General features: G+C 40.2%; 3 protein-coding genes, 1 long non-coding RNA gene and 10 other non-coding genes across 38 annotated transcripts; 4 read left to right on the top strand and 10 right to left on the bottom strand.

Annotated features, from left to right (window-relative positions):
• Positions 1-24,637: 24,637 nt before the first annotated feature.
• On the bottom strand, positions 24,638-26,399 carry LOC131820750 (uncharacterized). Its single transcript, XR_009349763.1, has 3 exons — positions 26,350-26,399; positions 24,982-25,088; positions 24,638-24,843 (listed from the first exon to the last, which is right to left on the bottom strand). It is a non-coding gene; the product is annotated as an uncharacterized LOC131820750 (long non-coding RNA).
• Positions 26,400-50,151: 23,752 nt separating this feature from the next.
• Positions 50,152-103,760, top strand: CEP295 (centrosomal protein 295). Of its 8 annotated transcripts, none has more exons than XR_009356868.1 (30): positions 50,153-50,329; positions 54,089-54,216; positions 55,258-55,458; positions 62,615-62,739; positions 64,082-64,175; positions 66,390-66,485; positions 68,654-68,794; positions 70,762-70,945; positions 71,409-71,576; positions 73,624-73,845; positions 77,593-77,685; positions 77,833-77,936; positions 80,331-80,468; positions 80,891-80,988; positions 81,476-84,977; positions 86,412-86,583; positions 86,726-86,869; positions 92,135-92,287; positions 95,725-95,807; positions 96,316-96,418; positions 96,826-97,071; positions 97,999-98,135; positions 98,806-98,977; positions 99,756-100,369; positions 101,096-101,236; positions 102,747-102,843; positions 102,998-103,162; positions 103,244-103,349; positions 103,422-103,544; positions 103,635-103,760. XR_009356868.1 is itself a non-coding variant. In XM_059186444.1 (30 exons), exons 1-30 carry the CDS (start codon positions 50,194-50,196, stop codon positions 103,671-103,673), a joined length of 7,899 nt encoding a protein of 2,632 aa, XP_059042427.1. In that variant the 5' UTR covers positions 50,155-50,193; the 3' UTR covers positions 103,674-103,760. The 8 variants fall into 8 exon arrangements, 7 of the variants coding, with proteins under 7 accessions (XP_059042450.1, XP_059042427.1, XP_059042416.1 ...); XM_059186444.1 differs by having other exon boundaries at positions 50,155-50,329; positions 71,412-71,576; positions 103,445-103,544; XM_059186433.1 differs by having other exon boundaries at positions 50,155-50,329; positions 103,445-103,544.
• On the top strand, positions 95,930-96,009 carry LOC131823038 (small nucleolar RNA U2-19). The gene has a single exon (XR_009350486.1). It is a non-coding gene; the product is annotated as a small nucleolar RNA U2-19 (small nucleolar RNA).
• Positions 96,158-96,227, top strand: LOC131823036 (small nucleolar RNA U2-30). Its single transcript, XR_009350484.1, has one exon. It is a non-coding gene; the product is annotated as a small nucleolar RNA U2-30 (small nucleolar RNA).
• On the bottom strand, positions 98,042-114,583 carry TAF1D (TATA-box binding protein associated factor, RNA polymerase I subunit D). Of its 14 annotated transcripts, none has more exons than XR_009356910.1 (13): positions 114,063-114,467; positions 112,740-112,897; positions 111,641-112,022; positions 110,634-110,809; positions 110,022-110,082; positions 108,975-109,147; positions 107,931-107,983; positions 106,679-106,726; positions 106,422-106,456; positions 105,611-105,659; positions 105,194-105,231; positions 104,090-104,203; positions 98,042-98,170 (listed from the first exon to the last, which is right to left on the bottom strand). XR_009356910.1 is itself a non-coding variant. In XM_059186577.1 (7 exons), the coding sequence occupies exons 2-6, from the start codon at positions 112,775-112,777 to the stop codon at positions 109,001-109,003; spliced, it is 804 nt and encodes a 267-aa protein (XP_059042560.1). In that variant the 5' UTR covers positions 112,778-112,897; positions 114,063-114,467; the 3' UTR covers positions 107,567-107,983; positions 108,975-109,000. The 14 variants fall into 14 exon arrangements, 3 of the variants coding, with proteins under 3 accessions (XP_059042560.1, XP_059042568.1, XP_059042522.1); XR_009356900.1 differs by lacking the exon at positions 98,042-98,170 and adding an exon at positions 103,729-103,846; XR_009356909.1 differs by lacking the exon at positions 98,042-98,170 and adding an exon at positions 103,729-103,846 and having other exon boundaries at positions 104,090-104,133.
• On the bottom strand, positions 103,927-104,053 carry LOC131823021 (small nucleolar RNA SNORA25). The gene has a single exon (XR_009350470.1). It is a non-coding gene; the product is annotated as a small nucleolar RNA SNORA25 (small nucleolar RNA).
• On the bottom strand, positions 104,426-104,551 carry LOC131823029 (small nucleolar RNA SNORA32). Its single transcript, XR_009350477.1, has one exon. It is a non-coding gene; the product is annotated as a small nucleolar RNA SNORA32 (small nucleolar RNA).
• LOC131823016 (small nucleolar RNA Z40) lies at positions 104,962-105,034 on the bottom strand. The gene has a single exon (XR_009350465.1). It is a non-coding gene; the product is annotated as a small nucleolar RNA Z40 (small nucleolar RNA).
• On the bottom strand, positions 105,353-105,484 carry LOC131823022 (small nucleolar RNA SNORA1). The gene has a single exon (XR_009350471.1). It is a non-coding gene; the product is annotated as a small nucleolar RNA SNORA1 (small nucleolar RNA).
• On the bottom strand, positions 105,731-105,868 carry LOC131823019 (small nucleolar RNA SNORA8). The gene has a single exon (XR_009350468.1). It is a non-coding gene; the product is annotated as a small nucleolar RNA SNORA8 (small nucleolar RNA).
• On the bottom strand, positions 106,562-106,633 carry LOC131823049 (small nucleolar RNA SNORD5). The gene has a single exon (XR_009350494.1). It is a non-coding gene; the product is annotated as a small nucleolar RNA SNORD5 (small nucleolar RNA).
• LOC131823030 (small nucleolar RNA SNORA18) lies at positions 106,778-106,908 on the bottom strand. The gene has a single exon (XR_009350478.1). It is a non-coding gene; the product is annotated as a small nucleolar RNA SNORA18 (small nucleolar RNA).
• On the bottom strand, positions 108,317-108,442 carry LOC131823040 (small nucleolar RNA SNORA40). The gene has a single exon (XR_009350488.1). It is a non-coding gene; the product is annotated as a small nucleolar RNA SNORA40 (small nucleolar RNA).
• A 2-nt stretch (positions 114,584-114,585) lies between the features above and the next one.
• Positions 114,586-138,301, top strand: C1H11orf54 (chromosome 1 C11orf54 homolog). Of its 5 annotated transcripts, XM_059186497.1 has the most exons (10): positions 114,588-114,847; positions 115,132-115,329; positions 119,335-119,477; positions 122,092-122,190; positions 126,303-126,376; positions 126,558-126,659; positions 127,614-127,790; positions 129,196-129,345; positions 136,022-136,138; positions 137,100-138,301. In XM_059186497.1, exons 3-10 carry the CDS (start codon positions 119,423-119,425, stop codon positions 137,271-137,273), a joined length of 948 nt encoding a protein of 315 aa, XP_059042480.1. In that variant the 5' UTR covers positions 114,588-114,847; positions 115,132-115,329; positions 119,335-119,422; the 3' UTR covers positions 137,274-138,301. The 5 variants fall into 5 exon arrangements, with proteins under 5 accessions (XP_059042493.1, XP_059042480.1, XP_059042475.1 ...); XM_059186492.1 differs by lacking the exon at positions 115,132-115,329; XM_059186505.1 differs by lacking the exons at positions 114,588-114,847; positions 115,132-115,329 and adding an exon at positions 118,325-118,436.
• The last annotated feature ends 4,267 nt before the right edge of the window (positions 138,302-142,568 follow it).

The following is a 142,568-nucleotide window of genomic DNA, read 5'->3' as shown; positions in this document are numbered from 1 at the left end:
TTTCTCTTTTTCTCCTTCATCCTTCTTGTCACCACCTCCTGCCACTTGGTACCTTCAGAAGGCATTTCTTAAATCCTCGGCTCTTCCCCCTACTGCTGACAGCAGCTGTCTATGCTGTGCTGATTTGGTTAAGCCAGAACTTAATCCATTTCCCCATATGGTTCTAGGTAAGTATTGGTGAAGAGACAAATATGGCGGCCATGAGAATGATTTCCAAATATCCAATATATTCCCACCTCCAAATGCAGGGAGTGAAATGACTGGTCCCAACTGCTCCTCTTTGATATCTATCACCATGTAGGCACCTGGCCACAATTTCCATGAACCACCCAGCCAGTGACTGACCGTAGTAGAAATATGGAGATGGGCTTATACCCAGAAGATGGGACATTCCTCAGATAGGCAACTTTGTCTTGGGGACTCCTCAGTAGCCTTGGAAAACTCTCTTATGGTTGCAATGATCCACCCAATCTTCCTTTCTTTCCTTTTCCCTTCACCCAGGACCAGACCTGCACCGTTGTCTGATGGCTACTTCAGCCTCTCTGCTACCCTGTTTCTCTCTCCATTTTCCTTCACAGATGTTTCCCTTAAAAAGTCTCTTGCTAATTAGTCCCATATTGGCTTCTGCCTCCCAGAGGACCTAGAGCCATATAACAAATGTATGTAAGATTTGGAAGATGGATTGAATGAACAGCTGTACTCTCTGAAGCTTATCATGGTTAGAAGTGGTGACAGACAGATGCACAGGGGAAGGTGGGTTCCAGAATGTTCCTGCTCTCCCCTAGTTGACATTGAGCTCTCCTTCCTAACTTCTGGGCCTAACAATAGTCCTTGCCCACTCCCAGATGCTTGGCTACAGGCTTATAAAAACAGGAGCTACACAGCAGTGATGACTTCCCATAAATATTTCTACCCCCTCACTCTGGAAGCCAGACAGATCTATCCCCCAGATTCCCCAAGAAGTTCCAACTTTTCCACTCATACCACTGCTTCAGGAGGATTAGTTAGTGTCTTTTCTCTGACCTTCCAAATCTCCCTTCCAGACCCTTACTTGCATAGTTTCTCTCACAATAGCATAAGGTCTCTTCCCACAATGAATACTCATAGTGGAACAGAACCCTGACTGGCCCAATAGCCCCACCAGTGTCTTTAGCATCAACACTCAAACCACTGAAATGATTGCTCTCTCTCCCAGCAATATATCTTGACCAGTGCTGCTAGACTAATCTTTATGACTACACTCAAAGGATAAAGAGTAGCTCTCTATTTCCTGCACAATAAAATCTGAAACATGGACAGGATCCTCCACAAGCTAACTTTCCAGGTTTAGGTTCCTCATTCTCCCTACATGATTCTTTCTCTGCCCAATCCATGCATGTTCCCCTGATATTCCTTGTTCTTACCCACTCTACTTTTTCCTAGGTTCCATGTCCCATCCTTCTCTTTCCCTGATCCACATCTGATCCATTTATTCAAATCTAGTACATTCTAGAGAAGTCAGCCCAACTCCAGCTCCTCTGCAAAGACTTTTGTATTTCAGCTAGAAATGATTCCTATTTTTTATGGAGCAACATCCTAAAGCAATTACGGGCTTCTCTTGACATTTCTCTTCTATCATATGCACCACAATAAGGATTCTTAGAACTTTCTCTATTTGACATAAGATGAAACTATAATATGAATTTCATAGACCTTAATAAAAAGGAAATAAGCATCACACGCTGTTGAAATTTATATTTGAGCCAAATAAAGTATATTTCTTACAGTTTTATAACCCCCTATCTCATAAAGTTAGTTGGACTCCCCTTCCTCTTGTTCAGTGCTGAGTATTCAGCTAGCAGAGCCACCAAAGGGCCAAGGATGAAACTAGGATGGCCGTAGTGATGGGGCTGGGAGTGGGAAGACATCCTGCATGGTCAGGAGACTGCTCACATTTGGAAGGATGGAGCAAATAAGTAAATACATTACTGATATACAGTAATGGTAATGGGAAAGGAGAAGACTGGAATCAAGCCAGGTTTATCTTTACAGCAGAGACACCGGGTCAGACACCATCTTACCACATGATGGAAGAATGGGGGTAATGGGGCTAAGTGACATTGACATGACGCACTGAGAAGAACACGGCATCGTTTCTGTGGCATTCCCACCACCAAGTTCCTAAACTGAATGGAGACACGAGGAAGTATCAGACGAGCCCCCAAATGAAGGACAGAGTCCCTGGCTATACTCTTGAAAAACGTTCCATTATAGTCACGGAATACAGGGAAAGGCAGGGGAAGTTCGTGGGGTAGGAGACCCAGCTGACATATGGGCTCAGGCTCCCCTCTAGAAAATCAATCGTGTGCCCCTCTTCCTAACTCGGCACTTCAGTGGCCGTGACGTCAATTTGGAGACTTGAAATTGGCCAGAATGGGAATATTGACACCATGAAAACTGGGAGCCACTACAAGTCAAGGGTTCTTTTTTCTCCTCTTGCACCAGTGTAACAACACATCACTGGCACTGTGTGGCATCCGAGAAGACGAAGGAACCTTGACTGCAAAACCCAGGCTTGCTCCCGACTCTACAGGATACGATGGGGACTCCCAGAGACATTGAAATGAGCCTTGGGAATTAGACGGCAGTCTTGGATCAGAGTTTATTTCTTGATTTTGAGGAAAGTCCTGTGGTTAAGTAGGAGAATGTCCTTGTTTTTAGGATATCAACATTGACGTATGGGGGAATAAGGAAGAATCCTATCTGCAACTTATCATTCAAAGGTTCCAAAAACTCTGCACATACAAATTTAAATGGAAAGAGAGAACATCGGGGCAAATATGGTGAAATGTTAACACCATGTCAGGGAGTTAGGGAATGAGGACTGGAGTAAAGACTCTATGGGAGTTCTTTGTACTCTACTTGCCACTTTTCTGTAAATTTGAAATGATTTCCAGAAAATATCTTAAGGAATTGCATTTTCACCCAATGATGTCAGGCCAATCTGTGGCTCCCCTGTTTTTCTTCCGGGTCTGCTGGGGGCTCAGCTCCTTTCACCTTCACAAAGTTAGGGAAACACTAAAGGAGAAAACTGAGGTTAGCGAACCGGCACTTGTGATGCTGTGTAATTAAAGGCAACTGCTCCTGGGCTCTGCCCTCTTCTTCCTGGCTCCACAGAGAAGTGGAAACGCTTTTTCATTTCTCTCCTCAGAAACTCGAGGCTTTGTGGATACAGGAAGACTGTTACTTCACCACCTTTACAAGCAATAAGGATGAGAACGTGATTATAAGAAGAGTTTTTTAAAGGAAATACTCTTGTTTGTTTTGTTATGAGCGAAATAGGGATTCAGATATTGGTGGTATAATGTTCTGAATCCTCATTACTAGGTGTTAAATGTTGGTTTTTAAAATGCTAAGAATTCAGGGATGCCTGGATGGCTCAGTCGGTTAAGCATCTGCCTTGGGCTCAGGTCATGATCCCTAAGTCCCCCATTGAGCCCCATCACTCCTTTCGCCTCTCATCACACCTGCTGGAGGTACTAACATTTTCATGGGCAAGTGTACTGCTTGATGAGACAACAGAATGTACTGGTAATGCTGAAAAAGACTGCGAGTCCCTCTCAGATGATAATCTGAATTGTCGCCACAGTTGATCTGAGAATTAAGAGGGAACCAAGTCCTGACAAAGAGCCTCCATTGCTCCAGTGGGAACAAAGATCTTCACCTCTCCCCATTGACACAAATCAATTTATAACAAAAGGTGGGGTGTGAGGGGCTGGCCGTGGGTTCATTTAGTAATGTTTTTCTCTTGGGCTGTTCAGATTTGCCAAACGCTCTCAGCCTGACATTTTAAAGGGTCCTGTTGTGTTTCATTTTAGGGAAGACTAACAATGCCCTTCAGGAGCATCTATGCCTGCTTACCTGATGTCAGTTCAGTCCTCTTTCTATGGTAAGTTCTAGACGTCAAAGAAGAAAGCTCAGAGTTGGTTACCTGAATAACTAACGGAGTCTGCTGCGCTGTAAGTGTCCTTGTAAGACCACCAGTGCCCAGGGGTACAGGAAAGAGCTCTCTGATGCCAGCAGTGCTTTGTTCCAGTTTGTGGGCCTGGATATGGACACCCAGGGGGCCTTACACTTGATGATCAAGGCTAGCATTTCCAGGAAAAACAAACTCCCGTTAACAAAGCATGTGAACTATTCTAAACTCATAAATACATATATTAAATTAACTTACTTGTTTTTGATCTTTAAAATGCTTTCCTCTGCATTTTGGCAACTCTCTAGTGACATTGCACCTGACATGCTTTCGTAAATAAATGGGCCTTCTCTTAACTGTTGCCCAGGGAGGACGAGAAGCATTTTGCCCTCTCTTAGCTGCTTCCTCCTACCCATCAAAATATCATCCTCAAGTTGACCAACAATTAAAATTTTAAAAATTAATAAATTTATATTTAATAATATTTAATAATTAATTTAATAAATTTACTAAAACTTTAAAAATGAATAATTGACTTTTTAAAATAGATTTATTTTATTTTATTATTTATTTGACAGAGAGACACCCAGCGAGAGAGGGAACACAAGCAGAGAGAATGGGAGAGAGAGAAGCAGGCTTCCTGCTGAGCAGGGAGCCCTATGCTGGGCTCAATCCCAGGACCCTAGGATCCTGACCTGAGCTGTAGGCAGAAGCTTAACTGATGAGCCACCCAGATGCCCCAATAATTGATGTTTTAAAATTATTTTAATTCTATTAAATAAATACATCAACAAAAGGGATAATCCAGGCATCCCGGATTTTATCTTCTGAAATAACATAGTGGTCTCCGGGCTCCCCCTCGTCCCTCAAAATTTATACATATTCACCAGTAACTTTTGGTAAATACAGCGTACAGTGAATTATTGCTTTATGTAAACAAAAAAAGCAAACACTGTGGAGTATAACCCTTTCAGTGTACCCTGGGGATTTAACTTTAAATGTTTAATCAGATGTTTTACACATACTCCAAATGTGTCTCGCGTTTAAAAACTTCCTGTATCAAAACTGTTCGTCTCTGCCACCCTTCTGCGACTGGTTATGTTTAGCAACCATTTAAAGCAACTTTTAATTACATACTGCCAATCAAAAGCTTGGCACCGTGGGCTGTGTTTTGGTCTCAGGGAAGACACCAGTCTTTAATTACCGGTGCATTGTTTCTAATTCCAAAATATATTCTCATCTGGAGTGACAAGATGTTTAAAAAAAAAAAAAAGGCAAAAAAAAAACAACAAAAAACCTCTTACATCTCACATTTTGCACTTATAATCTAAGCCGCAAGGGACATAATGGTAATCAGACTATGTTGTTTCAAACCTATGCAAAACAGTAGTGGGAGATGGGGCTCCTAATGGAAAGAATTAATGGCGGGCTTTTTTGATATTCACAGAAGGGGGCGATGGTGTCCCTTCAGGGTGACATTCTTTTGAGGGAGACCAGCTTCTGACCGTGAAACCCATTCCCATGTGATTTCTTCCTAACAAGCCAGAAAGCTGCTTTAATCTTTAACCAGGAAGCATCCTGCTTACAGTATCAAAGGTAGACAAGTTCTCCTCCTGAAGTTCAAAGGCAGATAAGAGAGAAGAACCTGGTTGCTAATGTCAGGCTGATGTCAGCTCTGAAATCACTTTTCACTTGATTGAGCCATTTTGTCCTCAAAATCACTTTGTTCTGTTTGGCTGAATTTCCTCCAGCCCCTAACAGTGAGCGGCACATCTGACACTTCCCCCAGGGCCTTCTTGTCAGAAGTGAGAGCCCCTGCTCCATAGATGTGTTATTTCACATCAAAACTCGCGTAACCCTGGGAGAGCCAACCAGTGCTTCTCACCGCAGCCCCCACTCACCCTTCTAGCTGCCTCACCGGCATCGACACCTCCCAGTCGACGGGAACACCGTCCACTCCCAGCTCGCGGAGCCCCCAGGATGCCAGACTTCCCTTTTTGCCTCAAAGGACCACGAAGACGCTGGGTCTCAACAAAGGCTTACCTGATTCACCTGTACCATGGGAGAAGCCATCGTGCAAAAAAAAAAAAAAAAAAAAAAAAAGTCTCCTACCAAAAAGAGAGTTAAGTGAAACCGAGAAAACAACACTCAGAATGAAGTTAAAGGCAATGCGGAGATAAAAGAAAGTCGAATAAAATCCATATGCCTCCCCAGACCCTTAGCATCTGACATTTTTGTACACGTACAACAACAGATCCGAGAGATGATACCGTCTGCTATGTGGGCGTAATTCAGGGTTTGGGGGAGTCCCGAAACTTCTACCATTAGTCTCGAACTTAAGTTCTTTAGCCATTAACCAAGCAGTTGGTCTGGGATGGTCTTTCGGAGCCCAGCTGTGGACCGCCGGTGAGTCTGATCCCCGCCCAGCTGTGGGTCCTCGTCTTGGTCCCCTCACATCACCTCACCGCCCGGTTTGTATTAGTTTCCTAGGGCTGCTACCCCCAATTACCACAAAAAGCAACTTGAGACATCAGACATTCATTCACTCACCGTTCTAGAGGCTAGGTGTCCAAAATGAAGGTGCTGATGGGGGCCTTGCTCCCGCCAGAGGCTCAGGAAGGATCTGGTCCTTGCCTCTCCAGCTTCTAGAGGCTGCTGGCCTTCCGTGGCTTGTGTCTGTATCCCCTTAAGCTCTGGCCCTGTGGCCACCTTGCCTTCTATTCTTATTTGTATCCAATCTCCCTCTGCCTCCCTCTTACGAGGGTGCAGATGATTGCATTTAATGCCCACCCAAATAATCCGGGATCTCCCCATCTCAGGATTCTTCATCTAATCCCATCTTCACTTTTTAATTTTTTAAAAAAGTTTTTTGCTATATAATAAACATTCATAAAGTCTACTATTGATAATAGTATCTTTTGGGGGGGGGCTATTCCTCGGCCTGCCACACTGTTCCTGATTGCTAAAACATGACCTTTCTGTCAAAGGCAGGGATTGGCTAAGAGAAGAAAGCGGAGCTGAATATCCCAGCTTGAGACACTCCATAGAACATTTCAGGCTCCTAGGGCCATTTCTGATTTAAACAGTCCAAGAAGACAAGATACTCAGCTTCCGGTCAGGTTGAGAGCTTCCAAACAAAAGAAGTAAATTACAGGACGTTTTCTCAAGCTCCCTTCAAGCCCCCTTCAGGTGGATCCATAAAGCTCTTTGAATTCTGCCCCTGTTCGATTCAAACAGACAAACCATGTCGACTCTCCCAGGCAGCGTCCACATCGGAAGATTAGAGGGAAAGCAGACCACATCCTTCCATCACCTTTCAGGAAACCCATCGTTATGAGCAAATGGTTAACCGTATGGGAATTCAACAGCCTTTCAAGGGGCTGGCTCGTAAGGCTCGAGGCATTTTTATGCATATATGGGGTTCCTGAGTCTTGAACGGTGTCTAGCACGCCCTTAACCTAAAATCCATTCTGACTTAACTCACCCAGCTTGCTCGCTGGCCTGGGGCCAACCAGATCTCCTGGATAATGACACAGTGTTGGCCTTTGCTTCGGCTGGGTACACACGTTGAGCTTACTGAATCCGGAGCAGCCGTGCAGCAAGACATGCTTGGAAAAGAACACTGGAGCTCAGCCCCAGCGTTGAGTTTAACGGACAGGGTGTTAAGTACTGAGAAAGGCGATACATGAAAAATAAAACCAAGGAACAAAAAACCCTGGCCAGGAAGCTGGGGAGACTTTGAAAACTTTCTTTAGAAAGTTTCAAAGCCTTTCAAAACCTGTTCGTTCTGCTCGCCACCTCACTCCGCCTTGAGTGGAGTGCGGCGGCGAAGTAAAATCCACTCTGTATTAACTCTGAATACAGCCATATTGCAAAATGGCCAATAATAATGGCGTCCCTGAGCTGCTAATTGATTGTGAAATGCTTTAAGGGCTTTATGACAGTGGAAAGGTACAGTTAGTTATTATTAGATCATGCAATTCATTAACTTTAAAGGGCAAACTGAACTTCAATGGCAAGTGTTTCTGCGGAGCTCCTGTGAGAAAAGAGACTTGTCAGGCCGCTGTTCTCTGCTATTAGCGATGTCACTCCTCCCCCAAATGGAATCTGCATGTTTGGCAATGCAGTTTTGAAGTTTTCTTATATGAAGTTTTCTTATAATTATTTTTGGGAGCAGAGATGTAAGTGCACTGATTAGGCGGGATGCTTCGTCTAAATTATAATTTGGCCATCATCTCTAATAACCAGCACTCAAGTGGAAATGCTTTTTTAATTGTATTAAACATCGTAGAGTTGGAAAACAACAACAACAACAACAACAAAGGAAGTTATGAAGTTATGAGCCGGACACCATTAAAAGCCCCCATTAAAGAAATTCCAGGGGCATCTGGGTGGCTCAGTGGGTTAAGCCTCTGCCTTTGGCTCAGGTCATGATCCCAAGGTCCTGGATCGAGCCCCACATCGGGCTCTCTGCTCAGCAGGAAGCCTACTTCTCCCTCTCCCACTTCCCCTGCTTGTGTTCCCTCTCTCTCTGTCCCTCTCTCTTTCAAATAAATAAATAAAATCTTAAAAAAAAAAAAAAAAGGATTCTCAAGAAACAAACATAGATATTTAAGCTTCTGGTCCCACAGAAGCTTCTGGTCCCACAGTGGCTTATGATCCCACAGATGAGACAGAGTTTCCCATGGTGAAAGTGTTTATAATACACCAATTGCAGAATTATCCGGATTCTCTGGTCGCCAGTGACAGGTTCACAACTTCACCACTCAAAGCTAGGGTATGTATTGGATTACATAGTCATGAAGAGGATAGGGATGGAGCTGGTTTAAGACCATCCTTAAGGGATGCCCATGTTCAGGGACTCAAACGCTCTGGGGACTCTATCTCTACTCCCTGTCTCTGCTCCTTTCTGCGTTTTGGCTTCATTCATTTTATTGACCATGGAATTTCTCCACAGGGCAAGGGACAAGGCCCAGGTTGCCCAGGGCCTAATGCCCTAGGTTAATGACCCTAAAAGAAGGAGAATTTCTCTCTCTTCTGGATGTTGTTGAAAACTTCCAGGAAAGGGCTTGGTTTGAGCTCCGTGACTACATCTGGATCAATCTATGTGAACACGGGAATGGTAGATCTTAACAGATATTATAATGATTAGAATGATAGATTATAACTGCTACTGCTCATAATATTCCTGTGATTAGTAGGGGGAGGTCTGTTTATTTAACAACAAGTAAATAAGTCATGGTGAGGGTGGTTGACATCGCTGTAGCCACGGCCTCAACCGTTAAGGAAATTGTGAGGTGAGTATTACCCCCCACCATGCACACACACACACACACACAGAGACGCACACTGTGGCCACCCCAGGGCAGACATCCCTATTCTGCAGTGGTCTTTGACCTCAGATAGAACAGGGCTCAGTCAGAGGAGAATAAACATCTTCTTGGACAGCACCCCTGACCCCAGTACCTCAGAATGTGTTTATCTGAGAGGACCGGGCCTTTGAGGAGGTCATTCAGTTTAAATCAGTTCACTAGGATAGGCTCTAACCTAATCTGAGGAATGTCCTTATTAGAAGAGGAGGATTTGGACACAGGCCAAGGAGAAAAGCCTGGAACAGATCCTTCCTTCACAGCCCTCAGCAGGAACCAACCTTGCTGACATCTTGATCTCAGACTTTGAGCCTCCAGAACCATGAGAAGATACATTTCTCCTATGAAGCCACCCTGTGTGTGGTACTTCATTATGGCAGCCCTAGCAAACAGCTATATCTTCCACAGCAAACGAGTTTCTCCCACTCTTTCCAAGGAAAGAGGAACCCATGCATATCATTACACCCCGACTCTCATGACCATGACCAAGGTCCCTAATCAATGGTTGCTCTCTACCCACTGAGCCCAGATTACTGCCCCGGAATCTTTTTTAACACAGTGCTCTAGGAAATCACTCCAAATAACTCAAAATTGCCACTTGAGATGAAACTTACTTGCCCTGTGAGGGAAAAGCTGTTTATTGCCTACCCAATATCTGTCTTCTTTCTTCCTGCATCAGCCATGCTTTTATTCAATAAAGCAAGATTTTTCACCTTCTCCATCAATACTAGTCAATATTCGATCAATACTAGTCAGTGAAATATAAATGGGAGATAGCGATTGGAAGACTCCTGAGAAGAACTGTCAGCTGGGGGGTGCTATTTTGCCTTCCACCCTCATCCTTCCTGCTTTCTGGAATGAAACTGTGATGTCTGGGACTTCAGCAGCCACTTTGGCTTATGAGTCCACAGTGAGAATGGTAACTAACACTAAGGATGAAGGAAGAGAAAGAAAGAATCTGCTCTCTTGATGACTGTGGATCCTCTGAATCAACCTGGATTGTCTACATCCAGAATCTTATGTGTTTAAACTACTCTGATTTTGTTTTTTTCATTACATGCTGCCAGACCTAAAACTTGATCTAAAATGATAGTATTTTGGAAGTATTGTAGAATGATTTACTTAATACTTGTGATCAACTTATTTGTGTCCTTGTATTGCAAAGGCTTGAAACCTAAAGGTATAAATACTTATCTGCCTCCCTTGCAGCTAGGAAAGCCATATGAAATGTAGGCTAGTGCTGGTCATTGAAATCCAAGAAGTCTGCTGGTGATTTTTTTAAAAAGACTCTCCCTTTTGTTTCCTTCCTCTTTCTGCCTGGAATGCAGATGTGTGGGCGAGTGGCTCAGTACCGATCTGGAGATCACAAAGCAACAAGCATGAGAACAAAAGATGCCGACAAGCTAGAGACAGGCAGAATAGAAATATGGGAAGGGTCTGGGTCACTCATGGCATTGAGCAACTACACAAGCCGGGGACTGCTGATCTCTGGATCTTTTGTTTTGTGAAAATAAACGAACCTTATTTGTTTAAGCCAAGTTGGATGGGTTTTCTGTTATTTGTGGCTGAACTCATCGCCAGCACTCTCTCTACACTAGCCCTATGGTCCTCAGCTAAGGTGACATATCCTTTGGAATCACCTCCAAGCCTGATGAATAGTTTTGTTTCCTGGGGCAGCCCAAACGAATGGCCACAGACTGGCTTAAAGCCATGTAAATTTATTCTCTCTTCGTTCTAGAGGCCTGAAGTCCACAAAGAGTCAGTGGAGCTGATTGATGCTCCATTGATTTTTCAAGAGGCTCTGAAGGAGGAACTATCCCTTGTGTGCTTCTCGTAACTTCTGGGTACTCCCAGCAATCCTCGGTGTTCCTTAGCTATGACTGGATGGCTCTAATCTCTGCCTGTGTTCACATGCTTTTCTTTCCTGTGTGTATTTCTCTGTCTCTTCTCCTCTTCTTATAAGGAGACCAGTCTTTGGATATAGGGCCCACCCTTCACATCTGCAAAGACCCTATTTCCAGATAGGCTTGCATTTATGGGTACTTTTGGGGGAACACAGTTCAACCCACTACAGTAATGGACTCCCTCCTTTTGCTCCCCCTGGGGCCCACAGTATTACTGTACCACGTAGGGCCCTCAACTCATTATTTTAGAAGGAGCCTTAAACTGGGTCTTTCGACCAGGCTCTAATTTCAGGCATCTCACTAATCATTTGGGTGCCCTTGCCAAGTGATTTAGCTCTTCAGTGACTCCGTTTCTTTATCATAAAACACCTCTTTCTACAAACTTGATAAGAAAAGCTGCTGAGATAATGGAGATGACAAGATGACACAGCCTTGAAAAACAAAGATATCCAAGGAGTAGGGCCTCCCAGACTTCTCTCCTCCTTCAACAGCACCATCATCATTCATCTCTGGCTTTCCAGTGTCTGAGGATGAAACGGAAACTAGGAATGAGCTTGGGTAGCTGGAATCAGGAAGTTGAGACAAGCAGGGGCTTAACACCTTTTCCGCTTGGAATTGTCCCCAGAAGCAGAGCAGGTCAGGAGAAAGGGAGAGAGCGGCTGGACCAGAGCTGAGCCTGAGAGAAAGGGTCCTGCGTTGGAAGGCTGACAGGCCACCAGGCATGCTCCCGGGCACATTAAACTGTGACTTTGAAGGTAATCTGCATCCTCCGAACTCTTATCTTTCATACTGACCTGAACCTCACAGCCATACCATCATTCTTTAGAGATTCTAAGAGCAATATCTTTTTAAAATATAAAAAAAACATATTGGGGTTCCTGGGTGGTTCAGTCGGTTAAGCATCCCAACTCTTGATTTCAGCTCAGGTCATGATCCCAGGGTCCTGGGATCGAGCCCCGCATCAGGCTCTCTGCCTGGTGGGGAGCCTGCTTCCTCCTCTCTCACTGCCTACTTGTGATCTCTGTCTGTCAAATAAATAAATAAAATCTTTAAAAAAAAAAAAAAAAGAAAAGAAACACTGCAAAAAAATTCAGTTGAAGCTCCCTACATACATGAAATCGCATTTTCCTTCCTCCTTGCCATTATTTTGAAGATTGTGTGTATCCTCCTTGCATGTTTTGAAGCTTTCCTCGAAATGTAGATAGCTATATTTAAAAAAAAAAAATGTTCTGTGTCAGGGCAGCTGGCTGACTTAGTCGGTAGAACATACAACTCTTTAATTAATTAATTAGTTAATTTATTTATTTAATGAGAGAAAGCACATGCGCAAGAGGGGTAGGAGCAGAGGGAGAAGGAGAGAGAGCATCTTAAACAGGATCCATACCCAGTGCTGAGCTCAATCTCAGGACCCCGAGACCATGACCTGAGTCAAAATCAGGGACGCTTAACTAAGCCACCCAGGGGCCCCAAGCAAGTGACTCTTGATCTCAGGGCTGTGCGTTGGAGCCCCGCATGGGGTATAGAGATTACTTAAAAATGAAATCTTTAAAAAAAATGTTCAGTGTCGTTTCTTCCATTAAAAACTTCATAAAAAGCATCCTTCTGTACGTACCGTCCTGTACTTTTTTTTTTACTCCCCATGATTTTGAGATTTATCCGTGTTACTACACAGAAATCTACTTTGCTCCTATCAACTGCTAAATATTATTGTATTCCAGGGTTTATTTTTTATTAGACTGTTTCTAATCTTTTATATCATAACCAATGTGTCAGTCAACAAACTTTGCGTTCCTCCTCATGCCTATGCATGAGAGTTTCTCAAGACCTACCCGTAACCCAAATTGCTGGGTTATAAGCACGTGCGTCTTAAACCTCACAGACGTGGACTGTTAAGGTCATTTAAATTAATCATTTTCCTCAGAAAGGTTTGAACTTTAGTGTCTTATTTAAGACATCCTCCTCAATTACTTACAGTCCTGGAAATAGTCATCTGTTTTTGCCGCCTATTTACATTTAGGCCACTAATCTGCTTGGAATTTATCTTTGTGTTGGACAGGGAGTCAAGATCTCATTTTGTACTTTTCCATATGAATGACTGGCTGTCCAGAGCCATTCCTGGAAGTTTCCGTTCTCCCTCCAGGGATTTGTACTTTATCCTGTGTGTAACCATTCTTCTGTATGGGTGGAACTAACCTTGAGTTCCTTATTCTCTTCCACTTGTCTTCCCTGGCATTAACACAACATTTTCAAATTAATGTAGCTTTATAATAAGTCTTAATGGCTACATAACCAGTTCCCTTCTAAATTCTTCAATATTCTCTTGAATTTCTGGGCCAAATGCCCTTTTTTTTTTTTTTTTTTTTTTGATTGTGTGTTGCTCGAGCGGTGATAAAGGGAAGGAAGAAAGGCATAGAGAGAGAATCTTAGACTCCACACTCAGCAGAGAGCCCACCATGGGGCTCGATTTCATGGGTCTCAGTTTCCTGAGACCATGACCTGAGCCAAAAATCAAGAGTCGGAGGCTTATCAAAAGAAATGAAATCTCACCATTGCAACGACGGGGATGGAACTAGAGGGTATTATACTGAGCGAAATAAGCCAATCAGAGAAAGACAATTATCATATGATCTCTCTGATTTGAGGGGTGTTGCGGGGGGTAGGGAAGGAAAAAATGAAACAAAATGGGATCAGGAGGGAACCATAAGAGACTCTTAATCTCACAAAACAAACTGAGGGTTGCTTGGGGGTGGGGGTGGTAGGGAGATGGTGATTAGGTTATGGCCACTGGGGAGGGTATGTGCTGTGGTGAGTGCTGTGAAATGTGTAAGCCTGATGATTCACAGACCTGTAGCCCTAGGGCAAATAATACATTATATGTTAATAAAAATAATTAAAAAAAGAAAAAAAGAGCCAGAAGCTTAACCAACTATGCCACCCAGGCTCCCAGCCAAATGCCTTCTTAAGAAAAAATTTTAGGGGCACCTGGGTGGTTCAGTCATTAAGCATCTATCTGCCTTCAGCTCAGGTCAGGAACCCAGGGTCCTGGGATAGAGACACACACTGGGCTCCCTGCTTAGCAGGAAGCTTGCTTCTCCCTCTCCAACTCCCCCTGCTTGTGTTCCCTCTCTCACTGTGTCTCTCTCTGTCAAATAAATAAATAAAATACTAGAAAAAGAAAGAAAAAATTTTAACTGGGAGAGCCAAGGCTGACAACTTAAAGGATAACATATTTGATGGGATAAGTTTAACTAAAAACCTATCAGTACTTCTTGTCACTGAACAAAAAGCAGGTTTAGAGAAAGTCTCAGTGTAGGAGGCCTTCAGATGGGGAATGGTGACAGGGGTCTGGCTGGTACGGCCCCGGCAGGTGCAGAGCTGAGGCCACTCGGGGAAGCAGGGGGCATAAAGAGGCAGCAAGCTCCCCTTCAGCATCCTTCACAGCTGACTGCAATGAACCCCTATATTACAGGATCTCCAAGCCTCAGTTTCCCCATACGTAAAGTAGGTATAACAACACTACCTTTTCAGAGCTGTTTTCTAGAAGGTGAAGGCAAAGTACCTTACACCATGCTCAGTGCACGTTAAAGAGGTGTGCAAGGCGTAATAACTACACTTGTCATCCTTCTTCATTCTCATCAGCTTATCCAGGGTCCACTCAGTAAGACTGACAATACTCCATTTCCTGGAAGAAGTTTTCAAGCATCAGCTGAAGACACATTTTACCATGGCCGGCCGTTGTCTCAAAGATGGCTACCAGCACTCCTTTCCTACCCTAATTGTGCAAACTTCTTCTCACTCCAAGAGGTGGAGTCAGTCTCCTTTTCCCTTCAGTTTCCCCACATCCTTGGGTGGCTTTGTCTCTTGTTTGGCCAACAGCCTGGGCCTATCCTTGAGGGTGTGATCAGTCAGGCCCTCTGAGCCCAGTAACCATGCTAGTAGGACAGGCTGGAGGCGCAGAGGGCCTGGGGCACGAGCCCCTGTGGAGAGGCTGCCTACACGGAGAACAGAGGCACCCTGGCTGACAGCACCCACACCCCAGGCACACGAGAGGGGCCTTTGTGGACCCTCCAGCCTCGTTCTTCTGCTGGCCTGCCGGAAGAACAACCCAGGCAGCCCACAGAAGAAAAATAAGGAATCACTGTTGTCTTAAAACACTAAGTTTTGGGATGTTTTGTTACCCAGCCCTAGACAACAAACAATCATAGACACAACCACTTAAATATGCCATTGAATTCCCCCCCAAAACTAGCCAGAAAACCCATTTAATCCTGAAACAGGACCCACTTCAGAATGAGAAAGAATGGAAAATTCTACAGACTGATCCGGAATGGCTAGAAAATTCAAGAGGGCCCTCGGTATTGACATGCTAATGGAGACAAGAGCTCCCCTTCAGAATCAGGCAAAGGAGAAGAAAAGTATTCACCATCTGTCTGAATTCCTATTCATTACCCGAGGGCGATCTGATTTTTTAAAAAGAAAAGAAGAGCGAATCTTTAAAAAAAAAAAAAAACAACCTTCAGTTCCAATCACTTTTCAAACTTAGGCAGAATGACTTTCACAGCTTCAGTCAAGTTTGTCAAAAAGTAATTTTCTACCTAATTTACTTTCACAGGACGGAGACCTTCTCAGAGGCCGGAGGAAAAAAAAATCCCTTTCCGGCCAGGGTGAGAAGGAAGCTAGAGTTCCTCGGAGGTTCCCTTGCTTCTGTCTCCTCTGCACGTGGGAGGGAGGCCACGGGCAGGCCCTGTTGACCCCCAACAGGTGGCAGGGAGGATCCCCCACCACCACCCAGGGGCCAGGAGCCTACATTTGATTCTCTGCCATCCCTGATCTGTGAGCCCTGGAGTCGTGGTCAACTGGAAACAGAAATCCTGGTTTCTTGGGAGCTGTTACACAGCTGAACGTGTGAGAAAATCCAGTGTGGCTTCTTGTTTACACAGGGGTCAAACGGAGGTGGAACTCACTGAAAGCCAATTTTGACTTCAGCTTTACTAAGTAATTTACGACAATGCCAGCCAGAGATAAAAATCTTCCAGAAGAGGAAAGCAGGCAGGTAAATTACTGTGGCTTTCTAAGTGATCTGTACGTTTGTTGCTTATTTTCTCTTTCTGCCTTTTTCTTCTACTTCTTCTTCTTCTTCTTTTGTTTTAAATTAGCTCCTTTGCCTCATTATTTCCATATATAAATGAGAACACTTTTTATTAGTGAGTGGCCCTCAAGGACGACGGCGACATCCTTTCCCAGTCCCTGTTAAACCCTGTGTGCAGTGTCCCCATTCATGCCAGCACACCCCAACCCTCTCCTTTGTGCCCCAAAGCCAATTGTGGGCTGTCATGAAACATCAGTGATTTTTAATTACAGAGTCTAATTGCAGTGATAGAAATTATCATGCGGAGAATAATTTGGTGCATGCACCAGCACACTCAAACTTTCCCATTGTGCTTCTATTTGCATTTCTGGACCTATAATTTATGTGCTGCGGGGAGAAGTTGTGAAGGTGGCCAAATACCCCTGCAACCTCTGAATTAAGATGCACAGAATACAAGCAGTTTTGACAGTAGCGAAGAAAGTAGGATCTTTGCCAGACTTGAAACTCACACGGACGTGGAGAGGCTTGCGAAGTCCCAAGCTCAGAGTTGCCACCAAGAGGAAAGTAGCAGAGAGTGGGGGGGACAAGGTGGGGGAGGGGCCCCCTCTGCTGTATTTGGCAGCACCTGTTATGGTCTGTGCTAGACCCTTTAAACTTATACCCCTCGCCATGGATTTTTACAACAGCCCTGGGAGTTAGGCCTTCCTAGCCCCCATGCTGGGAGTGGTGACCTCCCTTTGACCAGAAACACCCTTATCCTTAATCAGCCAAGTTCCCTTCAACTGGTTATATTCATCCTTTAGGACGGGCTCAACCATTACCATCTCCACCAGGTCCTCTCCCCTGGGCTCTGAACCCTACAGCAGCCTGCATTTAACACTATTAAAGCACTTAATATTCGCTCTTTGGTAATTATTGGTTAACGTTTCTGCCAGCCTCTACTAGACTCATGGAGAGAGGAATTTGATCTTACTCATCTCCGCATCTCAGATTTAGCACAGTGCCTGGCCTATGGTCTGTGCTTGCTAAATGTTTATGGAATGGACTGAGCTGATTGCCCACAGGTACTCAGGTGTAAGGGGTGGGACCTCCACGCCAGTTCCGGTCCCCTTGATTCCAAAGCCTTATCACGATTTGTTCTAGTCAAGGCTTGCCATTAAGGAGTCATTGTATGCAGAACATTGTTTCAGCGAGAAAGACAGGGGGAGGAAAACTCATTATCCAAGTTGAAATTGATGTTAGAGGTCATGGGGAATCTTCTAGCATTCTTGGAGAATGGGCATTCGGCAATATGTCGCTGGTGAGAACAAGGATTCTCACATTCTGAGGTTCTGGGGGTTAGGACTTCAACGTATAAATTCTGGGGTGTGGGAGGAGACACAATTTTGCCCCTCACTGGCCCTGGGTAGGATGAATTGTCTGTGAAGACACCAGAGCAATTCTGCCCCCTTTCTCATCCCTCCGTGCCCTGGGGGGTCACCAGGACTAAGGGATAACAACCTCCTGCTGCTGATTTCAGAGGCACCCAGAAAAATATCCAGCCCAAGAATTTAACATTGTCCCCTGGTAGGAGCAAAATTGTGTCTCCTCCCACACCCCAGAATTTATACATTGAAGTCCTAACCCCCAGAACCTCAGAATGTGACTGTATCTGGAGATGAGGTCTTTAAAGATGTAAGTAAGTTAAAATGAAGTCATTAGGGGCACCTGGGTGACTCAGTGGGTTAAAGCTTCTGCCTTTGGCTCAGGTCATGATCCCAGGGTCCTGGGATCAAGCCCCACATTGGGATCTCTATTCGGCAGGGAGCCTGCTCCCTCTCTCTCTCTGCCTGCCTCTCTACCTACTTGTGATCTCTCTCTGTCAAAAAAAAAAAAAAGAAAAAAAAAATCTTTAAAATGATCCAATATGGCTGCCATCATTGTGAGAAGAAATTAGGATACAGATACGGAAGGAAGACCATGTTAGTTAGACACAGGGAGAAGACAGCCATGTACAGGACAAGGAGAGAGGTCTCAGGAAAAAACAAACAAACAAACAAAAAACCTTGCTGACACTTGATTCCAGAATTACAAAACGGTAAGAAAATAAACATCCGCTACATAAGCCACCCCGGTGTGCTACTTGGCTATGGGAGTCTAGCAAAGCAATGTATCTTCTAAGGGGAGAGAGTAGATTTCCCAAAGGGTGATGGTTTATGACTTGGGAGCTTTGAAGAAGAATGGGTTCCCTAAGAGGGGTATGGTCCATCTAGGGATGGCGATTGCAGCTGGGCATAGGGATATGCCTCTGAGTGTTCCCTTGTGAGGAGCAGACTTTGTTCATGCTTTTCCATTGCCTTCCTGGATACTCACTTAGCAGTTTTTCTTTAAGATCTTTTTCCCTTTGCACCCTAGTTATTATAATTCCCTTTAGTTATACCAGCTCTTTGGTAATGTCTGACACACCCAGTCGTTGGCCCCTGGGTGATGGTGCTATGGGTAAGAAAAGGTTGGACAGTGTGGGGTTTGTGCTGCCCACTCGTATGCCCACAAAGGGGGGGCATCCTACTGAGAGGACTGTCTGTACCCCCAGGGGGGCAGGCTGACAGCCCAGTGAGAGGTGACCCCCACCAGGGCTGAGAGGCAGTGAGGAAGGGTGGGTGACACGGAAATGATGATCTGGGTGACTCGGGGGCATGACTGGAGGGAAGCAACCTTCAGGGAACCAGCCTGACTTTGGGGTCACAAGTGTGAGTTGTAGATGTGGCAGGGGGGAGGAGCAGTTCTAACAAGCCTTTTCAAAAGTGGGTTAAAATTCCTGGAAAGTGATAATTAACCTGAATTGCTTTTGTATGAATGTCACTTTTCTTTTTTTTTTTTTTTTAAAGATTTTATTTATTTATTTGACAGAGAGAAATCACAAGTAGGCAGAGAGGCAGGCAGAGAGAGAGAGGGAAGCAGGCTCCCTGCTGAGCAGAGAGCCCGATGCCGGACTCGATCCCAGGACCCTGAGATCATGACCTGAGCCGAAGGCAGCGGCTTAACCCACTGAGCCACCCAGGCGCCCCTGAATGTCACTTTTCATCTGGAATGGAAGGAGCTAGATTAAATATGGATCACTTCTCCTACGAGCCTGCCAGGCTGCGGCATGGAGGTTCCCAGGGGACAGCTGTGTTTAGCAGGTGACAAGGACGCCTGAGGCATGTTTGTTCCCCAGGAACCGTGTGGGTAGCTTGGGCAGTTATGGGTGGTCAGTGGGGTCCACTGGAAGCTCTCCACTGAAGCCCATCTTGACTCGCTAACACAAGACGGATGGAGAAGCATCTGCTCCACACGCACCCAGGCAATCTCCACAGCCCTCGCCACGACTGCTAGGGAATTCATGAAGATTTCTTCTGGCTCTCACTGCCCCCCAGTTCTTTCTTTCCATTTTCAACTGCAATAAAATCTGGGTAATCTCCTATGACTCTGTCCCTCCATAAACCATATCTTTTTGGTCCTCTACTTTTCAGGAAAAAGAGGCAATTCCCTGGTAAACGAGCTACGATTGGGAATTTATTTATTTATTATTTATATATTAATCATTTTTTTCAGGGTACAAAGGAGAACAGAAGGAAGACCTCACTTTACAAAGCTTTAACTTGACAGAGTGGTTTTTTACCTGGTAGCTCATGGGCTTCACCCCAGTCCTCCAAGATAGCAAAGTCAGATATAACCTCCAATTGTAATTAAGGAAATGGGGTTTGGAGAAATTGACTGATCTGTCCGGGCCATGTGGTTACAAAGTGGTAAACGGAGCCTCAGACCAGCCCTGTGACTTCACGTTCCACACTCTTTAATATTGTATTGACATTTCTTGAGGGCCTACGCTATGCCAGGCTTCACACAGAGGAATGTGATTTATTGTCTCATTTAATTCTCTGCAATTCCGATTGTTAAAAACATCTCCAGTTCGCCTCCAAACATTGACCTGCAAGGTGAGCAATGTTGGAAGAGTGTGCCAGGTTAAGTCCTTATTCAGTCGCTTCCCTTCTGAGAAGAGAAAAGGTCCAGGGAAAAGAAACAATGCTGATTATAGTGATTCTTGGGTTGGAATCTGGAAATCCGTTCTGGGCTTAGGATATTGAAGTTGACATGGAGTTGATCCCTCCTTTGAAGAGTTTAGACCACTGCTGAGCAGTAGAACTTCCTGTGACGGTGGAACAGTCCAGTTCTTTAGCCACTAACCACATATGGCTGTCAAGTACTTGAAATGGGGCTAATTGGGACAAACAACTAAATTTTAAATTTTTATTTAATGGCTATTGCTTTACACATAAACAGCCCCACATGACTTGTAGCTGCCATATTGGATGGCACAGGACTCTAGATTATCAAATCGGACAGACTTGAATTCAAATCCCACATCTGCATGATCTAAGTTCTTTGAGCACCAGTATCCTAAAATGGGCAAAATAAGATCTACTTGGGACTGGCTCGGTTGGAGGAGCTATCACAGTTGGAAGAGCATGTGACTCTCAATCTCAGGGGGATGAGTTTGAGTCCCACATTGGGTGTAGAGATGACTTAAATCAATAAACTTTAAAAAAAAAAAAAAAGAGAGAGAGAGAGAGATTTACTTAACAGACAACCGGTGTGAAATGTCTATGAGGAGGCCTAACACCTAGTAGGTGCTTTTTATTTGTTCCAGTTGTATTCTCTTGGTTGATGTCTCTGATCCCTTTATGAAGGCAGGGACTCTACCTTATTTACATATGCATCCGTTGCAATTAGCACAGTACACATAGGAGGTGCTCAATAAATACTTCTTGAAATGAACTGAATAAAGGATGGGCAAGCCATCCTGAAGAAAGGCCAATAAAAGGAGGTTGGTGCCCACTGCTCCCTTGTCCCCTTAAGCATTTTTCCTGAATTTCACTTGGAGATAATCCCATCTGCCTACATTGGAAGATATTACCAGAGACAAGGAAAATTTGTGTTAGTGCTACTCTACGAGTGTACTCAAAGATGTTGTTCACTGGGTTGAACTGAAATTTTATGAAGATGTTCAGAATAAATCTCTTTTTTAGGGTACACTATAACTACTTGAGTGGTAATATTCTGCTTTATCCCATGACATTCTTGTTAACTTACAACAAGGAAGTTTTCATGCTTGCATTGGCTGCCAAAGAGGTCTGAAACATCAAAAAAAAAAAAAAAAGTAGGATAAACTTATTATTAAACAGTATGTTAGTTATGTTTTTAGATAGTAAGTTGACTAATACAGCTTTGTGTCCAAATTAAAATGCATAGACTATCAAACAGTTAATCTGAAAAGAATTATAATGAATACACTGTTTTCCTGGTGTTTTGAAACTTCTGTTTGCCACTCTGTTCTGTATTTATTGTCTTTTTTTTCAGGTTAACAATTGGACCCACTGGTTGAAATTCAGAAATACGTCATTCACAAAGGAGTCCAGATGTTGAACATGCTATTTGACAGTGTAACTGATGGACCACATGAACAGCAGCTTGCTCTGTGTTTCCAGTCTGTGAACATCCTCTGGAAAGCTTGGAACCAAATCTGACCTTCAGATCCAGTCAGGGATTATTTTGTGGAAAAGAACAGGACCTACCCATGCTAGCTGAACTAAGGGAAGGTTTTGCAAGGAAATATCATACTGATGTTGAGAACTGTCTCTGTCCCGGGGGAGAGGCTCCAGTTAGCTCTATCTGGCTAACCTTTTGCCCACCCTGCTGCCCGATTTCCTCAGCAGACCTGGACCTGTTACAGCTGACCACACAGCAGAGAAAAAAGGAAGAGGAGCCTTAGCTGGTTTACCCTTGAGTAATGTCTCCTACAGAGTACTGTCTTTTTATATTTTAGGAGTCCTTATAAGCTATCTTAAACACTTTCAGGAAAAGATGGGAGAGAGATTGGTAAGCGAGGCTGAGTATGTTCGGGAAAAAATATACAATCATCGTTTATTTGACAAATGTTTATTGAGTGTCTACACAACATAATGGGGTAAGAAATAGTTCTAGTAAACCTAGTGAAAATTTAGTCCTGGTGCCAACTTCAACACAAGTCAAAATTGGCCAACAACTCCTCTTCAGCCTCTGTGTTTTGGGGCCTATAGATAAAAGCCAGCATTCAGGGTGATGATCCAGGCACCCAAAGATCTCTACCACCCAGAAAGATAAGCTTCAGTGTCCCTGGAATTGTCTGAGGGTGGGAAAATGAACTTATCCAGCTGGAAATAAGTGTCAATGTGATCTAGACAATAGGGGCGCCTGGGTGGCTCGGTCGGTTAGGCGGCTACCTTCAGCTTAAGTCATGATCTCAGGATCCCGGGATGAAGCCCCGCATTGGACTCCCAGCTCAGTGGGAAGCCTGCTTCTCCCTCTTACTGTACATCTTCCTCCACTTGTTCTGTCTCTCAAATAAATAAATAAATAAATAAATAAATAAGGTCTTTGGAAAAAAAAAAAAGATCTGGACAAAAGAGGTTTTATAGCTAATTTTAAGTTAACCTCTTAATAAACAGAACACTCCATTCCCCCATCTAGTCCTTAATGTAAAAAATTCACATTCGCGAAAGTGGATAAGAAAAAAAGAACAACAAAAAGGAACCCCATGGAGGAAGATCTGGTTAATTGCTGCCTGTGTGAACTACATGTCCCCATTAAACTATGTTAAGGTATTTCAAAATAGGGAAACACCAAACAGCCTACTGTGTTCATGCATCTGACTGAGGAACTTCAGGAAAATCTTACAGGGGACCACTGCATTGTAATTATAATGATGGTTAACACACTGGGCACTATGATACTAGATTCTTAGTATATAATAGCTTATGTAAATAAGATGCATTACATACATATATGTATATACACATACACATATACACATATGTAAATGTCATATACATATAACTCTGAGCTTTAAGGGTTGTTATCACCCCTATTTTGTAGATGAGAAAACCGAGTCTCAAAGAGTGAATAAAGCCTATTGATTACCCAACCCAATCTATGTTTAAGAACTTTTTGTGGCCTACTAAGTCAATGTCTAAAAAGCAGGAAATAAAATTGAAAGTGAATTAGGTAATTTACTCAGTAGTTGTCTGGAGACCCCACCCAGATAATTCTGGCCCAGAAATGGATTTTGGAAGGCCTGAATTATTCATTCCCCTAAGTGGGTTTTAATTTAAATCAGCAACACCCTCCACCCCCAAAACATGCAGAGAGGTGACAGCCACTTAGAAAAATCCGTAAGGAGTCTGACTCTCGAGTTCAGTTGTGGAAATAAGCCAAAAGGCTTTTTAACTCAAGCACACATGAGGTGGGGTAGCAAAATCGTATTGAGTCAAGATTAAATCTGACAAGTGGGAAGATCATCTACTAAAGGAAATCATTCAAAGATCACAGCAGAATTGCTTGTTAAAAGCGACCATAAACCGTGGTGCAAATATTGATGTTTATGAACATTTTTATTATTGTCATTTTAAATGGGTGGCTTAGCAGGCTATTCATTTGTTCTGGGGACCCCCCCCAACTTGCCTCTAATGAGTTAACCTTATAAAATCACTGAAATCAGATTATACTGTAAAAAATGGGCTGAGCAGACCTGTGAGGGCTTCTCCACGAAGCCAACAAACGAGAAATGCTGTATCATTGGGTGGGGACAGTGTCATGGGCAGAAGGCTTAAGTTGCCTTCGGCAAGAATATAAGATTGGGGTGCCTGGGTGGCTCAGTGGGTTAAAGCCTCTGCCTTCAGCTCAGGTCATGATCCCAGATTCCTGGGATCGAGCCCCACATCGGGCTCTCTGCTCAGCAGGGAGCCTGCTTTCTCCTCTCTCTCTGCCTGCTTCTCTGTGATCTCCGTCTGTCAAATAAGTAAATAAAATCTTAAAAATAAATATATATATATATATAAGATTAGGTAGTTTTGGAGCAACAGAAGAGAAAGCATTTATGTTTTCAGCTCGGCTCTCACCAGCGTGGACAACACTACTGTCCCCTGCATTCCCTTCTACTTTCCAGTTGAGAGATTCTGTTGTTGTTGTTGTTTAAGATTTTATTTATTTGACAGAGAGAGAGGGAGAGAGTACAAGCAGGGGGAGGGTCAGAGGGAGAAGCAGGAGCCTGATGTGGGGCTCGACCCAGGACCCTGAGATCATGACCAGACCTAAAGACAGACGCTTAACTGACTGAGCCACCCAGACGCCCCCGGACATGATTGTCCATCATCACGTCTTCCTCCAAAACACACACACTCACACACTCATAAACCCAAACACAGATGCTAATGCCCTGATTTTAATTGATTCCACTATTGGGAATTTTGCTTTTCTTCCTTCTCAGACGCGGTGCTCTGGCTTTTTACTTCATCTCTCATCAGGAGCATCACTAAGAGACGCACCGGAAAGGAGAACAGACACAGCCGGTGGATGTCCACTGCCTGGAGCAAAAAGAAGCCCCTCCCATGGGACACCTATGGTTGGCAGTAGGCATGGTCTGGAGCAGGGGAGGGCGCAGAACTGGAGACAAGGCCGACCAGCAATGGGCTGAGACAGGAAAGAGGGGACGAATCAGCATCTGGAAAGCTCGGCAGGACAGAAGGAGGAAAGGACTTTTTTTTTTCTGTCTTCAAAATGTACAAAACAATCAAGATATAAGAAAGTTGATCATCTTCCTCCCCTTACCCCCTGACAAATCAATGAACTGGAAATGAATAACGGAATTCCCATCCTCTTAGCCATCCACTGAAGCCTCACACGGTGAAGTGAAATCATGAGCAGAGACTGGTGTCCTGGAATTTAAAAAAAAGCAAAACACAGAGTTCATCTTTGGTTTTCAAACTCCGAAATGGTCACCCTAGCCCCACAAAGGAACATACACACTACAGAGAACTTAAACAGAAGTATCTAGATAGTTATCCTTGTATCATTTAAGTTGTAACTTCTGCCTAGCTTGTAACTAGGCAGAAGACATGTTTCAAGTTCTGACAGGGCACTGGCTTGAAAGAGAGACTGAAAGATTCGCCTTTCTGAACAAGGCAAAACTCAAACTGTCCAGAAGATCCACATTATTTTTCTTTCTTACTTTCCTCATATTTCTTTTCTCTTATTTTCCCCTTTCTTTTCTACCTCCATGCCCTCCCTTCTCTTTCCTTTTTTCCACTCTTCCTCTCTTTTTTCCTTTCTTCACAAAAAGCATTAAGTCAGAGCAATGACATAGCATTGCTTTTGCTCTATCCTGGTGTGTGGGAATCAGAAAAACAGAAATGCCATACCTCATTAGAAGACTGTCGGCCCAGGAAAAATGAGATCCAAATAAGAGAACTGGAAGCAGAATACCAGGAGCTACCAGAGAGCCATTTGTAATCACTGAGATGAGAAGGGCTGCATCCTTAGGAAGGGTTTTACTTCATCAGCCGGGGTGAAGGTAACAGACATTCGAGTACATTAACTGAGGTTAGCACCATAAGCGCATGGCCAACCTTATACCAGTTCTCCATAAATAGTATCTCATTAGGATATCTGGGCAGAACAGATATGCAAAGTCTCTAACATTATGCCACTGGTTTGCAAGCCAGTGTGACCCTCGTGTCAAGAGACAACGGTGACCCAGAGAACCCAGATAATTTTTTAGCAAAGTCCAGCTGTGTGGGTTTGAGCATGCATGTGGAAACCTCCACGGGCACAGTCAAGAATACTGGATTAGGGGTAGGGTAAAGTGAACAATGTCTACCGTGTGGAACATCTACGTGAGTAAGCTCTAGTGTCTTGCCCTGGGAAGCTTCAGAGTCCACTGGGAAGGTAACATGTTAAAATGTTAAAATATGTATACACTTATAAACACACACACACACACACACACACACACACACACTACTATAAATGCAACAATAAGGCTAAGAACATAGATGGAAGAATTCACTCTGCTTCAATGAGCAGAAACAGCTTCCTAAGCAGCTATGATCCCCGCTTAACTCTCCGATCCCAGCTCTGGGCAGTTACCCAACCAAATGCTGACGTCATTTCTGCCAGCACAGCACGGAGACGCCTCACCTCTGAGAACTCCAGCCTGTCCCTGATCCTGGCAGCTGAGGGCCCCTTGGTCTCTTGCAGTTCCCCAGCCCTTTCCCTTTTAGCCTATTTCTAACCAGGATTACCCATTCATTCCTGAGCCCCTGCCCGGACTCTGGGGACATCTGATGTGTGACCCTTCCTACCCCCTGATAGCTACCCTCGCAGGTTTTAGGCTCATCCCCCACCTAGCGTTCTGGTCAACGCCCAGATTTCAAATACTTCCCATTTGACCCTCCTTTTGACCTGATGGAGTCATAGTTTATGGCTTGTTGGGTGAAATGTCAAGATTCCACATTCTTGCCCCGGTTAAGTGAGTTATACGATGATAAGGGCCAAATGGGGCGATGTGCTATGATTGGTTATCCCTGTCCAGGTGAAATTACCCAACCATCCCAAGATGGAGCATCTAGAAAAAGGTCTCTGTGGCTTTAAGACATCAACCAAGGAGTCACCACTTCCCAGTGAGCCTCTGCCTCTTCTGGTTAGAAGATGAACTAACAACGGAGGAGGTCAACAAGGATTGCTTATCTTGAACTACCTTGAAGAGCTCCAAAACTGGGAGCTACAGCAAGCTCGGCTTATTAAAGTCTGATTGTGTGGCTTGGTTCTGCGTGAGAAAGGAACAGCAGAGAGCTAACAAGGCAGACAGTCCTTCTCTTTCTCCTGATGTGTATGCCAGATATAAAAATACTGCTCCCACTTTGCAAGGAGGATGCTGAGGGAATATTGCCAGTCCCCCCACTGCAGGGGAAGCCACTAGCCTGGAGGTCGCAGCTGACTTATCTTCATAGACAGATGCGTGGGCCAATACCTGCTACATAGTAATAGCTTGACTAATGTTTGATGAACAAATGATTAGGACTCTCTTCTACTCCATTTCGAATCTTCCAGTTAAGTATTCCTTCAATTAACACTCATCAAACTGACTTCAGATGTCATTAACAGAGGTAAGGGGGCCTTCCTGAAACGCTGGCTTGGGAGACCCAAAATATTTAACTAAAGCAATGATTCTTCTTCTGCTTAGGAAGCATATCATCTTTGCCCCAAAATAAATTAATTTGGACCCAATTTACTCTGGCTCTTAAGGTCTCCTTTTCTAAGGTTGGGGTCACTGAGCTGTGACTCTCAGATAATAGTCTGGTATTTAGAAGTTGGAGTCTCATGTTCAGCTAAGGTCAAGAGCGAACAACTGAATGGAATTGACTGAGATTTTTCCATTTGGACAAATTTCAAACAATGATGTAAAAATTATATTGTGTTTCTACTAACATGGTAGGAATACTAATGGGGAGATACCAGACTCTCTTCTCTTTCTGTCTCTCTAAGGAGTAATTCTGAAGCACTTAATTGGAATCTCGAATCACAACAATGATGTGGACATGGCTTTGGAAATGGAACAGTGCCTGAGAATCACTTTACCTGGGATTCAAATGCATCCCCCTCTTCCATGACGCCCAGACAGTGTTACGTGTGTACAGGGACCCACTGGCTCCAGGGAGCCAGGACCCAATCCCAGGGGGAAAATATGTTCTATTTTCCTCAAAATGTGAATCTACCCTCTCAGATCATGCCCAGATCCAGGGAGTTAATAAGGTGTTTTTCTAAATCTCCAAGCAATCTTTCAGTCACACTACAGTCTAGCCTAAATGATCACTTCTGGGACGCCTGGGTGACTCAGTCAGTTAAGCGTCTGCCTTTGGCTGAGGTCATGATCCCGGGGTCCTGGGATCCAGCCCCACATCTGGCTCCCCACTTGGCGGGGAACCTGCTTCTCCCTCTCCCTCTCCCCCAGCTTGTGGTCCTTCTCTTGCTGTGTCCCTCTCTGTCACATAAGTAAATAAAGTCTTATAAAATAAAATAAATAAAGTCTTATAAAATAAAATAAAATGCAGATGGATATTGGCTCCATTGCAAAGATTCTGATTTAGTTGATCTGGGATAGGACCTAAACAGCAGTATTTTTTAAAAGTTTCCAATGTGAGTCCAGGATTGAAAAGATAACTGTTCTAGAACAAGGGCAGATATATTATTGTGGAAAGAGCAATAAAGAAGTGGTCAGAAGATGGTTTTGCCTTCCAGCTCTGCCACTTTCAGCATGACCTTGGACACATCATATAAATTGTCCAAAATTGAAATTGGAGATTATTTGGCTTAAAGGGGAGTTCTAAAGATCAAAAAAAAGGGTAATGTAGGTGAAAGCACTTTCGAAACCAAAAAGCACTGTTCAATTTTAACTCACCATCCTGAAGAAAACAAAATCTGGGGTCAGCAGTATGGTTGCGCTACGACCCTTCCCAAGATCGTCCAGCCTCTGGGGTGGGTTGGAGAGTTTGCACAGGGAAATACAGAGGAACATGGTTTTGACTGTAACAAGACTGCCCACTTTCTGCAAATGAGAAAAGAGAAAGTTTTTCTCCGGGTCAAAAATGCATCACACCTCAAAGCAAATTGAAGCAGCAAATTCCTCATCAACCCAAACAACAATTTATCTGATATATGAACAGCTGTTGGGACTTTCTTTTTTGCAATACAGTTTCTGCTTCCCAAATTTGGCTTCATCCAGCTCCCACAATACTCTCCCACCAACAGGTCTTTGACCTAGATCAGAATAGTTCACTATTCTAATCACACAGGCCCTGGGTGTTGAGTTTAATTTCGCTGCCTGTGGGGTAGGATGCTGGCACAGGAGAACCAGTCTGAATGTTAGCCAAGAAACGTGTTGAGATGTGAGTCATCCTTGTGTCCACAAAAATCCCCCTCATTACTTCTGTAATAAGGAAAAATGATAAACGTCTCATTTCAACACAACTTTGTGGAGGGTCTTTAATATCAAGGAAGATGAATTGAGGAGTTGGAACTGTACGATCTCCCAACGTTTTTTGAGACAGTGGTACTCAATCTTGGTCCCATCACTTGGGGATTTGGTAGAAATCAGAATCTTGGGACGCTTGGGTGGCTCAGTCGGTTAAGTGTCTGCCTTTGGCTTAGGTCATGATTTCAGGGTCCTGGAATTGAGTTCCCCATTAGGCTCTTTGCTCAGTGGGGAGCCTGCTTCTCCCTCTGCCTGCTGCTCTCCCTGCTTGTGCGTGCTTTCTCTCTCTCTGGCAAATAAATTAATAGCATCTTAAAAAAAAAAAAATGACAACAAATTAGAATCTCAGACCCCCCACCTCAGACTTAGAGACTCTGAATCGATGTTTTAACCTGCATTTCCTACACGTGACTCCTATGACATGAAGTAGGAGAAGCCCTGCCTGACAGAATGGGCTCATCAAATCCTCACAGACCAATGTGGCCATTTTTTCCTAACTCAGTTGACGCAACCAAGACTCAGACCGGGGCAATTCTAGGCCTCGGCCAGGACCACACAGTTACTGACTGACAAGCCGAGACTGTCCCAGATCTGCTGATTCTGACGGCAGAGCTCTTTCCACATCACGACACAGGTCTAGTTGGGGGATTGGTTTGTTTTTTTAACCATCATTGAGGCCATGGGGTCTGTCACTCATTTTCCATCCTCTTTTGGTCCAAACATCATCTTCTCAGGGATTGTTCTTCATGGAGAGACTGCAAGTAGAAGTGAAAAGGAGACGTTGTCGGGGACACAGCATCCAGAAAATAAAGATGTCAAAAACTAAGACTTTCACTGATCATGACCTTTAGAAGAAAGTTGGGGAAAGGCTTCAGTCTATGGATTTCTGGTAACCCTGGAAACCTGCACCTCTATAGAACAAGGATAAAAATCCTCAAAGGACTGGGATGAAGATTAGTAACATAATTAGATAGAAGGCAGATGGAACCCTTTGAGAAAACAATCAAGACACACACAGATGCAGAATACCAATATAGAAAATAGCCCCACCATCTCCCCCAACCCCCACCCCTGCAGCAAAATGGTGGCCAGGTCCCACCTGGTGCCAGACATGGCTGGGGTGGGGGGGTCGGGCTTCGATAGGTGACCTCATCCCCACCATCTTGCATTTTCTTCAAATGGGAAATAAGAGACCTGCCCTGTCCATCACAGATCTTTTGAATATTAACTATGTTAATCCAGGTGAAAGTTCTTGGGAGTTCATGATTTTCTCAGCATGGAGCTTGATAATATGTAGGGCATTTTTTTTTTAAGATTTTATCTATCTATTTGACACACAGAGAGAGAAAAGGCAAAAGCAGACAGAGCGTCACAAAGAGGGGGAGGGAGAAGGAATTTCCTTACTGAGCAGAGAGCCCTACATTGGTCTTGATCCCAGGACCCCAGGACTATGACCTGAGCCAAAGGTGGATGCCCAACCAACTGAGCTACCCAGGCATCCCCTAATTACTAGTTTTTTCTTGACCATGCAGGTGCAGACACTTGGAACTCGCACTGTCTTGCTGAAAATGGCCCTGTGTTATACAGAAACCATTGGCTTCTGGGCTGCCAGAATTGTGTGTCATGCTAGATGCTAACAAATCCTAGAGGGTACCACAAACACAGGTTGTTTAGAAGAGACTGGGAATAATCCAGACAAGTCCCCCTATCAAAAAGTCACCCCCACTGGCAAGCCACCTTACCTCACAATCCCCTCCTAGGGCAGTGTTTGCATAGTCAAAGCAATGTCTTTGGGAAGCTTTGAAATGGAACTATTCCGAGAAAAGGTTAACATATTCGCTAGTTTTTTGCACTTTAGTTTGAATTAGTCTAGCCATAGCTTCCGCAGCTGATGCTCTTAAATTTCTCAACCAAGGGAACTGAATGGTAATTTCGATAGTGGAGAAGAGAGAAAATTTGGGGGGCTGACACCCTATCTTGAGAGGCAGACCTGAGTAGTGGGGTGCAGGAGGGCACCAGGTGTCTCACAGGAGGGGAAAGTCCCAAATTAGTGAGGTGCACACTAAATAGAAGTACGCAGACAGTGCTGAACAAAATTCACTCCATGCTTCTTCTCAAGGTCTAAAACAAGAATTGGATCCTGTGTTCCTTTACCTGATCTGATTCCCTACTTGGGCCAATTATTTGCTTTCTCCTCTTTGTAGCAGAGTCTGGCTTGATACTGCTTCAGATCATGGGAAAACAAACAAAGCTCATTTAACAGTCCTGACTGTTGCTCTCAGTAAATCATTGCTTATCACCGACCAGAAATTATCTGCAAGGCTTGCCTAACTGTACCATCGTTTTATCAAAAGTCCTTTGAAGTGAGTTAGAAGGCTTTTGTCCAAAAAAAAAAAAAAAAAGCATTCAGGTTTCTTAAAAAGATCCTCTAAGGCTGTAGGCCTGGGGAGTATTCTAGAACCCTTTACTACTGTAGCATGCTGCCTCAGTTTCCCCCAGGGTGATCAGTGTCTGGAGAGCTAAAGAGACAGTGCGAATCTAAGTAAACACAGAATGCATCACTCACACTTCCCCGATGGACCCTAATGGCTTCTGCCCCCCAGGTCTGCACATTTTTGAACCTCTAAACCAGCCAGCCTCCCTGTGTCCCAGCCAGTCACCGGTCAGTGTATACAAACAACCCACGGTATCCATAGCGATCACACTTGACCCGACCCTTGCTCCAAATCCCCTTGTTCCTCCAGTTCCGGTGGTTTCTAGCCTTGTTGGTCTTCCCTCCCAATTCTGGCCTTAATCTCATCAGCTGCACTTGACCTCTGAATTTAGATCCCAAATTTGATTTTCAGAATGCTTTACTCCTTGCAATAGATTTGATTTACTCATCACCTAATATTCTGATTCTTGTCCCTGAAAGGGAACTGTAAAAGCCTGCCCTGTGGAACTCCAGAGTAGCTGTGGGCTCACTTAGCCTATGAAGAGTGGTCAGGAGTGACCCTAGAAACATTTCCCTCTGTCTCAATGACAGGAAATGGTCCAGGGAGAGGCAACTCCATCAGCCTGGCCCCCAGATGGAGGTGTGGGATGGGGCAGCAGCAGACCCCCGTAGCATACAGAAGCGAGAAACAAACATTTGTTACCATAAACATTGAGATTTGTGAGTCTTATTTTTTACTGTAGTATAACTGATTCACACCTCCTTGGATTCCTACCACTTACAGAAACTTTAGACAGGCTACCAGACAGACTGCCAGACTTGGCTCTAGCATCAGCACACTGTGATGTTCAGAAAAGGAAGACAGATCCATCAGCTGGGGAAAAGAAACACTTACTCAATATACGCTTGCATTCTACGACAATGATTCAGTGCCTGGGGAGCAGTATTGTAACATTCTAAATCCCTAGATTTCATCTGTTTCTCTGGGTTTAAGTCCCTTAACAAAATCTCTGCCCGGAATCTAGCACCCTTCTTGATACCAGGACCCCACTTTGTGTAAACAAAGGTGGGATCTCATGGCCTGGGTCTCTTTCAGGCTTTGTAAGAGGAAATCACCCACCTGGCCTTGCCCAGACCATCCAATGTCTAGAACATTGCCAAACTCTACACAATGCTACAAAGATGAATTTCTAACCACCCAACAGTAATCATTAGAGGTGTTAACCTTCCATGTCAAATTTTCTTCATGTATAGATTTTCCTTTCTTCTCTTTATCATTTTCTCAACCATGAATATAAGGTGGCCAGTTCAGAAGATTACTGCTCTAGGATCCAACAAACATACGTCTTGATGATACTACATTCCCCCAGTTTTACACTGGGAACACCCATACGCTCCTGGAGCTCCACTCCTCGTAAGTTTGGGGTAACTGTCGGAGACTCACCGGTGGTGTGTCGGACACTGAGTGAAGAGGCATTCCCCAAATAGGGGCTGCTTGCTGTTACCACATTTTCCAAGCCCTCATTTCCTCCTTATTGATAAGATAAGTTCCAAGAAGATGTCTTTTAAGGAGGCATTTCCTTCACTAAGTGAATGTGTTAAAATGATGTATTTCTGTATCTTCCCTCCTACCCTCAGGGTCCCAAGGTCCTGGAATCAAGACCCAGGCTGGGCTCCCTGTTCAGTGCAGAGTCTGCTTCTCCCTTTCCTAACCCCCACCTCAAGCCCCAGCTCATGCTCTCGCTCACTCTCAAATAAATAAAAAAATCAATAATAAAATGGAGTCATCAAAAATATTTATTAAAAAAAAAAAGTGGAGAGTGTATAAGCTACTCTTTAGAAAGAAAAACAAGTTCTGTTAAAATTGGAAGGGAGAGCTTCTGCAACTTTGTGGCTAGTTTTTGTCCATTGTTCTTTAACTCTGCCATGTCCCAAGGGTTCAGCAGTTGGACAGACCAATTCTGCTGTGCTGGCTGATTTTTATTGTGTTCAGAGTGTACACAATTTATTAGCAGGAATTACAGCCATCCAGTGATTTAAATTATACATGAAATCATAATAAAAATTTAAAAAGGTAACCAACATGCATGCATTCAATTTTGTAGATTGTGAAAAATAAGCTTTTGGTTTGGTTCTTAAATAGATCCCAGATCTTACCTGGCCTCAGTGTCTGTCTGGTCTCTAAGCAAAGCCCTGCTTTGGCACATGTGTTCAACTATAGTGGGACTCTTCCTTGCTCTCTCCCAAAGCTCAGGAGGGGTTCCAGAAGCTTCCAGGGATCTGGGTCCATCTAGGTGAGACATATCTTTATTATCAGCAGCCAAGCCCTTGTTTTGAAGTGCTTTGGAACTACTAAGGTAGTTCTAGTTCTCTCCCCAAAAGCACATCCAGAAAGCCAAGTGCCCTGCTCTGTAAATTGTGTTCTGTATGACCACATGCCTCAAAATCCCTGGGATGGGTGGACTTAAATGCTGGTTTCTGGGCCCTTCCCTAGATGGGCTGGATCAGAACTTCAGAGATGGTAGTACAAGAATCAGTATTCTTAGTAAGTACGCCAGGAAAATCTTTGGCACATAAAATTGTGTATCTGTTAAGAGCCTGGGTTCTAGAGTCAGGTGGGACTTAGTTTGAAATCTTACTAACTGTGTGACCGGAGGCACCTTCTTAACCTCCTTAGACCCCAATGCTCAGACATCTGAAAAACTACCCCGCAGTGTGGAAAGATCAAATGAAAGAGGTTAAAAAGAAAGCAGCCTTCTCCAACTCCATGTGCCTAGGAATCACCCAGGGATCTTTCTAAAATGCAAATTCTCATTCAGTAAATGTGGTTTGGAGCCTGAGATTCTGATTTTTTTAGCAAGCTCTCCAGAAAAGCCAGTGTGGCTGTGGCTGGTCCTTGGTCCATAATTTGAGTAATTAGCAGACACAGTAAATCTTGAGTGCATGTTAACTATGCGTGACAGTCATCTCTGCTGATTCATCGTTTCACTTTCTAGGGTTCCAGCTACCTATAGTCACCTGCGGACTGCCAGTAGGTGACCCTTCTTCTGACCTATCCTCAGAAAGTCAAGAGCTGCTTAACACCAGGTCACAGCACCTACATCCTTCACCTCACTTCATTTCCCCATGTAGGCCTGTTATCGCTACACATCATCACCAGAAGGGCGGGTACTGTACGGTAAGATACTTTGAGAGAGTAAGACCATGTTGCATAACTTGTATTCTGGTATAGTGTTGTAATTTTGTTTTGATTACTTACTGTTGTTAATCTCCTACTGTGCCTAATTTATAAATTAAACTTTCTCCTAGGTACAAAGGATAAAAAGATGAAGCAGTGTTTTGTTTTGTTTTGTTTTAAATCCTCATCATCTATTATAATTACCCATGGTGATTTTAAAACAATGGGCTTGGATTCAGTATCTTTACAGCAGAGCCTAGGAATCTATGCTTTCAGAGGGCATGGAGTGAGCTAGGATTGAGAAACACTGTATTAAAAGTTGTAAGTATCTTTAGGGCATCTGAGTAGTTCAGTGGGTTGAGCATATGGCTCTTGATTTTTTATTTCAGCTCAGGTTGTGATCTTGGAGTCATTAGATCAAGTCCCACATTGGGCCCCATGCTGAGCGTGGAGCCTGCTTGGGATTCTTTTTCTGCCTCACCCCTGCTCCCCCCCCCAGCTTGGAAATGCACTCTCTCTTGAAAAAATATATTTTTTTAAGAGCTTATTTATTTATTTGACAGACAGAGATCACAAGTAGGCAGAGAGGCAGGCAGAGAGAGAAGGGGAAGCAGGCTCCCTGCTGAGCAGAGAGCCCGATTGGGGGCTCAATTCCAGGACCCTGGGATCATGACCTGAGCCAAAGGCAGAGGCTTTAACCCACTGAGCCACCCAGGTGCCCCGAAAAAAAAATTTTTTTAAGTTATAAGTATCTTTGATGAAATTTATTCCGTGTCCACTAAGACAAGTTCAAAATGGTTCCTTGGTAAAAAAAACTCTTACTCACTATTGCTATAGATTGAATGTGTCTGTCTTCCCCCAAATTTATGCATTAAAAATTCTAATTCCTAGGGGATTGTATTTAGAATTGGACATTTGGGAGGTGATCAGATCATGAGGCTGGAGCCCTCATCAATGGGATTAGTGCCCCTTACAAAAGCGACTCCAAAGAACTCCTTGGCCCTATCTACCATGTGAGGATACAGCAAGAAGACAACTATCTAGGAACCAGGAAGAGGGCTCTTACCAGACACCAAATCTGCTGGTATCTTTCTCTGGAATTCCCAGGCTCCAGAACTGTGAGAAATAAGTTTCTGTTGTTTAGAAGCCACACTGTCTATGGTATTTTTTTACAGAAGTCCAAATGGACTAGGACACTATGATGCCAATCTAAAGTGTAGTGCCTGAGTCAAGGCCATTAAAAAAGAAAAGAGGAAACATTGGTCATAGCTCCTAGGCTGTTCAGAAATTCATTATAGGGCCAGTCTTAGTTCCTTTCCTTTTTTTTTTTTTTTTAAGATTTTATATTTTTCATTTAAGAGAGAGACAGAGAGAACACAACAGAGGGAGAGGCAGAGGGAGAAGAAGACTCCCCACTGAGCCGGGAGCTTGATGTGGACTTGATCCCAGGGCCTGGAGATCATGACCCGAGCCGAAGGCAAATGCTTAACCAGGTACCCCTCAGTTCCTTTCTGACTCTTAACATACAAAAGAAGAAAGAGTCAATAAGGGAAAACACCACAGAGGACCCAACTCCATCACCTACTAGCTGAAGGATCTTAGACATGGTGTTTAGCTCCATTCTCCTCAAATACCTCACCTGTAAACAGTGGGGATAATGTCTAGCCCACCTACCTCATAAGCTTGTTATGAGAGTCAACGGAATACATTCTATAACCTTGCTACTCAAAGTGTGGTCCATGGACTGGCACTACCAGCCTCATCCGGAAGCTTCCCTGAAATGCAGGATCTCTGAGCTCCTGAATAAGAATCTGCATTTTAACAAGACTCCTCCACTCACCCAGTGATTGCAATGCAAAATCTGTCAAACCCTGCTTTGGTGCCAAAAATTGGAGAGAGATGCCCCAAGATGGCATAGTCCTACTGTCCCATTGGAAAGGAACAAGGAGAGATGAGCACAAGGCCAACCAGAGCAAGCCCTGACTGGTGTCCATACTTCTCCAGAAAACAAGAGCATCAGCGGCACCATTAGCTGACATTCTTTCCCAGCTCGGATTATGATCGTTGGTGCTCTGCAAAGGTTTTCATGATTGAGGAGCAGATAATGGGAGTAGTTATGCACAGCACAGGATTGTTCAAGGATGGGATGGTTCCAGCCCAGATCATTGTTTTGGGCATGGCTTCTGAAGGTTAAACAGGCAGATAATCATTTATATGGGGACCAGAAAGGGTTGTTCCTGCTCCTGAGAACATCTTTTGTGGCTAATGCACACGGGTCCCAGGGCGGATGAGAAGACACCTGCCCCGAGCACCAGTTTAGCCCCGCGTTGTGGGGAGACATGTCAGCCAAACCCCTGCCGACAGGAAGGGAATTAGCTGGTGATTATACGGCTCTGAGATCTGGGAAACATGTCAAGGGAAACCTTTCTGATTCTCCAGAACCATGTACTGATGTTCATTTGCATGTCTCTCCTTGGAGCAAAAACAATGAGGGCATGGCTTCCAGGAGCTGCACAAAGTTCTCTTTCTGGCACCTGCTTCACGCATAAATGTCTAACAGCTGTGTCAGCTCACCCTTCTATGAACTCCCCCGGGAACGGGTTTCATGGCATTTTACCTTGGTACAGCGTTCCTGCTCCATAGCTTCCTGGAACTATGTGTTTGAGGAGTCAGGTAGAGCCATGCCACCACCTCCTACCTGGATTCCTAATACTTTGGCAAGAAATTTATCTATAAGCAAAGAATATCCTTGATAAGCATTACCCGGAAAGCCCGAGCAAGTTCAGTATTCAAATATTCATCACATAACTTTATTCTTATTGGAGAAATCAAAAAACCACCAGGGAAAATGAATAAATTTGACTGCATAATATATCATTAATGTCTTTTTCTCAAAAACATCTAAAATAAGGATGAAAGACAAATAAAAAACTGGAAAAAAATCTTGGCAATGCCAAAAAGATTTTATAAAAAACCAATCAGTAAGGGAAATAGCCATAATAGGAATGTAGACAAAGAACATAATTTGGGAATTCACACAAACAATGCATGTATAAATGTCAATAAATCTATGCCTAAAATATGCAAATAATCCCAAAATGCAAGTGAAGAGATTACTAAAGATGATAAGTATTGACAAATCCCTTTTTAATAGGCCTTGAGTCAATGACACTGTCAAGTCCTCTGTTGATGGGAATATAAATTGGTCAAATGCATCAAATAATGACAAAATGTGTCAAATGCATCTTTAATATTCATACCCTTTGAGTCAGTAATCCCACTCCCAGAAATTGACCCTAAGGAGATTATTGCATGAGAAGATGAATATTCATTCATTCGACAGATATGTATTGAGCCCCTATCTTTGTCAGGCATTAGATTAGGAGTTTGAGGCACAACCAAAAAGAAAACAGACAAAATGCCTGCCTTCAAGGAGCATACATTGTAGTTATGGGAGAGAGACAACAAATAAATTGTATGTGTGTTTGGTGTGTGTGTGTGTGCGCATGCGTGCGCTGGTAGTGGTGATGATGGTGATAATGGTAAGAAAAATAAACCGGGCAGGGGCGCCTGGGCGGCTCAGTGGATTAAAGCCTCTGCCTTTGGCTTGGGTCGTGATCCCAGGGTCCTGGGATCAAGTCCTACACTGGGCTCTCAGCTCGGTATGGAGCCTGCTTCCTCCTCTCTCTCTCTCTGCCCATCTCTCTGCCTACTTGTGATCTCTGTCTGTCAGATAAATTAATAAAATATTAAAAAAAAAAAAAAAGAGGGGCGCCTGGGTGGCTCAGTGGGTTGAGCCGCTGCCTTCGGCTCGGGTCATGATCTCAGGGTCCTGGGATCGAGTCCCACATCGGGCTCTCTGCTTAGCGGGGAGCCTGCTTCCTCCTCTCTCTCTCTCTGCCTGCCTCTCTGCCTACTTGTGATCTCTCTCTGTCAAATAAATAAAATCTTTAAAAAAAAAAAAAAGAAAGAAAGAAAGAAAGAAAAGAAAGCAGGACAAAAAAAAAGTAAGGGCAAAAGAGAATGGAATGTACCCCTCCTAACAGGGTGATTAGAATGGCCTCTCTGACAAGGAGACATTGAGCAGAGACTTAAAAGAAGGAAAAAAGCAAAGTGTAGGGATACCTGCAGAAGATGATTCCAGACCGAGCAAAGGGTAAGAGCAAAGACAGGAGAGTGAGGAGGCCAGTGAGATCAGAGCAGAGTGGGGGAGGGATAAAGACATGGAGTCCAAGAGGTCAGAGCTCTAAGACCACTCAAGGCCTTGTCAGCCATGGTAAGGCCACTGGGATTCTACTATCGATGAATCGGAGTGGAGCAGTGATGGTCAACGACCTGAGTTTCTACCTGCTGGGTGGAAGTGGACAAGGGTGTAAGCATGAAGACTTTGGTTGTAATTGAAGGGGGTTGAATTCTAGATGTTTCAGAGTTTGAGCTACCAGGATTTCCTGACAGATGTGTGTTGTCAGAGAAATAACAGAATTGATGTTTCAGGTTTTGGGATAAAAAGTATATTTATTGAGATGGGAAGCCTGTAGAAAGAGAAATTGGATGAAATGAAGTCTGAGAAATGAAGGGCTTTCTACTCAACAAGTTTGAGATGTCTACAAGACATCACAGTAAAGATGTCAGGTAGGCAGTTGGACTAGGAATCCAGAGTTCAGGAAGAGGTCTGGGCTTATAGATAGCATTTGGTCCTGAGACCAGAGGAGGTCACCTGAGGAATGAATGTAGGCAGAGAAGAGGTCTGACTGAGATGTGAACACGGAGTTGCTCCAAAATTCGGAGGTCAAGAGGGCAAGCGGAAACAAGCAAAGGTGACCATGGCCAATGTAGGGCAGTAACCAATAAAATAAGAGAAAAGCAAAGAAAGTGGTGTACTGGAAGGCCAGTGATGCTATCCAAGAACTAAAGGAACGGTCAGTAGGTCAAATATTGCGAGAAAGATAAAGATGGAGGACAGACCACTCCGTCACCAACTGGTGACATTGATAAGAACTCTTCATGAAGGAAAACCTGATTGGAGTGGATTCAAGAGAAAGCAGGAGGAATAAAAAGTGAGGCTGGCAAGTTATAAACAGCCCTCTCAAGAATTCAAGATGTCTAGGTAAAGAAAGAAGGTGCCCTGTAGCTGGAGGTGGAGGGACATCGTGGATAATACTCTTTAAAAGATAGATCTATTGGGGCACCTGCGTGGCTCAGTGGGTTAAGGCTCTGCCTTCAGCTTGGGTCATGGTCTCAGGGTCCTGGGATCAAGCCCCATGTCAGGCTCCTTGCTAAGCAGAGAGCCTGCTTCCCCCTTTATCTCCTGCCTCTCTGCCTACTTGTGATCTCTGTCTGTCAAATAAATAAATAAAATCTTTAAAAAAAATTTTTTTAAAGATAGAGCTATTATCTGCTATCTGGTGGCTAAAGAAGTGATATGGCAGAAAGGGAGAAAAGACAAAGAAATTTAGGGAGATAAGATGGGATTCAATTAACAAAAGTGAGTATCCTTTGGATAGAAGTTACAGAATTATTTCTAGTGGAAACAAAAAAAAAGGAAATTAATGAAAAGCTTATCAATAGGAACTGGATAAGTGATTTAAGGGACCTAAGTACAATAGAATAAAACACAAACCATTAATACTGATGGTGAAGATCCTGTATTTCTCTACATGATAATATATGCACAATTTTTAAAAAACCAGCACAGTAGGATCCTGACTAAAAATGATTAAAAGTGCTTTATGTAGATGATAAGATTTGAAGGTTGTTTTCGCTTTATTCTTTAGATGTTCTGTGTTATTCACTTTTTTTTTCTTCAAAAAACACATATAATTTGTTTAATGGTATTTTCACCACTTAGAGCTGCTACTATAACACAGAAAATGACCTGGGGTGCCTGGATGGCTTAGTCGTTAAGTATCTGCCTTGGGCTCAGGTCATGATCCCAGGGTCCTGGGATGGAGCGCAGCATAGGGCTTCCTGCTCAGCGGGAAGCCTGCTTCTCCCTCTCCCACTCCCCCTGCTTGTGTTCCCTCTCTTGCTGTGTCTCTCTCTGTCAAATAAATAAATAAAACCTTTAAAAAAAAATAAGTAAAAAGACAAAAGAAAAAAAAGACAGAAAATTCCCTGCCCAGAAGCCCTCTTAGAGGTTTTGAATGGTGATTTACTGTTTAATTTCAGGCCCTTTCAAGATTTTTCCTTTTCCCATTTCACCTCTCCCCCACGGACATCAATTCAAATCCCAAGTCTGCCATTTATTAGTCACTGAGTTTTGAGCAATATTTTTAACTTAATAAGTCTGTTTCTTCACTTGTAAAGTAATGACTTAAAAAATTTCACCTCAGGAGGCTGTCGTGAGGACCAAAGAAGATAATCTAGGTAGAACGCCTAGTAGGGTGCCTGCATAAGGGCATATGGACATGTGGAGAATATAGGTGGCACTTACTACCTAGTGAGCTGTTTGCTTCCCTAAGGCAAGCCCACTATGCTATACACACTTAGAGAAGAAGATCACCAGGGGAACCCACTCTTACAATAACACTGGCACTACCTTTGTTTCTTCCTCTTTCTGGTGACCCTGGTCTCTTCTCTTGCCTAATGCAGGGGGATTTGTGAAAGCAAGAAAAAAACTCCCACAGCTTCTCCATTGCCTGCAAACATTTCAAAATTTGACAAATCCGCCCTCTAGTGGCAGACATAATAATCTCTACCACATTCCCCGCAGTGGGAGTTAAAACAGAAAAATCTGTTTGCCACGGGGTCCTGCCACCAACATGTAAAGGAAGGGAAGTGCCCAAAACTTGCCTATTGATCATCACCTCTTTATGTTAAAGTTAAAAAAGATTTTATTTATTTGAGAGAGACAGAGAGAGAGAGTGAGAGAGCACAAAAGTAGTGGGGAGAGGTAGAGTTAGAAGCAGACTCCCCGCCAAGCAAGGTCCCTGATGTAGGACTCCATCCCAGGACCCTGGGATCATGCCCTGAGCTGAAGGCAGATGCTTAACCAACTGAGCCACGTAGGTGTTCTGTGTTAAGTCTTTGTAAGCTCCTCTTATTTTTTTAAAGATTTTATTTATTTATTCATGAGAGACAGAGATAGAGAGGGAGACAGAGGTGGAGGAAGAAGCAGGCTCCCCGTGGAGCAGGAACCCTAATGCGGGACTTGGTCCCACGACTCTGGGATAACCTGAGCTGAAGGCAGCTGCTTAACCGACTAAATCACCAAGGTGCCCCAAGGTCCTCTTAAAATACAAATCTGTGCCTATGCCTTCAAAGAGTGGTCTGCCTGAGAACGCTTTAGCTTGAATTTAAAAAACCGGAGGAAGGAGATTTCATACAAATAGGGCCGGGAAAGTCTGTGGGAAGCATCCATACAGGTGAAACATAAACGGGGCTGCTGGCTAGTCAAAGGGTGAAAAGCAGAAAGCATGATTCCCGAAAATGCTTCATTTGTTCCCTCAAAAGTTGGAATTGTCTGTCTAGAAGTAAGACTCCAAAAAAGAAGTTGATGTCATAACTCTGGAAATTAGGTCTTGAAAGAAAGGAATGCAAAACTTCCCAGCCCAAAGTGGGAGTCTCTCTTACCATGTTGGTTTGCATTCATGCATGCTCTCGGGGAAATACTTGGTGAACCATAGATAATGTAATGGTTTTGTTTACTACCTTAAGACCCCCTAAATGTGGTATGTTATGACAAGTGTTGAAGATGGGAACGTATACCGAAAAGGGGACTTTTGCCCCTCTCCTGACCGGACCTGGTGGCTGGATGACATCAGGGGATAGATTACAAAGTCCTTATGCTTTTGTAAGAGTTGAGGAGAGAGAGTGTAGGATGAGTAGATCTCTTCTAGAAGATTTGGGGGGAATTCCAGCCTTGTGACTTGAGCCATGTAACCCCAGGCAGCTGAAAGCCTCAATAAAATGGTAGGTGTTAGAATGTTTGAGACTACCATAGTCTTCAAAGTTGGGTATATTGTAGATGAGTGGAAATAAAGGAAGTGCATTTGTATCCCATTATTTATCAAGCAGACCCTTGTCTTGACATCCTGAGGTTAGGGTCACATGCTCATAGTATAAGCAAGAGACACAGAAATATGCTAGGAAGAGGGGAGAAACCCTGAGAGTCATCCAACATTGGTTCCACACTAGTAAGGAGAAAGAAATCCCACACACTTCGCACATCTTTAATATTATGATTTTATGCTGTGAAATCCTGAGTTGCGAGCTTGTGAACAGAGTTGTTTCATGTATTTTGCATCCTTGCACTAGCTTCAAGAGGAAGTGCTCTGGGTTGAACCATGCCCTCAAGAATCCATGTGTTGGGGTTCCTGGGTGGCTCAGTTGGTTGAGCGTCGGACTCGGTTTCAGCTTAGGTCATGATCTCAGGGTCATGAGATCAAGCCTCGAGTCAGGCCCCACACTTAGTAAGGAGTCTGCTTGAGAGTGTTTATCTGTCTCTCTCTCTCTCTGTCCCTCCCCCCAATTAAATAAATAAATCCTTAAAAGAAAAAAAGAATTCGTGTGTTGAAGTCCTAACCCACCACTACCTCAAAATGTGACCTTTTTTGGAATAGGGTCGTTGCAGACATAATTGGTTAAGATAGGCCCCTAAACTAACATGGTGTCCTTGAGTGATATCTTTATAGAAAGAGGAACTTTGGACATGCGCACATGCGCGCGCGCACACACACACGCGCGCGCGCACACACACACACACACACACACACACACATGGCGAACCCCATGTGAAGCTGAAGGCAGAGATCAGGATGATGCTTCTACAAGTTAAGAAACTGCCAGAAGCTAGCAGAGAGGCTTGGAACAGATCCTTCCCTTCAGAGGAAACAGAGTCCTGCAGACACATTGGTCTCAGACTTCCAGCCTCCAGTACTGTGAGGCAAGTAGTTTCTGTTGTGTAAGCCACTCAGTTTGTGGTCCTTTGTTAAGGGAGCCCTCACAAACTAACATTGAAAGGCATTAAAAAGTTGAGAAAGGGAAGATAATGTTTCAGGTAGATATAAGGTTCAAATGCCTTGCATGAGGAGAAGAAGGCAAAAACGCTGATGGTAAAAATGTAGGGAGGTAGCTGGAGAGAACCACACCCAGGGATGAGTGATGGAGGCCTGGAGCAGGCGCATGGAGAAAGCCAGTCCAGAGGGAGGAAGTCCAGAGAAAAAAATTCCTAGTAAGAATGACTTTGGACAGCAATAGATAACACTAGTCTTGATGTAAGATCTGGAAATACGAGATGGGATGGGCACCAAGGATTCTGCCATAATCCAATGTCCGTTAGGAAATACCGTCAACGGATCCACGGATACAAAAAATTACAGCATAGCATCAAGCTTAGGTGTTTGGCTTTGGAATAAAAGTCCTCATTTGCAGCTCCATCATGCTCTCCTCCTAGGGTGTGACCTCTCTGAGTCTTGGTTTCCTCTTCATAAAATGAGGATCTCAGAATGACTGACTTCCTAAATTAGTAAGTATCAGAGCTAGGATAAGAACTACACAAATACAGTAAACTGCTTCTACGACACACATACCTAGACTAGCAAGTGGCCAAGATCTACATTAGTGAAAAGGAACACCAGTCACGAAGGTGTTCCTTTAGAAGGTGTCATGATCTGCTTCTGTGACTTATTCATATTGTGACCCTTTGCTTCCCCTTTTCTATTCCTACATGGATATGCATTTCCCTGCTCTAACTTTACTTCACCTGGGGCTTTGTATAGCACGGGGCTTCTCAAACTTCACTGTGTATACAAGTTGCCTGCCGAGCTAGTTAAAATGCAGATTCCCAGCTGATGCTGATGCTTCTGACCTTTGGGCCATAATTTTGGAAGCAAGGGTGTGAATAACTGTTATGTTCACAGGTAAATGGGAATAATTTTGGATGAAGGGAGCTCTGACCCAGGAGTCCTGATTCTTTTGGATCAGACCTAGATCAGTTAAAGCAGCCCAGATAGCAGTGACAAAGAAAACCTTAGTGTGAAAGTTGCCTGCCCCAAGCTTGTGTCGGTGGCCAAACTATAGTATGATTTTTTAAAAAGATTTTATTTATTTATTTGAGAGAGAGAGAGGGCATGAGCGGGGTGAGGGGCAAAGGGAGAAGGAAAAGCATACTCCCTGCTGAGCAGGGAGCCCCAACATGGAGACTCCTTTCCAAAGCTAGGCTCCATCCCAGGACCCTGAGATCATGACCTGAGCCAAAGGCAGACACTTAACTGACTGAGCCACCCGGGCGTCCTTGTAAGTATCATTTTTTTTCCCAGTTATTAATACTCACAACTTAGCTTTTTAAAAATGTGATCTTTACAAGTGCTCTCTAAGGTAGGATGGATACTAACTTTCTTGGCCCAGAGAGTGCCCATTAAATGCTGGGTATTTCTACCCCCATTTTATAGATGGAGACTGGGTTTCAGAGAGATGAAGTGTTAAGGTTTTCAAACCCACATCACCTTCTTCCAGCTGCAAAACTCTTCCCACACCACCAGTCCTCCTCAACTGCTATGTGCTTTCTGGGTTGCAAATAATCTCCTCCCCCTACCCCAACCTTTCATTTAAACTTCGTTCTCTTTTTAAGTACGGAACCCACAGTCTACACATTAATGGCTTAAGAAACATCAGTACATTAATACATGATATATTAGCAATGTGCTAAAGAAAGACTTAAAATATGAAACAAAACCAATCAATTTCCCAAACTCTCCCCTCATTTCTCACTCTCCTTAAATAAATGGCCCAATTCCTCACCACCCCGGAACTACCCACACACCTTAAATATATACATATATAATATGTGTGTGTGTGTGTGTGTGTGTGTGTGTGTATATATATATATATATATATAGATTTATAGATTTTAAAAGCCTTTCCCAGCCCATCTTTCCTCTTCCACTGGGCACTTTTAGTCTCACTGCTGGTGGCAGGTCTAAGGGGTCCCACTGAGATACCGTCATTTATTAAATTCTGGTGGGGTTTATGGCAGAAAGAGGGAGCAGTTGGGAGATGGTCAGATGGTTGATTATTTCTGTTCTTGCAGGGATTCCTGTGATGTCTAAATGGGGCGTCTCTCTATCAGAAGGGGCCCCCAAATGTGGGGTGACAATCGGGTGGAAGTCGGTGGCATGGGAGGTGGGAGAACTCACCTGAGGCAGAACAAAGGAGATAGATGTTTACTGGATACATCCCAAGGGAGCAGTGGGCAGGACAGCAGAGAATATACTGTCTGCAAAGAAGCAGTGGGTAGGGGCTGTTTTTAAAAGGAGAAGATGAAGAGTTATGGCAACGTATGGAATTCTGCCTTGTTTTGGTAATAACTGTGCCTGGTTGTAAGTAGCCCATTGGTACGTTAGGGCCTGTGGATATTTTTGAGGTGGGTCTCCTGATGGGCCTGTCTGTATTCAGCCGGGGGGAGGGGAGTGAGTGTCCCTGTGGACCCTCTCTACCTTCCATCACTCAAGCTTGTTTGCCTAAAAGTACCCTCTATGATTCCCTTTATTTTGGATTTTACTGCAAGAGTTAGTGAGGGAATCCCCTCCTCCCCCCGCCAACCACCACTATAATGCCAGCCGCTTGTACTGGATGGTTGTGGACAAAGACTCATGTGAACTCAGAACAGTGAAGCTCTCAGCATCTGAGAAGTGTTGAAAACAGCTCCAATCTTAAAAGCCTCCAGCTGCATTTTGAGGAGGGGTAGCATCACACAGCAACCAGTCACACTGAAGTCATCACTGTGTTGGGCAACTCTTCCACTTGAGTCCTGCCTACCAACATTCATTCCCAATGGTAGAACAATATTCAAGAAGGTAAGTGTAAATACCTCTCCCTAAGCCTACAAAATATAAAAGGACCTAATTAAAAATGAAACAAGATGGGATTGGAAGGGAGACAAACCATAAGTGACTCTTAATCTCACAAAACAAACTGAGGGTTGCTGGGGGGAGGGGGGTTGGGAGAAGGGGGGTGGGGTTATGGACACTGGGGAGGGTATGTGCTATGGCGAGTGCTGTGAAATGTGTAAACCTGGCGATTCACAGACCTGTACCCCTGGGGATAAAAATATATTATATGTCTGTAATTAATTAATTAATTAATTAATTTTTAAAAAATGAAACCCAGAACACCTATGAATACATAGAAAAAGGGTTTTTTTGGCTTTTGCTCTTTTTTTTGTCTCCTGTGCTCTTAAAAATGTATTAAAATAAAAGCCAAAAAAACCCTAGCATTTACTACATGCTTTGTGCCAGGCATGTCTTAAGACCTTTAAACCTTACAACTGCCTTTTTAAAGATGAGGAAATTAACTTTCGGGGAGGTTCAGGAACTAGCTCAAGGTCTGAGTTGTTAAAGCAGGTATTTAAATCCAGGCAGCTGGACTCGAGGCCCAAGATCTTAACTATTCTTTGATACTATTTGCCAAGATGCCCAGATGTTGCTTGCCTATGAGAATTTAAATATAAAACTATAGTCTCTTACCATTTGCAGAAAGAAACAGAAACTCTCGTTCAAAGCAGTTTAAATAAAAAGAGGGATTTAATAGCTTCTGTCAGTAATCTGGAGAGTGGGGTGAATCCAGGGACTTGAACACAGGATTCTCTGTGTTTGCAATGCATGTCAGTTTCATTCTTTCAGATTACCTTGTGGGGGACCGCATGTTGGGGAAGCTTCAGTTTCATATTCTAAGATTAGCCCAGAGAGGATAAAATTCATCCCTCTGGCTCCAGTAAGAAAAATTCCTGTGAAAGATTCTGATTGGCCCAATTTAGCTCACGTGGCCTGGAGGGTTGGGACTACACTAAGAAAATTACTAGAGAGAAAATACAACATAGCTGCTGTATTACATAATATGGCTATACCTCTTGGTAGCTTACAAAACGCTCTCATGATTCAACCACCTGTGAAGAGGGCACACGATATTTTAGTACAAGTAGTATTAAAATAATGGTGATGGATTCAAGATGGCCACAAATTCTTTGTCACTCTCTCCGTTGAGGGATGTGGTTCATCTTCCCTCACTGAAATCTGGGGGCTTGCCCTATGGTACTTATCAAAATGAGGCTGAACTTACTGTAACTACTTATCAGTTTTGTCTTTGAAAGTCCCTGCACCTTCTACTTTCTTTCTCTGGGAAACCTCACATTGAGGATATTCCCTCTTAAATCCAGCTAGTAAGAAATCAACCCACAAGGAAAGGCCACAAGAAGGCATTCCATTCAACAGTTCCAGCTGAGCTTTCAACTGACACAGTCAATGCCAGCCATAAAGAGCGAACCATTGTGGACGTTCTAGTGTGGTTTGACTGACAACAACAGAGAATCAAAACAGAAACTAGGGCTCATTGGCTTAGGGTCCTGCAGCTAGAAATCTCAGAGTTGGGATGCTAAACCAGATGTTCTAACTCTAAGTCCACTGCGCTTGCTTTGATTCTTTATTGCCTTCCATTAAAGGCAGAACAAACCTTAATTCAAAGTCTCCAATTGTAGAATTTCTGCCTAGGATGCAGGTTGGGGTAGGGGAGTTTATCATTCACTCAGCAAACATTTACAAAGATTTATGTGGCCAGCAACTGAACAAATGCACTACTGGTTCTTGAGGAACTGAGTCTAATCAATAAATAGCTCATTTCAATAAGAACTGGTAAGTGCCATGATGGAAAAGGTGCAGGGTGCTTTTGAAAAACAAGGTGGACACTAAACCTAGCCCACAGCCTGAAATAATGGGCACATCTTTTGTTGGGTGTAAGAGGGTATCTCTGAGTCTATGTTGAGGATGTTGAAGACTATATTTAGAATGAATACAATTGTCCATCAAGATCAATGTGAACTGGAAATGGGGAAGGCATACAGGGAGGAAATATTCTAGTATTTAGGATAAGGACAGGAATTCTAGCCCTGATTCCACCCTTCACTTATATGCGCTTTTGACCAAGTCACTGAATTCCTCCTTAATTCATCTTTGTTGTTTGCAAAGGTGAGGTGGGGTCACACTATCTCTTCAGGTATTTGGGCAGTTCCTTTCTCCAACTCCCTTTAAGTTTTGATGTTCCTTAGGGTTAGGTCCTTGTTCATTGCTCTTCTCACTCTGCAAATCCTCACTAAGTGATCTTATCTACGATGGCTTTGGTTGTCACTCATATGGAAATGATACCCAAGTCTAAATGCCACCCCAGTTCTGTGGGCTGTCTACCACTGTAGTCATCCGCTTACTGCACATCACGAAATGTTCCACACCTAAGTCAAGTTCAGTATGTCCAGAGCTGAGCTCATCACCTTGCCCACTTAACTGACTCCCACTTCTGCTTTCTCCCTTGGTTGGTAGCACCGCCTTTAACATTGTTAGTAGCCTGGGAGGTTAACTTCACTCTCAACTTTTCCCTCAACCTCACATGCAATCCTTTGTCAGTATTACTAGTTTTACCTCCTAAATATTTCTGCAATTCATCCTTTGTCTATATCCCATAAATAGTTCATATTCAAAATATTCGAAGCTTAACTCGTTACTCCCCCTCCCCCCAAACCTGCTCCTATTCCTGAGTTCTAGAAGGATGCTATCCCCATCCACTCAGTTGCCAAATATGGAACTTAGGCATCATGGTTGATTTCTCCCTCTCCTTTGCTTTCCATAGCCAGGTAGCTGCCAATTTCTGATGTTTGGCCTCGTTTGCGGTCATCTTTCACTTCCTATAGTCGTATCCTAATTGGTCTCCCTGCCTTCAGCCTTCATAACCTCTGGCCTCTTCTCCACCATCATGCCAAATCTCATCACGTCAGCAACTTCCCTCTTCCCCCCTCCCCATATTCTAATTCTTAGATTCTTGCCATGTTTTACCTCCAGCCTACAAAATCTAGGATGGGAGCCTTAATGCATTTACCCTTGTCTCCCCTGAACCTACCACACTATACTTGGCACATACTAGTTGCTCAATAAATATGAACCTGCTCTCATCCCTTGATTATAGTTTATAGTAAACTGTGACATGGTGCACATGTATCAGACCTCCGGAGGCACAGACTGTCACAATATGGTTCACTGCTGTATGAGCCGGAGCCCCTTGACGAACGCTGTGACACTGACTGCAGAAGAACAGAACCAAATGAATTCTACAGTCAATGCACAAAAGGACACCCATCCCAAGGCATCTTCATAATAGGGCCTAAAACTAAAGTCACCCTCAACTCTCTGGGCAAATATTTCCCCCTTTCCGGACCTCTGTCTCCTGACGTGTAAAGCAGGCACAGTGAGAGAGAGGCAGTAACCCTCAGAGCCTCGGCAGGTATGAGAAATAATGGACCGCTACGTAGGGCTTGGCGTGTGCGCGGGCTTTTCCGGCGCGGCCGTCCCAGCGGCCCTCGCGGGAGGCGGGACTAGCCCGATTCCCGCCGCTCAGCCCCGCCATTGGCGGGCGGTTTGAATGACGGAAGTGACGGGAGCTTGGCGATGGCTGCCCCGCAGGCGCACAAACGGCTGCTGGGAAGCTGGTGGGCCGCGGGCGCCTGGGAGGTTTCTGTCTGAGCTGCCGTTCCTGATTCCGGGCCCCCGGTTTTCAGGTGAGTGACGGACGAGCCGGCTTCCCGTGGCCCGGGCGTGCACAACCTCCCGAAGTCCAGGAGCTGGGGGGTGTGCTCCCCAGGGAGGGGATGCCGTGAAGGCGCGGCGTCGGGAGCGCGGCGCGGCCCGGGCTCTGGCTGGGGTCGGGCTGGCGGCCGTAAATAGTGCGGGGAAGGGGGGTGCCCCCCGACGCCGACCGCCTGCTTGCTGCCAGAGGCTGCTCCCGGGCTTTAGGCGCGTGTGGCCTTGCGCGCCCTCCCCAGGTGGGGTCGCGCGGGGTCCTTGGGCTTCCTAAGCAGGGCTGGCCGGGAGGGCCTCCGGGCTGCTCCCGCAAGCGCTTCGCGAGGCGTCCAGCCCTCTCTTTCCCCAGGGCCCCCAGCCCACCCGCCGAACTTGTCCTGAAACCCGGGAGCCGTTTAAGAGCACTGCCTGGAATTATTTCTTGCAGAGAGCGAGCGTGCTTTTTTGCTCTCACCTTTAATTCCTCAGGTAGTTAGTCGTGCCACAAGCTGAGCTTTTAAAACAGTGGGGAACATTTGAGTCCTTAATCCTTAGAGAGTATTTGGCAGTTTCATATTAAGTCACGTAATCATCAGAACAAACTGTTGCGGTAGATGTTGTGATTCCCATTAAATAGTTTAAGAAAGCGACACCACAGTAACTTAAATGACTTGGTCAGTATTTTCCTGCTGTAAATGGTCGTGATGAGTCTTGAACAGAGATCGTCTAAGTTCAGTATTTTGTGATTGTGATATGCCAAGTGCTGTTTAATTCTCAGGACAAAATCTTAAAAGGTAAGTTAATATCATCTGTTCCTGGGTAGTATTAATACACAGAATTTAAGAATCCATACTGATCTGAATAAATGGCTTAATAAATGAGAGAGGGAGCAGGGGAAGCTCTTCCTCACAGTAGGATTCCAGTTGGTAAGTGTAGAAGGAATAGTGACAATAGAATATGCTTTTCGGTTAATGCTATAGTTAATGCATCAGACATTAACATCACCAGTAGTGTTAAGACACCATAACGTAATTTAGTGCACTGAGAAATGGTGTGTCATCACTTCTTTGGTGTTCTTGCCAAAAATTTGTAATCTCAGTCTAACCACAAGAAAAGATTAAGCAAATCCAAATTGAGGGACATTCTACAAAGTAACTGGCCAGTATTTTTTAAAAGTCGGGAGGTTGAAAAGAAAGGCACGGACTGAAGAACCGTCCCAGATTGGAGAAGTCCAGGGAGACATGACAATTTCGACAGCTGTGAGAATGTAATTCACAGACCTTCAGTTTCCGTTTTCTGAAATCCATTTGCATGGATGCTTCCCCAGGACTGTTTTTGGCCAATGATAGAATATGGCATGGACATTCAGGCAGGCCTATTCCTTAGAAAGTAGGGACTTTCCCTGAACTCTGGGAGGTCTTACTAAAGACCTTACTGGGTAGTCATCTTCCCAACTTTCCCGTTTTCCGTTCAGTGTCATATTTGCATGGAAGTCTGAATGCTCCCTCTTTTTATTAGCTCCCTCATTTTCCCTCACACAGGCATTTCTCCTAATAACATCTTCGGAGGTTTAATCCTGTCTTGTCCTCTGCTTCTTGGAGGACCCAGAATAACACAACAGTCGAAAGCAGTGGATTGTCCTTGGATTGGGTCCTGTTCCAGAAAATGGATGTTTGTGGGATACTTGACAAAATTTGAATAAAGTCTGTAGGTTAGTTAGAAGTATTGTGCTAGTGTCAGTTTCTTGGTTTTGATCATTGTGCTGTGATTGATGTTTAGAGACACTGGGGAAAGAGTAGATGGAAATTCTAAGTCTGAAATTATTTCCAAATAAGTTAAAAAAAAATTAAGGAAGTTATATGCAAGAGAAAAATTACTCTGCCACATTTCAGGAGGTAAAAGTAACAAATCTATGTTTCCTTATAATCCCCAAGCAAATGAGATGATAGATACGCACAACAATCTGAAAAGACAGGTTTTTTTCCCCTTTCTTATTAAGGTATAAACTTAAAACACACAAATCTAAGTGTTATCACTTGGGGAATTTTTACATAAGTATACAGCTGTGTAATCATAACAGAGCAAAATGCAGATCATCTCTAGCATCCCTGCAGGCTCATTTGTGCCCCCTTCTAGTCATTAACCTACAGAAAGGTGACCTCTGTTTTAACCCTTGTTTAACAAGACCAATCATGGGTTAATCTTGTCTGCTTGTTTTTGTAGTTTGTGTAAATGGAATTTTACAGTATGTTCTCTTTTTTGTCCTTTTTTCCCATGATACTTTCTCTGAGATTTAGCAGGAATTAGTTTCGATAGTTTCAATATGAATTCAGAAACCTTCAGAAAAATTATTAAGACTGAATTTAACCTTGGTCATTTTCTCTTCTTTGTTCTGTCTTTCCTTATTCGTCAATCCCCACTAGCAAAAGATACCATTTTAAACAAAAATTTCCTCATTCCACATGTTTTAGCATATCAGAAAGTTAGGAGCCACATGGAATAAGGAAACCAGATTCTTCTTTTTAATCTGGCATTAGATCCTGTCACTTAGGTCAAGTCCTTTAGCACAAGAGGCCTTTGATTCTTCATTATAAAATGAGGAAGACAGTCAGCACTTTAACTGCTGTTACTTACTGGAAAAGATTTTCAGATGAAAGCAATTATTTCTTTTGGGCAGAAGAGTCCGATTGTCCCTATTAGATAACTTGAAGTCCTTATAGCCCAAAACAGTATCTGTCCATATTATGTGAAATACTGCCTGATAGTTGTTATTTGTTAAATTAACTTGAATATTAAAATAAAACTATAACCTCTGTCCTTCAGTTCTTAGCAATCTAGCTAGAAAAGTCAGAGTGTAATTGATGGAAAATGAGGGCAAAGTAATACCAAGACAGCATTAGATTGGTCCCCACATTGAGTGTGAAGATAATGTGCATTCTGGGTGGGCAAGTCAGGAATGAGATGGTGGGTAGGTGAAGCAAAAATTACTAGAGGACAGTTTCATGAATGAGTGGACTTCAGCTAGCTTCAGAAAGATGTAAGTATCCGTGTTGTAATCTAGAGAGGAGAGTGAGAACATTTGAATGTCAGTGGCATTAATAGGACCTAACACCTGACTCCTCTGAGCAACACAGTCATTCTCAGAGAAATTTTTAAAGTGGTCATTGATCTGAAATAAGCACACCATTGTAATTATTAAAGAATTGTTGAGGGGTTGATGTGATTCCATATGATACAGTGACACTTGGTCATCAAGTTATAAACAATAGACTGGGAGTTGAAACTGGGGGCTAGGAGCCCTTTGCAATTGCAGCAGTCCTGTTGGTTGTGAACAAGTTCTCAAAGTTCTAAAGTGTAAAATCATAATGCTGAAAACATTTATTCTTTGCTAAAACACTTTTTTAAGTCTTTGTGCTTTTCTACATTTAATGTAGCTCTGGAAATCCCAGTAGGAAGTAAGTAAGGTCCCAGATACTGTAGGTAAACAGCACTCTGCTGTCAGGGGCAAAAACTTTTTCAAGTAATTCTGGTTCACCCTCCACTTGACCCCGTCTCCTAATTTGAGAATCATCGACTTCAGTGCTGAAGTTAATAATTGTAATTTGAAATATAAGTTGGCCTCAGTTTACCCAAATTATTTTGTGTATATATAGTCCTTTAAATGTCAAGTAGTAAATGTATTTTTAACGTTGTTCTGATCTTTGCTGCCCTGTTTAAATAGACTTTTTTTTTTTTTTTTTTTTTTTTTTTAAATTCAGAAACTTTAAAGTACCTGGAAATGAAAAGAAAGGTAGGGAATGCTGGCAAGCTGAGATTGAGTCCTAACGAGGAAGCTTACATTTTAAAGGAAGATTATGAAAGACGACGAAAACTAAGATTGCTGCAGGTAAGATTCATCTGGAACAAGATTTCTAATTCTTTGTCTTCCCCAAATTATTAGTGTTTTTATTACAGTAGAGAGTTCTGAAGGTTGCACTTAAAACCCTTTTCTGGTTGTTTAAGAGCCCTGGTTCTTGTGTACTAACAAATTTAGGAAAATTTGGAAAAATGGGCTGAAATGGTAAACAGATGAAGAGTTTGAAGATAGGGATTATTTGACTTGATAATTACTGGAAAATGGCTCTTTAAACATTTTCCAGACAACATGTTACTGATGAAGGTTAGAGTAGGAAGATAAGAATGGCTTTGAGGAAGACTTGCTGGAAAGATTATTAGGTGCTGTAACATTTATTAAGAAGTTGTAGATTATTTTCTAGAAGTCTTTTCAGAGTAATATAGTTAAGCCCTTGTGAAGCATGTTTTAGGTGCCATTCTATCTAAAATTGGGGATGATATACCACAAATACGGACATCTCATCTGGCTCTATCTATACGTATCTGGGCTAGACATTTTATTCTTTTTAAATTTTTTTTAAGACTTTGTTTATTTGAGAGAGAGTGAGCAAGGGAGAGAGAGAACACGAGTGGGAGGAGGGTCAGAAGGAGAGGGCGAAACAGACTCCCCACTGGGTGGGAGAGCCTGACCAGGGGCTTGATCTTGGGACTCCAGGGTCATGACCTGAGCTAAAGGCAGCTACTTAACCAACTGAGCTGCCCAGGCACCCCTGGGGTATAAATTTTATTGAACATCCTTAGCAATTTAAGCTCTTAACAGTTATTACGATGGTAATGGTGGTCCTGTTGGTGCTTGGGTTGAGGAGGAGAAGACAATAGCTAATAAGTTAGAGAACTTTAGAAGTAGTCTTGAGATCTTAACTTTTTTACATTGCTTGATTTTCCACATCACGTAGGCCTTATCTAATATGACTATTCGTGAGAATTGATACACCTGAGGAGAATTCATTTAAGTTCCTATTTCCAAATAGCTTTCCAAAAAAACTTGAAGTAAGCCTCTTTTCATATAATCTTTTAAATATGCATTCTTTAGGTTCGAGAACAAGAAAGGGGTATCGCTTTACAGATAAGAGAAGACATAAAACAGAGGAGAAATCAGCAATTAACTCGTTTGGCAGAGGAACTAAGGACAGAATGGAAAGAATCACAAACTCAGAAAATAAAGAACTTGGAAAAGCTATATTTGGCAAGTTTAAGAAGTATGGGAGAGGGACACCAACATGCCAAAGAAAATGTGAGTGCTTATTTGACTACCTGTCTGGTAATGGGTATGAGTAAAAAGTAAGTTGTTTGTGGTATGCATGCATGTATAGGGTTTGTTTTGGCCAGCCTGAACTTCTTTATGTTTTCTATGATTATTTTTTTTAATTATAGTTGACATTCAGTATTATACTAATTTCAGGTGCATAACATAGTGGTTCAGCAATTACATACATTATGCAGTGCTCATCCTGATAAATGTAGTTACCAGCTGTCAACATGTAAAGTTATTACAATACTGTTGACCATATTCCCTATGCTGTGCTTTTCATTCCTGTGACTTATTTCAAAGCAAGAAGTTTGTACCTCTTAATCCCCTTCACCTATTTCACCCCTCCTTTGCCTGCTCACCTTTGACAACCACCAGTTATTCTCTGTTAGTTGGTTTCTGGTTTTTTGTTTGTTCATTTGTTTTGTTTTTTACAAGTGAAGTCATAAGGTATTTGTCTTTCTCTGAATTATTTTACTGAGCACATTACCTATAAACTCCATCCATACTGTCGCAGATGGCAAGATCTTTTTTTTTTTTTTTTAATGACTGAGTGATACTCCATTGTATATATACACACCTTATCTTCTTTATCTGTATATCTGTCGATGGACACTTGGGCTGCTTCCATAATTTGGCTATTATAAATAGTGCTGCAACAAACATGGGGGTGCAGGGGCGCCTGTGTGGCTCAGTTGGTTAAGCATCTGTGTTTGGCTCATATCTTTGTTTGGCATATATCTTTTCAAATTAGTGTTTACATTTTTGGGGGGTGAATACCCAGTAGTAGAATTACTAGATCGTTTGGTATTTTTATTTTTAAATTTTTTGAAGAACATCTGTACTGTTTTCCACAGTGGCTGCACCAATTTACATTTCCACCAGTAGTGCAACAGGATTCCCTTTTCTCCATATCCTCACCAGCACTTGTTATTTCTTTTCTTTTTTATTTATTTGACAGAGAGAGATCACAAGTAGACAGAGAGGCAGGCAGGGGGGCGGCGGGGAGAGCAGGCTCCCTGCTGAGCAGAGAACCCGATGTGGGACTTGATCCCAGGACCCTGAGATCATGACCTGAGCTGAAGGCAGAGGCTTAACCCACTGAGCCACCCAGGTGCCCCTGTTATTTCTTTTTGATACTAGCCATTCTGACTGGTATGAGGTGGTATCTCATTGTGGTTTTGATTTGCATTCCTTTAATTAGTGATGTTGAGCATTTTCATGTGTCTGTTAGCCAGCCATTTGTCTTTTTTGGAAAACTATTCTGATCCTCTGCTCATTTTGAAATTGGATTATTTGATCTTTGTTGTTTTGGGTTATATGAGTTATTTATGTATTTTGTATATTCATGCATTATCTGATATATCATTTGCAGGTACCTTCCCCCATTCAGTAAGTTGGGCTTTTTGTTTCTTTGTTTGTTTTAATGTTCTCCTTCATTGTGAGAAAGCTTTTTAGTTTGATGTTGTCCCAGTTGTTTATTTTTGCTTTTGTTTCCCTTGCCTGAGGAGACAAATCCAGAAAAATAAAGCTGACTGATTCTAAGAAACTGCTACTTATGTTTTCTTTTCATAATTTAATGGTTTCAAGCCTTATGCTTAGGTCTTTAATTCCTTTTGGGTTAATTTTTATGTACGTTGTGAGAAAGTAGTCCAGTTTTATTCTTTTGCTTGCAGCTGTCCAGTTTTTCCAGCACTATTTATTGAAGAGGCTGTCTCTTCTTCATTGTATGTTCTTGCCTCTCGTTGCTGATTAATTGACCATGTAAACATGGATTTATATCTGGGCTCTCTGTTGTTGACATAGAGACATGGATCTCTATGTCTGTTTTTGTGCTAGTGCCATACTGTTTTTGTTTATTATAGCTTTGTAATACAGTTTGAAATCAGCCAGTGTGATGCCTCCAGGTTTGTTCTTCTTTCTTAAAATTGCTTTGGCTATTTGGGGTCTTTGTGGTTCCATGTAGCTTTTAGGATTATTTGTTCTAGTTTGGTGGAAAATACTATTGATATTTTGTTAGGGATTGCATTGACTTCATAGATTGCTTTGGATTGTATGGACATTTTAACAAATGAGTTCTTCCAGTCTGTGAACATTGAATATCTTTCCATTTATTCATATCATCTTCAATTTCTTTCACCAGTGTTTTTTAATTTTCAGAGTACAGGTCTTTTCACCTCAATTAAATTTATTCCTAGATATTTTATTCTTAGTGATGTAATTGCAAATGGGATTATTTTCTTAATTTCTTTTTCAGCTACTTTGTTATTAATGTATAGAAATGCAACAAATTTCTGTATATTAATTTTGTGTCCTGCATCTTTACTGAGTTCATTTATTATAACAGCTTTTTGGAGGAGTCTTCAGGGTTTTCTATATGTAAAACCATGCCATCTGCAAATAGTGACAGTTTAATCTCTTCCTTTCCAGTTTGGATGCCTTTATTACTTGTGTGATTTCTGTGGCTAGGAATTTCAGTACTATGTTGAATAATAGAGTAGACATCCTTGTTTTGTTTCTGATCTTAGAGGAAGAGCTTTCAACTTCTCACAGTTGAGTATGATGTTAGCTGTAGGTTTCTCATAAATGGCCTTAATTATGTTGAGGTATGTTCCCTCTGAGCCTATTTTGTTGAGAGTTTTTATCATGAATGGATGTTGATTTTTGTCAAATGCTTTACCTGCTTCTAATGAAATTGATCTTGTGGTTTTTGCCCTTTGTTTTGTTAATGTGAGTTATGGTTCTTGAACCATCCTTGCATTCCTGGAATAAATCCATGATTGTGGTGAATGATCTGTTTAATGTATTGTTGAATTCAGTTTGCTGATATTTTGTTGATTTTCACATCTATGTTCATCAGGTATAGATGGATCTGATTTTCTTTTTCTGCAATTTTTGTCTGGTTGTGGTATCAGGATTATGCTGGCCTTTAGAATGAATTTGGAAGCATTCCCTCTCTTCTTTTTAATGGAATAGTTTGAGAAGGAGTCAGTATTAACTTTTTAAAATGTTTGACAGAATTCACTAAAAGTCATCTCGTCCTTGACTTTTATTTATTGGGAGTTTTTTTTATTATTGAGTCAGTTTTATTGCTAGTCATCAGTCTGTTCATATTTTCTATTTCTTCCTAATTCAGTCTTGGAAGGTTGTTTCTGGGAATTTATCCATTTTTTTCTAGGTTGTCCAATTTGTTGGTGTATCATTTTTCATAGCAGTCTCTTCTAATCCTTTGTTTTTCTGTGGCATAACTTCTCTTTCAAATTTTATTTTTATTTTTATTTTATTTTATTTTATTTTACTTTTTAAAGATTTTATTTTTTTATTTGACAGAGAGAGACATAGTGAAAGAGGGAACACAAGCAGGGGGAGTGGAAGAAGGAGACCAGGCTTCCTTCTGAGCAGGGAGCCTGATGCAGATTGATCCCAGGACCCTAGGATCATGTCCTGAGCCATAGGCAGACACTTAGCAACTGAGCCACCAGCCTATCAAATTTTATTTGAATGAACTTTTTTCTTGATGAGTCTGGCAAAATGTTTCTCAGTTATGTCTCTCTTTTAAAAAAACAAGCTTAGTTTCATTGATCTTGTTTATTGGTTTTTTTTTTCCTTTAATCTCTGTTTGATTTATTTCCATCCTTATCTTTATTTCCTTCCCTTTACTAACTTTTGGGCTTTGCTGCTTGTTTTTAGTTCCTTTAGATATGTTTGGTTACTTATTTGAGATTTTTTTGTTTCTTGAGAGAGGCCCATATTGCTATAAACTTCCCTCTTAGAACTGGTTTTTCCACATCCCAAAGAATTTGGACCATTGTGTTTCCATTTTCATTTGTTTCTATGTTTTGTTTTATTTTTTATTTCTTTGATTTCTTTGTTACCCTTTGTTGTTTAATAGCATGTTATTTTCCATTTGTTTGGTGGGGTTTTTTTTCTTCAGTTTATTTCTTAAAGATTTTATTATTTATTTATTTATTTACTTACTTATTTTATTTATTTGACAGAGAGAGAGGGAACACAAGCAGAGGGAGTGGGAGAGTGAGAAGCAGGCTTCCTGCTGAGCAGGGAGCCTGATGTGAGGCTGGATCCCAGGACCCTGGGATCATGACCTGAGCCAAAGTCTGACTGAGACACCCAGGTGCCCCTCAATATTTTTCTTGTAATTGATTTCTAGTTCCATACTGTTGTGGTTGGAAAAGCTCCTATTATGATTTAACTTCTTAAATTTATTGAGACTGTTTTGTGCCCCAGTGTGTGTTCTATCTTGGGGGATGTTCCATGTGCACTCAAAAAGAATGTGTATTCTCCCATTTTTCTTGGGGGGTGTGGGGGTGGGATGGAATGTAATCTCTGTATATTTTAAGTCCATCTCTCTGGATGATCTGTGAATGTAAGTGGCTTTTAAGTCTCCTATTATTGTATTACTGTCACTTTCTCCCTTTTATGTCTGTTAATATTTGCTTTATGTATTTAAGTGTTCCTCTGTTAAGTGCCTAGATATTTACAGTTGTTTCAGCCTCTTGTTAGGTTAATCACTTTTTACTATGTTGTGTTTTTCTTTGTCTCTTGGTATAGTCTGTTTTAAAGTCTGTTTTGGCCTGATATAGGTATTGTTGCCCTGGCTTTATTTATTTATTTTAATTTCCATTTGTATAGAATATCTTTGTCCAGCCCTTGACTTTCAGTCTTTATGTCTTTAGGTCCAAAGTTGGTCTCTTATAGGCAGCATGTAGATGGGTCATAGTTTCTATCCATTTTTTCACCCTGTCTTTTTTATTAGAACATTTACTTCATTTGCATTTAAAGAAATGATATTGATAGGTACATACTTACTGCCATTTTGTTGTTTTCTGATTGTTTTTGTAGTTCTGTGTTCCTTTCCTTTTCTCTTGCTCTCTTCTTTCTCTTGTTCTCCTGCTTTCTTGTGTTTTGATGACTTTCTTTTGATGACTTTCTTTTGATGGATTTCTTTCTCTGTGTGTCTGTTGTAGGTTTTTGGTTTGTGGTTATCAGGTTCATACATGGTGTTCTATGTATATAACAGTCTATATTAAGTTGATGGTTGCAAGTTTCGTTGTAAAAGCACTACATTTTTACTGCCCGTTTCATATTTTCTGTATGTGAGGTAGTGTTTTACATCTTTTTATTTTGTGTGTCCCCTAAGTATTGTAGATACAATTGATGCTTCTACTTTTATCCTTTAATCTTCAAACTAGCTTTATAAATGATTGCTCTACTACCGTTACAATATATTTGCTTTTACATTGGAATCTTTTGCTTTTATAGTTTTCTCACTTCTAATTATGGCCTTTTCTTTTTCACTTAAGTCCTTTTAACATTACTTGTAAGGCTGGTTTCATGATGATGATTTAATTCTTGACATTTTAATTACGTGTCTTGGTGTGTGACTCCTTGGTTTAATATTATTAGATGCTCTCTTGTGCTTCCTGGACCTAGAAGTCTGTTTACTTCCCTAGGTTAGGAAAGTTTTCAGCCACTGTTTCTTCAAATACGTTTTCTGCCCCTTTATTCTCCTCTGGGATCCCTATAATATGAATGCTATTACACTTGCTAGTGTTTCAGGTCCCTTAACTTACTCTCATTTTCTAATTTATTATTTTTTAAATTTTTACTGTTTAGCTTGGGTGCTTCCCATTACCCTGTTTTGCAGCTTACTGATTGATTCTTCTGCATCCTTTAACTTACTATTGATTCCCTCTAGTGTATTTTCCATTTCAGTTACTGTATTTTTCAGCTCTGATTTTTTTTTTTTTTTAATTTTTTCTCTCTTTGTTTAAGTTCTCACTGAATTCATCCAGTCTTAAATCTGGGGAGCATCTTTCTCACCATTACTTTTAACTCTTTACCAGGTATATTGCCTGTCTCCATTTTGTTTAGTTCTTTTTCTGCGGGTTTGCTTTGTTCTCTCATTTGGAACATATTCCTCTATCTCCTCATTTTGTCTGACTTTCTGTGTTTGTTTCTGGGAATTAAGTGGAACAACTCCTTCTTCTGGTCTTGAGGGACTGGTCTTAGGTAGGAATGTCCCCAGTGCAGACTGAATGTGACTGGTAGCTTTGGCTAGCAAGTGGAGCTCCTACAGTCATGGGACGGGGCCAGGTATGCTGCGCTGTGGGACCACCCTGATGGAACAACTAGAGTGGGCTTGGGATGGACCAGGGATCTCATGTGCTCTCAGCTAGGACCGTACTAGCAAGATGACTAAACTGAAGCAGTCTGGGTTTCCTGGGGTGCTCCATGTTGGGGCTGCCCTGGCAGACCTGCCTCAACTTTTTGGTGTATTCATGTATTACAGTAATACTGCTGGGTGCATTTCCGAGTAAGAGTCACTGTCTTCATGTGGTGTTTAAAGTGGAACTATTCTCTTCCAGTCCTTAACTATCTGGGTAAATAAAACAACCTTCTGAGCCAAAAATTGATTGTTTAAAGCATTTTGGACAGATTCATTGGGGTGAATTCAGATTTCCCATTTTATTATGATTCTTCATACCTCTAAGACATGTGTAGTTGAATGTTTTGTAATCACTTGTATTTCATGCACAAATAGTAAAAATTCTTTAATGACTTTCAAAAAGACGAAGTAGAACTTTAACACTGTTCCCTGACCATGTTTTGTTTATTGTGAGTCATGGTTGGAAAAGACTAGATTGTGGTCCCAGAGATAGTTGCACAAAATAAGCAACCTAGTTCCAAAGAAGGCAGGTCTTTGATATCAAACAATTAGGAAAATAAGTATCTTTAAGAAATATGTTCTTGCTTCTTGAGTTTACTCTTTGTTTTTAGTAATAGCCTTAGATTGTGACATCTGGTTTTTATAGTGTTACTTATGCCACCATTAACTTTGTGCTTCAGTGAGTGAAGGGGGTATTGAGTACCTATCAATATAATTTCTTTAAATATAAGTGAACTAAATGTTCCAATCAAAAAGACAGGGTGAAAAAATGGATAGAAACTATGACCCATCTACACAGTTTCAGTGAAGAAACTGCTTCAATGCAGTTTCTCAAACTTCAGTTACTTGAATACCTTCGTGATTTTGCCCTGACTAGAGAACCACTGATACTACTTTTATGTTTGGCATTTTAATCTTGTTTAACATGACATTTTAAGTAATATATATTTTTAGGAACCTGATTTGAATGCTCTGGCACGGCGGGCAGCAGAAAGAAGAAGGAAAGCAGAAATGAGGCATAAAGAAGCTCTGAAATTACAAAAGAGTAAAAAAGAAGAACTAGCGAAACAAAAAACCTGGTAAAGTAATAATGAAATTCATCCCATTTTCCACTGAAACATGATATGACTAGAAGTAGAGAGCATACCGGGTACTGTTAAACATAATTATTAAATACAAGTCATATGGTATATCCATTGGTTTGTTAAACTTGGTTTAAAAAATAACAGTGGAGGGCGCCTGGGTGGCTCAGTGGGTTAAGCCACTGCCTTTGGCTCAGGTCATGATCTCAGGGTCCTGGGATCGAGTCCCGCATGGGGCTCTCTGCTCAGCAGGGAGCCTGCTTCCTCCTCTCTCTCTCTGCCTACTTATGATCTCTCTCTCTGTCAAATAAATAAATAAAATCTTTAAAAAAAAAAAAACAGTGGAGATATGGTTTACCTCAGTGCACAAAGTAACACGGGAGCTTTCTCTTCTCCAGTGACTTTAGCAATTACTTAGTTTCTGGAGAAATATATAGCTAGCTCAAAATGCATGTTCCCCAACTGTCTGCCTCTGATGTAAAAGAAAGAAAGATCAGTGCAATTAAGAACATGAAAAGAGGTTTAGACTCTTGGCAAATCATTTTTGCATGTTGTAAAGTTGGTGGAGCCTGTTACCAGTCCATGATGCTCATTTTGTATGGTGTCCCATCTTTATCAACATTTCTTGTTTTTATTCTGCACTATTTTTTTTTTTTTAAGATTTTTTATTTATTTATTTGACAGAGAGAAATCACAAGTAGATGCAGAGGCAGGCAGAGAGAGAGAGAGGGAAGCAGGCTCTCCGCTGAGCAGAGAGCCCGATGCGGGACTCGATCCCAGGACTCTGAGATCATGACCTGAGCCGAAGGCAGTGGCTTAACCCACTGAGCCACCCAGGCGCCCTATACTGCACTATTTTAAATGAAGAAACATTAGATGTTTATTGGGTCAGTTTCACCGAAGGTCTTTATGTCTTTAAAGATACACCTCTTTTACTTGGTACACATTTTCTTAAATGACCAGTGTGTATAGATTGTTTTTTTGTTTTGTTTTGTTTTGTTTTGTTTTTTAAGATTTTATTTATTTATTTGACAGACAGAAATCACAAATAGGCTGAGAGACAGGCAGAGAGAAAGGAGGGCAGCAGGCCGCCCGCTGAGCAGAGAGCCCGATGTGGGGCTTGATCCCAGGACCCTAGGATCATGACCTGAGCTGAAGGCAGAGACTTAACCCACTGAACCACCCAGGCACCCCTAGATTGTTTATTAAAGAGCATATTAAGCCTATGGGATCAGGCTGGAAGATTTCTTGATATCCTGTGGCATTTATATTTTATCCCTGAGAGTTGTGATCTAATATTACCTGAGACATTAATTTAGGGCATCTCTTGTCTTTCAAGGCATATAACAGCTCGAAAGGAAGCACTGCTTGTGGAAAAAGAGAGATCGGCCAAAATTACAAGTCTGCCACCACCACCCCCAGCTCTTTTTGAGGTGAATTATTTTGAATGTTGAGAAGAACTAGGTTGTAATACTTCTTCTTTACTGTTAGAATTCAGTGCAGCTCAAAATTTCGTTTGTTTAAACTTAATTTTTAAGCTTACAGGTAACAAATGAATATGTCTGGAGTATTTAAAAATATTCCTAGAGGGGCGCCTGGGTGGCTCAGTGGGTTAAAGCCTCTGCCTTCGGCTCAGGTCATGATCCCAGGGTTCTGGGATCGAGCCCCGCATCAGGCTCTCTGCCCAGCGGGGAGCCTGCTTCTCCTTCTCTCTCTGCCTGCCTCTCTGCCTACTTATGATCTGTGTCTATCATGTAAATAAATAAAATCTTTAAAAAAAAAATTCCTAGATATCATTTTGCCTTTTCTTTAGTGTATATCTCTGATTATAAGTACTTTTTATAAAAGCACAGTACTGATATTCCTGATACCTAATATTCAGTCTTTATTTAGTTTTCACCAATTATCTTAATTTATTTTAGTTGTTTCAAAAACTATGTTTGACTTTTTAAAAACTATAACTCGTTTGGTCTTCTTTTTTAATTCCCTTTATCTACAGAGGAAAAAATTAGATTATTTGCACTATCGACTTTTTCACATTCAAGACTTGGGTTTTGTAAATAGTCATTACTTCACAGGTAAAGAAGTTAGGGTCAGATAAATTTACACAAGATTACATAAAGTGGATGAGAGAAGTCTGTTTCTCTGTGGGAGTAATATGTGTGCTTTTGTGATTTTGAGCATATTTTTAAAAAGACATTTATTGAGTAAAGTGGAAATTAATTTTAAAAGGTATTGGTTCTTTTGTTTTATAATAGCTTGTTGTAGTTACTGAAATGGCTATCTGGATGAGTCTTACAATTACATAGTTATTTTTATCTAAAAAGAGGAAGTAAAAAAAAAACCCATAAATCTAGGGATATCTGATTTCACTGTATATACAAGTATATTTTCTGTAGGTAAGATCAGCATAAGTACCAGATATTGCCTTAAGCCTTTCATTTTGTTAGCCTTCCTGCTTTTATGTGGAGCCATCTGCCATGCCGACATTTGATGCAAGATTCAAATGAGAGTCAGATTTCAGTCACTCCCTCAGTATGGTGTTAAAAGGCAAGCAGTACTTTATCCATGATGCCTTTTGATTTCCTTTGCTGTAATTCCTAATATGCCTATCAAGCCAGGGTCACATTTTTACATAAAGCAATTAAGACATCTGCATAAGTGCAAGTATGAATTATGTGCAAATGTGTAGTTGTGCTTTTTTCCCCAACTTTTTATTATGAAAATTTTCAATATATAGAGAAATATATAGAGAAATTCAAAGGAAAACACAGTGAATAGTTGTTTACATCTATACATGTGTATAGATTTCAAATAGGATAAACATACACATTTGAATGTAAATTGTAGAGATGACATTTCACCCTGAATACTTCATTATACTCCTTATTATAAGAATAAGGACATTCTCTTATGCAACCAGAGTATTATACTAAGGAAATTAACATTGATTTCTTAATACCACTTAATATGCAGTCCATAATCAAGATCTCCAGTTGTCCCTAAGTTGTTTTACTTTACAACTTCTTTCTTTTTTAAACCAGAATCCAGCTGGGCTTCACCCATTGCTTTTGCTTGTCTTGTCTTTCTCTCTCAGTATAGAACATTATCTTACACAACCATAGTCAGCCTTTTTTTAATTTCAGACTCTTTGAAGAGACTAGTCTCTCATATTCTATTTTTTCTCATTTGGCTATGGTGGTGACTACAAGAGATCTCTATCATAAAGGTATATTTTTCTCTTTTCAATGACCGATTAATCTGGGAGTTGATACTTCGGCACCAGGCAGGAATCTACCATTCTTCTACATTTATCCATTGTCCTACTTCTGTTTGGGAAAAGAAAAGACAACTTTCTCATCACTGGGCATGCAGCACCATAACCAAGTAATCAAACTTAGAATCTGTAATAGGGGAGCAATTTGCCGCTGTGCCTCCTGCTGTGGTGTGGTGTACAGCATCCCTGAGTTCCTGGTCTTGCCTTAATATGATCTAGCTTTTAAACCTAGATTCCAGGTAATGAAAGAGCCCATGTAGAGAAAAATGAATAAGGATAACTGATTAAATACAAAATTATTTTTATTGGGTCCAGCTTTAATTGAAAATACTGTTAACCTAATAATCCATTGTCTATGGTCCTTTTTCAGAACATTGAACTAAAGAGAACTTCTAATGTGAAAACTGGTAGATCCACCTATCATCATCTTTGCACTTTTGTGAGCAGAGAGACGGACACAGAGCAGGTGATTGACTTAGAGTTGTTTACAATCCTCACTTTGTTTCTCTGTTCATTGAAGTGAGTTATATCTATACATGTTCTCTGTGAAAAATTTGGAACTATACATATAAGCATAAACCATAGGAAAAACGACTACAGTTCCATAACATAAAAGTAATGTGATTAATACATTAATGAATTTATTATGGCCTTTATGTATAAACATACACTTTTCAAAACATAATTTTTGTAGGCACTTAATATCTCATGATAGATTTAACCATTGTTCTTTTGTTCATTTCTTTTTGTTTCTGTAAATAATGCAAACATAATCTTGTACATTTTTGTATACAGCTCTGAGGTATGTTTAGACTCCTAGAAGAGAAATTACTGGTTTCAAACTATATAACGTTTGATACAGATACTTGATATGGATCATTAAATTGCCTTGTAAAAAGTATTGGCAACTTAGGGAACTAGTCATCATACTCTTCTCCATTCCCTTGTATGGATGATTATGGTTCAGAAAGTGTTGCCAGTCTTGCGATTGAGAAATAATAATCATTGTTATTGAAATTGCTATTTCTTTGTAACTGGATTTTAATTTCTTTTCATATTGGATATATTTGGCTCCTGGGAAAACAGACTTTCTCAGTAGAGCTGTCCTGTGGAGTTCAGATTGCAGCAGATGCACATTTTGGTTAACTGCTTAATGGCAGTTGTTAAAATCACTATTAAGACCTAAGATGAGTATTCTCATTGTAGTATTAACTTTTAAGAAATAAGAATAAATCTTGATTTGTTTAAAATCGTGAATTATTATTACAACCTCAGTCTTACTATCACGTAGAAATAATAACTTCAGTCTGTGGCTAACTTGCTTTTGTGGTTACTACCCTACATTTTACAGTTCTCTCAAGTAATGCTTCTTGGGAGCACTTCCGGGGTCACTAGTGGTAGTTTGTAGAGTTCCATGATGTTATTCGAAGTTGATGGTATTGCACTCATACAAACACCATGGAAAGTACACAGGAACCACGAGACATCACTTTTTACCACCATATGCAATTTACTGGAAAGGTGAATTGCTCATGCAGAAATGATTAGTGTCACACAGTGTTTTAGTGCTCACTGCCATAGCAACAGGATGTGGTCTAAAATTAACTGTTATGCATTCTGTTAGGACTTAAATACTGGATCGTTATGTTTGTTTTACATTTCTCCCGACTGTGAATGTTTTCCACGTTTGGTGTATAAGTGCTTGTGTAAGTTTTGATAAATTTTTAACTTTTTATAAGAGATTTTTATGTATTTATGGCAATAAATGATAAACTAGACTAGTACCTTACCTATATTTTATGCACTCTACGGCATACCTAACTTTTCTTAATTTTTCAGTATTTCCAGGCTCCATGATTCAACTGCAAGTTTTTTCAGATTCTTGAACATCTCCAAAATATTTTCCCATATATTTATTGGAAAAAACCCTTGTATAAGTGGACTTGCACAGTTTAAACCCATGTTAAGGGTCAACTATGATAGCCTTCATAATCATCATCATTTCATCTAAGAATTTTGACATGTAAAATAACATAAGATGTTTACTTAAGTTACATTTGGAATGCTTACCTGTATTTGAAAGTGAACATTCACGGAGTAATAGTTAATCCAAGTTATGTGCCCTTGTCCCGCTGACTTGCTCTTGTTAGCTTAGTGAGATGATAGCTGACTGTACAATCATGTAATCATTGATGATGCACAATTTTTGAGAAGTTAGAAATTATATTCAAGTAGTTGTTTGGTGATTTGGCCTTCCTGAGATTGAAATCAAGCAGCAGATGTTGAATGGAAGGCAAAGACCAATCCCAGTGCTTCCCTCAATGACCTTTGCTGTCTATGGCTTCTTAACTGCTGGCTTTGTGAGTGCTTACAGCACTGTTGTTTTACTGGAATCTCTTAACAAAACAGCGATGGAGAAATGTGTGGATGAAAATAGTGTGATCTGGTTTAAAATGAACCAACTTGCCAAACTTTCACTGACAATTTGATATTTTTCATATATACATGTGCTTGGTAATTGTGGGCCTTTAAAAATACAATAAGTAAGAAAGCATGACTTTAAGGTCATGTTTTAGTTATCACCTTATTTCACAATTTTTAAAATTGTCTAAAATGTTATTAATTGACTGCTAGCCAGATCCTCATTTGGCTGCTGAAGAAGAAGCTAAAAGATTGGAAGAACGACAAAAACAGGCAGCACGGGAGAGAATGGAACAGTATCAAAAGGCTCATGTGCGGGGATTTCAAGCAATGAAAAAGATCCATTTGGCTCAAGTAAGAATTCTGGCTGGGACCACTGCTGGTAGACAGACGGCCTGATAGACTATATAGCACTAACTGATTAGTGTAAACGGTTTCAAAGTACAGAGGTATGAAGAATGTGAAAGTAACAGTCTTTGACTCCCAACTTTTACCTCCTGTTTCAAATTCAGATTGGGTGAAGCAATTGTCATAGTATATTGCTGTTCTAAAAGTTTTTGTCATGATGAATTTATTAAAAGTTTAATATTTTCATCAGACAGAAATGGCGAAAAGAAATTAATTGCTTTTCCCATTTAATGAGTTGCATTTGTGCTCTGCAGATTCTAGCATTCTGTTTATTAACTCTTTACTGCGCAGAGCACTTGTTGGCTTGGCAGAGTATTGATTCAAAGGTAGAGTCATGATCCTGGCTTTCCAGGAGCCTTGAGAAATGTCATAGAGCCATACAATATATATAATGAAGACTGGCTTATAATTTTAGCTTCACTTCTCTCCTGATTATTCAATTCAGTGAGTGTGTATCCTGAAACAAAGCATAAAAATGATTCATTTTCAAAGTCAGACCATTTCTTCTGTATTTGATTAATGCATTTGGATGTTTCAAACACTTGTAAAGAGTGAGTTTTTAAGTATTTCTGTGGGAATTACAGGCCTTAAAGTTCATTGGTGTAATTTTAACTTATTTATACATGACCTCCCTTAAATTTTTTAGATTTTATAAACTGGGAGTAAATTTTGACTAAAATAACTGATTGTCTGAATTATTAGCAATAATTCTCATCGAAGATTTAAACCAATAGGAAAAAGTGTGAAAAGCAATCATAAACTGAATGCATTCTTCCATAAATCATACTGTTTAGTGGTTAAGAAGGTAGACTTTACAGACTAGCTTTTAAGGGCAAAGGCCATGTGGTTGGGCCAGTGAAATTGTAACACACAGAGAAAGCTGCACAGTCATGCTAGGTCACACATAAGTGACCAATTGAATTACAATTTACCCTATAGTAGACATTTGAACCAGCCTATCATCTTGGTCAGAATTGGCGCCCAAAAGGTGCCCAAAGGGCGGGGTCCATACTTATTCGTAACTAGGGAGACAGTATGCATCCCCCCACTGATCCAGTGTCTCCACCTGGCCTGACCCACCCTTGTATTTTGGCTTTGTTACCTGGGGCTGGTTTCCCTGACTTGTTTTTGAGTAAGTCCTTTGGGGACAGGGGGGTAGGGATAGTTTAAGGGTTAAACAACAAGGTTATTGTTTAATCTGGATGGAAGCCTCTGGCTAAATAGGTCCTTACATATCTGGCTAAATCCTCAAATCAAGGGTGAGAGGTCTTCCCTTATCCTTCCTCACTTGTCCTTCACCACCAAAATATAGTTCAATAACCTCACTAAAACACTGTATTTAAACTTTCATATTAGCCAGCTCTTTTGAGGTTAAAGATATCCCCTTTCATCATGGGAATTTGTAAAAGTGTGAAGTGACAAATACTTGGTAGGCCAGCTGCTGTGGATCTTGGTGCTTGCCTGGGCCTGTTACATACATGCTACTGGCTGCAGGGAGAACTGGAACAAAGTGCATTGCAGGAGCCATGGCAGCTCATAGAGACTGTCCCTTCCCAGCCATCCTGAGAAAGGAGACCTGTACACAGCAGACAATTTGGAAGATTTGTGGCCTAACTGATACTATCCTTCCATAATACTAACATAGTACTAATTACCTGTGTCTTGATCTCTAGGCTAAGAGTAAGATTGTGTTTCTAGCATCTCACGTGGTATCTGGGTTTCAGTATGAAACATTCAGACATGAACTACTCAGAATAAATAGTTAATGTCTTTTTGTGGCAGAACACAGGAGGGACAGGGAGAGAAGTCCAGTCCCTGTTAGTCAAGATTTCTCCACTTTTCCCTTCCCGTTAATGTTATTGACTAAAGTCTGTGACCGAACTGTTGTTGATTAAGTCCCTCTGTTCTTGAAGACTCAGGAGAAACTAATGAAAGAACTCGAACAACTCCAACAAGAGGACCTGGCACGTAGGAGACAGACTGTGGCACAGATGCCACCACAACTCATTGAGCTTCCATACAAACGCAGTGAAATGAAAGAAGACTGGCAGAGAGAGCTGGAATTTGCCTTTGAAGACATGTACAATGCAGACAGGAGTAAGACTCTTCCACATTCCATACGGTTTCATCAGTGCTTCTAAGTATTTGGCGGGGGGGATACATTTATATTTGAACAAAGCAGTTTTTATTTTGGGATTTTTCAATTTGAAAGACGGCCTCATATTTTAAACTTAGAGTGATAATGGCCTTTAATGGGACAACTGGGTGGCTCATTTGGATAAGCATCTGCCTTTGGCTCAGGTCTTAATCCCAGGGTCCTGGGATCGAGTTCACACATTGGGCTCCCTGACCAGCAGGGAGCCTGCTTCTCCCTCTGCCTGCCATCCCCCTGCTTGTTCTCACTGTCTCTCTCTCTCTTTCTCTCTCCCCCACCCCCAAATAAATGAATAAAATCTTTTTTTAAAAAAAGGGGGGGGAAGAAGTGGCCTTTAAAATTTTATGCTCAAGTTCTTTTTAGTCATTTCAGAATGGAAAGCTCTCTCTCTGTTTCTTTACTGAGAAGTGAAAGGAAACCTGATTTTGCACCTCGAACCGGAACCTTTGCCCACTGTGACTGATCAGATCCAAGATGAAGAACTGGACCTTTCAATGGAACAAGAAAGTTTAGGAGAAACTGAAAATAGTCCAGTTACAGAAGCCGAAACAATATGTTCCAGTGAAGCAGAAGGTAAAACTCCTTTTGAGCTGAACATTACCATATTTCCTAGAAAAAAAATGCTAGTAATTTGCCAACAGGAAATTCTAGTCTAATTATAGTGCATACAAATGACTAATACTAATGGGAGTGGTGGAAGAAGGAAGCCATGTTTCTACATTTTCTTCATTAAAGATCTTCTCTGTATACATATGAGGAAAGTCATTTTGTTCACATATACATATAATCTGAAGACTTTTAGGTTAAGTTAGATGCCCAATTCTGAATTCCTTTGAAGGCTCAGCATTGTTTTAGACTTTGATCAAATCACCAAAGATCCTACTGTATTAATTAGTGCTAAGTACTTCATATACAATGATGAGTAGCACAAACTTCAGTCTATCTTCTAAACTTCACCTCTGTCCCACCATTCTTGGCTGTCCAATAGCTACTTAAAACTCCTGTATGACGATACATTTAAACCTCTCTTGCTTACTGGAATCTTGTCTTCCTCATGTTAGTGAATGATAATATTTAAGCCAGACCAGTGAACATTACCTATAACAACTCCCTCTTTACTTCACGTCTCCTTAGAGATCAAGTTCTCTTTATTTTGATCTCTTTTCTCCCCCCATACCTACAAACACTGCCTTTATTAAGATTTTATTTATTTATTTGACAGAGATCACAAGTAGGCAGAGAGGCAGGCAGAGAGAGAGAGAGAGAAGCAGGCTCTGCACTGAGCAGAGAGCCCCATGCGGGGCTCGATCCCAGGACCCTGGGATCATGACCTGGGCCGAAGGCAGAGGCTTTAACCCGCTGAGCCACCCAGGCGCCCCTATAATACCATATTTTTATGAAGTTTAAAAAAAGGTAAACAGACAAAACTAATCTGTTCTTGAGATTAGAACAGTGGTTTAGGGGTGTACTAAGCAGGAAGGGGCATGAGGGAGCCTTCCAGGTGCTGGCAGTGTTCTACATAATGGTCTACATAATGATCTGGATGGTGTCACATAGGTATATGGAAAATTCCTCAAGCTGTACTCTCAGATTTTGTGTACTTTATTGTTTGTAAGTTAAAATTAAGTGTTTGGGGGTTTTTTTGTTTTTTTTTAAGATTTTATTTATTTATTTGAGGGAGAATGAGTGAGAGAGAGCATGAGAGAGGAGAAGGTCAGAGGGAGAAGCAGACTCCCCAAGGAGCTGGGAGCCTGATGCAGGACTCGATCCTGGAAGTCTGGGATCATGACCTGAGCCAAAGGCAGTTGCTCAACCTACTGAGCCACCCAGGCGCCCTAAAATTAAGTGTTTTTTTAAAAAGTTTGTCAGACCAAACTATAGTTTGCCAGTTTTCAACTTTAGGGGACTTCTTAGATTTTATTCCTTGATTAAGCCAGAGAAGTATGTATTTGCAACACAGTTTAGTCTCCTTAGAGAGCTGTTTGTAGTATGCTGAGTTTTGGTATTGTACCATCAACCCACAGGGAAAGATGTTTGGGGAAATAACTGAAGAATTTTGTTTTTAACTGAAAGGGTTCTCTTTATGAAGATAGGTGGGAAAAAAGTTCTCTGGATAGTGCAAGAAATAATTTGGGAGAACCTGATAGGCTTTTAAGGTTATAACTAGTAATGTTTTCCTCTGTAGCTTACTCAGAAGTACAGAACCATATTTGAGACCCTTCTCTAGGATAGAGTATAAAACCTTACAGAACATATTTTGAATGCTAATTTCACACAAGTTAATTAGGTGATAAGCATTCTGTCATCATTTAGTAAGCAGAATAAACCTCTCTGTGATAAATTTTTAAGCTTGAAATCGGTGTTGCATGCATATTGTTGAAAGATGGTTGAATTTTGATGCCATTATTTAAATATAAATTGAAATTTATTTTTGGTTATAAAATTGCCATTGGGGTCAAATATAATTGTATATGTTGTTAAATTATAAATGAAAAATATAAAGAAATACAAAGTTGTGCTTTTATCTTAACTAGTGTTTGTGGCACTTGCTAAGTATAATAGAATAATTTGCTTGGTATATAATAGGTCCTGAGTAAGTTTTTTTTTTCTTTTCTTTTAGTTCCCTTGGCAATAAAGACCCACCAGGTCCCTTCAAAAATTCTTTTTAAAAAATTATTAAATAAGATCCGAAGCCAAAAATCTCTCTGGACGATTAAATCCATGTCTGAGGATGAAAGTGAAGTGATTACAGCTCTTAGTGAAACTGAGAGTAAAGCACCAACAGTTGAATCAGGAGGAACTGTTGGCGAGGAGAGGACGTCATCCTCTGGGCAGGAACAAGGTGCTGCTCTCCAAATGTCTCATTTTATAGCACACAAACCCTTTCTAAGTTGTTTGAAAAGATGCTCATTCCTGAAACATCAAAGAGTAGTGATCTAAAGGAGGAAAATGCTTAAAGCCCATAGTACTGCTACTTCAAGGCAGTAAATGTTAAAAAACCTTCATAAACCTTCTTCCAGGCACACTTTAATGTAGTTGTAGTACTTATACATGGTTGCCTTTTGAAGAAGATGGGTTTGAACTCACGGGTCCAGTTACGTGTAGGGTTTTTTTGCATAAAAATAGTAGATTTTTAGAGGTTGTGACAGTTTAAAAAAACTCACAGAGAACCTGCATAGCCAAAAATCACAGAAAAAATTAAAAAGTTAGGTATTTTAAGAATATAGCATGTGATAAACATAAGATACAAAATATGTGTTAATCAACTGACTTTGTTATTGGTAAGGCCCCCAGCCAACCATAGGCTGTTATAAAGTTTTTGGAGAGTCAGAATTTGAAGTGGGATGTTTGGCTTCTAACTCTGGCATTGTTCAAGGGACACTGTATATATTAATAATAGTCCAGTATAACTGACGAACCAGAATTAACAAATTTGTTATTGTTAAAACATTTAGCCAGTTTCTAATTTTACTTGTTATGTTTTGTGCTATCGTAAACATCCTTTTAGCAGTCTGCCTGTATCTTTATTTCCTTAGGAAAAACTCTTAAAAGAATTCCTGAATCAAGGGATTCTTGAACATGTTAACAGCTTTTGAATATAGTGTATTGTGTGTTTATTTCACATTGCCACCAGAAATTGGGTTTCTTGTCACTCGTAAAGGTTTTTTTGGTAGACAAAAAGGCTGTTAAATAAATATCCAGAAGTTACAAAGGTCAAGCAAGAACATTATCTGGGGGGCTCCTGGGTGGCTCAGTGGGTTAAAGCCTCTGCTTTCAGCTCAGGTTATGATCCCAGGGTCCTGGGATCAAGTCCTGCACCGGGCTCTCTGCTCAGCAGGGAGCCTCCTTCCCCTTCTCTCTCTGCCTGCTTCTCTGCCTACTTGTGACCTCTCTCTCTCTCTCTCTGTGTCAAGTAAATAAAAAAAATCTTTAAAAATTTTTTAAAAATAACATTATCTGGAGTTACAGACTAACAAATGCGTCGTGGTAACATTCTCTTCATTTTTTTGTTTGTTTGTTTTTTTTCCAAGAGTTTTGTCTTTTGTCTTTTTTTTTTTTTTTAATGTGATTGGATTTGTATGGAAGTATTTTGCTACCAGGCTTCTGAAAGAAGTGACTTACAGTCTGTCTAGATTTTGGACTTTATCCTAAGTACAACAGGAAACCTGGAACTAATTTCTTCACTTGACCTCTTGACACAATCCTCTCAGTTTTCCTACCTTACTGGCTCCTCCTTTGTGATTTCTTTTGCTGCCTTTCTCACCTCTACAACCACTAGTCATTGCTCCCAGAACTTGTTTCTTAGGTCCTTTCACACTCACTAGTTGAATGCTAATGCCACGACTTTACATTATCATCTTTATTCTCATGACATCTGAGTGTCTTTCTAGCCTTGACCTCTCCTTTGAACCCCACTCACTTATTTAAATGTCTTTTTGACACCTTACCTTGTAATCACATCTTATACTTTTCCAAAAGTGAGCTCTTAATATCCCTTCCTTTCCTCCCCTTGCTTTTCCCACATATACTTCCTCATTTCAGTACGTGGCAGTAAAATTCTCTTACTCAAGTCAAAAAGCTTGGCATTCTGATTCCCCTTTTTTATATCCTACATCCAAATCATTGTACATCATGTTAATCTCACCCTCAAAACCTATCTACAGTCCAACCAGTTCTCACCACCTACCATCCTAGTTTAAGCTATGTTTCTTGTCCAGTATAGATTCTTGGCAGTAGCCTCCTAACTGGTCTGTCTGCAGATTTTGCACCTCCCTGCTACGATCTAGCCCCAGAATCATCCTGTTAAAACACAGATCACAAGTCTCTTCACAGGGGGAAGCCCTCCAACCACTACCCAGTTCATTCAGTTAAAACCAAAGTGCTTACAGTGGCATTAAAGGCTTGTATGATCTGCCTGCATATAAACTCTCCCACCATTGCTTTCACCCTCACTTTCTCTAACTTCATTTTCTACAACACCTCCCTTCTAGACTATTCACCATAGGCACTGGCTTCCTGGCTAGTTCTCAGGCACACCAAACATGACTAACGTAGTCTTTGCAAATTGCTAGTCTTTTTGAATGGATTGCTTTTGTTTATTTCTGTGCCTCACTGTCACTTCCTTCAGCTACTTGGTGAGACATGGCTTTCTCAGCAAGGCCTTCTCTGTTTACTCTGTATAAAATGGCAAGTTTCTACACTCCTTCTCCCATACCCTTCACTTCCTGTCACCTTTACCTGCTTTTTCTCCATAGCTCTTACCTTCACTCCTTCCATAGTTCTTACCAGCATCTTCAGGACCATAAATGTACTTTCTTGGCTTATTTGCTTCTTGACCCTTTCTTCACCCAATTTGTCCTCCAGTTCCATTGAAGGTAGGAACTGGGTTTTCTTCATTGCTGTATTCCCAAGGCAAGACCAGTGCCTTGTACATAGAAGATGCCTAATAGTTTTTGCTGTATTGAGTAACTTAAAAGAAGAGTGGTTTGGAAGTCAAGTATAGATACGATATTTAAAGCCACCGGCATAGGGGAATGCTTTTAGGAGAAAGAATTTGGTGAGAAGAGGGCTTCTGAGACCATCTGAGGGACTCCAGTGTTTAGGAGATGACTAAAGAAGGAGCAGACAGCAAAGGTGGTAAAAAAAGAGTGGCCAACAAAGTAGGAGAGAGTATGGTTTCAGAATTCAGTAAAAGGAGGCTCTTTGATTTTCATTCCATTACTAGGTTATTTTTTTTTTCAAAGGCCCTGTACAAGTTGGCTTCTCCAGCATCATTTTGCTTCATTCATTCTCCCCTTGTCTGACTACATCTCATATTCATTCCCATACCTCCCACCTTCTTTACCTGACTGATTGCTCCTTCCTTACCTTTCAGATGTCTGCCTTAATGTCATTTCCTAAGACAAATCTCACCTGAGCCCCTAGCCTACTTCAGATTATCCTGTAATACTCTACTACGTAATCCTTTCTTTCTCTGATAACAGCACTTATCAGTTACTAGTTTTGTAATTTTTTCTTAGAATGATTATTTAATGTTTGTTTCCCCACTTGCCCTGTCAAACCTCCTTTAGGCCTTTTTGAAATTTACCACTGTACCACTGCCTGCAGCACATAAGTAGGAGCTGCAGGAGTGAGTGAGTGAGTGCTCGGTGCAGAGTTCCGGATAACCCTGGTACGGTCCAAGAAACTGCTTTAACTTTCCTTCTCTGTTCTGATTTCAGCAACAGTAAAAATCCTATCTAAAAATGACAGGGATACATTGACATTCCTTAAGCTTTTCTTTTTAAACTTAGGTGCCTTGCTTATTCTATTCTTTGCTTTTCCCTGGAGTTTGAAACTGTCAGTAAAGCTTTATAATCAATTCTTCCTTTTTTCATTTTGGTTTACAATTTTAGTCTCCCACCTGTCTTCTTACATTAGGCTCAAGTTTAATGGATAAAATGTGCAGTCATCTGGAATATGACTGGATCTTAACTGAATATGACAGTTGGACCAAAATTGAATTTTTAATCTGAATGCAGGTTTTTGTTACTTTGTTCAGATTTAAGCTTACAGTGATAATATGTTCCTAATAATGTATCTGCTACAGTTGCTGAAAGTGATACTTTAACAATTGACTCTGGACCACTTACTAGTGAAGAGAAACCACTTTCATTGGATACAGACTCTGAAAAGGAACAAGGTATTTTTTAAATCACATTCTCAAATTGGTCAACTTAACATTTTTTTCCTTAGAAAATTACATATGTGATAAATGAATAAAGAGAATTATAGCAGTGTCAGAGTTCTAAATTACTGAAACTAATTTTTGTTTTGGGGGTTCTCTCAGAAATGAAGGAAGCTCAGCCTATCACAGCTGTAGCTCAGAGTTCAATTCTACTTCATCCTCAAGAAGAAGCATCCAGAATTAGAATGGCAGCAAGGCAGAAACAGGTAATCTGAAATTTCTATTTTTGGAGGTTTCTTTCTTCTCCTAGGTTCTATAATTTTGTGTGATCAGTGAAATTTGTCTTACTGTCTGGCTGCTTTTGATACTATTGTCTTGTCTTACTCGTTCAACTGATAGAAGATACTTCATCTTTGCTTATACTACTCATTTTGCTGTTACTGCATTCTGTTTTGTAATACTTTTGTTAAAGACAGAGACGGTCATTTTTGAAAATTCTACTTACTTTGCATCATTTCTGGTGCAGTGCTTTATACATAGTAAGTGTTCAATAAATATTTGTTGAATTCAGCTACGCTTTATAACCTCAAAAGTTTTTTTGAAAAATAATATTTCAGGGCACCTGGGTGGCTCAGTGGGTTAAGCCTCTGCCTTCGGCTCAGGTCATGATCTCAGGGTCCTGGGATTGACTTCCGCATCGGCCTCTCTGCTCGGCAGGGGGCTGGCTTCCTCCTCTGTCCCTCTGCCTACTTGTGATCTCTCTGTGTCAAATAAATAAAATCTTAAAAAAAAAAAGAAAGAAAAATATTTCAGACCAAAATTGTTAATTCATCCTCCTTAACTATAATTTGGTCCCATCTGCTTTAATACAAGATTTTTTTTTAACACAGATTTCCTTGAAAGAGACTAACTGTCACTAAGCTGGTTAGTTTATAGTGATAGTTTTTATGAAAATACAGCTGGAGAGTAAGAATTCTGTAAACCAGTATTTCTTCTCAGATATCTAAGTGTTTTCTAATTAGTGTTCTAAAGCAGTATTGTCCAATAGAGCTTTCTCTGGTTATGTGAATGTTCGATATCTGTGTCCCATTATGGTACCTCCTAGCCACAGGGGCTATTGATTACTTGAAATATGACTAATATAGCTGAGTAATTGCACTTTCAGTTTTATTTAATTTTAATTCATTTAAATTTTAGGAGTCATATGCAGCTAGTGACTATTCTATTGATGGTGTAGTTCTAGAGGTACTACAGAACTGTAAATGGTCTAAGTTCAGTGGCTCTTATGAAGTGAGGGAAAGTAGGGAAGAAGCAGACAAGAACTCAGCTGTGGCCACTCTTGCCTGATTAGGAATAAGCAAAATACCAGATTGAGACTTTTTGTTTTTTAAAGATTTTATTTATTTGACAGAGAGAGATCACAAGTAGGCAGAGAGGCAAGCAGAGAGAGAGGAAGGAGGAAGCAGGCTCCCCGCCGAGCAGAGAGCCCGATGCGGGACTTGATCCCAGAATCCTGAGATCATGACCTGAGCCGAAGGCAGAGGCTCAACCCACTGAGCCACCCAGGCGCCCTGAGACATTTTTTATTTTGAAAACAAGATCATTCTTTTTTTTTTTTTTTTTTTTTTTTTTTTTTTTTTTTTTTTTAAGATTTTTTTATTTATTTATTTGACAGACAGAGATCACAAGTAGGCAGAGAAGCAGGCAGAGGGAGAGGAGGAAGCAGACTCCCCGCTGAGCAGAGAGCCCGATGTGGGGCTCGATCCCAGGACCCTGGGATCATGACCCGAGCCGAAGGCAGAGGCTTTAACCCACTGAGCCACCCAGGCGCCCTGAGACATTTTTTATTTTGAAAACAAGATCATTCTTCATTATCTGTAACAGAAGTGTTCCTCTTCATAAAACTTACCATACTTTCCTCATTCTACTTATTCAGTAAATACTTTTGTTATGTGTATTGTAGGGACTGAAGTAGGTGCTAGATTTAGCACACAGCCAGTTAGACTAGTCCCTGTCCTATGAGGCTTGGAGCTCCTCTGACATGTTCTCATTACTTGGATGTGTGTGTGTGTGTGTGTGTGTGTGTACCACTAGAGTTTATGTGTCAGCCCTCTGCTATGGGCTTACCGTCTGTTTCACACCTCACATTCTGACCCAGAATGTTGCTCAGATGTTATTTGGCCCCCAGATAACTGCACCCCTTTATGGGTATGCCTAGAAGTCAAATTAGTTGTGAGGCCTTGTTATTTAATTTCTTAAGTCCTTTTTCTTACTGAGAACACCGCAAAGTTAAAGATGCGAAAACAGAATTTGGCTGAGCATTGTTTGCTGCTTCTGTGGGGATGGGTCTTGAGTGATGAGCTAGGATTTACTGTGCTCCCACGCGAACCCACAGGAAGTAGGAACAGTTAATGGGTTTATTTTTTCCTTCCCCTTCTGCCTCTTTTTTCCTTTCCAGTCTTTCTCTCCTTTCCCCCTTTCCAGCTTACCCTCTTCTTTCCTCTGGCAGTGGCAATAACAATAACAGATAAAACATTACCACTTTCTTCAAGATTAACTGGTATTCTTGGTGATGAGATCTGTTTCTTTTCAATGTAATTCATATAAACTTTGCTTTTATATGAGTTTTGTTAATAGATACTAGTTTTTTTGTTACTTAGATAATGGAAATAGAAGAACAAAAGCAAAAGCAGTTGGAATTACTTGAACAAATTGAACGACAGAAGTTAAGATTAGAAACTGATTGCTTCAGGGCTCAGCTGGAAGAAGAAAGGAGGAAAAGAACACAACAGATTGGGGTAGGATGCAGGAAATCTCATCCCTACATAGATTGTTGGGGGATAAGAAAATATGAGTAGTTGTAGCATTCAGGAAAGTAGAATGCATTTCTAATTTTTATTTGGTAATTTTTTTTCTTTTAACATTGTATGTATGTGCATATGTAGATAGATATAGATATATGTATATTTTCATCTTTCAGTTTTTAGAAGGTACCAGTATATGTGACCTTGATTTATAAGTAATGTGTATTTTGAGCTCTTGGACATGGTACTCAAGGAGAATAGTGGGTTACTTCATTTCTTAATAACGGAAATGCCAGTCTTTTTTTATGAAAAATAAAGTTATATAAAAGTTACATTGTAGAACTTCAGTGTATATAAAATACTTTAGTACTTGTTTCTGGATTTGCCTTTTAATTAGCAGCTTTGTCTTTTATTAGGTTGGCACTGCTCCAGCACCATGCACGGTAACTTATGATGAAGATAATCATAGGCAGATGATTCATAACTATCAACATCAGCTTTTACAGCAGAACAGGTATTAACTAGGTTACAATTTGTATGTGATATACTGTGTGGCTGCCTCTTCAGGGTTTATTATTTGGTTTATATGAAGATCCAATCAGGATTCCCTTAGAACTACAGTATATAGGTTTCCCAAAGGTCAATATGAATGTTACCCTGTTTTCATCATGATAATGACCATCTCTAAATTGCTCTTTGTTAAATTTAATGTGTAGATGAGAATATAGAGCATTTTTTTCATCAAGCAAGAATAATGTTGGGCGCCTGGGTGGCTCAGTGGGGTAAGCCTCTGCCTTCGGCTCAGGTCATGATCCCGGGGTCCTGGGATCGAGTCCCACATCGGGCTTGCTGCTCAGTAGGGGACCTGCTTCTCTCTCTGTCTCTCTTTCTCTGCCTCTCTGCCTACTTGTGCTCTCTCTCTGTCAAATAATAAAATCTTTTTAAAAAAAAAAAAAAGAAAGAAAGAAAAAGTAATGTTTGTTTTTTTGTGTTTGTTTTAGGTTTCACAGACAGTCTGTTGAAACAGCCAGGAAACGATTACTTGAATATCAGACTATGTTAAAAGGAAAGTACTCATCTGGGTTAGCCACTTCACTGACATCTGATTCTGTTAAATCAGTACTGCCACAGAATACTGAGAGACCCACTGTTATATCAGAGCATTGGGATCAAGGTCAGAGACCCAAGTTGAGTCCTAACAAATATCTGCCTGTACCATCCATACAGATCTCCAGATCAGAAGAAGATCATTTTCAGATTCCAAGACAAAGTCTCTTTCCACAAAGACAGGTAGAAATAGACATGGTAATCAATTCAGATGTTTTAAAAGCCAAGCAGTCTTTGGAATCAAAGGAACAGCCTAAGCAGTTCTCACGGAGTGAAGTACAACAGAGAGGCTATAAATTGGTTCATAAAGATTCTCATATACTTTCAAAGCCTTTGTCACATGATAGGCTGCTAATAATACAGGATCCTAAAGAAATAGCTGAAATATCTCGGGCAACAACTTCTCAAACTTTAGATCCCCAGCAGAGGTTCTCAGAGAACAAGGAAAGTATACCCTCCAAGCTAACTAAACGTTCTTCATTCCAGCCAGCGGCAGCTGAGCATGCTTTTAGTTCTCTGCCTGCTACAGTTGAATCTGGAAAAATCCAGGAATCCTTTGTAGCCAGGAACAACAGTACAGTTTCTATAAGTCCTTCTGTAATCAGCCACATGCAGGGTAAGTCTTTGCCAACCTCAGAAAATATCACAGCCCACCTGGGTAATTTGAAGGCTCTCCAAGAACAGTTAGACCTACAGAAGGAGGTTCTTCGGTCAAGACAGGAAGCTCAGGAACGATTGCTTTTGTACAAACAGAAAGAATTGGAAGGACAAACTGGCCTCTCTGTCTCCCTTCCATTAGTATCTCTGGATTCATTCTCTACATTGCCTTCTGCCAGAGCTGAATCGGGGAGCATCCAGGAATCTTTTCCAACCAGGGATGATACTGCAGTTCCCTTAGGCCATCTTGGGGTCCCACAACTTCCGGATAGGCTTTGGAGTTTTTCACAACCTATCTTATCACAGCCAGATAATTTTAACTTTCTCCAAGAACAGTTTCATATTCAGAGGGACAGCCTTCAGGCTAGGCGAGAAGCCCAAGAGGTGTCATGTGTACATAAACAGAGTGAATTGGGTGGAAGAATATGGTCTGAACAGACTGCGCCCCCTTCTCTCCCTTCGCAGGTAGCTCAGCATACATTTACTTCACTTCCTTCTACTTGCACTGGAAAGATCCAGCTGCAGTATTCATCTGAGAGCGTGAAGGGTCTTCTCTCAAGCCAGTCTGAAAACCAGAAATCTCGGGATGGGTCTTTGAGTTTCCTACAGCAGTTCTTCCCTTTGCATGATAGTTTGCAGTTGCTCCGAGAACAGGTGACTACACAGAGCAATGCCCTTCAGGCCAGGCAGGAAGTCCAGGCAGAATTGCTTCTGCATAGACAGAGGGATTTGGATGAGTCTGGGCAAATGGGTTCTTCACTTCCACCAGCGGCTGCTCCATGTTTAGTTGCTTCACAAGCTTCTGCTAAAACTGAACCTAGAAGAATTGAGAACTTTGATTTATCTGAAAAGGAGAGTGTTATTCCCTCTAGTCATCCGGTAATCCCAGCATCTCAGGATGGGCCTCACAGTTTTCCACAGCATAACCTGCCAAGGCAAGAAAATTTGACAGCACTCCAAGAACAGTCGCATACACACAGGGTAATGCTTGGTGCTGAACAAGAAACTCGGGAATTTGTACACAAACCACATGAATTAGAGAAAACGGTTTCTTCTGAACAGACTAGCACCTCTATATCCCTGTCCCAGGTAGCTGAGTCTGAAAGATGCCAGGAGTTTATGCCAGGCAAGAGTGACAGTGCAGTTCCCTTAAGCTCTTCTACGATCCCGAGGTTTCAGGAAAGATGTCTGGGATTTTTACAGCCTACACTACCTCTGCAAGATAACTTGGAGGAACACCAAGAATGGCTGGACACAGAGAAGGCGGCCCTTCACTTCAGCCAGAAAAGCCAAGGAAAGGTATCTTTGGAACAAACTGACTCCTCATTCGAGCCCCAGGTAGGGCAGCCTTCATTTACTTCGTTACCTTCTGCTGAGTCTGGTACAACCCAGGAGCCTCCTTCAACTGAGAGTGACAGCAAAAGTCTTTCAAGCCATCTTCAGATCCCACAGTTGCAGGATAGGCTTTGGAGGATATCACAGCTTATTCGGCCTCAGCAAGATAATTTGAAGGCGCTCGGGGAAAGGTTAGCTACACAGAGAGAAGCTATCATTCAGTCTAGACAGGAAGCTCAGGAAGAATTACTTCTGCACAAACAGAGTGAGTGGAAGCAAGGAAGATCTCCTGAGCATGTTGGCTCCTCTTCCTTCTCACCCCCTGTTGTACAGCATTCGCTTGCTTCATTACCTCTTAGTGAATCTGGGAGAACCCAAGAACCTTGTTCAACTACGAGTGATAATACAGCTTCCTCAAGACATTCTGAGAAACCGGGTCTGCCTGATAGGCTTTTCGGTTTATCACAGCCTGTTTTACCTGAACAAGATCACTTGATTGCACTTCAGCAAGAACACTTGCATGCACAAAGCAATTCTCTTCCGTGTGGCAAAAAACCCCAGAAATACTTGGTTTTGCCCAGACAATATGAATTTGAGGAGAAGTTATCTTCTGAGCATTTTGTCCAGCTTCCCCATGGTGATTTGAAAGTACTTCAGGAGCAGTTAGAAATACAAAGAAAAGCCATTCGATCTAGACAGGAAGTCCAAGAAGAATTAATTTTGCAAAGACTAAGTAAATTGGAGAAAAGGGTATCCTCTGAGCAGATTAGCTCTTCATCGGTATCCCAGGTAGCACCACCTGTTGCTGACTCTGAAAGAATCCAAAAGCCTCTTACAACCAAAAGTGACAGTACTGTTGCCTCAAGTCACTCCAAGATCTCAGCATCCCAGGATAGACTTCCGAGTCCATCACCGCCTGTTCTGCCTTCACAGGGTATTTTGGCAGCACGGTTGGACTTCGAGAGGGAAGTGGTGCATTCTAATGAGAAGGGCCAGGAAGAACTGTTAAACAATCAAACAAAATTGACTGCAAGTGAATCTTGCGAGCATCCTATTCCCTATTTGTTTTTACCCACAGAAAAGAAGCATCCATTTATTCCACTCCCTTTTGCTGAAGTTAAATCTAAAAACCATGATGAATTGTATTCATCTAAGAATGAACAGGCAGCTCTCTCAAGCAATTCCATGACCCCCAGACTTCAAGATAGACTTGTGTGTTTTTCACAACCTGTCTTAACTCTGCAAGATAACCTAGGACTTCAGAAGCAGTTGGATCTACAAAAGAAAGTTCTGCATTATAGCCACAAAGCCCAAGAAGAATTGCTTGTACAGAGACAGACAACACTGCAGCAGCAGGTACAGAAACATCAAGAGACTTTGAGGGATTTCTTTAAATATAGTCAGGTATGTATGAAACTTGAATACCTAGAAATTAAATTGATGGCGGTAACCCTACTCAGACAAGCTAGAAATTTTCTTAAATTTCGGTCCTAAATAAATTCTCAGTTACTGAGAATAAATGGTTTGACCTCAACTGCTTTAATTTTCTACCTTAAACAATGTAGAAATTAAAACACTAAAGTTGATTCTACCTTGCATGGTGTTCATAAGGTTAGTAGTTGTTTGAAGCCCAGCTGATTTCAGCCTTAGTTTGACATAGCCAAATGCAAATGCTGTTAAAAACGCAGGTTGTCATTTGAAGTTTTATTATAAAGGGCTTTGAGCTTGCCCTAAGATTAAATTGCAGGGGCAAGTACGTGGCTCAGTCGGTTAAGCATCTGTGTTCAGCTCAGATCATGATTCCAGGGTCCTGGGTTCGAGTCCCCTGTCGGCCCCCTGTTCAGTGGGGAGTCTGCTCCCACTGCCCCTCCCTCCCACTCGTGACCTCTATCGAAAAAAAATAAATCTTTTTTTTTTATTTAAATTGCAAAATAATTAGCAGAATTTCTTCTATGCAGGTAGCAAGTCTTGTGCTTTCTGTATAGCACTTTGTTGACATTTGTATTTGAATCAAAATTAGTACCACCTTTTTCCTTAAGTGACAATATCACTGTCTGTTCTAAAATTGACTTGATTTTAGGCTAATAGGCAGTTAGATCTGTTGTTACTGAATTGGTGAGAAGACTCTGGCAGGATCACCTTGATGTTTGTAGTTTCTCTGTGGGGAGATGAGTGCATTCTCCTGAATGTGAATCTATCCATTTTATTTTGTTTTTTTTATTTTTTTTAAATATTTTATTTATTTGACAAATAGGCAGAGAGGCAGGCAGAGAGAGAAGGGGAAGCAGGCTTCCCGCTGACCAGAGAGCACAATGCAGGGCTCTATCCCAGGACCCTGGGATCATGACCTGAGCCAAAGGCAGAGGATTAACCCACTGAGCCACCCAGGTACCCCTATCCATTTTATTTTAAAAAGCCACTTCCTGAGTCTATGATTTAGCTTAAATAGAATTCTATAAATCCTTTAACATTCAAGAGAAGGCTGAGTTGGGTTCATGAGAACTTGAGTTATAGGGATTTCCTGGTCATTTTAAGGAAAAAGTAATGGGGAGAGAAAATTAGGGAGGAGTACAAAAGTGTAATGTCTTACTGGAAGATACAGTGGAGGTTAAATTTTTAAGTTCAAGCCCTGTGAAAGGTGCTTTTCAGTGGAAGTCTCACCTTTTCTGTATTTTAGAGGCATTTCGCATTTTTAAAAATCTCTGAAGTTGTAATATTGTGATTGATGGAACTATTCAATTGAGGTTCTTATTTAAGAAGGGTGATATTCATCTGGTGAATTCTTCACATGATCCCTCATCTTGTGTCATCCCCACCCTCAATTGCCCACTTCTTCAGATAAGTAAGCCCACAGCTGAAGGTGATACAGAAACTCAGAAGCTCAGAGAGTGGCTTCCTGTTCTCCAAGACCTAGCAAGGGCTGATCAGGAAGGCATCAGTCCTGCGAATAGGAGCAACTCTGGTGATAATCATCAGCTGCTTTCAGAAGAGAGTGGTGTCCAGCAAAGTGGTACGATAACTCCCATTTTTTTTTTTATTGTAACTATCCTGATTATTCTTTGCTTTCACCTCCAGCAACCTGCTGGCTGAAGGAAAGTTTGTAGTATGTTAACAGATTGGTACTGTGCTCAACTTTGTCACTTACTTGATAGGTGAGCATCTGGACAAAGAACTGGGCAGAAGATCCTCAAAGCCACCTGTAGCAAAAGTGAAATGTGGATTGGACTTGAACCAGCATGAACTCAGTGCTATACCAGAGGTAGAGTCACCAGCAAGTGGCAGAACATCTATACTAGGTAATACGGTTTGATAAAATAAGATTTTTTTAATAGTTTGCCAGTTTTCTACATTTTTTCACAATGCTGAATTTTTTGTCTTGAAGAAACAATCTGTGAGTATTGGTGAAAAGAAAATAATGGTTTACATAAACAGTATTTGGACGTGAATGTGGCATTAGGTAACTAGTTTTTTCTCATATGTAGTGAAAATCTTTTTACTGTAGGCAAAAATTCTTCAGTATCCTCTGCTTCTGACACTCTTGCTTCATGTCTGCCTTCTAAACTGTTTCTTTAGGAGTAACTCTATTTTCTTTTCTTCTTGGCTGCTTTCCTTTTCTTTCTTTTCTTTTCTTTTTTTTTTTTTTAAAGATTTTCTTTTTTCTTTTTATTTATTTATTTATTTAACAGAGACAGAGATCACAAGGAGGCAGAGAGGCAGGCAGAGAGGCGGGGGGAAGCAGGCTCCCCACTGAGCAGAGAGCCTGATGCGAGGCTCGATCCCAGGACCCTGAAATCATGACCTTAGCCAAAGGCAGAGGCTTAACCCAGTGAGCCACCCACATGCCCCACTTGGTTGCTTTTCTACTTCAATACCTTCACTGCTGTTTTCTTACATTTTTATAGGATAATTATTGCTTAAAATCCTGGTTTTAAGGACAGTTACAAGTATATTTCTTCTCTGTACTTCTAGATGCAGTTATTAGGAAGAGTGCTCCCTGCGATCTTTAGTAAATAGCCCTATTTGAATTTCATAATTATTTTTAAAATTCAGACTCAAATGATGAAACTTATCAAAGCACATCTTTTTTTAAGGGGGAAGATTGTCTTTGTCACTTGAAAAGTACATAAGAGTATAATATTAACAACTACTTTGGTCTTAAGCCATAAAATATTATACCTTTGTTTCTGACTTGAAAGAATTAAGGAAGGTAGAGATTCTCTTAAGGTAGAGTAGCTCTTAAGAATCAGTCCCCTTGGGGTGCCTGTGTGGCTCAGTTGGTTAAGCCGCTGCCTTTGGCTCAGGTCATGATCTCAGGGTCCTGGGGTCGAGTCCCGCATCGGGCTTTCTGCTTGGCAGGGAGCCTCCTTCCTCCTCTCTCTCTTTCTGCCTGCCTCTCTGCCTGCTTGGTCACTCTCTGTCAAATAAATAAATAAAATCTTTTAAATTAAAAAAGAAAAAATCAGTCCCCTTTCTGCTTCCTTATTGCGTCTTATGGAAGTTGTAACAATGATTTTATTTTTTCCTTAGCTTTGAAAGATTCTATTTAGCTGTCTTCGGCAAACCACAGCTCTCTGGGAATTAGTGCTCTCCCTAATTTAGAATGCGCCCTGGGAAATTCTCACCATTGACTCCCATGTTTTTGTTTGTTTGTTTTATTCCTGTGATTTAATGGGTCATGTTTGAGAGTGTAAAAATGTCATCTTGCCTAAAAGGGAAAACTGCATAGCATATAGCTCACCCTTCACCACCACCTCCTTATCCTTGAGCCCTCTCTTTTCAGGGACAAGTACTTAGATGTAAATTTTTTTTTTTTTTTTTAAAGATTTTATTTATTTATTTGACAGAGAGAGATCACAAGTAAACAGAGAGGCAGGCAGAGAGAGAAGGAAGCAGGCTCCCCGCTGAGCAGAGAGCCCGAAGCGGGCCTCGATCCCAGGACCCCAGGATCATGACCTGATCTGAAGGCAGAGGCTTTAACCCCCTGAGCCACCCAGGCGCCCCTTTTTTATAAAGGTTTTATTTATTTATTTAACAGACAGAAATCACAAGTAGGCAGAGAGGCAGGCAGAGAGAGGGGGGAGGCAGGCTCCCTGCTGAGCAGAGAGCCCGATGCAGGGCTTGGATCCCAGGACCCTGAGATCATGACCTGAGTCGAGGGCAGAGGCTTTAACCCACTGAGCCACCCAGGCGCCCCATAGATGTAAATCTTTTTTTTTTTTTTTTTTTTTTTTTTTTTTTTTTAAGATTTTATTTATTTATTTGACAGAGAGAAATCACAAGTAGATGGAGAGGCAGGTAGAGAGAGAGGAAGGGAAGCAGGCTCCCTGCTGAGCAGAGAGCCCGATGCGGGACTCGATCCCAGGACCCTGAGATCATGACCTGAGCCGAAGGCAGCGGCTTAACCCACTGAGCCACCCAGGCGCCCAATAGATGTAAATCTTGATACTGCCCTTATCTTTATCTCTCCAACACCCAACAAAAATCACCAGTTCTCAGTTCTCTTTGTTCAGCTCTGGTATCTGTCCACTTGTTCCCACTCCCTCTCCTGAATGCAGCCTATTATTTCTTCTTGAGTGGCTACTATAGCTTCCCAAGTCTCCCTCTTTCCAGCCTCGCTGAACTCTAATTTTCCCATGGTACATTCTGAGTAATCTCTCTCTGCATCTCTGTGTTTGAAACTCTTCACTGGGCTTCTGTTCAGTTGGAGGAGTAAGTCTAATTTGAGTCTGAGTCTCCAGCTTCAACCTGCCAGGCCCTTCCTGATCTTGCTCCTCCCTTCAGGATGGGGCTGATAAAGGGCCCCTTCACTGGTAAAGTGGGCCTGAACTATCAAGCTTCCCTCTCCTGGGCCTTTGGAACTTTTATCCTAACCTTTATCATACTTCTTGGTAATACTTTTAGTTAAAATACCACAAGCAGGGGAACCTGGGTGGCTCAGTGGGTTGGGCCTCTGCCTTCGGCTCAGGTCATGATCTCAGGGTCCTGGGATCGAGCCCTGCATCGGGATTTCTGCTCAATAGGGAACCTGCTTCCCCCTCTCTCTCTGCCTGCCTCTCTTTCCTACTTGTATACTCTTTTTCTGTCAAATAAATAAGTAAAATCTTTTTAAAAAATACCACAGGGAAATGGTTTTAAAACACAAATAGAAGGGCACCTGGGTGGCTCAGCTCGGGTCATGATCTCAGGGTCCTGGGGTCGAGACCCGCATCGGGCTCTCTGCTCTACAGGGAGTCCTGCTTCCTCCTCTCTCTCTGCCTGCCTCTCTGCCTACTTGTAATCTCTGTCAAATAAATAAAATTCTTTAAAAAAAAAAAAGGCAAATAGTGCTAAAAGTTTATAACATGAAACAGCTTTTTTTCATGCTCCTACCTACTGCTTACCCCTTAACCTTACCAGAGGCAGCCACTCTTTAAGTCTTTTATGAGTTTCTTCTTATATTTACCACATGACTTCGCAATGAATTTTAGGAAAAATTAAGCTAAATTACCATTATGCTAATGTATAAATGTTTTTCACTGCCAAGGTAATTAGTGTTGTAAAACTTTCTTGTATCGTTTCCTTTTTTTAATTTGCTTGAAGTTTCTGTTGCCTATCTGTCTTCTAACACTAATACTTCTATCACATACCTCTAATAGAAGGTGAGATCACACCACTTTCTCTGTGAAACACCTTCCACTTGAAAGTTGGGGGAGCTCTGTCATGTGTTCTTAATAAGGGTGTTACTGCTTCCAAATAGGACAAGAATTGGCTCTTGGGGAGTTGAAAAAGTCTTACTCTTTATGTATCAACGTATAGGTGTACATAAAAAGATAAACAGTATCTGTAGTTATTAAAATTTCATGGCAGTAGGAGGCATGTAAAACAAAAGATAATGGCTACAGACTCCTTGGGCAGGCGATGACAAGTCCTGTTGAGAAAGACTCATCCATATTGATCTTCCAGTTTCTTCTGTAGCTCATTTCTGCTTTTGGTTTTTCTTTCTGGAAGAATTTTCTCAATTTTTTTCTAACTTATCAATTTTCATTTTGACCATCAAATTGCAGTTTCTAAAAGTTTGCTCTTTTTCTGGTTCTGTTTTGTTTTTCTTTTTTCATAGCATGCTGCTGTTATCTCATGGGTGTAATGTATTACCTGCTTTGAATGTATATAGTGTTTTGTTTGTTCGGGTTGCTGTATTTTCTCAGTTTGTCTGAATTCTTCTGTTCCTTTTTATTTGTTTCTCATTTTTCAGAGGCGTTTCTCTAATGTCTTGCATATTTGAGTCGGATGCTGAAGGCTAATTAGAAACTGTAAGCAGGGGCCTTGTTTCCTGCTGAACTTCATTAGAAAAGGGGGTGTCTCACTGGGTACCCTCAAGTTAGTATCTGGAGTTCTTTTCCTTAAGGCAGTTCAGAGTTTAATTTCTTTAAGATCCTCCAATCTTGAAACAAGTCTGGTTGTTGCTATCGTGGAGCCAGACGTGGGAGCATCTGCATTGAGGTGCGTACTGGAATACCCCTAATTACCTTATGGCATTCTCACTGCTTTCCACCACTGCTTCCTTTTGGCACCAAGCCCCGTTTTCAGAGTGTACTGGATTCAGTTTCTCCAGAGAATTAACCTTTAGTCTTCTGTGGGGATGATGCTGAGGGACAGGGATCCTAGGAGATGGGATGGCTCTGTTCCAAGTAGATATTTCTAAACAGTCTCCTTGACTTCCATTCCCTGGTGACACTTACTTTATGTAATACTTGGTGCCTTGAATTCCCAAGCGATTCTACAGTTATGCAGAGTAGATTAGCTTCTACTTTGGGGAATCTCCCATTCCTCTGTTTCTTTACTGGTCTGTTATTTTTGCATCAAAGTATAACATTAAGAGAAGTACACAAATCCTATGTGTTTATTTCAGTGATTACCACTGTAATAGCCACCCCTAGGTAGCCACCACTCAGGTCAAGAACTAGAACCTTAGAGAACTCCACAAACCCTCCTCTTGTGTCCTCCCAATTACAGTCTCTTTGTTTCTCCAGGGTAAACCTCTACTTTGATTTCTTATACCACAGATTAGCTGTGGCTGTTTTTGACTTTATGACCACAGACTGTATCTTACAATACTATTAATGGTTAAATTCTCCAGGCATTTTTTTTTCAGAGTGATTACTCAATCCTGAAATATTATTTGGTGTTAGAAATGAGACTGTCATTAAAAAGTTAGTAAAATCAGAGGCGCTGGGTGGCTCAGTGGGTTAAGCCTCTGCCTTTGGCTCAGGTCATGATCTGAAGATCCTAGGATCGAGCTCTGCATCGGGCTCTCTGCTCAGTGGGAAGCTTGCTTCCCCCCACCCTCACCCCCGCCTGCCTCTCTGCCTACTTGTGATCTCTATTAAATAAATAAATAAAATCTTAAAAAAAAAAAGTAAAATCAAAGTGAAATAATTTAAAGGACTGTGTGAAAGATAAGTGGTTATTATTTTCTTGCTACATAGATTTTTGCCTGTAATCTAAATTGCCATTTTTGTTTTAACTACTAACTGTAGAAATGTAAGCGAAAATCTAATGAGTCCATCTTTTCTTCCTTCCAGGTAAACCAGATTTTTATCAAGACAGGGACCCCCTAAGGGTTTCAATAAGCCGAGAACAAAGTTTCTTTGGGAGCCCACTGAACTGTGATGCATTTGGTTGTCTTGACCCTATTGCCCAGGAATACGTTTGTAATGATGAGTCCAAGGAAACAGGTGAGAGATAGAGAATAAACAGTGGAATCGCTGTGCACAGGATGTGTGGATGGAAGATATTTAGTGGCACTTTGTAATGAGAAGTGGTGAATAACTTTAGTGACTGTTGGTAATAGAATCATTATGGTGCATCTGGACTTGTTAAATGAAGGGGGTAAAACCTGTCTTTATGCATTGAAAAATGTCCAGAATGGTAATCACCAAGGTGTTGGTATAGGTTTACCTTTGTTGGAGGCTAGGTTTCACTTTCTGTTTTATATATTCATGTATTATAGGTTCTTATTTTCTTTTTTACAAAAAAACATGTATTATTTCTTTGCACAAAAAGCTGAATGAGGGAGTAAAGTTTATTTAGAGAATAGTAATTTTGCCTTTAAATTATTTTACTAAATAAATGCTAATAGGAAGTATATGAGGGTATGAGGTTTTCATCGTTGGCAACCTCTACAGATTTTGTATTTAAGCCTATTTGTAACAGTCCATATTTAATATTATTAAATATTATCTTTAAAATATTCCTTGGCATTCTAAATGACATGCTTTGTCTTTAAAATATTTGGAAGAGAGGGTTACAAGGAAAAAACTTTAAATCACTTAATCCTGCCTTCCAAATACAACCAGCATTAAATTTTTTTTCACTTTTGAATTTCTGCAAGTACCTAACAAACTGTTTCATGTGTAATATTGTTTACCCTACAAAGCATAGTTCTGGTTCATACTACTGCGTCAGTTCCAAAGTATCTTTTAAGCAGTTACCTTTTCTAACCAGATTTCTTTTTATTTTAGCTGTCACTATGGTTTAATAGAATGAGAGACAAGAGAGAGCCAACAATTTAAAATGAAACTGTTACCATTCTTTTAGATTTAGCCAGTGGACTGTTGGTGTCCTCTGGTCAGAGAGGATCAGGAACTTACCTATAGTTGAACAGAGCTGAGTGTCCTGACTTGTTGCTGTGAGGTAGAATGCTTACAACAGGGAACTGGGAGGTGTCTCAGTACAGGTATTAAAAAGGACTTAACTGCCTGTAAGATTTGGGCTTAATAAGGTGATTTGGGGGAGGCTTCAAGGAAATGGGGTGCTGCTTATGAGTATTAGATGTTTTCAGGAAGCAGGGGCAGTTCCATTATTGGAATTATCCAGGAGGTGGGAATAACAAAGTGAGGCTTACGAAAGCTGTAACTAGTGAAGAACAAGTTACTCATATTTAAAAAAAAAAAAAAAAAAAAGCAAGAAATTAAAACATCAAAGTGCAATAAGTGGTTGCTTATGACTGGTAGGAAAAGGATAAATTTTCCTTCTTTATAACTTTTGGTGCCTTCTAAAATCATAATGAGCACGTACTGCTTTTATTAGAAATTATCATTCTCGACGTGTCTGGATGGCTCAGTCAGTTAAATGTCTGACTATTGGTTTCGGCTCAGGTCATGATCTCAGGGTCATGGGATCAAGTCCTGCGTTGGGCCCTTGCTCAGCATAGCATCTGCTAGGGATTCTTTCTCTCTCTCTCAAATAATTTTTAAAAATTTTTCTCAATTAGACTCCCAAGGAGAGCCCAGTAAATAAAATGCCTCTAAGAAAAAAAAAAAAATTTTTTTTCTCAATTATATTTTACATATTAAAAATATATAAATCACATTTTTGTCTCACTTAATTCAGGCCAAGATAAGGAGATGCTTGGTCATTTTTGTGGTTTGGATAATACTCTGATTTTGTCTGTGTTTAGCTGTGAGTACTGGTTGCCTGATTTTTGTCTTGATCCATCATAGGCACAGAGCAGCCTTTCCTATTGGTATTCTGTGAAACTGTTCACATTTAACAGGAGAACACTAAGGCCTCTCTGATTGTGCCAGGGCAGCTCCTGGTTCCCGGGGACTGCTTTTCTCTTCCTCGTAATCATCCCTACATTCATATTGTTTCTGTTTTAGAAAAGAACGTGCCAGCTTTACTTCTCTGTTCCCTCCTTTCCTCTTTATTCACGTCCTCATCACTCAGCCTGATTTCTTAGTAGCTTTATGATGGGATCACTAACTTCCAAGCTCTGTGCCCTTTCCTTTTGTTGGAAGGTGGGAAATGGTGCTTTGCTTTGGAAGAAAAACAGGAAATTCTTGTGTGTCATGGGAAGACGACTGTGTTCAAGGCATTGCTTTCATGATGCTACTTCCCTTTTTCAGTAATGGGTCCCTTGTATCAGTGAGTCCAAACCAGTGATCCTCGTTTCTCTTCCAGCTCTTTCAGGGCCGTCTGTACTGAATTCTGCAACATTTCTCCAAAAGAAAGCACCTTGTTCCTTTCTTACTTTTATTTTCTACCGCTTATTCTACCCAAATCTTCCCCCGGGAGAATCTTCTTGGTATGTTACAGATAACAGTATAGTGTTATGATTATGAATTGGTAAGCCCCAGATTAACTTATCTCCCCAACTAGGTTTTGAAATGAGGTGCCTAGGAAAAAATAACAACTTACTATAAAATTTCACTGTATCTTAGTTTCTCTACTGAAAATTTTAGTGTGTTTAGAAGAACCCAAGTAACGATTTATTGGTTATATCAGTTAGGTCAAAATAATACATTTTAATGTGTGTGTCCTGGGTCTTTGAGAAAACATTTCTTACAAAAACGTTTAAGAAACATAAAAAAAAAAAGAAACATGCTTTTAGTGTGTATGATGTCTCTTAATAAAATTATGGTGATAATGAAACACAATTTTAATTTATATATTTAGTGGCACAGGTTTTGTTTTTGTTTTTTTGTTTTTGTTTTTAAAGATTTTATTTGTTTATTTGACAGACAGAGATCACAAGTAGACAGAGAGGCAGGCAGAGAGAGAGAGAGAGGGAAGCAGGCTCCCTGCTGAGCAGAGAGCCCAATGTGGGACTTGATCCCAGGACCCTGAGATCATGACCTGAGCCAAAGGCAGCGCCTTAACCCACTGAGCCACCTAGGCGCCCATGATGGCACAGTTTTAATCTTATTCTGTTTCAGAGCCACAGATAACTACATACTTTGACCAGCTTTCCCATAAATGTTGACTGTTGGAGTAAGAGAAAAATAAACTCAGAATAGCTGAATTCTTAACTGAGCCAAATAATTTTTATATATTTTTATATGCATTTTTCTCAACTCAATATGATCTCAATTTTGAGATCATACTGTATTAATGATTGAATATTCTTGCTTCACTTAATAACAAAAGCATTTCCCAGCACACTGGTAATTTTCTTTCCGTAGAATATAAGTACAGTTTTCCAGGGAAAAGCATATTATGCTGACTAGGAAATGTTTTTAATGAATAATAAAATGAATGTTTTGGTCTAAGACAATTCTACAAAGCAAAATATGAAAAAAAAAAACTGTAGGAAAATAGAAGTGATATCCTTTGGTGCTAAGAATTTGACTTGTAATAATCTAAACTACCCCCCCTCTCCCCCTAATTTCAGTAAAGGTCAAGGAGGCTATGGCTGAGAATCATGCCGTGGAGGAAGAACAGATATATCTGAGTCCAACTATGAAGCTGGATAATGTTAGTAGTGTCTTAATGTGTCCTCCATTGTTAGAGCTGTTTGGTTTCATGTTGTCTTTTAGTTTATAGAAGTTGTGAAATACTGAAGTCTGTGTTCTCTGAGATCTGCTCTTACTGAAGTGGATCAATGATGAAAATAGCCAAATCTGAGCATCAGAAGACCTTCCAGTCTACCTGATGCATGATCTCTCTAGTTCTGAGAAGCAAAAGTTACTTAAAACAATAAGGGCATATGTCTGGAGGGGTGTGTGTGTGTGTGTGTGTGTGTGTGTATGTGTGTGTAAAGGTGACTGAGTATAACTGAGGACTTGATAGATGGTGGGTGTGTGTGTGTGAGACTAATGAGTTCTGAGCAATGATGAAAAGGTTTTACTGCTGACCTTTACAACTATGAAGGTTTCTACACTTGATCTGAGCTCAGAATTGATAACTGCTAATGTCACTGATTTGAGTTTTTTTCTAGCTGTTACTTCCTACATTGTAGTCTTACATTCCTCTTCATTTTTAGGCTGAAACAGAAGAGATTTATCATGAGCCGTTATCATCAGTAACTGTTTCTACTGGGAGCTTTTTAAGTTACGAAAACACGGATCTGAGCCTTACAGATCCAGGTAATAAAGTCAGAATGTTTGTAAATAAACTGAAAGACCAGCATCAGTCGAGGTCAGTACAGTGGCAAGAGCAAACATTGAGAGCTTGTCCCAGTGTGCTGAGAGGGATTGTTTCTTTAAATCTCAGTAGTAAACTGTTGATGCCTGAGAGAGGATAATGGGCAGTATGATACCCTAAACATTATTGTAAGTTCCAGGCCTGCAGACCCACAGGGATGCTCTATGGTTCTCCAATATTTTCAGAATTACCTGCTATTGTCACATTTTCCCATTCAGTGGGAACCTGTCTGAGCAGATTTCTTAATTGCTCAGATCCTCATCAGTGTATACTGCTGTGCTTCCCTACCAAAACTTGTCTCTTAGGAAGTGCCCAGCCACTAAGTATTTTCATTAAACTCAATTTTTAGGGTCATTTTCAGAGCTGGACCCCAGGGAACAAGAATCTACCACTGGTAAAGAAGAGGAAAGAGATATTTTAAGTTCTGTACTTCCCTCATCACAAGTTCATTGTCAAAGGCAGGATTCTCAGGAAGTTCTTCAAGCTCTGTTGCCTGCAGTGGAAAAGTTTACACCTGGTAAGACACACATGCAGCAGATGATAGGCAAGCACAGAAATGAAGCAAATCTGATGACTGAAAAAAACAGACTTGAGGGTAAAATTATTTTTAACACTTTTATATAACCTTTCATCCTTTTAGTTTTAAGGAATGATGGTTTGAGCTTCATGTCTTTATGGCCTGCTGCGGCAGTTCTGACACAATACATGGAAAACAGCATTTAATGAGAGAAGATCTGGAATGAGTTAGGCTGAAGAACATGTCGCGGAGATGAACAGATCTTCCTTTACCATTGCAAAGTTAGCTTAACAGCTGAGGCAGTATTGCCAATATTGAGAATAAGATCAGACCTCGAGAGACGCCTGGGTGGCTCAGTTGGTTAAGCAGCTGCCTTCGGCTCAGGTCATGATCCCAGCGTCCTGGGATCGAGTCCCGCATCGGGCTCCTTGCTCTGCAGGGAGCCTGCTTCTCCCTCTGACTCTGCCTGCCACTCTGCCTGTGCTCGCTCTTGCTCTCTCTCTCTCTCTGACAAATAAATAAATAAAATCTTAAAAAAAAAAAAAAAAAAAAAAAAAGATCAGACCTCGAGTCCCTAGTTTGATCGTTCCTTTAGCTGGGAGATAATAAACACATTGCTTACTCCTTCATCTTCCGTTAAAAAGATGTTGGAGATTAAATGATATAATACACATGAAGTACGATGCCAGGCCCATACTAACACCCTGTACAGGAACTTTTCTTCTTTTTTTAAATCACAGATACTAAAATAAGTGAGAATAACCAGCACTTCTAGCAAAGCAGTGATCATAGTGTCTTCTTCTAATTAATGTCATAAGACTTTGGAATGTGGAAAATGGAAACTTGGTCAAAGGTTTTGGTCATTGAGAGTATCCTCATTTTTTGTATGTGGGACATAATGATAGGACTTAATTTGAAAGTGTCTGCTGACAATGAAAAAAATGGAAGTAATTTCATTAAATTGCAGTTACCTAAAATTAATCTTTCTTCTCAACATTACAACAGTTGACCTGGACTTTCCGGAGTTGGAACACACTTTTCCAAATTTGCATCGTCAGCTATTTAAACCCTTAGAACCACATCCAGATTTTGATATATCATCATATTCTGGGATTTCTCAAGACAGCAGAGACTTTTACCAGGTACATTAATGTCGGTGCTTCATTGCTGTGAATTTCTAAAAACAAGAACAACAACAAAAAAAAGAACAGTAGTTCCTCACCTTGCTGCCAATTAGAATCACATGGAAAGCTTTTAAAAATCCCAGTGTCCAGGCTGTACCCAGACCAATTAAATCAGAATCCCTAGGCGTGCTTAGATTATCAGAAACTCTTTTCTGATAATCAGATAATTTCTGATAATCGCTCCCCAAGCGATTCTGATGTGGAGCCAAGATTGAAAACAAGCTGTACTAGAGTACCATGCATAAAATGCTCAAGAATATTTTTATGGTTTGTGTTTATTACTAATTTTATAAAATTTAAGGCCTCTTTCTATATAGTAAGGCAGCTGAGATTTGAACCTCGGTCTTTCCACTCCCATACCCTGACATCCCAGGCTGTCCTACATAATAGTTCCTGCCTTTGAAAATGATTTCATTGTATTCTAAACTATGGTTAATTTGCAGTTTTCTAATAATTTTTGTCAAAGTCTCTTTCATATTAACTGAAATGGAAGAATTGGGTTTAAGTAAAGTAATAGTGTGAAAGTGAAGTGGTAATTAAGGCAGAGTAGTATCATAGGAACATGACTATTAATCCAGTTGGTAATACATAATCAGTATTTCAGCCTTAACCTGTTGTTTTCCATCAGAACTCAGATTCTTCGTGTGAAAGCCACCACACTGTTGCAACACCCAGAAGCACAGTTTCTTTTACAGCACTGAAAACCAGCCTGAATTCTTCTAACACAAGCCCAAACCAGCAGCTGGACCCTCCTTTGGCTCATGCTGCTGCTCAGATATTTGCCACAGAAAAGACTGAAGGTATGATTAAGTTAAAAAATACTTTTGCTTTGGGGCGCCTGGGTGGCTCAGTGGGTTAAAGCCTCTGCCTTCGGCTCAGGTCATGATCTCAGGGTCCTGGGATCGAGCCCCACATCGGGCTCTCTGCTCAGCAGGGAGCCTTCTTCCCCTCCTCTCTCTCTGCCTGCCTCTCTCCCTACTTGTGATCTCTGTCAAATAAATAAATAAAATCTTTAAAAAACAAACAAACAAACAACTTTTGCTTTATTTACACCCATTACACCCATTTTCCTTGGTGTGCCTAGCACCACTTGGTCAGTCCTGTCTTCACCCATTTCCAGTGTCACAGCTTCTGTTTCTCTGTGTATTCATTTCAATAACAGAATAATGCTCAGTTTGCATTTTTACAATTCTGAACTTGATAAAATAAAAGCAAAAGTCCTGCTCAACCCTTAGAGTTTTAGGTATTCTTCTAAAACTTCTTGTACAAACTTTATATATACACACACATACATATTTTTATTTGAGATACACATGTACATTTTAGTCTAAGTTCCATCATTAAAATCAGTATTCTCTCTTAGGGAAGAGTCCTCATCATTCCTAATAACCATATCTTATTAGGCTAGGAGAAAATACATGGTAGGAACAGAATTATTTGAAAATCACTCTGGCCATTCTTTTAGTTTTCTATTCATTGTAATCTGGCTTCATTATTTATAATTTAGTCAGACTATTAGAGATTGTATCTGTATCCAGGTTTTACAACATGTAATTATGGTTAACTTATTTCTTTCAGGATCTGAACAATCTTTTCAACAGCTTCTGCCAGAATTTTCTTCACAGGAGGGGAGCCAACATATTGATCTACCAAGTATTTTTAGCATTGAAGCAAGAGATTCTTCCCAAGGCATGGAAAGTCAGAACTATTCTGAACAGACTGAAATACAAAATAAGAAAAAAAGTGTTCATTTCCACCTCTGTGTAGAAAATTTACAGAGTTCAGTTTTCAGTTCCTCTGATGAGGCTAATGTATTTCATCCCTTAAGTCTACAGTATAGCACGCCGTGTGGGTCTACCTCTAGTGAGTGCTCAACAAAAGCCCAACCCCAAGGCAGAAAAGAAAGACTGGGCTTTGAAGAACCATCAGAAAGAGGACTTGATGGAGATAAAACTGAAAGCCTTGGGGTTTTAAATATAAATTCACATGTGGAGGAAATGGATTCTCAATCCTGTGTCAGAACAGTAGAAAGGGGAACTTCAGTTCAAGCACCATATTCTGTTGAGAATGAAAAGTATTTTAAGAATTCCACTAAGACAGAAACTCCAAAAATCCCAGGAAACCTTTCTCACCTAGGAGAGTCAGAGCTCTTTTTAAGTTCTGGATCATTACAGAGCTCTATTCCAGTGTGGGTAAGTGAAATGTTGTATATAAATTCATTTCCACAAGTCTTTTGAAACCAAATTCAAGAGAAACAACTGAAATTCTTGCTGATATTCCTGAGATAGTCAATCTCGTAATCATTGGAAATCTCCAAAAGGTCTGGTCCCAGTTGACGCATCTTTTTTCTGATGGCTTGACCTGTGCTTCAGCCTCTTTGATCTACTTGTTTCAACTCCAGTCACCTGAATATGGTTTTCACTTTCTAGTAGTTTGTTCTTCTACTGATAAACATAGATTAGAAATTATATTGACAGCAAGAGTGACATCTGGGCCACATTGTGTGTTTTATTTTGCGGGTTTTGGGTGGTTTTGTGTTTGTTTTGCAAATTCTTGTTCAGTAATTAAAGATACTTCCTCTAAAAATGTGGTTTGGCAACAGTGGCCTCCATCTGGCTGCACCGCACCAGCTACTTATCTAGATTACGCCCTCAGGTCCTACACAGCTCCCAGTCAACCTGCATTTGTACTGTGTAGCCCCATAATAAGCATTTGGGCTTACAACCCTTGCAGTAGCTACTTTCAGACAATTATTTTGCCCATCCCCAAAGTCCTAAGTATTTCTAAAAGTGGGTCAGGGGTTGGGGAAGGCACCACTGTGGTCTTCACGGACCACCATTGTTCTTCCTCTGTAACAGATTATTTTTGTATTTTTAATGTTTTAAGCATATGGTTTCCTTTTGAATTTTATTGCACAGGAGACAGAGTCTGGCCATGGTATAATAGAAGAACCAGAGCTTACATTACTAAGCACCAGTGATATCAGTATTGCTGAAATGGATCTTGCAAATCTAACACTAGAAGAAAGGAAAGGAAATGAGGCAAAAAGCAGTTCTCAGGTAAACTTCATAGCTCTCTTTAATATGAATACACCTCATTAATAGAGCAACACAATAAACTGAGAGTAAGGCAACAGGTCTTTTAAGTAGTTTCTGCATGGCATTTTTTACATTAGAATTGTTTGCCAACTAATTTCCTTCCCCTTTCTGGGTACAAATGCACTCAACTACATAGTGAACAGGCAGAGGTTACTGTGCTTACAAGCACCGGACAGCAGACAGGAAGAACCAGCTCTCAAACTGCCCGATAGCATTGTGTTGTGCCATTTAATAGCCCTAAAGACATTCATCTTATGACGCTATAGTTTTCATTAGGACCTGGAATTACTGGAACTCAGGAATGAATTGATTCAGTGATATATTGATTTTGTTCCAAAAAAGGCAGTGGAGCTCTAGAATAGGTAAAAATCAGACCCGAGGGGGATACAAAATGAGTGCTATTACCTTTTAAGTTTATTTTGTGTGGGTCAGTCCCAAAGAAAAAATGAAGATATATTTCAAGTTATGAAACACAAAAATGGGTTTTGAGTTCTGTTAGCTACAGGTTCTTTTTTTTTTTTTTTTTTTTTTTTTAAAGATTTTATTTATTTATTTGTCAGAGATCCACAAGTAGGCAGAGAGGGGAGGAAGCAGGCTCCCCGCAGAGCAGAGAGCCTGATGCGGAGCTCGATCCCAGGACCCTGGGATCATGACCCGAGCCGAAGGCAGAGGCTTTAAACCCCCTGAGCCACCCAGGCGCCCCTAGCTATAGGTTCTTTATAGTTTTCTCCAGTGCAAGCAAACCATTCCTCCTGGCCCACTTCACTGCTTAGGAGATAGTCATTGGAGGGAATCATGCCACAAATTTAATTCTAGTTAATTAATAAGGACTCTAGGTTATGGTAAATTCATTGATCACAGAACTGCAGCCTGGAAACAGAAAATCTAAATCCCAACCCACCAACTATTTGATGCAGTCTATTAAATTACCCTCTTACAAAGCCCAGATTCTCTATAGTATTGTGGCAGGACTTTTCTTACGGCCTGATACTATATTAAATTACTTATCTAAAAAATGGCTCCATCCTAGGACTGGTTGCTGTGGTTACTGATAAGGGTAATTTGGGAAAGCAGGAGACAAGTAGGGCCGATGCAGAAGTGGTTTGGAAGAACTTGACAGGAATGGGGGTGAGGGGGGAGCTTTTGGCTAGAGTAAGCTGGTCAGATAAAACATTTTAATAGGAATAGTCTTTTTTTTTTTTAACTTCCCTTCCCAGAAAACTTAAGTCTTATGAGAACCAGCACAAAGGAAGAATAGAATAGAAGTTTATGGGACACAGATTCCTATACTGCATTTAAGGATTAAGAGTAAGGCATCGCTGCCTACCTCCCCCAAAGACCACATCTGTCTATCTGAGGAAACCGGGGATTTAGAAATTGTTAAAGGTTTTAGAACCTATGCTTGTGATACTGTTCAGAGATGAAGCCATAAATTCATCTATAATTTTTTTTTCCTTTTATTTGCAATTAGGTGAGTGAACTTCTACCTTTTGTAACAGTAACAGAAACCTTGGATTATCCAGATGTATCTGAACACTGCACGGAGGAGCACATGTTTGTGTCTGCAGGTAGGCCCTTGAGCATCTGAAATGGTTAGTGTTACCCAAGGGGCCAGCAGAGTTCCCCATTCAGTTCCAATAGTCACACTGCCCCACAATCTTGTATACTACTACCACAATATTAAAAGCTTCTTTTTTTTTTTTTTTTTTTAAAAAAAAACAGAAACCCCTCCAAAGATTATAGCTCTACCTGGGAGCTTACAAGAAGCATTTATAAAGAGGAAAAAATCATTTATAGAAAGATCCTCCCAGAGACAGAAAGAAATAAAGAATAAAATTCGTATTTCTGAAAATTCTCAAATCAAAATAGCTAAGGAGAAACCTACAGGTATGTTCCACATAATCTGCATCAGCTCACACAGAGAATGAAGCATTGTAATATTTGCCAAGTCACTTGTTCTCTGCTCAGGCTCATCTGTGAATTGCCTGAAGGGTGTGAATAAAGTTAAGGTTAGAGTGTCACTTCCTGAAGACAGAAAGACTGCAGAAGCCCTCATGCATCAAAGAGCCCTAAGGTACAGGTGGTGTGTGGGGGTGTGTGTATGTGTGTGTGTGTGTATGAATAGGAATTCACATTCCATCCTTAGTTCTGCGTATACATTTCTTACAGATCATACAATCAGCTAGCTGAAGTCAAACAGCAAAGGGAAGAGAAAGCAAAGCAAGATGCATACACCCAAAACAGAGCAAGGGCTAAAGAATTTCATAAGGTGAGCTAGGCCCCCTACAATTTTTCTGTGTCTAGGGTATACTACAATGGGTAACATACTAAATTTTTGGTTTTTTTATTCCCTCCACAGCAAACACTGGAGAAACTTAGAGCCAAAAATACATGCTGACTTTCTACTAAAAGTGTAAAGTTTTTTTTTAAATTATGTGTAACATAGGCAAAAATTATTTAAAGCCAATAAATTTTTATTTAAGGAGTTTTTATATGTGATTACTTCCACTGCCAGTCACTGCTCATCACCATAGTTCCTCCAAAGTTAGAATCATAATCTTCAAAACAGCCCTGAGAACGAGAGTATATATACATTAGTTAAACTTGGGAGACATTTCTTTCCCACTTGACCAATCACAGAAGCAGCTAAATCTTGTATCTCCTCAGGAAAACATAGCACTATTGAGTAACTATTACATCCTATGGAGAACTCTAATATTTGGTCACAGCGTTAAGAGCTCTTGGTTTTAGTCCCGCAAGCTCTCTTTGAAATGACCTATAAATTATAGGTCATTTTTTCAAATGTGTACATACCTTTTAAAAAGAACTTGATCAATCCACAGTTGTCACTGTCACTCCTATATAACAGGAACATAAAGTAAGGTTCCATTTCCAGAGATGATCATGTAAACTGAAGCCAGCCTCCCTCTATTAAATATATTACATTACAAGTTGCATGGTTATTTACAATATGGAAGGAGTTAGCAAAAGACATCTCTTAGAGATCTAGGCATGCACTGTTCAGTATACTAGCCATGTATGTTCAGATGAGAAGCTGAAATAGGACCATTACCAAATCAAGTATGGCTTCTGTTAAATTTATACTGGACAGGGCTAATCTAAGGCAATGGAAATAGAACATAGTTGGTAAAATGTTCCCAATAGGCTGAATGCTAGCAAAGTAGCAGAAAGAAAGAAAACCTAGTGGGAAAATTTTTTTATGGTCATGTCCACAGCAAATGAGAAACTGCATTCTCAAAGCCTTGGTAATGACCATTATACAGTGCAACAGCAAATTAACTTGCCAGAGTTCTTTCAGCTGGGTTTCTTGCATCTCCATTTGAATACGGACATAATTTAAGAACTCCCCACCTATGGAAAATTTTAAAGTTCAGACTATACTTTTCAAAATGCAGTTAATTAGGTTCCCAAGTATCCTGAAACCCAGTTCTATACTAATATGTGCTGAAAATTGCCGACTTAAAACTACAAAGTTGGAATAACTGCTTTCAATCCAATTCATTTAAATGTTAGGAACAAAGATATTTTAAACTAAAGCTATATTCATTTGCATTCATACCCTAATTGGCATGAAATGCCCTCCGGTTAACTCCAAAGTAACTATTCACGTTTCAGTTAACTTTTACTTTAGAGCTTTTGCTGGAAAGCACAGATCTCATTTAGTTGGATGTTCAGAAAGGCTACTTTCATTCAGCGCATTCAGAGCAGTTGAACATTTTGCCCATCATCATAACATCACAAATCACTGGCAAACAGTATAAACACAAACTGCAGCCTTTCAACATCTAGGGTTTTGTGTTTAAAGTGGTGAGGTAATGAACTACCAGGACTAGTGGCTTTCAAAATTAGGTAGATTAATGGATTCCATCTCCTAGGGCTTCTTAGGGGAAATCTTACCTATAATCTTTGGCATCCAATGTCTTTACTTCAGGGCCCTAGAAGTCAAATTGTAGAAGTGCACTGACTGCTATTTTGGCAAACAGATCTAAAATCATTCCTTATCTGTTCTAATGCTTAAGTCTTATTTCTTCCACTCTACTCCATGAACGTAAGAGAAAATGTTACAGGCCTCATTGTCACCACAGCAATAAACTTGCTGTGATGGAAGCATAACCTGTGTCTCAATGTAGCCACATTAATTTCTGGACACCATGAACAATGGTGCCCATTTCTATCTACAATGAGGCTTTATTGAAGTTCCTCTCCATCTTAAAATCTATACAAACTTTCTGCCTCTCTGTACTGAAGTCCTGCTGTTTTGCTAACCAGAAAAAAACAAGCAGCCACTAGAAGCAACTGAAATTTAAGCCTTACCTGTTTAGGGTCTGAGTGTGGATCTATCTGGTTCTCAATTTCAAACACCCTAGAAAAGGAGAAGCGTTACTTCCTCTTGAAAATTATCTCAAGCTGAGCAGTATAAAAAACCGTTAAGAATACTGTTTCAGTAAAAATACCAGGTTTAACATGCACGAAGCCAAGAAAACCAACGATGCCAGATACCGAGTTTCTATTGCACTGTCCTTTGAACACCCAGCAGGAATGAGCTGCTGAGGGCAGATACCATGCAGTGCGATCCTGCCAGATATATAAACACCTCTACCTATAGGCTACAATGCTACCTCCTGAGAAATGTCTCTACAAATTTCAGTTCTTGTAATTATTCCTGTCATTCCAATAAGACAACTACTTTACCTTCATCTTAAGTACATAAACCTAGTCCTGATTATCTTTCCGGTCTCTGTATAAGGCACATACAGAACTGTTAAGTCAAATCACTAAAAGAAACTTTGCATTAGAAATCAAGATTAGTTGCTATTATTAAGCAGAATTCCTTAAAAAAAAAAACCCTCAATATCTCTGTTGTAATATATCCAAATATGTTATTAGGATGAACCATAGGAACTACTTAATAAAGATACAGAAGAGGGCATTTTCATGTTACTCCCTAGACGTGCAGTCTCTTCAGTTTGTCAAGTATTGTGGCAAATATTTTTATCAAGATCTTGATACTTCTGTTGCATACCCAGATAACTACTGCACACAACAGTATGCTGACCTCACAACTTACTGTTCAGAACTTTTGGATCCTTAATAAATTTCAACAAAAACTGGATTTTCCACCTACCTCTAAATATGAGTGAGTTCAAATCATATTCACCCCTATAGATAAAACATCAAAAGATTAAGGACAGTTTTAAGTTTGATTAAAATCCAAAACCTAAATATATGATTAGTATCCAAACTGTTTTTTTAAGCTATAACCAGCTCTGTCAGAATTAAGTTTTAGTTCATGTCTGTATCATCCAGCAGTTGAACAATTAAATTCATCATCTGAACTGTAACAGTACCCCAAAGATTACACTGTCCCCAATGAAAACTTACCTAAACTATCACCCTAGAACTGTACAGATTACTGGGATACACCAATACCTAAGATTTAAAAAACATAACTATTAGGTCAGAGTTTTAGCAGGTAATGTTAAGTGTCCTGCAGTTCTTTCCCACAGATCTAACACATAGTTCTGTGAATAAAGGAAACCACACAAATACTCTATGAGGCGTTTCCAACGATGTAGGTCTACAGAAAAAGCCCCATCGGGATAGACCTCAACACTGTTTAGTTTAAAATTGGAAGATTCCACAGGAAAAACAATTAGAACTGTGATCTGTTCTAAGTCTCTGAGTTCAAAGGTGTGCAAAAAGCCAAGTATTTACAAATTAAATCATTCCACATATTTTACACATTAAGGATTTTTAAAATACTTACAGGAAGGAGTCAGTCTATACTGAGAATAAAGACCAAAGACTGAAGGTAAGTACAAAATAGCTACTAGAGAACCACCAAAGGAAGATTTCTATAAAGTCTTGATTTCAGCAAACTCCAGTATCACAGTTTATTTTGTCTAGGACATCCCCAGATTACAGCAAAGTGTTTAATTTTTTTGCCTCATCTTAAGAGCGATCATTATTTGATGTCACTTATAAAAAAATATGGGAAAATATTAAGGTGGCTATATTGTTGTTCCCATTCAGAAAATCACTGGAAGATAAACAAATTGGGTGCTTTTTTTTTTTTTTTAAAGATTTTATTTATTTATTTGACAGACAGAAATCACAAGTAGATGGAGAGGCAGGCAGAGCGAGAGAGAGGGAAGCAGGCTCCCTGCTGAGCAGAGAGCCCGATGCGGGGCTCGATCCCAGGACCCTGAGATCATGACCTAAGCCGAAGGCAGCGGCTTAATCCACTGAGCCACCCAGGCGCCCCAAATTGGGTGCTTTTTAATTAAACTTTGCATCATTCAGATTTAGGTAATCTTGTGTCCTCTAATCATTTCTAACATTACACTGTTAAATCCTATATCTTATTTTAGATTATGCTTTGGTTTAAAATAAATGCATGAAACAGAAATATCCAGTATTCTGATTATTTCAATATAAACTAACTTAGAGTTTATGGAAACCCTTTCCTGCAAGTAAAGTGAAGCTTGTACCTTCCCCTATAAAATGTGTGACCACTAAAATTCGTTTTTCTGAAACATCAAATTGTAAAATCGCAAAATGTCTTTTAGTAATGAAACCCGTGGAGGTATGAACTGTCTGACAAAGTAGATTTCAACAAATCTGATCGACTCACCTAAAAGTGTAAGATGTACCTTTAATCCCAGACATTGTGTTCAAGTGAAAAGCCTACAAAAAACAAGGCATCTTTGTTTCATGTCAACATTAAAATTAGAATACTAATTCAGTACAGCTGAGATTTCCCTTATATGCTTCTAGTTAATTTTACAGTCCTGGAATCGTCCTTCAGGTTTGTCAGTACCCCCCACTATGACTTTAATCTGTCTTAGGGACTCTTGTTCCTTCTTGAAGATTTTTTATTTATTTGACAGATCACAAGGAGAGAGAGAGGGGAAAGCAGGCTCCCTGATCAGAGAGCCCGATGCAGGGCTTGATCCCAGAACCCTGAGCTGAGCTGAAGGCAAAAGCTTTAACCCACTGAGCCACCCAGGCACCCCGGATCTTGTTCCTTCTTATCTGTATCAAAACTCATACTGAGCCATGAGTTCTGGGTTGCAAAAGAGGATTTATTTTTTGCACTTTGTCTAAGTCTTTGTTCACAAACTAAACAAAAACAGCAAAAGTGCGATCATAAAATATAGTAGACATTTAGTGGCACAATCAGCAATATACAGTAGTGATGAAAATTGGTAGTTAAAGAGTCTAGGTAACTAATAAGTTATTAGAGTACTACACATTTGAAGCTAAAGGTCACTTTTGAGTGAAACAGCCATCAAAATCGTTTCGGGTACTCTTGAGGAATGGATGGTTGGTTGTCCATCACTAGTGATTGTTTCAGGATTACAATCTCTGTACTTCCTTGAGTTGAATGCACAACTAACACCTGGAAGTGCTTACCCTGAAATGAATAAGTATAGGCAAAATGGATCTTCTGTTTATGATTTCTCAAGTGATTATTTCTGCTATTCTAGCCTCAATTTTCTGTGATAATTTCACTGTTTTTTAAAATATTTTTTCTAGTAATTCTTTAGAAGTTTCACTAACTTGTTCAGATTTTCTTCTCTCCTTAGCAGGTTCTCTTTTATCACTACACCAACATATGTATTTGTATTTATCGTCTTTACTTTCTATGAAAAGCTGTTTTCTCTCTTCTATTTACCTTAACATTCATATTCCTATCTCTTTTCAGGCCATTCTATACTCTTGTCCAATGTTTTTAGACTTTGATGCTCTCTTTTTAGACAAAGCAGCTTCTTCAGTACATTCCTCTTGTTCTATATACACATTCTTCATCTTTGGTACTTGAGAACTTATAATGAACTCATTATGGTCCTGCATTAAAAAAAATCATTAAATGACTACTAAATTTTATTGTTTTAATAATTACACACATTACTTAACTCTAGATTACTTAAAATAACCTGGTGACTAAGGCATGATGTTAAAAACCCAAATTCGGCTTTTTTTTTTTTTTTCATTAGAAAATCCTAATTAGGGGCGCCTGGGTGGCTCAGTGGGTTAAGCTGCTGCCTTCAGCTCAGGTCATCTCAGGGTCCTGGGATCGAGCCCCACATCAGGCTCTCTGCTCAGCAGGGAGCCTGCTTCCCTCTCTCCCTCTCTCTCTGCCTGCCTCTCCATCTACTTGTGATTTCTCTCTGTCAAATAAATAAATAAAATCTTTAAAAAAAAAAAAAAGAAAATCCTAATTAGACATCTAACAGCAAGCACATTAAACTTATTAACAGTTCTGGGTAGGAGAAGAATCAATGAAACAAGATGGGATTGGGAGGGAGACAAACCATAAGTGACTCTTAATCTCACAAAACAAACTGAGGGTTGCTGGGGGGAGGGGGGTTGGGAGAAGGGGGGTGGGGTTATGGACACTGGGGAGGGTATGTGCTATGGTGAGGGCTGTGAAGTGTGTAAACCTGGTGATTCACAGACCTGTACCCCTGGGGATAAAAATATATGTTTATAAAAAATAAAAAATTTAAATGGAAAAAAACACTTATTAACAGTTCTGAAAAGCCCATGTTCTCATCAAGTATTCAATAAATCCTATTTTTATTCTTAAATTTCCTGTACCACATCTATTGAACCTTTCAAAAATTAAATTCAGAATCTAAGACAGTAAACTAGTGGATTAAATTCTTCCTGAATAACTGCTTATCCTCCGAAAATCAAATGGGACAAAAATGTCACTTACCACCAATTTGATATCACATTCGCCATTTTGTTCAACATTTGTTGCAGACCCATCCTCTGTTCTGTAACATTAAAACATACTCTCAGACGACAAAATCATCCAGACCCTATCAGTAATATACTGTCATGATCTACAACTAAAATAGCAGTATTAGTTAGTAAGGAGAAAAATTATGTTGTCATGTAGGACATCCCAAAATGGATGCCTCATGTGCCAAGCTCAAAGCTCAACTACAACCCAGATGGCTTATTGTATCTGTACCTCCCCATTAATGTTAATGTATAAACAAATCCATAACATTAATATGTAACAAGTAACACTTATAAGTAACATACCAAACAACATGTAACAGGTTACTTGTAACACCATAACATAACATGTAACAAGTAACACCAAAATTTAAAAACACTTAATTTGATAAAATCTAGGACCAAGGAGCACCTGGGTGGCTCAGGTCGTGGTCTCAGGGTCCTAAATTGAGCCCGCTCAGCAGGAAGCCTGCTTCTCCTTTCTGCCTGACTGTGATCTCTATCAAATATATAAAATCCCCCCCCAAAAAACAACAAAACAAAAGACCCTAGGACCAAAATTATGTCACATGATTAAACTCACTCTGACTCTTCAATAGGCGACAGAGCTCCATCATCATCCAAGTATTTGTATCTACGACTATCAAAATCTTCTTTTTCTAAATCTTCACCAACATTCATTTGTTTCAAGGATTCCTTGAGGTAGTATTCATACTTCAGTTTTTCAAGGTAGTTGAAAAATCCTCTTGCCACTGCTTGCTAAATATCAAAAACACTTCATGTAATGATGTTACAAAATGCAGAATTTTCTTCCATGAGTTAGCAGATGCCTTATGTTCCAAAATGGAAAGGATCCCTTTACCAGACTCTTAAGCGGTCTTGAATTACTCTCTGCTGTATATGGATCACATATACTAGCTCCAAGAGGAATCCACTATCTACCTAGCACGCTATCAAATTTACCTAAGTTGGTATACCAAGAAAAACTCAGCACATATCTTGTATTGTCTGGGGATTTCTAAAGACATGTTTAAATACAAAGAGAAACAAATCCCATGTTCATATAATCAGCTTTAAACATAAAAGATCAGTATTCTTTCAAACCACCCATTCTACAGCAAAGTTTATAAATTACGCAATCATTTAACTCAAGTATTTGAGAGTCTAATGCTAAAAATGTTATTTGTCAGGCAATTCTGTCAAAATCAAATATTCAGTACCTGAAAGAAAACGGCCTCCACGGAAGCCACTACACATAGAAGATATGGATGGGCTTGACTTAGGTTACTGTAAAACTGGGAATCACTAGAGTTTTAGGGATGATATTTAAAGACCTGGTGAGATCAAGGGATTTTGTATCAACAGCCTTGAAGCACCTCATAAATGGATACATTCACTGAATACACCCAGGTGAAGTCTGTGCAAAAGGATAGACTGGTCCTGAAGTGGCAGTAAGTGTACAGGAGAGTATTATCAAAGTTACAGATTCCATCCATGTTCCTCCAGCCATATCTAAATTCTCAAAGTGGCCAACAAGTCATTTCAGACATTTCAGCTATGCGTATCCACACATATAAAATACTGGCTCACCTCAAAGGTTAAAATCTTTCTCCAAGGTAATGGTTTCCTTGCACTCTCGGATTCTAAAAATGGGAACCCAGATCCTTTGTCTTGAACTTGTTTCTTATTTATTTGGGAACGTCTACTGGTTTTTCTCCCTTTTGGTCTTCCTTTTGGTCTTCCTGTTGGTTTGTATTTCTTCTTTTTACGTTTTCGTTTTCTGTTTTTGAATCTCTCAAAAATAGCTTTTAAAGTCAACGGTCTTGGTTCGAAAGAGTCGTCACTAGATGAATCCCTTGCTTGAGCAACTTCAGGTAAATGAACAAACTTTCTAGTACGGTTTCTTTGCACCCTTTTAGGTGAGTAAGGGACACACTGAGTTTTAAATAGGCTGCTACCAGAAGAGTTATCACTAGAAAAAAGGGGAAAGAATTAATTGTACTTTTCTATTACTAAATGCTTATTACCATAAGCTACTTTTCTTCCACAGACCAAAAGCAGGAAAAAATGCTCGAGATAATTTTTAAGATGGGCTCAGGACTAAACCAACCACCTTGTTCTGACCACCTAAAATGGACCATAATGTCATGTGCCATACTGCCAATAGCACTTACCAAAAAATGACCTTCCAAGAGAAATAATTTTAATTTCCAAAGGCAGTCTTGTTTACTGCTAGAGCTTGCTCTAAATAAAACAAAAGTAGCCTAGCAAACATTTAATTTCAATACAATAGAAATGCTGATTTGATTTCCCAGTTAACTAGCTATTTCCATCATGTATATACATGTGCCAGCACTATTATAATGTGCATTACCTGAACAACCTGATTTTTTAAGCAAGATACGCCACTGATACCTATTTTCCTGTTGTTAAGATTAGGATGATTTAGCCAGGAAGAGATACCAAATTGGCCCAGAGAATACTCTCCTGTTTACCCAGGATTAAGAATCTGTCCCACTGTTAACTACATAAACTGAAGACCTGTGTAAAACAAGTTTTCTTTTTCTTTCCTTATTCTTGAAAATTATCTCTATTACTTATCCAGTAATAAAAATACAGTGAAGTTATCAGTAAATTTAGTCAGTTTTGCAGTAAAAATCTAGTGGGAGTTGATTAAAATAGCACCTACCTTTCACTGTCAATTTCCACAGCTGAATTAGATGCCATTATAGAGTTGAGAAATTCATTCCCGTTACATACTCTCCCAAGTCCTTCTCCAAATTGTTTATTCACCACTTGTAATTTGCTTCAGAATTCTGACAATTCAGTAAACGTGATGTAGTTCCTCTGAACAATGCCAACAGAATACAAAATTGGATGTGGTCAGATTATGTCACATTTTATATAAAGGCAAAAATCATATACTAGGCCTAGGATTTTTATGTTAAGAATCATCCATTTCAAATCAAATTCTAAACTCTGGAAACTGAATTCCCAATTTCCATTTTTCAGTTGTCTTCTCAATCTATCCAGTGGAGTAAGATTCCAGAACAGTAAGTACTGTCGTTTCCAAAAATAAAGGTTAAACATCTTCCCATGATACAAAATGTAATTGTACTAACTATGCAATATACAATTAAAAGTATTCACATACAATTAATGGCCAAAAGCCATTTTTCAAGAGCTGATGGGAACTCCTTGGAAAAACTTATACATACAAAGTCAGAAGGCAGTGTTGCTTCATTGTATCAGGAAAAATAATCAGCATTTACTAGGTCAATCCAAACTACTGGATTTCCATTTACAGCCTCTTCTCATTCATCAAAGTCACTCGTTAAAACCTCTTCCTTGGCATATTACCTCCTTGCTATTATGAGTACTAACAAATTATGAATTCTCACTTTTCAATGAAAGGCTAACAGACCACACAATGGTGCCCTTTGTCTTTTTATAATCTCACTGGAAAATCCGACAATAGGGGGCAAAAAAAGAAGTCTATTTTACTACTTCATCTCCCTTACAGGGCTACCAACATTCTTCCGTTTCTGTGTTGTCTTTAGTATACTTGAGAATGACAACATAGTGAAGAAAGCAATCCTAGGATAAAATGACAAAATAGCTCAAATACAAGAAATCAAAAAGGTCAGGAAGATCTTAAGAGATCTGCAAAATGTCCGATGGACTCGTGGTAATTTCACGGTATGTTGTTTTTTTAAAACACGAAAACCTAAGTATTCAGAAATAACTGCTCAAAAACGAAATTTAACAAAAATTGGGTCCAACGGCACTGCTATTATACCAAAAGGTTAAGTTATTACAGCACAGTAGAATTAACTCAAAAAAACCGCTTTTCCGGAAACCCTGCAGAAAGCATTCCTAACCAGCGTACTTCTACATCCCAAGATCCGGCGGGAGGCCCAGCGGCGAGGCGGCACGCTTTCGCAGTGCTAACAATCCCTCCAACCTCTTGCTATGCCTGACCTTGGGGCAAGTGTGTCCAGGAAGCACCTACCTCACCTCCTGCACGGAAGGCGTCAGAAATGGTCACCTCGCACTTAGGAAAAATCACAAAACGTGTACTTGTCCGTAACGCCTAATTTTAACATCTGCATCCAGACACACGGCAGCACGTCCATGAACGCGGAGGCGCGGGCCACACAGCGCAGCCACGAAGCCTTCCGCCCTCGGGGCCTGCTTTCCGCGGCTCGAGCCTACCGAGCAACGCGGGGATCCCGGGAAAAGCCAGCTCCTCTCGCTCACCAGGCCCAATCCTACCTTATTCCTACCCACCCAGGTTCGCAAATGGCTTGCACCAAAACTGCCGGCCCACTCAGGGGCTCTGTGGCGCACTCGCACCCCGCAACGCAGGCCCTGGAGGTCTGCACGCCAAACCTCAGTGCCCCCACAGCCTACCACTGCTCACCTCCACAACCTCGCGGAACGAAAAGAGGGATTCTTCCGCGACCCAGCTACTAGTGGGAGCGAAATCTCGCGAGAACAGTCGGACGCCACGAGGAAAGGGCGCCATTTTGACAACCGCGAGGGGTGGGGCGGTGGGCGGTGCCTGAACGCCCAAAAGCGGAGGAGGCGGGGTTGACAGACAAAACCAGGATTCAGGTGCGGATTTCGTTAACCTAACGGGTAAACGTATCCGCTGATGACAAGAATAAATTGTGGGGCCAACTAAACCGGGCGGATGTGAGCTGAGAGGAGTCAGCCGCTCGGCTGTTTGCGGTGTCTCTCATTGGCTGAACTGTCTTCGGGTTTTCTAAAGACTTCGGGGGCGCGTGCGTGGCGGTGAGTGTGGTGCCGGCTGTGTTTTGTCATGCCTGCTTTTGCCTTCAAAAATAGTGAAACCGTATGAAACTGACGGGCTTGTGCTTTGACCGTGACTCCAAATGCGTGACCTTTGTTCTGGAAGCCGGTGTTACTCCATAGCACACCCCATTCCCCTCTCCAACTTTGGACCTGTTTCGTTAGCTCCCTCTTGCCCTCCAGACTGAGGGTCAGTGTCCAGGACTTAGTTAACATCTCTCTCTCTGTCTCTCTCTCTCTCTTTCTTCTGCGTTTTGACTCCTTAGCCTCCTGAACGGCTACTGAGTGTTGCAACCGTCTAAACTAGTTTAGTTTTGGTGGTTTTCCCCCCTTAAGGGAGTTCCAAAAAGGATTGAGCTGGTTTGATGTGTCCACTTTCAAACCTCTTGGATCCTGTGACACACCTGTAAAGCTGCCTAGTCCTGTGTACTTAGTGTCATCCCAGGATTCAACAGACCTTGAAGGTAATCTGATCGCCTTACTCAGTTTCGCTCTAAATATTGAAAAATTCCAGGCATAAAATCTAATCCTCTAGGCATCTCCACAGCCTACAAAACACCTGGAAGCTCCAGGACAGGTAGGACATGTCTTGCTGCCCTGTGTGGGAGCAGGCCTGGCTATGTAATTTGTGAGGCTCAGAGGAGATGAAATGCAGGGTCCCTTGTTCAAAAAGCAGGGGGAAGCGCCACTTAAAGTACTAAAATATAAGTGGGTCTCCTTTCTTCTGTATTATCTCCTTTGACTTGTCATGGTGTTTTAACTTTCTATTGTCAGTTATAATAGCATGTTAATAGCGTTATTATTATTATTAATAGAAATTTGCTGTTTAATGTCAAAGTAAAGAAAATTTTTAAATATAAATTGTTAGCATGAATTTTACTTTGTATAGCATGCAATGCCAGTTTTAAGTACAAATGTAAGAACTAACTTGCAGGCAGAATGGGTGAAATTTCACAATTCATATTTTGTAGCTCACACAGACATGTATTTTGTTCTTGCTAGAACGTGGAAACTGCCCAAAACTAACTTACCTATACTTTTTTTTTTTTTTTTTACTTCTTGACGTATGCTCATTCTACCAACACTATGGAATCCTGGGACTTGGAGTCTCACAGAATTCCCACAGATGGTGGGTCCACCAGATTTCTGCACTCACGGGGTTTTATAAATGCTTTATGTGAATGAGGTAGCAAGGAATAATGGTGGACATGCACCTTGCCCCTCTGGCCTCTGATCCTGCACAGGCTCCATTGTCTATTGGCCTTAAAATCTCAAATAAAAGGCTAAGAATTTCAGGCTGGTGAAAACAGAGCATAAAACCAGTGCCATTCTGAGCACATGGTCCTGTGTCATTGTACTAGTTGCACACCCCTGAGGCCAGCCCTATCCCAGAGCGTTATGAGTCTGAAATACCGTGAATATTCAATGAATAACTATGGCTGAACTGGTGCTCACTAGGAAGGCACTTGGAAGACAGAACCACAGCCCTATCTTCTGAAATCATGGCCTAGGTGGAGGAAACAAAGCAAACAGGATAACTCTGAGTGCTGTAAGATGGCTCTGTACAGATTCTTCCTTCGAGGAGCTGAAATGTGTCATTCAAACACAGGTTAACCCACATGGTAGAATGTGAGCATTTCTGGCTTTACAGTGGGCTACATTTGGTTTTGAGTTATTTCTGCCATTTTAATAGCTGAGTGATCTCGAGTAATTAATATATTCTCTCTAGCCTATTCCTCTTTTGAAAATGAGATTTATAGTATCTATTTGGTGTGAGAGGTTCTGCGAGATTGTCAAGTGCCTAACATGGTACCTGTTATGTTGACCAGCAACCTGTCAATAAATAGTTATCGGCTTGGTTGCTAGAGTTGGTCTACCCTGTTGGGCACTGTCTCTGCAGCTCCACTTATCCAACTACCTCCCCTTTTCTTCCCTTGTCTAGACCCTCCCTCTGGGTTACTGACTCCCAGCAATGGAATCTGGAGGGTAAACATCCTGTGCTTCCTATGGCCCAAAACTGTCCTCCTAGAGCCACACCTGAGTTTATATTAGAACCTTTCTAACCCCCTTCTCTCATCATTCCAGCTCCAACCTCCCCTCCTCTCTCCACATAAACACATTTATATACGCATTACCACAGTGCCTGCTGGGCTGTTGGCTTGCCTGAAGTTCTACATTTCCAAACCAGTTATTCAACTGTATACTCCCCCGGGGGGTTGGACTTTGTTTTTATTTTGGTGGGGAAAGGAAACAAACAAAAAAATCTGACCTTTTAAAGACAGCAAAGCGTGTAAAATTAGGATTGTATTTGAATTTAAACTTGCCTTTATTATTCCTACTATAAACAGAAATAGCTAGAGTGCTTTATTTTCCTCATTATAAATAGACTATTGAGCAGATTTTGACATGTTCTTTTTTTTTTTTTTTTTTAAGATTTTATTTATTTATTTCACACATAGAGAAAGCACAGCCAGGGGGAGCAGCAGAGGGAAAGGGAGAAGCAGGCCCTCTGCAGAGGAGGGGGAGCCCAATGTGGAGCTTAATCCCAGGACCCCAGGATTATGACCTGAGCCAAAGGCAGCTGCTTAACACTGAGCCACCCAGGAGCCCTGACATGTTCTTAATTAGTACTTTTTGATAAAGAAAATATAAGATATTAACATTTGGAAAATCTATGTGAAGAGTATACAGAAATATTTATATGTATTTTCTGTCCATCTGAAATTAATTTTAAAAAAAAGTTAAAATGTTTCATTCCTGAACAATTATAGATGTTCAACTGAAAAATATGCTTGAAATCATTGGAATATGATTATATAGAACTTTGGGCCCATTATCAACAGTTGATATTTTATTTGGGAGACTAGATTATGTGTATAATGTAATTTAAGGTTAATAAAAGTTGGTATTTGATGAAGTACTTATGTAAATGTTAAGTCCTAAATGTATGAGATTTGCATGTTTGTGGAGGATGTATTGTTTGAAATTATCAAAAGCAGAAACCCAGGGATGCCTGGTGGCTCAGTCAGTTTTAGGTTCTTAAACTAAGGTGTTCTTAAACACCTCAGGTTATGATCCCAGCGTTCTGGGATAGAGTCTCACATAGGTCTCCTTTCTCAGCAGGGAGCATGTTTCTCCCTCTGCCTGCTGCTCCCTCTGCTTATGTGCTCTTTCTTTCTCTCTCTCTCTCTCTGTCAAATAAATAAGATCTTAAAACAAAACAAAAATCAGAAACCCAGTTTCTAAGAAACCTGAGAATCGTTGGAAAATTTTTTTTAAAAATGGGGGCAGGTGGGATTTTCCAAGTGATATTGAAAGACCACCTTTTACTTACTAAGAAAGCTTGTAGCAGAGACTGTTGAGATTAATAATTAATGAGGTGTTCCATTAACAATTTTAATGAGAATCTGAATAGTGCTCTTAGAAACACTCTTAAAAGAGTTTTGCTTGCATTCTTTGTTGCAACTGGCTGAGATTCCCTGCCCACATTACTTTTGGTTGAGTTTTTTTTTGTTTCCTTCATTTTATTTACTTCCCTCTGCTTGCACAGCTTATCACCTGAACACTTAAGGTAAGATACTAATCTCTGTGGATCTTTGCCTACCTATTGTAAAATATGCTTAGCATATATATATATATATATATATATATATATATATATATTAAGATTTTATTTATTTGTTTGACAGAGATCACAAATAGGCAGAGAGGCAGGCATGGGGGGCAGGGGCGGAGCGGGGGTGGGGAGCTTCCTGCTCGGCAGGGAGCCGGATGCAGGGCTCCATCCTGGATGCTGTGATCATGACCTGAGCCAAAGGCAGAGGCTTTAACCCACTGAGCCACCCAGGTGCCCCTGCTTAGCATATATTTTTAAAACATCAAACTATAATTGGTTAGGTCATCAGAATGATGGAACATTAAAGCTGCTTACCAAGAAAGTATTTTTATTTATTTTTAAGTAAAAGTAATTATTTGAATTTCAATAGCTGCTCATTTGTAGAAGTTTGAATTTCTCTTAGTAATTTAAATTTTCTTTTGTAGAAGTGATAGCCTAAGAAGCTTGTTTAAGTTTTAGCCTATCAAATACAAACTAAAAAACACAAATTATCTGTGAGAGAATTACTTGAGCGTCCTATACTGTTAGCTACAACCGTTTAAACAGTTACTTACAAACCTTAGAAACTACTTTTTGCTTCAGGACCTGTGTTTCTTAAACCAACCATTAGTAAACTGCATGTTTGAGCCACATATATGACTAAAGAAAATGAATCCTGTGCCTTCTTGGTTTGGCATTTCCTTTTGTCTATTTTAAGTGTTGACTTTTAAAGTATCAGTATTAAAAAAGGTTACTTGGGCATTTCTCACTTGGAATGTTAAATACTGGGAACTGTGGTTGCCTTTCTGTGAGGAAAGAAATATAAATGCCCTTTGCCCTTTTTATATAACTGAACTCTTGTGTTCCTTTCCAGAGCAACACTCTTCATGCACGGTGAACTCTTGTGATCATTAGCCTACCATAGCTTCGTGTGTATATCCTCATACCTAAAGAAGAAGGAAATGGCTTGTGCTGAGTATTCTTTTCATGTGCCAAGTCTCGAGGAGCTTGCTGGAGGTAAGTACACTAATAACTTTGAGTTTTTTTAATTATTCTAAGGAAAAACTTAAAAAATAAAAATATTCTAAGGTATGATTTATGCAATAATATTTCCAATGTAGAACCCATTTTCCTGAGGTGCCTGAGTGGCTGGTCAGTCAAGCGTCTGCCTTCAGCTCAGCTCATGATCCCAGGATAGAGCCCCACATTTGGCTCCCTGCTCAGCAGGGAGTCTGCTTCTCCCTCTCCCTCATTTTCCTTTTCGATATCTCTTTGTACTTTTTTTTTTTTAAAGATCTATTTATTTCAGGGAGAAAGTGAGAAAGAGAGAAAGCATGAGCAAGTGGAGGAGCAGGTGGAGAGGGAGAGGAAGAGGGAAAGAATCCCAGGCAGACTCTGCCCCGAGTGGCACTGAGCTTCAGGCTTTGTCCCGTGACCCATGAGGTCCTGACCTGAACCATAACCAAGAGTCAGATGCCCAACCACTGGAGCCACGCAGGCACCCCTCTTCATACTATATTTATTGAGAGTCCAAAATTATGACCTCCCCCAAAAAAACTAAACTCACCCATTTGAAGATTCTTGTTAAGATACTAACTTTACAGTGTGAAAATGAATACAATAATCTGAGCTTTAAGTATGTGTGATACAATTTTAACTTTTTACCAGTTACAATATTCTTTAAATATATAAACTTCTGTGGTATGTTAATCATGTTCCTAATATTGCTACTATTTCCCCTTCTCCCGATATGATAGACTGCCAATGAACTTGCTTAGATTTCTCTGCATGTATTTTTATACATTTCCCCTTATTCAAATAAGAATTTAAGGCAGCTTCACAAGATTAATTAGGAGGGGTGATAGATAAGAAAAAGAAAAGAAAAATAGGAACATGAAATGAACTGAGGAATAGTACTAACCCAAAACTATATAGCCTGTCAGAAAGCTAACATTTATTTGACAGCCTTTAGGTTCTGATGATACCTACAGAACCCTCCCTTTTCAGTGCACCCATCCTGATGGTCTAGCTGTCTTCCTGATAAGGCTGAAGTCAAGAAGTGTACTCGGGTTTGCTTGGTTGTGGCTTTCTTCTTCTGACCTTCCTTTTTAGGTGGCAGCTGGTAAACAACCTATATCACTAGTATTCTTTGCTTGTATTTCTTTTCTGTCTTCCCTGGTATGCTGGGATAGCCAGGAATCATTTCTTTGAGGGCCTTTCTACATCTATCTCCTCTTGAATGTTTGTGTTTTATGTGTCTTCTATATGTATAGGATATATTCAGTACAAAATAGAAATGGAATCTGAGTTTTTTGGCTTAAAATTTATTTTTAGTTTTACAGAAAATCCTATAGCAAAAGTTTGGTCTCTTTGAAATTGATAAAAAATAGATTTTATTATACTTCCATATGCTGAAATCTTACTTAATCTGTTCATAAGTGTGGAGTCTTTAGGGAGGGAAATTTTCCAGGCAACTTGGTTTTTGTTTTTATATAGATAAAGGATCTGGTATGGAATGTCTACATGGTTAGATTTAAGATGATTTCATGTTTTGGAGAATCTGATTCTATAAAACCTAAACTAATGGCTGACTACTCTCAAAGAGATTTTTGTGGAATCTTATCACCCTTAGAAGTACATTGCTCCTAGGGGCACCTGGGTGGCTTAGTGGGTTAGGCGTCCAACTCTTGATTTTGGCTCAGGTCATTATCTCAGGGTCATGAGATCAAGTCCTGTGTTGGGTGCCACACTGGGCATGGAGCCTGCTTAAGATTCTCTCTCTCCCCCTCCCCACTCCTCCTCTCTAAAAAAAAAGGAAAAAGAAGTACATTGCCCCTATATTTACAACTTTGAAATGTTTGCTTTTTTACCTTTTTAATTGAGTTATATCTCCATTAACGTACACTAGTCTTAAGTGTACAGCTTGATGAACTTTAAAATGTTTACACCCATGTCACTACCATCCAGATTGATATATATATAATATTTCCAGCATCCCAGAAGACTCTTTTACTTACTTTTCCAGTCAGTATCTCTACCCAAGAGGTAGCACTGTTCTGACTTCTGTCACCTTAGATTAATTGCCTGATTTTGAAGTATATATAGGTGAAGTTATATATACTGTCTTGTGTCTTACTCCTTTTGCTTAACATTTTGTCTTCAAGTGTCAATGAAATTGTTGCATGTAACTACTTACTTTCTAACATTTAAATATATACATTTCAATAGGTCTTTGGAATTCTGTCCCCAAAAGGAAGGTAGTCCTCACCTTAGTGCAGTGTTTATCTTCAGTGGTTTAAATTTCTACAGATTTGTAGTATTTTTATGGGGGTATCTGTTATTATACATTTGATTAATTGTGTGTCTAATGTCTAATTACACTCAATAGGAAGACCATTCCCCTGTCCCTTATTTTTTTTAAGTAAACTCTATGTCCAACCTGGGGCTTGAACTGAGATCAAGAGTCACTTGATCTACTGATTGAGCCAGCCAGGTACACCCCTCCCCCCAACTTTTAGTTATACATGTTTAGATTGGAAGTATGATACCCAAAATGTTGAGGGAAGATTTGATATACGATGGCAAATTTTTACCTAATGTTAAGTAACCTTTTTTCCCTCGTCTTTGTCAGTTCTGCAGAAGGGGCTAAAGGATAACTTTGCTGATGTCCAGGTCTCTGTGGTTGATTGCCCTGATTTGACTAAGGAGCCATTTACATTTCCTGTAAAAGGTAAACAATTTTTGCAATTCACTTTTTTCAGTCCTAATCTTTTCCTGAAACCAGAATTATTATGAAGGATCATCTTAAATTATCTACAAATAAAGGATATTGTCCCAAATTGTAGACCAAATTATGTTGAATTTCTGTGCTATTTTCATATATTGAGCAAATTTCATTTTATACTTTTTGGAAAATATTGTTTTATGCACTTCTATTATTTTCATAGGTTATATAATGGCTATTCAATAGTCTAGAATCCTTGATATCACATGACAGTTTTTTTTTTAAAGATTTTATTTATTTATTGGACAGACAGAAATCACAAGTAGGCAGAGAAGCAGGCAGAGAGAGAAGAGGAAGCAGGCTCCCTGGTGAGCAGAGAGTCCAATGCAGGGTTCCATCCCAAAACCCTGGGATCATGACCTGAGCCGAAGGCAGAGCTTTAACCTACTGAGCCACCCAGGCACCCCAACAGTTTTTGTTTTTTTTTTTAAGATTTTATTTATTTATTTGACAGAGAGACAGATCACAAGTAGGCAGAGAGGCAGGCAGGGTGTGGGGGAAGCAGGCTCCCTGCTGAGTAGAAACCCTGGTGGGGGCTGGATCCCAGGACCCTGAGATCATGACCTGAGCTGAAGGCAGAGGCTTAACACACTGAGCCACCCAGGCGCCCCCACGTGACAGTTTTGTTTTTAACTGTTGAAGTGACTGTTTATAAAAACATAAATTTTTATGTTTTTATTTATTTATTCAATACCAGCAGGGATCTTAAAAGCCTTGTATTTGGGGCACCTGGGTGGGTCAGTGGGTTAAGTCTCTGCCTTCAGCTTAGGTCATGATCTCAGAGTCCTGGAGTCATGATTTCAGGGTCCTGGGATCGAGCCCCACCTCAGCCTGCATCAGGCTCCCTGAAGGGAGCCTGCTTCCCTCTCTCTCTCCCTGCCTCTCTGACTACCTGTGATCTCTGTCTGTCAAATAAATAAATAAAACCTTTATTTAAAAAAAAAAAAAGCCTTGTATTTGAATCATCTGTGAAATACTTATTTATCAAGTGATCATCCAGCCAATGTTTAAAGTAAGAAGGGATATTAATATTGGTTAAGTAAAGATAATTTGTATGATGATGGAAACCTATATTTGATATCTTAATTTTAACAGTAATCCTGCAAGGTCAAGACTAGCCCCAGTCTATAGATGAAAAGCTTAGAGAGGCTAAGCAAACTCAGTAGTAATCATAAGCCGGATTAAAATTAAGGTCTGTTTTGGGCGCCTGGGCTCTCTGCTCAGTGGGGAGCCTGCTTCTCCATCTTTCTCTGCCTGCCTCTCTGCTACTTGTGATCTCTGTCTGTCAAATAAATAAATAAAATCTTTTTTTTTTTTTAAGATTTTATTTATTTATTTTTCAGAGAGAGTGAGCACAGGCAGAGGCAGAGGGAGAAGCAGGCTCCCTGCTGAGCAAGGAGCCTGATGTGGGACTCTATCCCAGAACGCTGGGATCATGACCTGAGCCAAAGGCAGAGGCTTAACCCACTGAGCCACCCAGGCGACCCTAAATAAAATCTTTATAAAAAAAAATAAATAAGGGGCACCTGGGTGGCTCAGTGAGTTAAAGCCTCTGCCTTCAGCTCAGGTCATGATCCCAGGGTCCTGGAATCAAGCCCCATATCAGGCTCTCTGCTCAGCGGGGAGCCTGCTTCCTCCTCTCTCTGCTTGCCTTTCTGCCTACTTGTGATCTCTGTCTGTCAAATGAATAAATAAAATCTTTAAAAAAAAATTAAGGTCTATTTTGAAAGTCTGACCTTCTCCCATTATACCCTACTGTGATGAGCGATTTGAGATAAACACTCACACTACTCCCTCTTTGATTATGTAACTGACATCTTTGTTAAAAAGTAGTTTTGTACAGAAGTCCTGGACTCTGCTTCTTTGTCTGCCACTTACCGATTTCATTACCCTAGTTAAGCCAACTAATGTATTTGGGCCTCAGATATATTAAGATGGAGAAATTTGGCTTTTATGTTCCTTTTGGTCTTTCCAGTTTAAACAGTCTTTGATTTTAAATATACCTGTAAATGCTAGAAGTTTTGTGTTCCAGATGACAAATTCTCTTTGTATCTTTTTTTTTTTTTAAAGATTTTATTTATTTGACAGAGGAGAGACACAGCAAGAGGGGGAACACAAGCAGGGGGAGCGGGAGAGGGAGAAGCAGGCTTCCTGCTGAGCAGGTCCAGGGCTTGATCCCAGGACCCTGGGATCACGCTTAACAACTGAGCCACCCAGGTGCCCTTTTGCTTTGTACCTTGAAAGCATTTAGCATAGTGCTTTTTTATAGCCAAGCTTCTTCCAATTATAAAAGTAATCTATTCTCCCCACTACATAAGTAATTAATTAGTTAAAATAAAATGTAAAATCAGAAAACACAGAAGAATACAAGGAAAAGAGAAAATGGCTAACGTTAATTCTGTCATCCAAAGAATTTTCTAGTCAATAATTTGTAAGCCTTTAAATTATAACACTAAGGAACCTAGATATGTATGTTTATATATGAATGATCTTTCACAAATGTAGGTAGGTACTTTCTACATTCAGGGCTTACTGAAGTCACCAGTGACTTTGGTATGTTCACTAGTATTTTCTGATCTCTCACATATTTCATAGTATCTGGCGGCTGTTGCCTGACATTTTCTCTCCCCCTCCTTGGTTCTTTTGCCTTTTCTTCCTTGGTATCTTTCCTACTTCCATAGTCTTTCTTCCTTATTTTGCCTAGCTCCTTTCTCTTTCTGGCAGGCTCTTAAATCCTGACATTTTCTAGAATCCATTCCTTAGCCTCTTCTTATTCTATACAATCTCTCCGCAGTTTTCCATCCACTCCTGTGGTTTTAAATTACTACTTGGATACAAGAACTTGAAATCTGCACATCTCACCTTGGTCTCTCTTTTTCTTAGCTATGGATCAGTAATTCCAGCCGTCCACATGATATCTCTGCCTAAATATAGTAAGGATATCTAAAATTTAACTCATTCCTTCACCGTAGTTGTCTATTCTCCCTTGTTCTTTTTCTTAATTTCCTCTTCTCCATCCCTACAGCCAACCATTTTTAGCTCATTACTTGTATGTTCCCTAGACTACTAAAATAGTCCCCTAATGGTTTCCTTCGGCTTCAACATTACTGGGGGCACCTGGCCAGCTTACTTCATAAAACATATGACTCTTGATCTCTGTGTCATGAGTTCAAGCCCCACATTGGGGGTGGAGCCTACTTAAAATTTTAAAACAAAAACAAAAACAAAAAGATAACTTCAACATTACTATCACTTATGAGAAAGATTCTTATCCATGAGTAATTTCTCCTGATACCACAGAAGACATTTCTAAAATCCCTAATTATAAGTGGGATCTATAAAAATTTTGGACATTTGCCCTCTGCATAACTGAAGAAATAGAGCAATTATATCTACTTTACTTTGTGATAATGTTAGTGTGAAACTGATAAGACTACTTTTACCCAAACAAAAGATAATTAATTCTCTCTCTACATTTGGAAAAAAAATAAAAGAATGGGCCTTTCCCAGATTGTGTTCTAGCTGTACCTATGATGTTAATTAAAAATGTAAGTAGAAAGTTAACAGCATCTAAAATTATCTCTAATTACTTGGATTTCTATAAACAACCTTGGGAACAAACAACTTTGATTTCCTAGTATGGATTTCTTAAGGAACTAATAACTCTAACAGAGCAAAATATTCTATATTAAAATACAATTTTAACCAAGTCCCAAAACCAAAAGCTCAGATCTTTAAAGGAATAAGTCATTACAGACTAATTCTAGAAATCTCATACAATCCAAACTTCAGCTTCAATTCTAGCCTTGCTCTTTTACCAACTTTCTGTTTCCTTTATGCTACCAACTATATCAAGTCATGCTTGGTTATGACAATACTGGAAACATAAGTAGTTAGAATAGGATAGGGATCATAGCTATTTTCATCATCCATCCCCTGCTACTTGTAAAACTGAGAACGGAAAAGTTACCTACTCTTAATAAATTAAATTAGTGCCTTTTGGCATTTTATACTTAAGTTAGATGTATACCTGTTTTTAAGATGACTTTTTTTTTTAGGCATCTGTGGGAAAACTAGAATTGCAGAAGTAGGAGGTGTGCCTTACTTATTGCCTCTTGTAAAAAAAGAAAAAGTAAGTGTACTTTTTCTCTTCACATTCACATGAAGATTAAAAGAACTGGGTTGATTCCTCTTATTATTAGAAGATCCATGGACCAATATGGCAAGGAGGTGTTAATAGACTCAGTCAAAAAACCTAAACCAAGAGAGCTGTATGAGTTATCATTTAAATAATATTTTTTCTTCTTGTATAGGTGTATGATATAAATAAGATTGCAAAAGAAATCAAGCTTCCTGGAGCTTTTATTCTTGGAGCAGGAGCAGGCCCATTTCAGACTCTTGGGTTCAACTGTGAGGTCAGCATACATTTAATTATTTTATTCTATTTTACTGATTTGACAGTTGACTTATCTTTTTTTCTTTCATACCCCTATCAGAAAGTCTGCTTTCTGAATGAACTAAAAATTATCGATGTCACCTTTCTTCACAGATTTGATATTGTTTGATACAGATTTGGACTATAGCACAAGCTCTAACTGTTATGGAGCACAGACCTTTAATTTCAGATTTTCTTGGGGTCTGCACTCAGTGTTAGATGAGTGTGAAGTCCTAATGTGGTCTGCTGAAGACCATGGATTGTGAAAGATTTTAATTCTTACACATCAGAGAATTCCTAGCTTCACTATAAATCTTTCCCTTTGATATAAGAACAGCTTTTAATCAGAAGATGAATGGAATAATTAATAATCTCATTAATTCCCTCTTTCGGACTAAATAGTAAGGACCTACCCCATGGTATGATGATTACCTCTGAAAGGTACTATCTATTTCTGTGTATGTTAGTATATTTATAACGTAAAAGCGTCACTGTTTCTTCACATCTCTTAAATAGAAGGGTGAAGGACCTCTTCAGTCTGCCCATTCCTTCACCTCTTCAGAAGTGACCATTAGTCAGTAGTCTTATAAGTTCTTTTGTAGAAAGATTAAAATAATTTACCCAGTGTTCAATATAGAAAAAAACTTTTTAATCTAAAGTCATTTTAAAGCACAGTTTACAATGTTATAGAAACACTGTAAGAAATACTGTAAACACTTTACAGAATATTTTTTCAATTTTTTGGATGTTTGTAAATCTTTAACATTTTGAATCTCAAATTAAATATTTATACTTCATGTTTTCTTACTAGGTCCTGAAAATAAAATATCTTAAGTCGAGAATAAAGATACTTCGTTATGTTACTCAAATATTCTCTTTGCATATTGATGTCAGGGTTAACTAATTTACTTTTCTTATTTACTTTTCTTTTTAGTTTATGCCAGTCATTCAAACAGAAAGTGAACACAAACCTCCAGTGAATGGAAGTTACTTTGCCCGTGTTAACCCTGCAGATGGAGGGTGCCTCCTAGAGAAATACAGTGAGAAATACCATGATTTTGGGTGTGCATTACTGGCTAATCTTTTTGCCAGTGAGGGTCAACCTGGAAAGGTGATTTTTTTGTTCACAAAGACACAGCATTCTCCAAAAATTCTCAGATAGCTAAAAAGTTGGACTTTCATTGCCACAAATATGGTTTTCTTAAGAAAAGTCAAAACTAGCTATGTCAGATTTCTTTAAATAACCCAGTTATGAAAGATTACTATGGTACTTATAGGCAAGGAGAAAGTCTTATTTAAAACTGAGGTTAAGGGGCGCCTGGGTGGCTCAGTGGGTTAAAGTCTTTGCCTTCAGCTCAGGTCAAGATCCCAGGATCCTGGGATCAAGCCCCACATCGGGCTCTCTGCTCAGCATGGAGCCTGCTTCCCCCTTTCTCTCTGCCTGCCTCTCTGCCTACTTGTGATCTCTGTCTGTCAAATAAATAAGTAAATCTTTAAAAATAAATAAACTGAGGTTAAGAATACTCAGTAAGCAAACAAACAAACAAAAAACTTAGTAAGCAGTACCTTTTTTTCTGAGGAATAAAAGGTTAACAGAATATTCATGTGTGGAGTGAGTAGAATACATGAGCCATTCAGTTGAAATAAATAGATAGTGCCTACCTGCAGTTAATCTAGAAGAAATTTCTTCATTCCTGGTGGATCAGATGTTGGTTTATCTAGACAGAAGTGGTGGTAGCAAAATATTATAGCAAGGAGGTGGGAAGGAAAATTAATGCTTCACTTCATATTTACTTCCTGTAGAACACAAAAAGATGATTACAGTGTTAGCAGTTGTGAGCACTCTCAGATTTTTAAATAAAGGTAGCTACTTTAGCTACTTTGAAAAATAAAGTAATGACTTTAAAAGGCCTGATTAAGGAGTGTGTGGGTGGCTCAGTTGATTAAGCATCTGATTCTTCATCTCAGCTCAGACTTAATCTCAGGGTTGTGAGTTCAAGTCTTCGGACAGGCTCCATGCAGGGTGTGGAGCCTTCTTAAAAAAAAAAAAAAAAAAAAAAAAAAAAAAAAGACCTAATTAAGTGGAAGTAATACAAATCGAGAGTTTTAAGGGAAGAGAGAAAATGCAATCACTGTCTCCTCCCCTCTGAATTACCAAAGGTTAACTAACGCCTTTAAGCCAGGAATTCTCAACCTTTTACCACCTTGACATATAAAGGTAAGAATCTCTAGAGCTCAGTTGAGGACTTTTGCTGTAACTCTCTCTGTCCAAGAAAGCATGAATAAGACTTATTAGAGTGAATAATAATTTACTATATATATATATTTATATGTATATAATATATATCATTGACCAAGACAGGATTGAGATATCTCACTAAACTCCTATGTGGGTGCTCTAAGCAAACAGGTGAATATTTGCTTTATGGCATTAGACTATGTGTTTCACTTTGATAGTTATTCACATAAAGTTTTGCAACTTAGGACAATGGTATGCATATTTATGTCCTCTCTAGGTCATTGAGGTGAAAGCAAAAAGAAGAACTGGAAAACTTAACTTTGTGACTTGTATGAGACAGACTCTTGAAAAACATTATGGAAATAAACCTGTAGGGATGGGAGGTACCTTCATAATTCAGAAGGGAAAAGCAAAGACTCACATAATGGTAAGGGCCTTCATGTACATACATGCATGTGTATGTGGGTATGTATGCGCATATACTTAAGATCTTGGGATTTTTTAATATACATTGAGAATTCTGTCCTTAAAGATACCCTGTACCTATACTTTTGCTATGATTGTATTACTTTAAAACTTAAAAATGACAAACAATACTGTAAATCACACTGTGAGATAATGTCTAACTAGGGTCTTTTTTTCTTTCATGTTAATAAATTAAAACTTTCTTTTCATTCCATTTGTTTTTAAGATCCAGAGAGATGTGAGTAGAAGCCTTAGACATGGATTATCATTGTTACTGCCAGAATTCCAAATTCCATACATAGACTTTGTTATTAAGATGGTTGTGGTAGGGACGCCTGCGTGGCTCAGTTGGTTAAGCAGCTGCCTTCAGCTCAGGTCACGATCCCAGGATCCTGGGATCGAGTCCCACATCGGGCTCTTTGCTTGGCAGGGAGTCTGCTTCTCCCTCTGCCTCTCTGTCTGCCTGCACTCGCTCACTTTCTCTCCCTGTCTCTGAAAAATAAATAAATAAAATCTTAAAAAAAAAAAAAAAAAAAAAAAGATGGTTGTGGTAGATGGGATGCCTGGGTGGCCCAGTTGGTTAAGCATCTACCTTTGACTTGGGTTGTGATCCCAGAGTGCTGGGATCAAGTCCTGCATCAGGCTCCTTGCTCAGCAGGGAGCCTGCTTCTCCCTTTGCCTGCTGCTCCCCCTGCTTGTGCTCTAACAGGTAAATAAATAAAACCTTAAATAAACAAACAAAAAAAGACAGTTGTGGTGTGGTGCCTAGTGGCTCAGATAGTTGAACATCCAACTCATTATCGGCTCAGGTCATGATCTCAGGGTTGTGAAGTCAAGCCCAGCATTGGGTTCTGCGCTGGGCATGGAACTTGCTTGGGATTCTCTCTCTCCCTCTGCCCCTCTCCATCTCTCTCTCTCTTTCTCTCTCTCACTCTGACTCATTCTCAAAAAAAAAAAAAAGATGGTTGTGGTTTTGGGGAAAGCACTCATTATGAGATTTATAATCTTATGGGCTAATTGCACAAGTTTAGAAGACATTAAGGATGTATTACTATATAAAGCAAGACCTGGGGCATTTGGGTTTTAAAATTATTTTTGGAGGTGAATGAATCAATAGTATTTAAGTTATTACAACTTAATTTCCTTTCCATTTTTTTTTTCAGTAAAATCATCAAAAGTTGTTTGGTTTTAATGTTTTTTATCCTGATAATTTTATTTTTTATTGTATATTTTTAAAAAGATTTTATTTATTTATTTTAGAGAGAGAGAGTGAGAGAGCATGTGCGTGAGCGGGTAGGGGCAGGGGGGAAAGGAGAGAGAGAATCCCAAGCCGACTCCATGCTGAGTGTAGAACCCAGTGTGCTCAATCCCACAATCCTGAGATCAGATCTGAGTAGAAATCATGAATCAGATGCATAATTTACTGAATCACCCTGGCATCCCATCCTGATAACTTTAAATAGCAAGCCAGTTGATTTTGCAAAGAAAAACACAACACTGGGAAAATACTTAATTTTCCAAATTATTAAAAACAGAATTTCAGGGGCGCCTGGGTGGCTCAGTGGGTTAAAGCCTCTGCCTTCGGCTCAGGTCATGATCCCAGGGTCCTGGGATTGAGCCCCACATCGGGCTCTCTGCTCAGCAGGGAGCCTGCTTCCTCCTCTCTCTCTGCCTACCTCTCTGCCTACTTGTGATCTCTGTCTGTCAAATAAATAAATAAAATCTTAAAAAAAAAAAACAGAATTTCAGATAAATCTATTCATAAATACCAAACAATTATAGGATTTTTAAATATGCAAGTATTTAATATACTTCATTACTAACTATGGGCATACCTTGTTTTATTGTGTTTCACATTATTGCATTACACAGATACTGCATTTTTCATAAATTGAAGGTTTGTGGCAACACTGCATCAAGCAAGTCTTTTGGCACCAATTTTCCAAGAGCATTTGCTCATTTCCTGTCTTTGTGTCACATTTTGGTAATTCCTGCAACACTTCAAAAACTTTTTCATTATTATATTTGTTATGGTGATCTGTAATCAGTGATCTTTGATGTAACTATTGTAATTGTTTTAGGTCGCCACAAACTGTATCCATATAAGATGGACGACTTAACCAGTAAATGTTGGTATGTTTTGACAGTTCACCAACTGGCCATTTATGGTCTCTCTTTGGGCCTCCCTATTCCCTAAGACAAAAATATTGAAATGAAGCCAATTAATAATACTACAGGGGCCGCTAAATGTTCAGGTGAAATGAAGAGTTGCACCTCTCTCATTTTAAATTAAAAGCTAGTAATGATTAAGTTTAGTGAGGAAGGCATATCAAAAGCCAAGAAAGGCCAAAAGCTAGACCTCTTGTCCAAATAGTTAGGGAATTGTAAATGCAAAGGAAAGTTCTTGAAGGAAAATTAGAAGTGTTAGTCCAGTGAATACAGAAATGATAAGAAAGGAAAAACAACCTTATTGTTAATATGGGTAAAGTTTTAGTGGTCTGGATAGAAGATCAAACCAGCCACAACATTCTCTTAAGCCAAAGCCCAATCCAGAGCAATCCTATGAAGGCTGAAAGAGGTGAGGAAGCTGGAGAAGAAAAATCTGAAGCTAAGAGAGGTTGGTTCATGAGACTGAAGGAAAGAAGCTGTCTCTGTAACATACAAGTTTGAGGAGAAGCAGAGCTTGCTGATGTGGAAGCTACAGCAAGTGATCCAGAGGCCTAGCTAAGATTGTTATTACAGGTGGCCACCCTAAACAACCCATTTTCAATGTAGACAAAACAGCCCACTGTTGGAAGAAATAGCATCTAGGGCTTTCATAGCAAGAGAGGAGAAGTCAGTGCCTGGCATCAAAGCTCCAAAGGACAGGCTGACTCTTTCCTGTTAGGAGCTAATGCAGCTGGTGACCTGAAGTTGAAGCCACTGCTCATCTAGCATTCTGAAAATCCTAGGCTCCTAGGAATTATGCTAAATTTACCCTGCCTGTGCTCACCAGTGGAACAACAAAGCCTGGGTGACAGCATATCTGTTTACAACATGGTTTACTGACCATTTTTAGTACACTGTCAAAACCCACTGCTTGGAAAAAAAAATACTCCGTTCATGCTCATTGACAATGCACCTGGTCACCCAAAAGCTCTAATGGAGACACACAACAAGATTAATGTTTTCATGCCTGCTAACACAACATCCATTCTGTAGCTTGTGGATCAAGAAGTAATTTCAACTTTCAAGTCTTATTATTTAAGAAATACATTTTGTAAGGTTATAGTTGCCATATATTCATGGCAGCTCAGGTCAAAGTTGACTGAAAGCATTCTAGAAAAGATTCACCATTCTAGATGGTATTAAGGACATATGTGAGGGGTGCCTGGATGGTTAAGCATCTGCATTCAGCTCAGGTCATGATCTCAGAGTCCTGGGGTCAATCTTGAGACTTGAGTGGAGAAGTCACTTCAGATGTGGTGGATCCAGGGAGAGAACTAGATTTAGAAGTGGAGCCTGAAAATGTGACTGAATTGCTGTGATCTCATGACAAAATTTTACGAGATGAGGAACTGCTTCTTATGGATGAGCAAAGAAAGTGGCTTCTTGAGACAGGATCTACTCCTGGTAAAGATACTGTGAAGATAGCTGAAGTGACAACACAGGGTTTAGAGTATTACATGAACTTAGTTACTAAAGCAACAGAGGACTTACTCCAATTTTCAAAGTTCTCCTATGGGTAAAATGCTGCTGAACAGCCTCAGATGCTGCAGAGAAATCATTCCTGAAAGGAAGAGTCAATTGACATGGAAGACTTAATTGTTGTCTTATTTTAAGACATTGCCACAACCATCCCAGCCTTCAGCAAACACCACCAGCCTGATCCCTCAGCAGCCACCAACTCAGAGGCAAGACCCTCCACCAGCAAAAAGGTTATGAGTCCCTGAAAGCTCAAATGATGGTTAGCATTTTTTAGCCAGAAAGTATTTTTTAAGTTAAAGTGTGTACATTTTTAAGACATAATGCTACTGCACACTTCAAAGGCTACAGTATAGTGTAAACATCACTTTTACATGCACTGGGAAACCAAAGCATTCACTCAACTTGCTGTGTCGCAAATTCACTTCATTGCAGTGGTGTGGAACAGAACCCACAGTAACTCCAGTATGCCTGTAGTTACCTAATGCACATCATATCTCTAAAACTCACCCATCCTGTGACTGAAAAGTTTTTGTACCCGTTGACCAACACCTCGTTTTCCCCACCCCCAACTTCTGGCAACCACCATTCTAGTCTCTTTCTCTACGTTGAACTGTTTAGATTCCAATAAGTGATATCATGCAGTATTTGTCTATGTGTGGCTTATTTCACCTTAGCATAATGTCCTCCAAGTTCATCCATGTTGTCACAAATTATGAGTTTTCCTTTCTTTCTAATTCTGAAAAACATTCATCTATATATCACCATTTTATATACATGCACATACATATATAATTAAATCATACACACACATAAAAACAATTTTAAACATATTTAAAAGATCATTTATGAGAGAGAGAGAGAATGAGAGCGAGCATGAGAGGGGGAAGGTCAGAGGGAGAAGCATGCCCCCTGCTAAGCAGGAAGCCTTATGTGGGACTTGATCCCGTGACTCCAGTAACATGACCTAAGCTGGAAGCAGTCGCCCAACAATAGTGCCCCTATTGAAATATTTTTAAAGATTTTGGGAGCCACCCAGGCTCCCAAAAAGCATTTTTTTTTTACCCATCCATCCACTGATAGATATACCCAGTAGTGGGAGAAGTGGGATTACTTGATCATATGGTTCTGTTTTTTGAGGAACTTTCATACCGTTTTCCATAATCATTGTACCAGTTTACACACCTACTAGTAGCATACAAGGGTCCCCTTTTCTCCATATTTTGTTTGTTTTTTTTTTTTATAATTGCCATCCTCACAGGAGTGAGGTGTGCTATCTAATTGTTTTGATTTACATTACCCTGATGATGAGTGATATTGAGCACTTTTTCATTTACCTCTGGGCCATTTGTATGTCTTCTTTGGAGAAATGTCTAATTCAGTTCCTTTGTCTGTTTTTTAATTGGGTTGTTTTTTTGCTATTGAGTTGTATGGGTTCCTTGTATATTTTGGATATATGGCTTGCAAATATTTTTCACCATTCCATAAATGGTCTTTTCATTTTGTTGATTGTTTTGCTTTACAGTGCAGATGTTTTTAATTTGATGTAGTCCCACTTGTTTATTCCTTTTGTTGCCTGTACATTTGATGTCAAATCTAAGAAATTATGGTGAAATCCAAAGCCTTTTCCCTTATGTTTTCTTCTAAGTTTTATATTTTAGCTCCTACAGTTAGGTCTTTGATGCATTTTGAGTTAAGTTTTGTTTACATATATATTAAGGGTACAGTTTCATTCTTTTGCACATCAATATTCAGTGTTCCCAGCACCATTTTTTGAAGACTCTCCTTTTTCCATTGAATGGTCTTGATACCCTTATTGAAAATTATTTGCTGTATGTGCAAGGGTTTATTTCTGGGATCTTTATTCTGTTCCACTGATGTTTAGGTCTGTCTTTATGCCATTGTCACTGTTTTGATTACTTGTAGTAAGTTTGATATCAGGAAGTATTAGACTTCCAACTTTCTTTTTTCCCTCAAGATTGATTTTGTTCTTCCGGGTCCCTTGTGATTCCATATGAATTTTATGATGGATTCTTCTCTATTTCTGCAAAAAACTTATTTGGGATTTTGACAGGGATGGCACTGAATCTTTAGATCACTTTTGGTAGTATTAAAATCTTAACCATATCCAGTTCATAAACACAGGATATTTTTCCTTTTTTAAATTTCTTTTTCTTTTCTTTTTTTGAAGAAAAAAGTGCCGAAGTGAGCATGTTATTTTTCCATTTATTGGAATCTTTTTATCTTTTTTAAAGATTTATTTTAGAGAGTGTGCACATGTGTGCATGTATATTAAGTGTGGCGGGGGGCAAAAGGAGAGGGAGAGAAGCAGACTCCCTGCTATGCCCTCAGAGCTCCTTGTGGCCCTCCTAGTGGGGCTGGGGGTCCATGGGAGAGGGGGCTCAAGGGGTCAGTGGGGAGCTGCACATAGGGCTCGACTAAGGGCTTGATCTCCAGATCCTGAGATCATGGCCTGAACCGGAATCCAGTTGGTCACTCGAAAGACTGAACAACCCAGGTGCCCCTGTTGAAATCTTTTAAAATTTCTTTCAGCAATGCTTTGTAGTACAAGTTTTTGCCTCCTTGATTAAGTTTATTCCTTAGTATTTTATTATTTTTGATGATTCTTCCAATATCTAATGCCTTGCTTCCCCCTCCCCCCCACCCATCTACTGGTAGCAGTATGAGATTTAAAATTAGGATGAGGATATATTTCCAGGAAACTGAGAGGCTATGAAAAACAAAAAGGTAGTAATAGACTCCTTCTTTCATTTATTCATTCATACATTTTAGCTTATATGCTTGATTGGTGATCCTTTTGAAAACTAGGGTATGTAACTTGTTTTGATTCTAAAATAAATAAATATATAAGAAGGCTTAAATTTTGAACTTCATAAAGTTATATATAAAATTTTAATAATATTCTATATATTTATAATGATCTTTTATTGTAGCCTGCAGAATTTTCTTCCTGCCCATTGAACTCTGATGAAGAGGTGAATAAATGGTTGCGCTTTTATGAGATGAAAGCTCCTTTGGTTTGTCTGCCAGTTTTTGTCTCCAGAGACCCGGTAAGCTTATGTCTGTTTCCCATATTGCCGTGTCATACAGTGATAATGCTTAATTTTTAGGCTATTCTTTTGAAATTAGGCACTGTTGTGTTGTTATTTAAGAGCTAGGCGTGTCTCCAGAATTATCATGAAAGATAAAGGAGCAGGTGGCTAACCACCTTATGAATTAGGCAGGGCAGATTTTACCTTTGAGCAAATGAAGGCACAGGTATTTTAAGTAACACCCAAAGTCATGTTATTAAATAGTAGAATCAAGACCAAGATTCAGGTCTCCTATCTTATTTGTTGCTCATTATACTATTCATTATATTTTAATATTATACACTAGAAAAAGATGTAATACAGACCAAGTCAAAGAAAGTAACTACCAGAATACTGACTAGTTCATATTTTTGATCTAACAATTACATATACGTTCTAGGAATTTATCATTAAATATATGCAAAAGTATGTGAAATTATTAATTAAAAAAGGTTAGTCATGAAAGCATTACTATGATAGAATTGGAAATAATCTAAATGTCAGTTGGGAAGTGCTGTGTATGTACAATAGAATGCCATGTAGGTGTAAAAGAAAGAAGACGCTCTTTTATAATCTGATACAGTAAGATGTCAAGTGTATTGTTGAATGAAGAAAAGCAATATTCAGCAGAGTATGTATAAGGTGCTACTATTTGAGTAAAAATTACAAAAGCAAATTTTTTTCTGGAAGGATATATAAGAAACTGCTTACACTGGTTGCCTGCAAGGAAAGGGAGTAAGTAGTAAAGGCAGGAGATGGAAAGACACATTTTAATGAATATATCCTTCACCCTTTGAATTTTGAATTAAGTGACTATGTTACTTACTTAAAAAATAAAATAAAAACTATTGTAACATTAATGAAAAGATCTCCTTTCCCCCTTAAACAAATTTTATCCAAAATGATTTGAATGCTAATGATAGCTTGTCTGTTGTCATAGGGGTTTGATTTGCGATTGGAGCACACTCATTGTTTTAGTCATCATGGAGAAGGTGGACACTACCATTATGATACTACCCCAGACACAGTGGAATATCTTGGATACTTCTTGCCTGCAGAGTTTCTATATCGCATTGATCAACCAAAAGAGACCCATTTATTTGGGCGAGATTAAGTCAAATGAAAAAGAAATAATTAACTAAAGTTAACTAACTCATTAATTGATACTACTATAAAATCCAATAAAAATGATCTCACTACTTAAATCCCATTTTTTGATCTTTAAGTGAAAGGTATGTTGACATTTACACTATTGTTTCGTGGAACTACCTTAGAGATTTTTGGAAACCAAGATACATAATGAAAATGTTCTTCATTATTTTTGTATTCTTTAATAATAGCAAAATCAGTCTTATGTTTATACCTTAAGTATAAAGACAATCAGGAATCATATGATTTATTCCTACTGTCTACTGGTAATAAATTTGTGTAACATTATTAAATTTTTCAAATTAGTCTCACAACTCCTAAGTGGATATTTCTGGGTATAGAAACAGTTTTGCAAATGTTGATAGTTGCTGAGTCTTAATACTAAATTTAAAAAATCCATTTCAGAAATCAGAGTATACTTTTTTCCATGGAATAAGGTGGGCCAAGGAAGCAACTTTACCCCTTTTGCTGGGGCTGAACCATACTCAGAAGTTTGCAGTTTGCCTTTCACAAACATTGGCAACTAGATGGTAGGCCATGATGGCCCCTTTGTTTGGCTTGCCAATTGGAAGCAGCTGGTACCTTGTCAGTTATTTGCCAGAAAGAAAGGGAAAAGAAACAGCATCAAAATACAACACTGAAGTAAGTTTACTTTAATTTACCAATGAGGCTATTGCTAAACATGACCACTGTCCTTTGTAAAATAAAAAATTATACTATTTTACTGATTGTAATTATCAAAGTTTTCCTCAATATTCTTCTGTAATAATTTTTAGAAATCAACTGTCTAATCTTAATCTTGCTAATGCTAATCATGTGCAAATTTAGGAGTTCTTTAATACCAAACACATACTAAATCTTCAAAAAATATTTTTTGATTGTCTTCTTTGGATGTTACCTATAACATGTCCTGTAAGTATAAACTCCTAAATGTTATTTTTGAATAAGTACCAGTCTGAAGCAAAAAAATGAATAAAAATTTTATATTCACAATATTATGTTTCTTTTTAATATCTTACCTCCAGACGGAAAAAAATCTTACTGTTCATTGGTGTAACAAAAGCATATTGGACACCTACTCTGCCCACTGGGATGTGATCCAGGAGGGAAAGGGCTTTGTTAACCAGTGTAGCACTAATGCCTTTAACAGGGCCTAGACAAAGCAGGCATTCAGTATTTGTTGAACGAATGAGTGTGTGGAAGGTTATGCCAGATGCTTCACCATATGTGGGGCTCGATCACTCAGTCATTTATATAACAGGGAAAAACTCACAATAAACAGATATAGAAGATGACAAATGGTATTAAGGCCTATTAAAAAAAAATAAAGCACAGGGTGGACTGTTGCGTCCATCTCACATGTGACAAGATGGACTCGTCACCCAAAATTTGGTTTGGATGTTGGATAAAGTCACACACAGCCCAACAGGGTATGGAAGGATTTACTGCTTGCATCATGAGGCTTTCTGGGGAAAGCAGGACCACTCCCAAACAGGTCCAAAAATAGCTTGAGAGAACAAGGAAAGGAGACTGACTTGGGCTTTTTATGGTGGTGAAGGGTTAGGGTCAGCATGATGATTCTATATACAGTTTAAACTTCCCACAAGTGTCAAAGAAGGAGCAGCCAGGCTTATCAGCTTGCTCAAATATGGAACAGAATGGCAAGAGGGAGGAGCAAGGCTTAAAAGCTGTCGGCAGTCAAACATAAAAAACACCATCAGACTCTTTATTACCTGTTTTCTATAAAGGTAGATCAGGAAAAGACTCTGGAAGAGAGACATTTTAGCAGAGACCTGCAAGAAATGAGAAAGTGAATCATGAAGTTATTTAGAAAAACATCTTTCCTGGTAGATTTAAAAGTCCAGAGGCAGGAGGGGACTTTGTATGTTTAGGAAACAGTAGGGCCCCTGGGTACTCAGTCAGGTAAGCATCTGCCTTTGGCTCAGTTCATGATCCCAGAGTTCTGGGATCAAGTGTCACACTGGGCTTCCTGCTGAGCGAGGAGTCTGCTTCTTCCTCTGCTCTTCACCCTGCATGTGCTTTCTCTCGATTTTGCTCTCTCAAATAAATAAAATCTTAAAAAAAAAAAAAAGAAAAAAAGAAAAGAAACAGGTTTTGAACAAAATAAGATAACTAGCTAACACCTAGTACATGCTCTAAGAAGCAGTTTTGTAAATGCTATATATGTATTTCAAAGTTATATGTTAATGCCATATTCACTTTAAAATGAGAAATGTGATGGGGCAACTGGCTGGCTCAGTCCATAGAGCATGTGACTCTTGATCTTGAGGTTGTAAGTTCAAGCCTGTGTGGGATATACAGATTACTTAAAAAAAAGGAAAGCAAGCAAGAAAGAAATGTGACAAGTATGCCTAATATCAATTGTTGGAAGAGGTTCTGAACAGCCAGGAAAAGCAAGCAAGAAAGAATAATGACTGAAAAAGAAGAAAAACACAATTTTTGTGGCAGAAAACATGATTGATTCTTAGAAAACCCAAGAGAGTTTATAGTGAAATTATTAGACTGAATTCAAGATTCCAAAATATAAAACCAATGTATAATAATGAGCTGCATTTCTTCATACCAGTAAGAAATAGTTAAAAATGTAAAATTTGAAAAATATCAATTACAATGTTATCAAAAGTATATAGCAATATTTTCATTTAACAAAGATTATATAATCATGGAAAAATTATAAAACTGTTAAAAACTTTAAAATATGCAAAATAAATACTTATATCTAGGAAAATGCAATATCATAGAAGCACCAGAAGCATTTCTTGTCAAATCTAAAAATTCAGTTCCATGCCAGTCTAATGCCAGTGTGGCGTTTCATAGAACCAGTTGATTCTAAAATATAGGATAGCAAGGTACCAAGATAAAAAGAGGTTTATCAGGACAACAAGGGGTATTGGATGTATAGATAACAAAATTTATAAACTTATTAAAGTAAGAGTGTGGTTTTGGCACAGTGATGGACCATCAACTCAAGACACTAGAAAATAATTTCCAGTCCCTGTTGAAACCCTTACATCCATTTTCATCTAGTATTGATCAGTTAAAGTTCTTGCCTACCATCTCCAATGTTTTGATCATCCACGGATATGTTCCTGTTGTTTTAGGTTTTGATTATCAGTCACTCTTGCCTGCCTTTTTACGTATCTACAACCACTACTTCTATTATAAGCTGGATATTGGTTGTTCTAGGTATCTCCCACTGGTAAGGGTTTCTACCTTTCTTTTGTAAGGTAGATAAAGTGAGAGACTGATTTTCTCAATGTAATCAGTGACTGAGCTGGATTGGGGTAGGTTGCATTTTAAATAAGACTCAGGCCCCTACTTAGAGCCTGTTACTCCTTGTGTTCCTTGGAGTTTTAATTGAGATCCTAGCAGATCTCTTGTCTCCTCAGTCCTGAAAGGTAGTGGGGGTGAGGAGGCTCATTTCTTCCCTGAGGAAGATTTGAGTTCCATGAACCCTGACCAATTTTCATAGAACACTTCCTTTAAACAGGACTTAGTCCCATATATATCTGAGTCTGCATGGAAGATTTCACTCTGTTTTTTATACTTAGGTCTTTAACTTAATTGGAATTTTTATTTATGATGTGAGATGGGGGAATGTAATTGGATTATTTTCCATACATGATTGTTGGCCTTGTTCCTCCCTTTATCCATACCCCTTTCCCTGTAACTCTGCAGTTCCTTCAACTGAAAAGGCGGAGAGTGTCCCTTCTCCCATCCTTGACTTTTAGACATGGCCATAGGCTATGTGGATGTCAGACAAGTAATGCAGGCAAAGCTTCCCTCTTATACCTCTGCTATCCCCATAAGAACATACCCTGAGCATCCTGCTAGTCCAAGAACAATGAGAAACTTATGGTACAGAGTTCTCTGAATGACCTGTGGTCCTAGATCTTGAAGTAGAACCCGCCAGCTGAGCCCAGCCTAGATTCTGATTCTTGGGTGTGTGCCCTGACCCAGATAAGAAAACAGATGCCAGGACCAAAATGCAGAAGTACAAGAACCTTAAAAAGGTGAAATAAGAAATAGGATTAAAACACTTAGCACAGTGATGGGCTCAAATAGAGCCAATGATAAATATCAATCATTTTAAAGTTAAAACCTTTTACAAACTTCTGCATAGAGAGCACAGTGTTTCTCAAATATGATTGTGCATAAGAATCACAGCTAAGCTTCCAAAAAATAGGTCTCTCTTGAAAATTCACATTCCTAACAGATAGCCCCATACATTGTTTTGGTAGAACTGACACCATCGCAATCCTATTTTCCTAAATATCTTAGGAAAGGAAGTCAAAAACTTAATATCTTGGTCAGCACAAAACTTGAAAAGACTCATGACTGATGGGGGCCACAAATGGTCAGGAAGAAAGTCTTGAGGGGCACCTGGGTGTCTCAGTTAAGCATCTGACTCTTGATTTTGGCTCAGGTCATGAACTCAGGGTCATGAGAGTCCTACCTCAGGGTCCTTACTAAGCATAGAGTCTGCTTAAGTCTCTCTCCTGCTCTCTGCCCCCCCCCTTCAACCCACTCAGCACACACTCTGTCTCTGAAAGAAACGAGAGAAAGGAAGAATGAATTCTTGAGACTTCTTTTTCAAGATTTCTCTGGTGCTTGTCAGTCAGCTCAATATTAACTATCCAGTGAGATCTAAAGGGAGTCAATGAGACCCTTTAAGAATGTAGGAGCCAGCTCCGGTTTGATCTTCATCAAAGCTATAGAGGCTATAGTAAGGTGAACATTTTTCTGCTTCTATCCCTCATTAATGGTAAATGCTATTAGGACACCTGAGTGGCTCAGCCAGTAAAGGGACTGCCTTTGGTTCAGGTCATGATCTCAGGGTCCTGGTATCCAGCCCAATGTCCGGCTCCCTGCTCAGCAGGAGTCTGCTTCTCCCTCTCTCTCTGCCCCTCCACCCCACTCATGCTCTCTCTCTCAAATAAATAAATCCTTAAAAAACGATAAATACACAATTCCTTAGAGTTTTGTAATATAAAATAATCTAGCCTCCTCTGTGGAATTAATACTAATGACATACTCTTGAGGACTCAGACTGAAGTTATATAATTGCTTCTTCATCTTTTAAAGTACTACTTATTCTCAGTTACTCGGGCATGAAATAAAAATTAAGCTCAGATTACGTGCCAGCGTCTATTACGCTTCCTGGAGATAGTCGCTCTCCAGGAGGTTACAGCTAAGAGGAAAACATAATAAACTAATTGTGCAGTACAATTTTAAGTAG

Source organism: Mustela lutreola, chromosome 1 (genome assembly GCF_030435805.1).
Source record: "Mustela lutreola isolate mMusLut2 chromosome 1, mMusLut2.pri, whole genome shotgun sequence".
NCBI lineage: Eukaryota > Metazoa > Chordata > Mammalia > Carnivora > Mustelidae > Mustela > Mustela lutreola.
Note: the sequence above shows the minus strand (reverse complement) of the source record. Positions and strands in the feature narration are given on the sequence as shown.

Bases quoted from the DNA above. Each gene is read 5' to 3' on its own strand.
- CEP295 (XM_059186433.1), top strand. From the start codon at position 50,194: ATGACGGAAGTGACGGGAGCTTGGCGATGGCTGCCCCGCAGGCGCACA. The intron at 95,808-96,315 runs GTTAGTAGTGTC...CTTCATTTTTAG, and splicing joins CAACTATGAAGCTGGATAAT to GCTGAAACAGAAGAGATTTA. The intron at 101,237-102,746 runs GTAAACTTCATA...ATTTGCAATTAG, and splicing joins AGGCAAAAAGCAGTTCTCAG to GTGAGTGAACTTCTACCTTT.
- TAF1D (XM_059186577.1), bottom strand. From the start codon at position 112,777: ATGGCATCTAATTCAGCTGTGGAAATTGACAGTGAAAG. The intron at 112,023-112,739 runs GTAGGTGCTATT...CCTTTTTTCTAG, and splicing joins GTGGAAATTGACAGTGAAAG to TGATAACTCTTCTGGTAGCA. The intron at 110,083-110,633 runs GTGAGTTTAATC...TTAATGTTACAG, and splicing joins TCGCCTATTGAAGAGTCAGA to AACAGAGGATGGGTCTGCAA.
- C1H11orf54 (XM_059186492.1), top strand. From the start codon at position 119,423: ATGGCTTGTGCTGAGTATTCTTTTCATGTGCCAAGTCTCGAGGAGCTT. The intron at 126,660-127,613 runs GTCAGCATACAT...TTTTCTTTTTAG, and splicing joins CTCTTGGGTTCAACTGTGAG to TTTATGCCAGTCATTCAAAC. The intron at 127,791-129,195 runs GTGATTTTTTTG...TGTCCTCTCTAG, and splicing joins GTGAGGGTCAACCTGGAAAG to GTCATTGAGGTGAAAGCAAA.